The sequence below is a fragment of the Acomys russatus genome, chromosome 16 (assembly GCF_903995435.1).
Source record: "Acomys russatus chromosome 16, mAcoRus1.1, whole genome shotgun sequence".
In the NCBI taxonomy this organism is placed as follows: Eukaryota; Metazoa; Chordata; class Mammalia; order Rodentia; family Muridae; genus Acomys; species Acomys russatus.
In genome coordinates, this window is record NC_067152.1 from 2,754,958 (window position 1) to 2,898,760 (window position 143,803).

The window sequence follows — 143,803 nt, forward strand, 5'->3', positions numbered from 1 at the left end:
GAGGTGACAGATAAGGAGGCTTTCTGTACAGGAGGGAGCAGGAAGGCACTACTAGGTGAGGGCAGCATACTCAGTCCCCAAACACTGGTTTGTCCAGTTGGAGGTCAAGGCCACCAGGGTTCTTGTGACGCCTCAAGAATGTTCAGGAAGGAGCCCAGTATCCTGGCCCTGTTCTCTTCTCAGAATCTTCCTCTGGAGAGTCTGCCAGTCTGCCTCAGCCTAGGGACGTCAGTGGCCACATTAGTAGCGGGGAGCTGTCCACGTATGTCTTTTGCCTTTGGAAGAGAGAGAGAGAGAGAGAGAGAGAGAGAGAGAGAGAGAGAGAGAGAGGAGCGAAGAGAGAGGAGGAGATGAAGAGAGAGAGGGAGAGGAGAGGAGGAGAGAGAGAGAGAGAGAGAGAGAGAGAGAGAGAGAGAGAGACCATTGAATAGCGAGTGGGCATGGCTTCCTCCCCAGTGACAGCCGGCTTTAGGGAGGAAATGGAGGTGTGTTGCAGGCAGGCAGGGTGTCCCTGCACTCATGGCTGCCTGAGTACTCTGCAGGCCCAGGGCTGGCCTGGGGCAGAGGATGCCTAGATACCAGCCAGCACTGTCCACCATGCTGTGTTCACAAGTGTCTTCTGCACCCTGCGCTTCGGTGTGCCCGTCCAAATGCAGGTTGCTTTCAACACAGGGACATCAGGGTGCCAGAAGGAGGGTCGGACCCAAGAGGAAACACTCCCTGTCTACACTCTGGGCCACAGAACTCCGCTGTTGTTCCTGGGCAGGATAGATGGCTCCTGCCACCCTGTGAGGGGGGTGCATCAGTGAGACCCGGACTGCAGAGGCTTCGTGGCCTGTGTCTGTTTGTGTCCTCTAGCACGACACAGCTTGTGCCCAAACTCACATGGCTGAGGGTGTTGGAGCTGAGGCTAGAATGCATCCTGGGGCTGTAGAGAGGGGGACAGGGTCCACTTCCCATATCTGCCTACTGCTGTCTCCTTCCCAGTGACCTGTGGCTTGGGGGAAGCCATGGAACGGGGAGTGGGATGGTTAGTGGGGTGCACACAGGCTACTTGAGGGAGACCCCAAGGGGCACATCAGATGCTGTTTCATGTATGCGCCTGTGGGCCTCTGGCCAGGGTTTGCAAGCCCAGCTGGGGCATGTCTTCAGGGGAGTCTGCACTTTTTCTGGTTGGGGGATGAGAAACACCCCCCTGACACCCCACGTCATGATGCTCCCCACACTAGAATAGTGAGCACAAGGCATGGGTACATCAAGGCTCCCAGAAATCCACTTTGGAGGTGGTGGGCTCCACAGATCCCCAAATCTCTCCCCCCCCCCCCCCAGGATTCAGGCTGGCACTGGCTTGCTTAGTCATGGAGTAGGTCTCTGGAGGGTGAAGACAGACCTTCAACTCAGGCTGGGCCCAGTGAGGACTCTGCGGCTGTCAGGAGCAAGGGAGGATAGACAAGGGACATAGGAGTAGAAGGTGGCACCACCCTGAGTCCCTCTGACCAAGGCTGGCAGAGATGGGTCTGGCTGACCTTTGTTCCCCACTGCCTGGCACGGAGCTCAGTCAACATGAATTTAAAATGTCACCGGCCGCTAAGGGAGGGAAGAGGGGACGAAGACACTGCTGGACAAGCAGAGCCAAGGCGGCACTCACCGGGTACCCTGGGCTCAGGCCTGGGTGGGGTGCCTCCCTGGGGGTCTGTAGCACCTGCCCCAGTCTCACTGGCCAGGCTGCTCTGGCTGCCCGAATGATGGCTGGGTGGGCGGGCAGGCCCCATCCTGGGTGACTCCGCGTTGCCACCTGCAACGAGACCATGTGTGGATGAGAGCGGAGATGTACTGAGCTCGCCCAATCTTCTCAGGAATTGTGGGTAGTGAACATGGGCTGTCTGCGCGGCAGCCTTCACCCGCATGCCTGCCTGTTCTAGCCAGCCCTCACCTCTACTCTTTGCTGATTGACCCAAGATTCACCAGAGCAACAGAATGGGCTCTTTTCCTAAGTGACCGAGAGGAGAGTAGCTTTTCCTATCTTCACAGAGTGAGGGGCCGGGAACGGGGATGTGTGTGCCTGGCAGTGCGGCAAGATGGGGCAGGTGGTCTTGAGATAGCACTTGCTAACTTTACTACCTAAGACTTTTAAATCGTGTGCGCGAGTGCGCGTGCGCGTGTATTTGTGGTTTTGTGTGTGTGTAGCCACGGAGAAAGCCTAAGGGGACAGGAGAAATGGCTCAGTGGATAAAAAAAGGTGCTTGCTACCAAGCTTGACACTCTGGTTTCACCCCAAGACCCACTAGGTGGAGGGAGAAAACTGACTCCCCTAAGTTGCACTCTGGCCTTCACGCATGCGCCGTGGCCTCCAAAAGGCAGTGCTAACTGGCGGAGGAGAACAGATGAGACGTGGATGTCTAAAGATGGCATGGTCAGACCTACTCCTTATTCAAGATGGCCCTACCCAGCCAAGAGCACCTATGGAGCCTGTGGTTTTTCACCTTGTCCCTTCCCAGTCCTGCTCACAGCTGAGAGTTGGTGTGGAGGGAGGGGTCGGGAGCCTGTCCTGAAACCAACATTGGTGGGCAATTTGTATATTTTTCCAATGGAGCTTTTTGGGGCTGCTGGTGCCAAGTCCAGGACTAGTTTTCACCTCTTGCCTCATCTCTCCAATACTGACCACTTGGGAAACTTTTAAGGAGGATTCTGAAGGCTCATCAGGGCTCTGTGGGAAAGGGCATCATAATCAACTCGTAATGTCTGCTATGGCACTGGATGGAGAGATGGTAGTATGTGTGCCAGACGTTTGCCACTTCTGGCTTAGCCCAAACTTTCATTGCTAATGAGGATTCCTGCCATATCAGCTTGGGCCTGAGGTCATAGTCTTAGTTTCAGGACAGCACGTCAAGGCGTTTCACTCCAGTTTGGGGCAGATGATATAGAGCTCACTCTTTACACACTAAAACCAGCTTCCCTCAAACTTCCTTCCAAGGTCCTAGTTCTGACCCAGGAGGGCATAGAGGAAGTGGGTGCTTTTCTCAGAAGGCTGGTCTCTTTTTTTTTCCCCCTCGAGACAGGGTTTCCCTGTGTAGCCCTGGCTGTCCTAGACTCACTCGGTAGACCAAGCTGGCCTCGAACTCACAGAGATCCGCCTGCTTTTGCCTCCTGAGTGCTGGGATTAAAGGCGTGTGCCCCCACCACCTACCTAAACAAAGGCTTTTAAATGTTTATGGACTAAATGTCCGTGTTCCCCAGAGTCCATTGTCTGCCTCCCGGGTGTGGGATCAGAAGGCCGATGTTGTGCTTAAAGAGAGGAGAGAGAGGCCTTCTGTTGTCATTCGCCCTTCTGCTCCTACCTCATCGCCCAGGTGACCCGGGTCAGGAGGTGCAAAATGGGCTTAACGTGAGAAGGGACTTTGGAGATGTCCTGTGGTAAAGAGGAGGCAGTGTCAGTCAGGAAGCGATGGCGTGTGCTGGGGACCCCACCGCAGTTGTATGGTAGGACGGTGGTTCAGGGAACTGTGCCTCACTTCCATGTCCCTTTGATGGTGACAAGGAAAACAGCAAAACTCACTGGGGTGTTTCCTAGGAAGAGAGTGCAAAGGGACCAGGCCTGTTGGCTCCGCCTCTTGCCAGTCACGCTATTTTTCCTTACCTATCATCTACAGATGAGCCTGGCCTCTCTGGTTCCGCTGAGCCAGGCTCACACCTTCCTAGGGACCTAGGGACACTGTGCAGACACCAAAACCAAACAGGTGACTCTCTCCACTTACCTGAGTCCCCTCTAGGCTTGTCATCTTGGGTGCCCTTGACCCCAGTGGGTGTGGGTCTGTCCTCCTGGCTGGAGGAGCTGAGATCCGAGTCACTGTCACTAGAAACCACTGCAACAGACAAGAGCAGAGGAAGTCATGGTTGTTTTCTGGGGCTTGGACAGTGGGCTAGGGCAGGCCTCCCTCCTGCCCACAAAGTGGCCTAGAATGTCCGTTAGCCATTTTGTTTGGGGCATGAGAAAGAATGGTGTGTGGGGGTGAGGTGGGGTGGGTGGGGTGGTGGCTTCCTATCAGCTAAGGAGCATAGACCTGCTGTGGGGAGGCAGATGTGGACACAAGGCCAGCACCAGCCGGTAAGGCCCCTTAGCCAGCCATCTTCACATCTTCACGCATCATGGCCTCCCTGTGGGTTGGATCTCTTTTACTTGATAGAAGTGGATAACCACTTTTTTTCCCCCTACCTTTGATGTAGGGGATCTGAGGCCTCTGCCTGGCTGCACTGAACACCAAAGGCCATGGTGTCATGGAGAAGAAATTTATTACAGCTGACCCTCAGGCAGCAACCGAGGCCTATTACATACACGATCTCACAAAAGGTTTGGGACGGCAGGGAACAGTCCTACCCCATCTCACAGGCAGGAGACTGGGGCATGTGCCCATGGCAGTGAAGATGGGTTCTGGACCATTTAACTCCCTTTAGGGGAGCCAGCCTGGGTCCCCATCAGCCATGCACAGTGGGGTGTCATGAACCGCAAGGAGCGAGGGCTCAGAGGGAGCTCTCAGCAAACACCCGCTTTTCTGCACTCAACACCATATTTGGCTCGATCATCGACCGTGGGTGTCATAATACAGGATATATTCATCCTTCAAACGTTCTATTTTAATTTTAAGCAGGGACGCACATCCGTGTGCCAACCTTCTGAGGCAGGCCTGGGTGCTTCTCTGAGAACAAGCCCATGTGGCCCGACCTGTACCATGGCCCGTGACTCTGGCTCGTGTTCTTATCATTGGGGCTTAGAGAGCCTGGGAAATCAGAGAGCAGAACCTTCCTAGATTTTTCCATATCTTCCTTCTGCTTTTTGCAGTTGTCCTGCCCACGCCTAATTTAATAGATTAAAAAAAAAAAAGGCAAGTTGCTTCTTCAAGACTTAAAAATCTTGGTTTTAATGAAACAGCCCTGGCCTCTTTTCTGACTCTCTTCATTAATTTCCATAACATGTAACTAAGTGATAATAAAGACAGTAAGTAGGTGTGGGATCAAAGGTAACTTAGCTCTCTCACTAGTGACTGACTCAGGGACAGGTCACAGGAGGTTGGAGCTGTGTGCTTTCCTTTGAAATGCAAAGTGCTGGTTTGGGAGCAGTGTGTGAGTGGGGTGGGGGGGGGGTGGGGGGTGGGCTGAGGTCCTCCCAGAGCCAAAGGTCCCATCTAGGGGAAGATGAGAAAACCCACTCTCTCAAGGGTCCGTCTGAGCTGCCAAGTTCTTTCTGGATGTGTTCCATCTTCTAAGACTGCAGGGAGGCACACACCAGAGGAAGTACTGGTCACTTAGAATTCACTGGGAACAGGTGGGGGAACCTTCTGGAAACTCTTTGTGTCTTAGCCTATGCCGCCCCTTTGGCTGAGAGACTCAGGTCACCAAAACAGGTAGCCACAGTTGAGGCTGCCCAAACACCTCAACCGTAAGTCTTTGCGCTGGGCCGAGTAGCTAGCACACAGTAGGTGCTTCATGAAGGTCTGATAATACAGTGCTGGTCTTGCTTTGGTCTTCACGTCCTGTCAGTTTTACCAAGAAAGTGGATATTTTTTTATTTTTCTTTTTTGAGACAGGGAGGCCTTGAATTGCTATGTATGTAGCCAAGGATGACTCTGAGGTTTTGATCCACCTGCCTACTCCATTTGCATGCTGAGAATTTAAGTATGTACCATCATGCCTATGTTTTTTATGTTTTTGTTTTGAAATAGGGTCTCTCTGGGTAGCCTTGGCTGTCCTGGACTCGCTTTGAAGACCAGGCTAGCCTCGAACTCACAGAGATTCGCCTGCCTCCTGAGTGCTGGGATTAAAGGCCTGTGCCACCACTCCCGGCCCTTGTTTTTGTTGTTGTTGTTGTTTTTTTTTTTTTAAGATTTATTTTTAGCCGGGTGTAGTGGTGCACGCCTTTAATCCCAGCACTCAGGGAGGCAGAGGCAGGTGGATCACTGTGAGTTCAGGGCCAGCCTGGTTTACAAAGAGAGTCCAGGACAGCCAGGGATACACAGATAAACCCTGTCTCAAAAAACACAAAAAAGAAAAGAAAAGAAGCCGGGCGTGGTGGCGCACGCCTTTAATCCCAGCACTCAGGGAGGCAGAGGCAGGCGGATCGCTGTGAGTTCGAGGCCAGCCTGGTCTACAAAGTGAGTCCAGGACAGCCAAGGCTACACAGAGAGACCCTGTCTCAAAAAACAAAAACAAGATTTATTTTTATTGTTTTTAAAGCGCGCACGTGCGTGCGCGCATGTGTGTGTGTGTACACGTGCATGGATGAGTGTGCACCTCAGTGAGGGTCAGAGGCCCTGCATGTCCCTGAAGCTGGAGGTAGAAAAGGCCATGAACCCCCTGAGGTGGGTATGGAACTGAACTGGGGTCCTCCACAAGAGCAGGTAACACGAGCCATCGCCCCAGCCCACGCCATACCTAGTGTTATGGTGCTGGGGCCCATACCCAGGTCTCTGTGCACGTCAGGCAAGCACCCAGCTACTGAGCTACCCCGCCAGCCGGCTTCAGTAGATGTTGAATCTGTTGCCTCCTCAGCATCCTCACTAGACTTCCTTCATCCAAGACCTTTCCTCATCCTGTCAGGATGGCTGAAAGTGTCTCCTCCTGGGGATGCTTCTGCCAGTTCTCCCGCAGCAAGGCCAGGCGTTCCCACTGACACTGCTCCCTTGAGAGGCTCCCAGCATCTGGAGGGCCAAGCCCACACCCCGTCCCCCAAGAGGCGGCTCGTGCACATGTCCTGTTACCGAGTGATGACTGCGTGACTGGGTCCACAAGAACTGTAGGTAAGAACCTGGCCTTTTAAAGCTCCATGAATCCACAGAGCCCGGGCCTTATAGGCAGAAGTGCTACAAACACTTAAGTCGTTTTGACTCACGGCTGGGCTGACTAAACAGTAACCCCATGGGTCTCCAGGACATGATAGGCTGTGGGCAGGAAATAGGGCTGTTGTTAAGACACCTGGAGCAAGTAGTTTTCTGTGCCTCCTCTTTGGGGCAATAAAGGAACACAGCATGCAGTTAGCTAATGCTAACCAGTGGGGGTGGGGGTGGGGTAGGACAGTCCCTGTGCGGAGTTGGTGACTAACTTCCACCTTGGTCTCTCCGTCTCTCTGGTAGAGACAGTCATGCATAATCTATCAGCGCTTCCTGACCTGGAATATTCCATCTTCCCTGTGGCTGAGCTGGGGACTCGGGCAATTAGGACCCAAGCTTAGAGCCAAGGGGCAGGGACAGTGGGGTTGGATGTCCCAGGAGCTGATTGTGGCGTCATGCCTTGCATTCTGTCATCTTTTGCACATGTTCTAGGAGGGGGCTTGGGAGCAGGCCTAAGTCACTAGACAGGGTTTATGATGAGTTGTACATCTTTCCAAAACAGCCTAGCCCTGGAGTCGGGGGCAGCAGGTACCATATCAGCTGGTTGCCAAGGATGTCTGTGCTGTACAAGGGTTAAAAGAAATCACAGGGGGCTGGAGGGATGGCTTAATGGTTAAGAGCACTGGCTGCTCTTCTAAAGAACCCAGGTTCGAATCCCAGCATTCGCATGGCAGTTTACAACTGTCCATAATTCCAGTTCCAGGGTATCTGATGCCCTCACACAGACATACATGGAGGCGGAACACCAATGTAAAATAAAATTTAAAAAAATTAAAAAGTTACAGAAACCAAACAAATCCCAGAGGCTTCCCCCTAGTTACTCCCATTTGACTCTTTTTTTTTTTGTCTCCTGTGACAGAATTTAAAGGGTTCAGCCATGGAAAAGGGGGAACAGCCTCCAGTGACAACTGAGCTCACAGTGAGATCACAGAGCAGGGACCAGCCAAGAAATACTCATTTCTTTCAGACACACTGGCCCTTGCCTGGCCTCTTTGCACCTAGGGTCTAAGCTGGGCCAGGCTTGCGTATTGAGTGCTTGCGCGCGCATACACAGAAGCCCGAGGTCGGTATTGCATGGCTTTCCCTATCATTACATCTTATCTGCTACTCAGTGGCCAAGAGCTTATCAATTCAGAGAGACAATTGGGCCAGCAAACCCCGGGACCTGGCTGTCTCTGCCTTCCCTGTTCTAGGTTTGCAGGTGTGTGCCACTGTGTCAGCTCTTCACACAGGTGGCCGGAGAACTCTCAGGCTTATACAGCGCGTCTGAACCATCTGCCCAGCCCTGAGCCTGGGGGCTTTAAGCTTTAGGCCACAGCCGTCAAGTCTCTGTGCTGAAGACGCAAATCCCATTTCCAATCTGTTCTCATAAAGCAAAAGACGGCTGTGTTGGCCAGTGGGTGGCCACTTACAGTCACTGGGGAAAGGCACACAGAGAGGATGCTGCTCACCCCCTGGGCCTCACAAATACCTCACTCGGGTAGCCATAGCTTCTTCCAGCGGTCAAGGAAGTGGCCTTTTCTTTTTTTCCTGTCCCTGTAGACCCCAAACCTGGGGTGCTGTGCCACCTAGGCCCCAATGGCCCCTGAATGGTGGCTGGGACGAGAAACCTTCCTTAGTCTAAATAGAGCTTTCAGGCTCACAAGTCTTTAGCCTCTGTTCTTCTACCCACTACAAGATGCTAGGAGTGTCTGAGGGCCACATCTGGGGAGGGGGGCGGTGAGTGCTTGTGTTTTGCTCATGCTTTGGCTTTCTGACAGAGGTGGGAAAACCCTGGTCTGAGAGAGCCTGTGGAAGAAGAAGATCCTTACCCAGACTCGTAGGGCTTCACTACGAGGCAGGAGGGGGGGCACCCCCTGTTCTTGGTTTCCTTCATGGCCTTTCCCGGTCCACTTGCTGGAAGTCCAGGCATTCCTGAGATTTCCCCATCATGCTGGGACCTCATCCTCAGCAGTGGATGGGCAGCTTTATTATTATTTTTTCCCCCTCTAGCTCAGTCTTGGATGCATTTGCAATTTGACTGTCACCATGGAAACTCTTGAGTTTTGGTACATGAGGTAGGTTTTTTTGAGGGGAGGGGAGACGCTTCCTTTTTGGAAAATCTCCCTTGAATGCCTCACAGGACACATGTGGCAGATGCTGTCCTGTCGAGACACGGAGCTGGGATGGCTCAGGGGACAGGGATGGAAGACTGGAACCTGGGACCTGCTCCAGCCATTACCTCTCTCCAGTGACCCCAGACGCCTCTTTAAGATTTCTTGCAAAGACCAGGAGACTGACCCAGCAGCTACCTGGATCTAAATCTTAGAGCCAATGTGAGGCCAGCCCAGTAGTGGGCAAGCTGCTGATGTCTTTCCCTGATGAAAAGGTTGAGAAGCCATCCACCTGCTCAGAGCAAAGATGGCAGCAGGCTATGAGCTTGGGGAGAGCTTAGGGAGCAGTGGCTGCTCTGCTCCAAGGAGTCCAGAGCCTCCAGAAGCTATGAGACTTAGGGAAATAGGGAGATATTTCCAACATCCTGCCAACAAGCAGCAGATGGTGGAAAATTTTGCATACTAAAAACAACAAAAAATATTTTTAACATAAAGGAATGATAACCAGGCCTTGGGGAGGGCACAGGAAACCCCCAATGAGACCTCATGGGCCACCAGGCCAGCACAGCACATCACAGCTGTCAGAATGGCTGTAGCCCTCATACTGAGGAAGAGGTGTATATGGTGGCGGTGGGGTGTCCCGGGTTTGGTGGTGGCAGGGTGGATCATGGAATGGGAAATAAGTGACAGCTGAGGCATAGACATGGGCTTGTGTCCTGCCTGTCACTTCCCAGCTGTGCAACCTTTAGGCTGTTTTCTCTCCCTATCCATCCCAGTAGAGCCATGGATGAATGGAGGATGGGTCCCTCTCTAGTGGCTAGGAGGGGTCAAGGGAAGAACAGGAGTGAACATCATGACTCATGTCCTCTTCCGTGCTCTTCCGCCTTGCAGGGGTAAGGCAGTGTTCTGAGGGCATGTGGATCCTCAAGCCTTGTTTCCTAGGATGCTGGGCGCCCTCCCTCAGAGCGTGTTTAGTGGCATCCACGCTCTCGTCTCCCCCTAATGACTCTACCCTCCCAGAAACCAGATCCGGGGGCCCTGGCATGGGGGAGGCTGTCTCGGCATCCTTGCTGCCTTGGCTTGAACTCTGGTTCTGCTTCAGATGCCTCTGGGCAGATACCTCACTCCGAGCCTCAATTGTCTAGGTGACAGAGGAGGGAACGAAAGAGGCGAGAGAGACCCAGCAAACACTATACAAGCTGATAAGATTTTTAAAAATTAGAGTTCAGTGCAGTATGCAGACCTCCCTTCAACCCTTGAAGTCTGCTGCCCTGGGAACAGAAGGTGGTGCCTGCCCACCCCGCTGCCTCCACTTCCTGCTCTGACCTCCTCACCCTGCTAGGAACTACCGAGAGGAAGGCCACCTGTGACCAGTCTATTCCTTTCCCTGAGCCTGTCTGGCCCTAGATAAAGCCACCTGGGGACTGTGTTCTGAAAACCTTTCCCACGGGGACAGCTGTGCAGGGCAGTGAGGCCAGCAAGGGGGCAGTTCACCAGGCCAGCAGAACAGGTGACCATAGGGCCCAGCCAAGGTTACCTACTCATCTGGGCACCTCCCCCCCTCTCTCTGAAAGGACACTCAAAGGGGATGTGCCAGGCCTCTGACGACCTCAGCCTGAGCAGGGACTAGGGAGGAAGCCAGTGGACATGGGATAAGTGGGCCTGAGGGGAAGCTCGCTGCTTCTGCTGGGGTGGGTGGGAGGGGAGCAGGAGGCTCTTCCTCTGGTTTGTCCCCACGGCTCCCAGCCAGGAAGGATGGGTCAAGAATGGAGGAACCTGTCCTCCCAGAAATGGGCCCATTGGCAGCCAGGAAAGGCTCAGTGTCTACCTGTTACACCCTTCTGGGACCAGGTGACAGGACTCATGGTATGCTTCCAATCTGACCTAGTGTGTAGCCAGGGACAGCCACAGGCCCCGTGGAGAACTGGGTGACGAACTGGGATGTTTTCCTTTCCTGGCACCCCTTCAAGGCTGCCCCTAGAGGCTCTGAAGATGACCCCAGGCGGGAAGAGGCAACAGGGAAGCACAGGGCTGACTGATAAGTCCGATCTAGGGCTAGCAGGGGTCCCAGTGCTGGCTCATTCATTCACATTGATTTTAATTTTCTCTCTCCTTCGGGCTCACAGACAGATAGGAGGCACCAGCTAATGAAGACGAATCCACAGATCAATAGAGATGTGGTTGCCGGTGTGGAAACCTCGTGGTCCATGACCTCGAATGAGGAGCTCTGGATAGGAGGAGGATGGGTGGTAAGGACCATCTCCGTGAGAGAGAATGGCACATACAGACCGGGGTAGGGTATGATAGTGTGGGAGAGAGGTCAGAGGAGGCTTCCTGGAGGAGGAAGGATTTATAAATGGACACCATTTAAGCGAATACAAAAGTAGGCCTGGAGGGCTGGGCGTGGTAGCGAGTCCAGGACAGCCAATATATATATATATCTCAGATTAAGAAATCTGGATCTTGGGATATGAACCAGGCTACTTGAAATCCTCCTGCCTCAGTTTCCTAAAAGCTGGGATCACAGGCCTGCATCACTGTGTGTGCTCTTACCTCTTTTAAATTCTCTCCCTCTTCTGGTCTCCATGTGTTGGGAGTCCCCTTGGGCCTCTGTGTCGTCTCTCTCTCTCTCTCTCTCTCTCTCTCTCTCTCTCTCTCTCTCTCTCTCTCTCTCTCTCTCTCTCTCTCCCTCTCCCTCTCCATGTTTCTCTGTCTAGAGCAGCCTCAGACCCAGGGTGTCTGTGTTCTGAGACTGGCAGAGGAGAGCTGCCTGCCTTGCCTGGTGCTGATGGCTACTCCCGGGGGAAGCTGAGGCAGGACAAGCTGTCTCTTTTCTTGTGGGCCCTCTGCCATGCTCCTGGGAGGAGTGGGTTATCAGCTGGGGACCCTCTGCACTGTGGACCTTGCCCCGGCATGGACAGCAGACTCAGCACTGTTGCCCCTCAGGGCTTTACTGGAATCAGGCGGGGTGGGAGGCCCAGATCCACTCACTTCACTCACATTCCCTAAGGCCATTCAGTCTAGAGTGTGGAATTAAGTCCTACGCTTAGCGCGGCAGCAGAGAGGGTGGTGCTGTACTGTGTACTGCGAGCTCAGGCCGGGCGGCCCCAGGGGCAGCTCCGTGCCCCTTGGCTGCACTTGAGCCAGACACAGCCTCCTCGAGGGCAAGGCAACTCAAGACCCCACCGTGCATCTGGAATTGGCTAATCGGCTGAGGCCGTCATCGGGTTTGGGCAAATGAGAGGCGACAGCCGTGCCCCTGACCTTCGTGGTGTGGCTAATGAGGACCTTCTGCTCTGGGAAATCAGTTTCTTAGGCAGCACAGACATTGGGACAGGCAGGGGGCTGCCGCGGGAAGCAGAGTGGGGGCTTCTCTCTGTTTAGGGCTCCTGTAAGTAGAGACTGCTGTAACCAAAGGCTCAAAGGCAGGATGAGGTCATTTGCAATGGATTTCCTTTTAAGCAGGACCACAGCCACAGGCCACACAAGACTGGTGGCCTCTGTGTCCCTGAGAGCTACAAGAGCTGCAGTTTCCAGAACACTGGGGCATTCCCTATCCCCTCTATGCGGAGACTGCTACACACGCTGTTTGGACTCTGTATCCTATGGCCCCTTTTGTAAGTGGGCAGGGGCATTGCCTCATCCTAGAGGCGATCAAGGCAGGACAGACTGCCTCTTCTCTTGTGGGCCCTCCTCTCTGTCATGCTCCTGGAAGGAGTGAGGATTCAGCTCATGAAAGCCCAGCTGTACAGAGTCCCACACAGACCCCATGCCATCAGCAAACCCCGAATCTGTAGCAGCAGTGACTGGAGCTGCTGGGTTCCACAGCTGACCGTGTGTCCCTCCTAGCTCCACAGGCCACAGGCTAATGGTCCTTATCCCTTTGCTGGGCCTGTCAGGAAGGCAGCCACAGAGAAGATGGGCAGCTGGCCAGAGCCAGGGGTTGCCTCTGGTGAAGCAGCTCCCAGCAGTGCCTCTTTCTTAGTCTCTGATGTCCAAGTCCTCCCACAGCTGAGACAAACTGATTTACTTTTTTTTTTTTTTTCTTGACCCAAGTGGCAACCCTGCACTATGAAGACCAGGCTCAGAGACTTGGAGGTGCCTTGCAGGACCAATGGTGCCTTCTCAGACGGCTCACGCTGGCCCTCTGTCCTCTCTCAAATTGGTTCTTCTTGGTCTGTGTGTCCTTGTGTATGTTTGGTGGCTTCTACTACGGCTACATTACCAAAAACAAACAAACAAACAAACAAACAAACAACCCAGTTCCCTCCTGCAGCATCCAGGCCTGTGAAGCTCCTGCAAGGAGTAAAATCAACAGAGATGGAGGAGCATAGCAACAAAGACCAGAAGGGGATCCTGGTAATGGGACCTGCCAGACAGTGTGCTCTGAAGCACTTAGCACAGTGTGAGGTGGTGCTGGGCAGTCTGATTAGACTTTGGAGGCAGTATGGGCAGAGAGAGGCGGGGGGAGAGGGAGGGGGAGAGAGAAAGAGACAGAAAGAAACAGACAGACAGAGAGACAGAGAGAGACAGAGAGACAGAGACAGGGAGAGAAAGACAGAGAGACAGAGACAGAGACACAGGGAGATAAAGAGAGACAGAGACAGACAGAGAGACAGAGAGACAGAGAAAGACAGAGAGAGAGAGAGAGAGACAGACAGACACAGACACAGAGAGATAGAGACAGAGAGAGAGAGACAGAAAGAGAGCACACGCAGAGAGAGCAGGGTGGGGCAGGCAATAATGTGGACTGACAGAAAGGCTGTCTTTGCTGTGTGAGTGGCCTCCCTGGATGACATGCACACTGCCCCACTGCCTGTTTGACATTTCTCTGCTAGGCCCTTCCCTTGGAGGGGCCCTTGAAGTCCAACACAAGCCGCCTGGGAGAGAAGAGACACTGTCCCAGCCCCTCCCCATCATTCTCCTCAGAAGTCACCATTCTACAGCCGAGGCCTTCTTTCCCCACGAGCCCCGAGGGCCCCAAGATCTGTGCCTTCAGGCTAGTCTGGGGAGCCCTAGCTGGAAGGCCAGGGAGGTGGCTACACAGTCACCTCCATGCTTGCAGCAGGCACAGAGCCACTGTGGGCAAGGACCATGTGTCAGAACGAGATGTAAGGATTCACACATGTGACAGAGCCAGTCTCCTGCCTTCCCTCACAGGGAGCTAGGCTGACATGGAAGCTCCAGGAAGCCTGCTCATTTTTCTTGCAAAAAGTGCCTCTTATATAGTCATGCCTCTGTTTTCTTTCTTTTCACAGAGAGACAGACACCGGAAGACTTTCTATTTTCCTTTGTGCTGAGGTGATGGAAGCCAGGGCCTGGTGCGTGTGAGGTAAGCATTCAACCACTGAGTTGCACCCCAGGTCTTCCTCCTTAGGAGTCATGCGCAGCAACCCCGAAAGACTCAGAGACCACACGGAAGGCTGGGGACTGTGCAAACCAGAGCACTCCATTAGAGAGGGCGGTATTGGCAGACCTTCTGATTTTTAAAAGAGAAGCTAGAACTTCATTTTTGAAAAAAAAAAAAAAAAGTCAGAATTCTCTGCAGTTAAAAAAAAAAAAAAATTGACAGTGAATTTTAAGTAGCCAGCCAGATCGGGTCACCTGCTTCACCAGATTGTGACCTATAACATAGGCAGAGTCTCAGCCCCCAAGGCCAGGTGGCATCCTACCTCCTACTATGGACACCCTCCGATCTGCCTTGCCTCATTTTTTTTTATCTGTTACAGTCAGCCAGGGCTCTAGCAACCAACACATCCTCCAAGGTACTTTGAATGCTGTGGTCCAGGACTCAGGTACCAGGGCCAGCTAATGTGACAAAAAGCAGACAATTTAGAGTGCACAGAGGAAATGTAGGACTGCGTGTGCCTGTATGTATAGGCTATGGCGTGCGTTCCAAGGAGCTTCCAAAATGCTAATTTCTCAGGAACAGAGAGAGGGGAAGGAAGGGGGAATAGCAACAGCTGGCTCTGGGCAGTGAGCAATCCTGTGTGAAAATAAAAACACTTTACAATCCACAACCGAGGCTCGTTGAGAATGAATGGGTCGTCAGGTATAAATAGCTTGCTGCGTTAAGAAGTCAGGAAGCGGCATATGCGCTTGATGGAAAATCAGTGGCTACGGAACCCGCTTATTAGCTCGGTCGGCTGCCACCCTGTGCTAAGGAGACAGGGGTCGCAGGTTCAAAGTCTGCATGGGCCATGTGGCTTTGCTAGCCTCAGGCCACAGTTACCTCCCACCCCAAGACTGGTGGTGTAATAAGAAACGCACCGATAGCCCACAGTTAGCTTCTCCCAGTTTCTCCCTGACTCACTGGCAGGGAACTCACTACCCAGTCAGATACAAAATCCTCCGTTCTGTAGATGGTTGGTAATTAATTGGAAGACACTGGCTGGGCCATCCATTATGTCTGATGGTGGCTGGATGCTAAAAGGGGACTCTGAGCAGAAATGAGGGACCAGTTGCTTCCCTTCTTCCCTGATTGTGGGCCCTAAGGGTGTGGATGGGGTGGGAACAGGTACAGAAACTAAGGGCATGCAGACACAGCCTGATGCAAGCTGCCAAGCAGGCAGAGGGAGTGGCCAAGAGTACAGACAGGCTCCACCCACTCCTCCTTTGCCACAGGACACCCCCACCCCCACCCCCGGCGGACAGACAGCAACCCCTTGACTTGAAATATCCTCCCAACCATCAAACATGGCAAAGCCAGCTATGTGTTGATGGAGACAGGGCTTCCTCATGCACTGCACTCACGGGGAAGAGCCCAGGTCCATGGCCCTGCCCCACCCCCCCCCCCCCCCCCCCCCGCATGGTGCAGCGGCAGCCTACATGACCGTGTGCAGCTTGCCTTCCTCATCCATCACGAGATCACGAGGAGTCAATTTCACCGTCTGCAGCTGCCTTGACCATGAATCACAGGGCGCCCTGGTCCAGGCCAGTGCAGCCACAATGACTAGGCTTCTCCAGAAGATGCTGGCCCCATGGGGAAGGCTAGGTCAGCTGGTCCGGGGTGGGGGTTAACTCGGTAAGCGCCACCCTGGTAAACCTCTGCAGAGCAGCTGAGCCAGACTGCTCACCCCAAGTGGAACCCCCCCACACCCCCACCTGCTTCAGTTCAGGATTGAAAATGCTGCTTAAAACCTAGTAGCCGGTAAAGCGGTATCAAAGCCCCAATTTTGGCCGGGCGTGGTGGCGCATGCCTTTAATCCCAGCCCTCGGGAGGCAGAGGCAGGAGGATCGCTGTGAGTTCGAGACCAGTCTGGTCTACAAACACAAATCCAGGACAGTCAAGGCTACATAGAGAAACCCTGTCTCAAACAAAACAAAACAAAACAAAACAAAACAAACAAGGCCAATTTTCCCCCTTGAAATTACACGCATGGAACAAATCCAAGACCCTGAAGTACCTTTCGGGGCTGGAATGCCTCAGAAATGCCCAGCTTAGGTGGATCAGGGCAGGTGGGGAAGAGTGGCAAAGGACTCTGGGGACAGGCTGCGACCCAGTCTTCCTAGAGAGGGCACATACCAGCAACCTCTGAGCTTCAAGGAGCTTGAGGTGGAGGGTGTGTGTACCCAGTGGGTGGGGAAGAGAGGCCTTATTAAAGAGACAGTGAGCTGTGAGCCCCTCACCCTGGTGGCACACTGGGCTGGCCTTAACTGACCCCGGGGCTGTTCCTCGCAGCCTCCTGGGGGTGAGAGCCACCTTCTCACTGTGGAGGAGCCAGCCTCTCTGGGGTCACTAACTGGCATCCTTGCCTCAAAATCAGTACCCATGACAAAGAGGAGGGAGAATGGAGCAGACCAAGGGCGTAATACTTCCAATGCCTGGCTGGCTGGTTTAGAGACTGTCTCTCACTGGGGAGCTCAGGCTGGTCTTGAACTCTGTGCTCAAATGACCCTTTGCCCCAGCTTTCTGTGTAGCTGAGGGTAAAGGCACAGGCCACCCCACCTGGCTAGTTATTTACTTCTTAGCATTTGGCTCTATCATGTGTTCCTGGCTGCACACGGAGGCAGTGCCGTCCACACTGGCTCTGGCTGTTATTGTGTGCCTTTCCCACTGAGTTGAAAATCCCTGTTAAGGCGTCCATACGTTCTTGGGCCTGCTCTGCCTCAGTCCCCAGCCATTCATCTATGTGTGTAGTCTCTAACAGCCACTCTAAGTCCCCCCTCGCACGCTTTAAAATTGAGACATAATTCATATCCTATAAAATTCACTCTTTAGGGGCGGGGGAATACAACGCAGTGGGTTTAGTGCAGTCATAACACTGGGCAGCTGCCACCACTATTCAGTTTCAGAATATTTTCACACATTGTGTCCTTGCTGGAGGTCCCTCCCCTTCCCCCATTCTCTCCACGCCCTGGCACACAATCCTTTTGGCGATGGGTTTGCCTAGCATAGATATTTTCTATGGAGGGGATCATAGAATATGTAGCCTTTGACTCTGGACTCTTTCATTAAGTATAAAGTAAGTTTTCCAGGTCCATCCATGTTATAGTACACACATACACACTCATAGTTATTCTTCCTGTCTGTACATGTGCGTGCACACACACACACACACATGCACACACGGTATTAGACAGATTTTACAATATGTAACTACAAATATGAAAGTTTTGCTTTTTTTTTTTTTTTTTTTTTTTAACGCAGGGTTTCTCTGTGTAGCCTTGGCTGTCCTGGACTCACTCTGTAGACCAGGTTGGCCTGGAATTCAGAGATCAACCTGCCTCTTCTCCCTGAATGCTGGGATTACAGGCATGTGCCACCAGGTCCGGCTCAAAAATGAAAGTACTAAGATTTTTTTTTTTCCCTCTTTTTGAGGCAGTGTCTTGCTATATAGCCCTGGCTGGTTTAGAACTTGTTATGTAGACCAGGCTGGCCTTGAACCCACAGAGACATCCTCTGCCTCCCAAACACTGGAATTAACGGCAAGATTGAGAATTTTACCTGTTTTTCTGCTCAGGACTTATTTTTAATCTTTTGATAAAGAGTTGTGGGTCGAACGTTTGTGTCCCCAACCTTAATTCACGTTGAAGGGTGAAACTCCAGGTTAAATGAAGCCCAAGGCTGGGGCTCCGATTCAGCAGGTTAGTACCCCCCTGAGCAGCAGGGTAGAGAGCTTTCTGCCACTCCTGCACCCCCAAACCCCCACTGTCCACACACACACACACACACACAAACACACACACACACACAGGACAAGGCGGCCACCCGCTACACTGCAAAGGGAGAGCCCTCACCAGACAAGTCTCATGAGCACCTCGATCTTGCTCTACCAGCCAGACCTGGGAATAATCAATTTCCGTAGCTCAAGCTACCCAGTCTTAGTGTTCCCTTATGGCAGCCCAAGCATACTAATACCTTAAGACTTTAATTCCCTTCGTGTGGTCCCTATAATTTTCATTTAAAGTTTCCTTCCAGGCATGAGATAATTTTTTTGTTGCAATTACAAATAGGTCTTCTCACTTCCACTTTTAATTAGTCAGTACAGATTAAAGCTATTGATTTTTAAAATTGATTTTTCTTTTCGGTTTTTCGAGACAGGGTTGCTCTGTGTAGCCCTGGCTGTTCTGGAACTTGATCTGTAAATCAGGCTGGCCTGAAACTCAGAGATCTGCGTGCCTCTGCCTCCTCACGCCCACCTAAATTGATTTATCTTATGTCTTGTCAGTTTCTAAATTTCTTTATTTTAATCCAAATATGTTTAGGATAGATTTGGTTGAGTTATTGACATATATATAATCTGCATTTCTTTTCTTTTTTCTTTCTCTTTCTTTCTTCTTTCTTTTCTTTTTTTCTTTTTCTTTTTTTTCAGACGTGGTTTCTCTGTGCAGTCTTGGCTGTCCTGAACTTGCTCTATAGACCAGGCTGGCTTTGAACTCACAGAGACCCACCTGCCTCTGCCTCCTGAGCACTGGGGATTAAAGGTGTGCGCCACTGTGCCGGCCCTTTTGTTCTTTTCTAATATTAAGAAATGGCTTTTGGGCTGGAGAGATGGCTCAGAGGTTAAGAGCACTGTCTGCTCTTCCAGAGGTCCTGAGTTCAATTCCCAGCAACCACATGGTGGCTCACAACCATCTACAATGAGATCTGGTGCCCCTTCTGACATCCAGGTGAAATACTGTATACATAATAAATAAATAAGTCTTAAAAAGTCATTTCTTTCTTTTTTTTTTTTAATTTCTTGCTTTACTACGCTAATTAAAGACTAATAACGGGGTCAGAGAGATGGTTCAGTGATTAACAGCACCGGCTGCTCTCACAGAGGACTTCGATTCAGTTCCCAGCACCCACATGGTGGCTCACAACTGTAACTCTAGTTCCAGAGGACCCAATGCCCGCTCTCACCTCTGTGGGCGCCAGGCATGCTCACAGTACACAGATATACACGCAGGCAAAAACACTCATACACATCAAGTAAATCTAAAGCAAAAACCGCCTAATAATGGCTGGAGCATAGAGTGCCAGAACACTTGCCTAGTTCACTCCGAGCCCTGGGTTTACCACACATACCTAAAAAACAAAATGCGGCATACAAGACAACAGAGCGAAACTATCCAATAGGGTTGAGTGATGGAGAGCCTTGGCTTGACTTTCGACTGAACATGGCTTCAAGGGCTTTATCAGTTAAGATTTTCTTTTGGTGCTGTTTTGAGACAGGGACTTAGTCTGTAGCTCAGGCTAGTCTGGAACTCACTAGAACTTCATATGAAACTGAGACCAGCCTTGAACTCAGAAGCCTCCTGCCTCTGTCGCAAGTGCTGGGTCCCTCCAGCACGCGGCTCTCAACCTTCCTATTGCTTTGGTCCTTTGATACTGCTCCTCATGTTGTGGTGACCCTGGCCACAAAATTATGTTCACTGCTACTTCATAACTGTACTGTTGCTACTGTTATGAATTGTAACATAAACATCTGTGCTTTCTGATGGTCTTAAGTGACCCCTGTGGAAGAGTCATCCAGCTCCTCAGAGCCCCATAGATTGAGGACAGCCACCTAGCAGCTCCTGGAGGCACCTGTGACATAATAAAAGCTTGTACCACAGTGCCTGGCTTCAACAATTTGAAAAGCAGGACACCTGAGTTAAAATCAATAAACAATAGACACCGGAAGACCTACACATAGACACAGGAAGACCTACACATAGACACAGGAAGACCTACACATAGACACCGGAAGACCTACACATAGACACAGGAAGACCTACACATAGACACCGGAAGACCTACACATAGACACAGGAAGACCTACACATAGACACCGGAAGACCTACACATAGAGACAGGAAGACCTACACATAGACACCGGAAGACCTACACATAGACACAGGAAGACCTACACATAGACACCGGAAGACCTACACATAGACACCGGAAGACCTACACATAGACACCGGAAGACCTACACATAGACACCGGAAGACCTACACATAGACACAGGAAGACCTACACATAGACACCGGAAGACCTACACATAGACACAGGAAGACCTACACATAGACACAGGAAGACCTACACATAGACACAGGAAGACCTACACATAGACACCGGAAGACCTACACATAGACACCGGAAGACCTACACATAGACACCGGAAGACCTACACATAGACACCGGAAGACCTACACATAGACACAGGAAGACCTACACATAGACACAGGAAGACCTACACATAGACACCGGAAGACCTACACATAGACACCGGAAGACCTACACATAGACACAGGAAGACCTACACATAGACACCGGAAGACCTACACATAGACACCGGAAGACCTACACATAGACACCGGAAGACCTACACATAGACACCGGAAGACCTACACATAGACACCGGAAGACCTACACATAGACACAGGAAGACCTACACATAGACACCGGAAGACCTACACATAGACACAGGAAGAACTACACATAGACACAGGAAGACCTACACATAGACACCGGAAGACCTACACATAGACACCGGAAGACCTACACATAGACACCGGAAGACCTACACATAGACACAGGAAGACCTACACATAGACACAGGAAGACCTACACATAGACACAGGAAGACCTACACATAGACACAGGAAGACCTACACATAGACACCGGAAGACCTACACATAGACACCGGAAGACCTACACATAGACACCGGAAGACCTACACATAGACACCGGAAGACCTACACATAGACACAGGAAGACCTACACATAGACCACCGGAAGACCTACACATAGACACCGGAAGACCTACACATAGACACCGGAAGACCTACACATAGACACCGGAAGACCTACACATAGACACCGGAAGACCTACTCAGATGTGGACATCAAAACGATGCGACGATGCGATGCTCTTTTTCTTCCCTGAAGACTGGCCACAGTCATAGCCCCCAACAGCATAATAGGTAGCAAAGATGGATGGCCTGACTGCATGCATGACACTGTAGATGACCGCTATGTCATTACATGGCCTGACCCCGAGACAAGAAAGCTGCAGTTTGCAGCTTTAAAGATATATTTCAAGGCAAAAATATAGAAACGGCATTAAATCCATCAAGAGAGAACAGGTGCTCTCTTTTGAGAACAGTGTTTGTGGGGTTTTATTTGGCCACCAACGTGAAGTACACTCTAGATCCAATGGCCTGGAAGGAGCCTGGGGCACTCTCCAGACAGGCCTGGCAGAACGGCACATGCCTTTGGTCCTGTCATTTGAGACAGAAGCAGTCAAATCTCTGTGACTTTGAGGCTAGCCTGGTCTACACAAAGAGTTCCAGGCCAACCTGGGCTAACCCAAGAGCCTGTTTTGTTTATTTGTTGCAAAGCAAATTTAAATGCCTAAATTCAGTGGGTGCTTGACCAAGGGCTATAGTGGAAGGACAAATGGACAAGGCTACTGGTTTTCATTCCCTGCTGAATTATTTAACTTGTATTCTTATATTATTAAAAATTAATAAAGAAAAACGTGGAGGAGGATGGGAAGGTGTCTATCTCACAAACATCAATTAACTCCTAGATCCCTGTGTATATACTGGAAAGTTCATAGCTTGGGGCCAGTGAGGTGCCTCAGTGCGCTTGCTGTACATGCCCGGTGGCTTGAATTTAATCTCTGGGACCCAAATAAAGATGGAAGGAGAAAACCCACTACACAAAGGAGACCTCTGGCCTTCATGGTTTGTGTGCACTTGCACATAAGCAGCATACACATACACATGTGCACAAATTAAAAACAAAACCCCTCAGTCATGATCTATAGCTATTCCTTGTTCCTACATTCCCAACAGGGCACAAGAAAGGAAACGAGGGAGGGAGGCGGAGCATGTGAGCAGACAGGGTGGAAGGCGCAGGTGCCGCTGCCCAAGGCTCGGGTTGGGAGGACCGAAATGAAGGTGGGGAAGAGGCTTTGAGAGATGGTGCTGGCCTCTGCTCCATGCCTGTGGGAGGAACTGTGGGCAGGGAGAGGACGGTGGCCTGGAGTCCCTGAAGGCCCCAGAGCCAGGAAGAGAGCTTCCTTGTGAGGGTGCCTCCCAGCATCTCTTGGGTCCATCTAGCAGCTCATGGACCAGAGAGGCACCTGTGATGTAATGAAAACTCCCGCCCCAGCCTCCTTTGCAGTCTCAGAAGCAGGGGCACGGCTCACCCACTTGCTCACACGTCTATGGAGCATCTCGTCTATGATACACCTAGTGCTATGTGCCAAAGTCCTGGCCTGCTGAGGGCTTTTCAGGGCTGTAGGAATGGTAGCCGCATTGATGGCTACTCTGACCCCTGAGCTCAGTCGGCCCACTTGTGGTGCTACGTGCACTAGCTTGCTCTAGGTCAAAGCCATAGCTGTCAGCGAAGGCAACTTTCAAGCCTCTGGGCACCTGATGGTGGGCTAGGGTGAGGGAGGGGAAACCACTTTCAGAGTTGGAAAGCACCGTGGGATCCAGTCATCAGAGGACTGGCCCGATGGAGACAGCCCCACACTATACTCTCATGGCTCCCTGCTGAGGGGCCGTCTGCTCTCTGGAGCTACACAGGACCCAGAGCAGCAGCCTCTGCCAGCTCCCAGGGTTCCTTGAGGCAGGTATGACAGAGCTCTGCCCATCATCAGCCACGGGCCTCACCTCGAGGCTATTGGGAAGTCCCTCATCCCAGTCCACAGCTCAAGACTGCCCCTAGGTAAGGGTGGGTCCCACACACCAGCTGGTCTAGTCTCACACGGGTGAAGAGGCCAGGGCTGTGGCTTGTGAGGACATGCCCAGACCTGAGGCAGCCAGGGGACTGCCCTCAGCCAGAAAGCAAAGACTGACTGGAGAGGGCACAGAAGCTGCCTAGCAACAGGCCACAGCACTTGAAGAACACATGCTACCAGCTTTTTTGCAGCTCTTCTGGCCAGCCCTGCACTGTGGTTTCTGCTCTCAATGACTTGACTGGATGTCTTTCCTAGGCTCTCCTCTGCCTCAGCTGCTAGCTCTTCTTCTGAATTCAGCCCTGTCCACCCTCAGCACCACACACACCAGTGGCTTCTCTCAGTGTGGGCACCGATGCGATCACCAGCGGTTCTCCCCTCTGCCTTGCTGCCCGTGAGCCTTCTTGGAGCAAGTCACCTGGGGACCATAGGGCTCCAACAGGCCTGACACAGCAGCCTGAGGGCCTTGTGCCTCGCTGCCTTAGAGGGAGAGGCAGTTCCTGTGGAGAGCCTCTAGGCTGCCTGCTGATTGATTCCAAGTGTGTGTGTGTGTGTGTGTGTGTGTGTGGGAGGGGGCCTGGCCTCCTCACCTGTGCAATCAAAAGGCCACCTGAGTCTCCACAGCTGAGGAGGTGGCGGGAATGCTGCCATGTCCAGGGTACAAGTGTGTCTGGCGGGCGAGTGTGTGAGCATATGTGCTAGTCTACATGGATGTGAACATGTGTGTGTGTGTGCCTGTGAATGTGTGTGTGTGTACTCCTGTGCAGGTGGGTAGTGAGGATCCCTACAAAGGGCACTTGGGCACCAGCTGCTCACACAGGCCTCGGGCCTCTTCACAGCCACTCCTAGCAACAGTCTAAACCTGTTGGTCCATTCGCTCCCATTTCTGAGGTCAGATCTCTTTCTTTGAACTGTGGGATAAGAACGTTCCCAGAGACGGTCAGGATGGAAGGTGGCCACTTCCTTAAGTTCAGTGGCTGTGACATCCCGGTGAGGCCTCGGTCCCCTTACATACAGGGGCTCCACGCGCCAGGGCTTCACTTGCATTCACCCCTGCACCCCATACACTTGTCTGTGATGTGGGGAGGGGGCAGGGAGCTAGATGCAGACACAGATCTGAGTCATACCAGGCAGAGCTGCAGGCATCAGGAGGGAGGGAGGGACAGCTGTGAGGAGGGACAGCTGTGAAAGTGCCAAATGACACAAGGATGAAAATTACCTGAGAAGGCCTTACTACCTAACACGGTTCTGTTTGCAAGGGTGACTCACAGGGGTTTCACCTCCTGGGGCCTGCTGCTTGGTGACCTTTATTTTTCTGTCACAAACATGTGTTACCCTTTTGATAAGGAAAAAACAGCCCGCATGTCATCAGAATTGTACGTTCACCTCCCAAGGCCCTTCCAAAGCTGCAGCCCAGGCCTGAGATCTTGAAGCCACCTCTACTGAGACAAGCCACCTGCAGATGACCCTCTGGCCCCTGCAGGGCAGAAGAAGCCAGACCCAAGGGGGAGGGGCCTGCCCTGGAGCCCAGCTCTGGGGCTGCACCCTGGGCCTCAGGCTATGTGGCACCAAGCTGTCCTATTGAATGTCCCCTGAGAAACCCTTGCAGCTTCTGTGAGACCAGGAATTTTGCAAAGAAAACCAGAAACACAAGAACTGCACAGAGCCTTACAGCACCACCGGCACCAGTTCTGCCCCAGTGGGACACACCCACTTCTGGATAGTCACCACAGATACCAAGTCACCCTGCTCATTAAGATCCGGGGTCTCCCTTTCCCAAGAATAAAACAGGCGAAGTAAAGAGGTGCCACAGGCCTGCTTGAGTGAGGTGATCCAAATACCCCTGCCAACTCGCTAAGGGCTGGGGACAGCTCACTGGGAGATGTTTGCCTCGTGTGTACAAGGGCCTGGGTCCCACCCTCAGCACTGCAAGCAAACAAAAGACATCTCATCCATGCAAAGAGCCACAGTGCTGCTCACGGCCTTCTTGCCCCGAGTTACTATCCCACTGGGAAAATAGTTCACAAAAGACAGACGCCCTGGCTGTGTCTCTGCAGACTGAGCAATCACTCATGTTTGACAACAGAGATGCTCTGTTCAGGAACAGGTTGGGGCTGAGGACTACTGGAGCCCCATGGAGGGCACAGGGTTCTTACCTCTCCCCCGGGCCCATGTGTAGACACGGCTGGCCTCAGCACTCTGAGGCTGTGGTTCTGTGGGCTCCACAGGCAGAGGTCGGAAGTGGGAATCATCAGCCCGGCCAGGGGTCTTCAGGGGCAAGATGTACTTGGGGAGCCCCTTGTAGAACCAGGCCCCCGACCTCTTCCAGACCTGTGAAGGAGACATGTGCTCAGAGTACAGGAAGGTGAGCTGCCTTCCCTCGCTATGTGGTACTCTCCATGCAGGCCTGCGGTTCCTCATTTCCTGCTTGCCAGCGATATGATAGGGCAAGCAAGTAAGATCCAGGACAAAGTACAGATGAGGATTCTCCTCAGTCTTTTGGCCAATGGGCTAGGGTAGACCCAGGATGGACACATTGCAGTAAGTACTATGACCACCCACAGATCCATCCACCTACCTACCCATCCACCCACCTACCCACCCACCCACACATCCACCCATCCATCCACCCACCCACCCACTCATCCACCCACCCACCCACTCATCCACCCACTCACCCATCCACCCACCCCCCCACCCATCTACCCACTCACCTACATATCTACCCGTCCACCCATATATCCACCCACCCATCCACCCACCCATCCACCCATCCACCCAGCCACCTATTCACCCAGACACCTACCCTCCCACCCACCCAGCCACCCACCCAGCCATCCATCACCCTGGTCTAGAGTAACCCATTCTCTTGCTTCCACTTCACAAGTTCCATAAGACCTGTGTGTACTGCGATGCCCAGCTCATCTCCACACCTATTTAAAAACTGACCCCACACTCTCTTGCTTCTCTCTGCTCAGTGGGATCACTGCAGGATAACACCTCAGAGCATGTAAGGAATGCTATGAACATCATCTACCCACCCACACACCCACCCACCAGAATCCCAGAGCCGGCCTAGCTTCCTCCTGCCCAGCCTGGTCCTTCCCTACCTCTAGCACACAGATGCTCAGGAGCAGGAAATGCTACAGTTCCAGACCCATCCACCTGGGCTGGGCTCCCACTGCCAGCTGCCTCGCCTGCACCTTCTCAATCTATGAGGCCGGAGGGTGGGGCTGAGCAGGACAGACCCAGCCAGTCTCAGGCAGCTGCAAGCAGCTCGCTCATCAGTGCCTGCCAGTCCTGGACCCTCCCATGATGCCATGTGCAGGTCCCAACTTCTCAAGGACAATGTCCCTGGCCCCTCACTATTCTGAGCCCTATACAGCATCCCTCTGGCATGGGATGTCCCCAGAATACAACCACAGTGTCTCCTCCTGCTTCCCTGCCTCCATTTTGTGCTTTTGAGGGCCTCCCACAGGACCCCTCTATTCCACACAGCCATCGGGGCCTCTCAGAGCTGGGGGTGGTGGTGGTGGTGGATGATGCTGGCTGGGTCCCATCTTTTCTCCTTGAAGAAAATCTGACATGGGAAGAAGTGATCACCCTGGGGCTGGTTGAGAAGGGTACCCCAGAAAACTGGGGTGGATCCCTAGAAGTTGAGGGTGTCTGCTCTTGTCCAGAATAGGAGTGACAGCCAGACACTCCTCTAGGAATCCCTCTGAGCCCTGTCATCTCCAGGATGGACACCCTGACTCCCCTTTCTTGCTCCCCATTGGAAAAACCAAGGGCAGAGGAATCAAATGTAAAGTTGCTCCCTCGGGGCACTGGGTGAGTATAAGCCTCTCTGAGCTTTGCTCCATTCATTGGTGAAGTAAATGAATTCCTCGTAGGCTGGGAGTGCCCAGTACTGTGTCCAGGATCCAGCAGGTGCCTTCCTCCTAGATAGAGCTCTGGGAAGGGTGACAGAGGGCTTAAGGGACAGCTTTCCCTTGAGGGTTTCTGTACAGACTCGGAAAAGACTGGAATCTCCAAGAGCCTCAGATTAGAATTCAGAGCAGTAACTTGAGATAAGGTCCCCGAACCCTTAATGCCTACTTCAGAAGCAGCTGAGAGCTGCATAATCTCCTTTTTTTTATGAGGGGAATGTGCTCAGAGTGGTAAGGAGGGCGGGAGCGAGGGGAGGCTGGGGTCACCTTCTCAGAGAAAAGGCAGGCTTGGTGGGTTCCACACAGACCTACAATCACTCAGCTATTGTGTGGACATGTGGATTGCATGGACCCTCAGTTTCCCCACCACCAGGCAGCTCTGGGGTGGTGCTGTCACATGGAGTGGCCAGGAGGATCAGACTCAGGAGTGGACTTAAAACCCCAAAGCCTTTGCTTGCACTAGGTATAAGGCAGCCGCCCCATAGATGGTATAGATGGCACTCACTACTGTCACCCTGTGTGACAAGCATGGCCGGCTTTGTCATCTATGGGCCAAATATTTTATTTAAAATGAGGAACCCAAATCCCAGTGTCGGCTGACTGAAGACAGTAAGTATGTAGCTTCTTACTCCCTACGTGTTAAATATGGTGCCATATTTAAACTGTGGCATATTATAATAAAAAAGTTGGGAGGGGGAGGGGGAGGGAGGAAAGGGAGAGAGCCGAGGGCGGGCACACTGTCCCAGATGGTGTGCATGTGGGAAGTCTAAGCTAGAGTGAGTTCGAGGATGCCGTGGTAGGACTTCTCTGAGCCTTTAACGTGCGAATGTGCACAGCACACACCACGGTCCCTCCTTAGACTCTGTCTGGCTGGCGTTGGGGGATAGAACCCTGGGCCTTAAGCATGTTAGGCAAGTACTCTACCACTGCGTCTAACCTGAGCTCAGCAGAGACGGGGGTTGGGGGGGGGGAGAATATTTTATGGCACCCCTGTTGAGAAAAACCTCCCACATTTTGAGTTCTCTGGACTGGAAGCCGCTGTGGTTTGAACTCTTCTTGTGCCTTCTCAGGAGAAAGCTTGACCTCTATGCACGTTGGCGGCATTTGGTGGCGGGGCATGTAGGAACCTCCGAGGATTTGATGAGGTTCTGAGGCAGGGGTGGGGGTGGGGGGTTCCTCCATGACAGTATTAGTGGTGGCTTTATCAGAGGAGGAAGCTGAGTCTGGTGGCACAGACCCGTGATCCCAGTAACTCAGGAGGCGGAGGCAGGAAGATCTCTAGTTCAACGCCTGTCTAAGCTAGAGTGAGTTCAAGGCTGGCCTGGGCAACTTACTGAGACTTTGTCTCAAAATTTAAAAAAAAAAAAAAAAAAAAAAAAAATTAAAAAGAGGTCTGAGGATTTTGCTCATTTCGGAAAGATTCTGGTCTGATTCTCAATCTTGTTGTCATTGTCACGAAGGTGGATGGTCCCGTGGCTTACCCTGCCACTCAGGGTGGTTGGGATATTGGATTAGTATAGGGAGATACAATTCCTGAGCCACCCGCCCCCAATCGGAGGGCCCTGATCACAGAAGGTGTGTCTGTGCACAAGTCCACAAACCTCACTGTCATTGTTTTTGACACCACCTTCCACACGGCTGAGCAGGCCTGGTGAGGCAAGTGGCGGGGATGCCAGTTGGGCCAAGGTCAAGGTAGCAATTCCACCCTCGCCCGCCTGTCCATGCACATCCTGACCTTCTCTTGCTTTCCCGTGCACCTCCCCCACCCCTACCCTGACAACAATGGCTTCCTATCACATGATTTCTGCCCAGCACACCCAGGCCCATCCCTGCCCAGCCGGCCACTTGGCCCCTCCCCCAAGGACAGGGTCAGGACAAGCCCTCCTGGGAGTCTAACCCCCATGCTGGGCTAGGCCCACAGATGGGGGAGCACTCTCCTCTGGAGAAGTTAAGTGTTGCCACACAGTGCCACTCCACTCCCCATGTGTGGTTTGCTGTGATAAGGCCAGCAGAGCAGCCAGCCTTGAAAATGCCATTTAATGAGAAAAGACCCACATGGCTGCCATGGCGCTCTTGCAGGGCACGTCTGGCTGCAGTTAATGCTCCCGGGTACCACTGTTTTGTGCTGGATTTCGAGGGTTTCATCACCATTTCACGGTTAACCTGACTGCAGATACGCATGGATATTAGCCAGGCTGTTCCCAGGGAGTTTTAATTACCACAGTAACAACCGCTAATCACCGGCACTTCCTAAGCGGCTGTGGCAGGGGCAGGTGGTAATTGCCCAGGCGCTGGTGGAAGGGAGGGGACAGTCTGGGGGAGGTGGCTGTTGGCAAGGAAGGAGAAAGGGAGGTTAAAGACTCCTTTTGCTGGTACAACTTGAGTTACATGTCTTCCATGCTTCTGGTGTATCTCACTGTCTGTCTTCACTGATTGGTATTACTGGCTTGCCCATTCCCTCTGCCCTTCCCCCACAAATAGAGGGGAAGGGCAGTCTGCCCTTGGCGCATGCTGTTCCTAACACTGGTAGTACCTGCCACCAGGTCTCTCATAGGGCATCCTCGTTCCTCAGGGAAGTCTTCCATGCCAGATCTTGTAGAGTCAAGGCCCCTGTGCTATGCTTCCAAGGCTGTGGAGTGACCACTGGGACAACGGACAGGAGTTCATGCTTGTCTACTGTTGGCCTGCCTGCTCCCCTCCCCCAGCGTCTGTCTCTGTCTCGCTCTTTCTTTTGAGAGAGGGTCTCGCTGTGTAGCTCTGGCTGGTTAGGAATTTCCTATGGAGTCCAGGCTGGCCTCAAGCTCAGAGATACGCCTGCCTCTGTCTCCTGAGTGTGGGGATGAAAGGTATGCGCCACCATGTGCAGCTTTGCCCAGGACATTGAGCTGTTCGAGGGCAGCGCTGTACCGAGGCCATCCCTAAACCTAGCGAGGAATCTATGTGTACAGATACGGTACAGCAAATGTCTTCAAGGAGAACTGTCTGCCTGCTGACCCAGCTCCAGGCTGACCCAGCCTCGAAAGGAACAGGGACTGGCTCATGACAGTACAATCCTCTTTACACTGTGGTCATCTTAAAGGTCTACCTGCTATGGAGGAGAAGAGACAGGCTGCCCTAATCTGTCTTGAGCATGCACATGCACAAATACATATATGTACATATAAACACACACACATGCATACATACAGAGAGGGAAGAGAGGGGGGCCAGTATGTGTGTTCTAGTTTCCCAGGAGCTACCAGACAAGCTAATCTTCACAGCATGGCCAACAAAAGGCCATGCCTCCTGCCTCCTGCCACCCCCTCTCCTCCCCAATACCTTGCAGCCACTGTGTTTTCTCTCCTTTGGCCATACTACACTCTTTTCTTTTTTTTTGCCTCCAAATCCTTATAGGTGCTCCTCTTCTCTTCTGCAGATGAGCTCGTATTTTACTAGTGGGAAATCACCTTTCCCGAGAGAAGGGGGGGGGGGGGAGCGCGAGCGCGAGCGAGCCTCATCTCTCTCCACTGCAGGACACAGAACTTTGCTGTACTAAGCACCGCCTCTGTGCCTGCTGTCTTCTGGAGGGTGGAAAGTCCTAAGACAGCAGGGACCACCCGGAACCCCCAGACATCTTCCGGGGGTCACGGCAACCCAGTGTGTGCATTGTTCTTACTAGCCTCCACCCAGGTGCCGGACAAGAACCCCATAAAAAGCTCCAAAGGCTGCTGGAAAGGCTCAAAGCAGCCCGCCCCTGCTGCCAGCGCCTTCCCTTGGCTGCCCCTGCGGCCTGTGCAGCATGGTGGCCCCATCTTTCACAATCTGTGAATAAGAAAGCCATCTTTGCACGGTATCATCAGCCACTTGTGTACATTAGGACCTGGGTACGAATCATTGAGCTTGGAAAAATTAATGACAGTTAAATAATAGAATCTCAGCCTGCCAGTGAAGGTAAGATCTAGAAGGGGGGGGGGGGTAAAGGAGGTGAGGGTGAGCATCAGGAAGGAGGGAAAGAAGCCTTCACAGTCACAGCTCCAGAGGCAGGGAGAATACAATGTTATGGAAATGGGGGTGGGCAGTATCGCATAAATGTAATTAAAGTGCTAAAAATATTAAAATGATCAAAAATTAGGAGAGGAGAGGGGAAACAGAGCAGCCCCAGCCAGGCAGCACCTCACCTCTCACAGTAGCTGCCTTATGTTGATGAGTCATGAGGAGGCGACAAGACCCAGCATGTGAATGCCGTGGGCTAGGTAAGGGAGGCCTGGCATGTGGCTGCCTCTCCAGGCTGACACTGGGCCAAACAATTTGATTTTTCCCCCCTTCTAAACCACATGCATTCCTCTGATTAAAGTGAAAACACAGTGGATCTGTAATTGAATGCTGATGTTATTCAATCCTTGGGCTGCATGGCAGGTCCACATGTGGGGGGAGCTGGTGTGTCTGCCTGGAATACCGAATCTGCATGTGGCTTCAGGGAGAGAGGCTAATAGCACAGGAGAGGGAAGAAAGGCAGTAATTGAAATGTTTTTGTAAAGTGGAGCAAGATAGGAGAAGACGTGTCCCCCTGGCATATTGCTGTCCCCCGTCCAGCCACCAGGAGCCAGGGCTTTGAAGGTGAGGAACGCTGAGGCTGGAGGAGGAAGAAGAAGGCTGGTGGAGGAAGTCATGCCATTCCCAGAGGCTGCTGGGTAGGTTCTTGTGGTGCTCAGCAGGCTACAGAAAGCCATGCGGAGGGGCTAGAGAGATGGCTCAGGAGTTAAGAGCAAGCACTGCTCTCGCAGAGGGCCCACGTTTGGTTCTCGGGCAGCTCACAACTGCCTGTAACTCCAGTTCTCAGAGGATCCAACACCCTCCGGCCTCCTAGGGCTCCTGCACACACACGGTATACATAGACTCACACAGGCACACACAACAGACACACAAATAAAAGAAATAAAACTTTAAAAAGCAAAGCCATGCCAGGCTCGGTGGCACCCCCTGTTATCCCCCGCACTCGGGGAAGCAGAGGCCACCCTGGTCTACAGAGTGAGTCCAGGACAGCCAGGGCTGTTACACAGAGAAACCCTGTCTCAATAACAACAACGCAAAGCCATGGTGAACCTAGCCCCTTTCCCCAACTCAGTGACCCAGAGGTTGTACTAGCCGTGTGGCTTTCTCTCCCATAATCCCTAGCTCCTTTCCTTTTTCAATTGGGCGTGGCAGACTGGTTCTTGCAAAGTAAGAAATGAAGGTAAGAAAATGAAGCGCCATTGGCCATCAACAAACTGTTCTGTCAGAACATGCCATCATGCCATGACCGTTCACAAGTGAACTGGAGGAATGGGCTTCTAGAAGGTTCCTAGGCTCAGGGAAACTGCCACAGAGATGGTAGAACAAGGAACAGCCCATGTTGACCTGTGTGCATCCGTTCACAAAGCTCAGTGAGTCTGAGGAGACACCGAGCACGCTCTGCAACGCACCTATGTCTTTGCCACCGCGTGCAAAAAACTTCAGGCGTCAGCATGAATGAGAACTAAATGTTGAGCATCAAAATAACAAACAAACAAAACAAAGCAAACACACAAAAGAAGGAGAAAAAAAAAATGAGAAAACAGAGAAGGCACAACCACAGCTACGGGTGTCAAGCTGGGCTTGCTATCATTTGGATTTGTCATTTCAAAGACTCATGTACTAAGGGCTCGGCCCCCAGTCTGTGGTGCCATTGGGAGGTGGGAGGACCTTTAAGAGGTGGGGACTAGTTGGTGGTCTTCAGATCAGTGGGGTTCCTCGAAGAGGATAGTGGGTCTACAGGCCCCTCTTGTCCCAGCCAGCCATGTGGTAGGCAGTTTTGCCTTGTTTTCTACCACTTCCTGCTCGGAGGCCTAAAGGCAATGGATCTGTCTGATCACAGACTGAAAGGTTCACAATGGAGAGCCCAGGGAACCTTTGCTCCTCACGGGGTGATCACACCACCTATTCGTTATAAGAGCAGAGCAGCCCAGGTGGGATGGGCGGATGGGACAGACACTTGCTCTTAGTTTTCATCTACGAGAAACACTGTTGCTCAAGCCAGGTCAGGCCCACCCAACCCCACGGTTCCAACAGCCGAATCGCCTGCTGGCCACACAAACCTCAGGCTTGTCCAAGCTGACTTGCCTGATGTGGGTCCTAGGGATTGAACTCACACCATCAGGCTTAGCAGCAAGCTCCTTTACCGGATGAGCCACTTTGCCAGATCTTTCGCAGGGCTTTTCCTGCTCTGAGAGTGTAAAGCAGGTCACATGGTCTGGTGGCCACATCTGCAACCAAGAGCCCAGTGTGTAGAAGATGTTGGCATCCGCCCTTTTCAGGATCAGGATGGAGTCCTCTCCAGTCTTTGACTCAGCAGGGCTATGATTCTGATCCTAGCAGAAGCTATGGTCCAACCGGCAAGAGAAAAACACTGCTCAAAGGCGTGATACCTCAGATGACCCAAAGGGGATTGAAATAAAAGGTTCAAGAGCCAGAAGGTAGGCAAGGGGACTGTGATACTAGAAAATTCAATGCCCAAGGAGATAAAGGCCAGATTTAGTTTAGATTGCTGACATGATAAGAGCTATAAAATATAATAATATAAAAGAAATTGCATTTAAACAGTAGCTATAAAAGAATCTGGTAACGATTGGATCCAAAGTTCCAGACTGTATCAGTGACAATCAAATGGCGACAAATAAAACCTCGTTTTTCATGGGGATGGAGGAGTTATTTTTCTATTATAATAAAGTAATAAAAGAGAATTGCTTTGACTATTCAAAAAGCTATACATATACAATTTGTATCAAACAGAATGTCAGTCAATTTTTTTATCTATGACAACCAACAAAATTAAAACTAGACAAATTTGTCATTTTAGCAAGTTACTTAATTTTCTTACCGCACCCCCCCCCCCAGACAGGGTCTCTCTGTGTAGCCCTGGCTGTCCTGGACTCACTTTGTAGACCAGGTTGGCCTTGAATTCACAGTGATCTGCCTGCCTCAGCCTCCCAAGTTCTGGGATTAAAGGCATGCGCCACCCTGCCTGGCTCTCTTACCTTTTCTTTTAAAGACAAGGTCTCATTGGGCATAAGGGGGCATGCCTTGAATCCCATCACTAGGGAGGCAGAGGCAGGCTGATCTCGTGAGTTTGGGACCAGCCTTGTTTACATAGTGAGTTCCAGGACAGCCAGAACTACATAGTGAGACCCTTTCTCAAAAAAAAAAAAAAAATTTACACACACAAACACACATACACACACCCACACACACACACACATACACAGACATCCCCCCCACAGACACACACAGATACAGTCTCCTGTGTCGTCCCGGCTGCCCTCCCTAGTGCTTGGATTAAGGGCATGTGCTACCACATCTAAACAATTTTCTTACACTTTTAGTCTCTCTTTCTCTCCTACCTCCAGATTTCCGTGTGTGTGTGTGTGTGTGTGTGTGTGTGTGTGTGTGTGTGTGTGTGTGTGTGATACAGCACACTTGTGGAGGTTAGAGGACAGTTTGCAAGAGTCAGTTTTCTCTATATATCATCTGGGTTTCAGGCCTTGAATTCGAATGGTCATATTCGTCAGTGAGTGCCTGTGCCGGCTGAGCCACCCTGCTGGGCCTGACGGCCCTCTTTCTTGAAACGGAGTCTCTCACTGGTTGGCCAGTGAAGCCCGGAACTCACCTGTCTCTGCCTCTCCAGGTAGGTCACCATGCCCAGGAGGCACTCTCCCTAGCCCTACCTCCTTTCAGCTGCTCTCTTTCCTTGCTGCGTGCCTCCTTGCCTCCAGAGAGGGAGCTGTGGGCACTAGTCAGATAGCATTTATCAACACCTCTGGTGTGTTCAGGCAGAGCTGGGGGGACAGACACCAAGTGTTCCTGGAGACAGGCTGCCCCTCCCACCCTGTCAGTGAGCGTTCCCTCCTGCTCAGGGCTCTCAGTGTTCCGCACAAACTGGAGTCTGCACCCACAGGAGGGGTGTGGGAGAACCAGGGCCATGGGCAGGGCTGTCAGCAGTCTCCTCCCTGGCGCTTCTTCCTCTCCCAGACAGCTCTCTAGCTCTCATCTTTCTGAGGTGTTCATAGAGGCTGAGGCCCCACCCAAGGGGCAATTAGCACATTTGCATTTTGAAGAATAACACGTTTTTTTTTTTCCCCCTTTTCTTTGGTGATGCTGGGGAGGGGGCCCTGTGTCTGAGGCATGTCAGGCCAGGGCTCCACCACTGAGGCATCCTTTCCCTTCAGCGACCATGACCATCAGTCTTAGGATAACAGTTTCAAATGCACTGTGAGTTTGCATGTGTGTGCATGCGTGTGTGTGTGTGTGTGTGTGTTGGTGAGTCAGGAAGAAAGTGCTACCATGCCTCTCCCTACCCTGAACCCCAGTGGGAGCATCTGGACCACAGGGCTTTACTTCCTGCCCCCTGGGTCTCCCTGGTACATGGCTATCCTACACTCTATGCCTGCCAGCCATGCAAAGCCACAACCTCACCAGGACACTGGAAACTAAGGCAGAGAAAGCCCTCAGGATGCTCTGTCCCCTGAGCCCTGAGGGCAGGAAGCTGAGCTCAGCACAGTGGAGCCCTGAATTCCCAGGGTCTAAGCAAGCCTCCTCTTCAACTCAAGTGGGCTTTGAGCAACCAGGCCAGCCTGGGAGACTAGCAACCGACAGCACAGCAGAAAGGAAAAAGCTGCCGTGCTGTGAGGGCGCTGTCTTTTTTTTTTTTTTTTTTTTTTTTTTTTTTGGTAGATAATTCAAACAGCGCGGCTGGATTATTTCAGAACCAGAGGGAATGCTCTGGCTTCCATGAAGCAGCCTCTGTAACGATTACCCCCACCACAATAAACAAGGGGGGCTTGCCAGTGTCACAAGGCAGTGGCACCAAAGCATCCTGATGGGCAGGCAGAGGGCTATGCCCCTGCATCAGCGGTAGGCTTGTTGGCCCTAACTCCTCTCTGTAGCCTTGTAGCCCACCCTCAGGATTATCTCCCGTGCTATCTGGGATGTGGTAAGGTCCTCATAAACACCCCCCCCACCGTCCCCCTTCCCAAGGTCCAGAGTGCTGTCCCTGCCCTCCCTCTTAGCTGTTCCTGCCAGCTCAGCAAATCCACAGGGAGAAGGCTTCTCTGCACCACTGGATTGTCAACACTTGGCAAATGCTTCCCCTTCCCGCCCCCCCCTCCTGAATTCATAAGTACCGTGAAATCTCTCCGAATCCCCACACTGACCTCCCTTTCCTTTTCTGCCACAGCTCAGGGGGAGCATGCTCAGGTGGTACTTGGCGGGGAAGCCAGGCTCTGGCCTCAGATGGAGTGGGCTGTACACAGGAAATGAACAGAGGCTGTGAGCAGAAAATTGCACAGGCCAATTATAGCAAGCCAGGTCTTCTCAGAGGAGCGTCTCAATTTTGATTCAATTCCCAGAACAACAAATATGCCAGTGTTTAAACACAGTCCCAGCCAAAGCGACACCACTGGCCCCTGGGTGGCAGAGCTCTGGTGGGGGACTATGGGGGTCTTCAATGCCTGGACGTGTTTCTCAGTGGCACGTTTGGTGATGGCTTCATTTTCAATCTGTTTTGTTTCTCTTGGGAAAATCTATAATTTTTTTAGGCCCTGTGGCCCCTCTACCTTCCTTATTCATTCTTCCCTCATTCTGTTTGGTTATTTCTTCTTTTTTTTTTTTTTTTTTTAAATCCCATTTTTTAGGAGATCTTACAGATATTTTTCTCTGGATGCCCAACTCAGGCTTCTTATTTTATTGGTTTGGGGGATTTCACGTTATCTTTAGGTGTGTCCTGGTGACCTCTAACATCCATGCAAAGTTTACTGCATACACAGCACCATTCAAGAACAATCTTCAAATGAGCACTTACAAGCTGGTCAGGAGACCTAGAGTTACTGGATCAAAGAAGCCCCCGGATGGGAAAGCAGCACTGTGCATCCCAGGATCACACACCACGGGCTCTCCAGCTCCGGTAGCGCCACCTAGACTTACCACCAAAGGTCCAGATCCTCCACTTAGTTTAAAGTGGGGACGCCAATGCCCACCTCTGAGCCTTATGTTGACTTTGCAGGAAGATCCCAGCAAAAGGACAGCCTTCCCGCTCCCCTGCGCCAGCAGGACTTTCTGGCAGCCCTACGCGGTATGGTCTTAAACTGCTTCATTAGGAAAGGGAATGGGATGCCACTCCAGGGCTGGGTACCACCTAGCAGCTCAATACATACTTTCTAAAGCAAGGGTCTATCCTTGGCTCCCCAGTCTCCATCTGTGAGACAGCTGGCCATGGGGAGAGGCATAACTGTGCCAGCCAATGTCATTTGGCATCTGAAAAACAAGCTGGGAGCTTGGATCAAATTTTCTTCAAATTAGTGCCAGAGAGAGACCAAATTCAGACACTCCCCAGAGGTACATGAAGGCCGGAGCCAAACCATGACCACACAGATGTGACAGGCAGGGTGGGAGGGACCAGATGGAATGCCGCATCAGGAGTCACATCAGCTGGCCTCTGGGGACACAGGTGACCTGTACTGTGCTATAGTCAAGGTAAGTCCCACAAAGTATAGCGTCCCCAATACATTGGTGTTTTGACTGCATGCATGTCTCTCTACAGATGTTGGATTCCCTGAAACAGGAGTAACAGACAGTTGTGAGCTGCCATAGGTTGCAGGGAATTGAACCCGGGTCCTCTGGAAGAGCAGCCAGTGCTCTTAACCGCTGAGCCATCTCTCCAGCCCTCTGGAGCATACTCTTAAGGGTGGCTTAGTAACTTGAAGCACCCAGCAAACGACACAACTAAACTCAAAGACGTGTGGGCTCCTTCAGAAAGGACTATGCTGACCTACTGAGACTTTTGGAGGCCACGCCCCAGTGCGTGCCTCGGGGGAGCCCAGCACTACAAGGCAGGGAGCTGTAGTTCTGTGGACATGGTGTGCATTAGGGGCTTTCTGCTCTGATGCTCTGCTCTTTGCCCAGATGGCTATTAACCTCCCCATCATACCTGCCTTGAGTCTGTGCTGAAACCTAACCTTCTGGGGAGGCCCAGTGAAGTTTGCCTTCATTGTTACCTTAGCTGGATTTGGAGTCACCTAGGAGACACAGCTCTGGATGCATGTGTCCAAGACAGTTTTCTAGGGAGGTTTAACTGAAGAGCTACCCTAAACGTAAGCAATGCCATCTCACAGGCCAGGGTCCCAAACTGATGAAAATACTGGGCACCACCATAATTTTTCTGTTTCTTGAATACAGATGCAATCAATGTGACCAGCCATCTCACATGCTAGCTGCCATGCTTTCACACTGTGATAGACTATGCACATGAAAACTGTGACCAGCCATCTCACATGCTAGCTGCCATGATGGACTGTGCACATGAAAGCTGTGACACAAAATAAACCCTTTCCCTTCTGTAAGATGCTTTTTTTTTTTTGTTTGTTTTTGGAGACCGGGTTTCTCTGTGTAGCCTTGGCTGTCCTGGACTCACTTTGTAGACCAGGCTGGCCTCGAACTCACAGAGATCCGCCTGCCTCTGCCTCCCGAGTGCTGGAATTAAAGGCGTGCACCACCACGCCCGGCATAAGATGCTTTTGTCTGGTCATTTAGTCACAGACACAAGGAAAATAACTGGCATATACACTGGCCCACCCCGTTATCTTCTTACCGAGGTAACAATGAAATTTACAACTGTAGCTGTCTTTAGGTTTATGGTTCAGCCCCGGTGGGTGCACACACACTGCTATGCTCCCATCCTCACCCACAGAGCTTTCTCACCTCCCAAACTGAAGCCCTGCCCTCATGACATCAGCCACCGGCAGCCACCATTCCCACTTCTGACTCTCTGCCTCACTTAGGTAGCATTCCACAGTGTTGGTCCCAGTGTGACTGGGGTTCTGTCACCCAGCATCATAACCTCAAGGTTCACCCATGTCAGGCTGTGTCACAATTTCATTCCTTACGGGGGCCACATAGAACAAGAGATGTGACACACTTCACTTAGCCACCTGATAGGCACTTGGGTGGTGTCTACCTTCAGCCACTGTGAACACTGCTGCCGTGTGTGTGTGTGTGTGTGTGTGTGTGTGTGTAGTATCTGTGTGAATACTTGCTTTTAACTCTTTAGGTGGAATACGGAGAGAGACCATCACCTAAATAAGTGGATACAAATGTCCATCACATAGAAATGCTAAATAGCAGAGGTAATTCTACATGAATGCCTTGAGAATCTACCACACTCATCTCTACAGCAGCCACAGTTTTGTGGGTTTTTTTTTTTTTTTCCAACAGTGCACAGTGGTCTGGTCTGGGCTTCCCACACCCTCGCCAACAGTGGAGATTTTCTGCTGTCTCAGAACAGCCACCCTAATGGATGGGACATGGTGGCATCCTCTTTAGCGCTGCAACCTCCTTCCTGCTTTGCCCTGACCCCGCCGCCTTGTTCTATCTTTTCCCTCTCAGTATCCAACAGATGACGCTATTTGTGCCAGCTAGTGTTCATGTCAACGTGACACAAGCTAGAGTCATCAGAGGAAATCTCAACTGAGAAAATGCCTCCGTAAGATTGACTATAGGCAAGCCTGTAGGGTATTTTCTTAATTAGTGATTGATGTGGGAGGGTCCAGCCCATCATGGGTGGTGGCATCCCTGGGCTGGAGGTCCTGGGTTCTATAAGAAAGCAGGCTGAGGGCTGAAGAGATGGCTCAGTGGTTAAGAGCGCTGACTGCTCTTCCAGAGGTCCTGAGTTCAATTCCCAGCAACCACATGGTGGCTCACGGCCATCTATAATGAGATCTGATGCCCTCTTCTGGCCTGCAGGTGTACATGCAGGCAGAGCACTGTACATATAATAATAAATAAATCTTTAAAAAAGAAAGAAAGAAAGCAGGCTGAGTAAGCCACATGGAGCAAGGCAGTGAGCAGTGTTCCATCAGCTCCTACGTCAAAGGTCCTGGTCTGTTTGAGTTCTTGCTTTGACTTTCTTTGACGATGAACAGTGATTCAGAAACATAAGCGAAATAAACCCTTTCCCCCCCAACTTGCTTTGGTCTTGGTGTTTCATCACAGCAATAGTTGCCCTAACTAAGACATCCTCCCTTGTTTACTGGCTTGCTCATGATTTCCTGTAAGCTTCTCCCCGACGCTGCCCTGCTAGGATGAAACCACAGGACATTTGGATGCCTTGCTCTTTACCATTTTCTAAGGGCCCGAAACAGCCCCAGGCACACGGTAACTACCCAAGGGTGTTATGTGAATGAATGAATGAATGAATGAGTGAATGAGTGGTTAGAAGGCAGTCTTGCTAGAATGCATTTTGTAGGAAGGCCTATCTAGTTTCAACTCCTGACTCCATTAATCACTCCTGGGGGTCTTTGGGCAAGTGACTTGCTCCCTTCTCTCATCTGTCACAGGGACACAAGATCCTCTAAGTGTCCCTTGCTGGGCTCTCACAGGAGGTGAGTACCGCTCACTCCTTGGATATGACCAACATCCATTGTTGATATTGGCCTTTCTGGTGTGTGTTTGTGTGTGTGTGTATATGTGTATATGTGTGTGTGTGTGTGTATGTGTATACAGTTAGCTCAGAGGACTGCATTGGGGCTTGTAATGAAATCCTTTCTCTTTGGAGTCTATTGGCACACCAGGGTAAAACTTCCTGTTCAGGGGCTCAGACTGGCACTTCAAGCAAGTGATGGGAGGGTGGGAATGGTTCAGTCTGTCTTAGAGGATGCTACTGGTGGGGGCGTCCAGATAGGCAAACTGCTCTGGGACCTGGTGGGTGCCAGGAGCCTCCTTCTGCTGCCACCCGTGCCTGTGTGGGAGGTGAGGAGATAGCAGGACAGGGGGCTGTTTGACAGAGCTGTAGCAGCGTGGGAGGTGACCAACAACACACTGAGGAAGTGTAGCCATCCAGGTCCCCCAGGAATGTCGCTACAGCAGCCTACAGCAAGCAAGGGAGGCACAGATGGCAGCCACCTGTCCCGGCACCAGCCACCTACTCCTCGGTGCGCTCACAGGCCTGTGAAAGGGGCCTTCAGGCAAAGCTGTTTGCAGCAAAAAATCCAAACTGCAAGCAATGGAGACATCCAACATGGTGAGGCAGATGGCAGCCTGCAGTGACACAGGCTGCCAGCCAGGGAGGCAGGTGCTGAGGTGCTGGGCTCAGCAGTCACTGACAGTCTGATGGGGAGGGGGGAATGTCCCGGATTCTCCCATCCATCTTCAGCCTGTGAGGCCCAGATGAGAGCCTGCTCCGCTGGTCAATGACCTCATTGGAGTACCGCTCACCTCCAGGCTGGGAGGGTGGACCCACAGGCACTTTCCTAGCTTCCTCACTCCCTAGACACAAAATTCTCTTTCAGCCAGTCAACGAGCAGGAGAGGGAATGAGGGAAGATACCCCAGCTTCACTGGGCCCGTGGATCCCCTGTCAGGATCACCATTAAGACCAGGGAAGCCAAACCAGGCGGTGGTGGCACGTACCTTTAATCCCAGCACTCGGGAGGCAGAGGCAGGCGGATCGCTGTGAGTCCAAGGCCAGCCTGGTCTACAAAATGAGTCCAGGGCAGCCAGGGCTACACAGAGAGACCCTGTCTTGGGAAAAAAAAAAAAAAAAAAACAAACGACCAAAGGCACGTTGCTCTGGGGAGGCTGTGAAGTGATCAGACCAGGGACTTTTCCTTGCACGTTTTGCTGCAAACCGCTGTGGGAGCCTCAGCAAGTGTCGGCTGGCACAGGCTCTGCCTGGGTCTCACTGGGCTTGTGTGTGTGAAAGCACAAGAGAGAGAGGCCTGCGTAAAGAAGAGTGCTCTAATTGTATTAATCAGCTTCCAATTACTTACAAATTGATGTGCTCCCTCCCCCCCCCCCATAACAAAGCCCACAGCTTCAGCTTCTGTTAGAGGCTGGAGAATGCAGGGGAATCTAGATTCTAATTAACCTTTCCACTGATTGCATGACAACTCTGGGTGAGTCATGGGGTTTGTTTTGTTTTTAATGGAATGGGAAGAAAGGCTGAAGAATAAATGAATTTTCAGTTTGCTACCTTAAGTCCTGTGTTTTGAAGTTCCCAACACAATCTCTCCCAACCCCGTGACACACCCACAGAGGTAGGTAAAAAAAAAAAACCTAAAAACCACCAGCAGGGACTGGGGGCCATAGGCAGGCTTGCCTGAACTGCAGGTGATGGGGGAATTGCGTGTATGCTGTCACACTCAAGGCCTGGCCTGCCTGCCTGCCGGGACCAGGGTGAAAGCTTTCCAAGACACAGCCAGGCTGGCAATGTAAACTGCCTCTGGGGAACGGATTACTTCACTCAGGCTCCCAAAGGGGTGATCAGAGCCAGGGGTTCCAAGGAGCCAGTGTAGAGCGGGGCTGCTGTCAGGTCCTGGCCCCTTTCCAGTGGCCACAGAGAATCACAGGTGCCACCTCTGAGGTGCAGAGTGTCACAGGTAAAAGTTCCCAGTGGACAGGGGGCTGCAGGAGGGTCAGGTGTGGTCTGCTGGGTTTACTGCTTTTGCAGACTAAAGAGCAGGCAGGAATCTGAGTCCGGAAAAATTGCCATGGAAGCCCGAGCTCCATTCTAGAGACACCAATTCACAGGAAACCTGGGAACTGAGTGGGTGTGCATGTCAGGTCTCAGAGGGAAGTGGGGAGCCATATAGAGTCTCAAAAAGATGGAGACTGGCCTGGGAAAGAGACCCTAGAGAACATATGAGGTGGGCTGGGAGCACGGGATGCCTCCTTATAACCCAGCACTCAGGAGGCTGAGGCAGGAGGGTTGAAAGTTAGAGGACAACAAACAGGTAACAGGAGGGAAATGATGTAAGACTGTAAGGGAAGGACGGACCCAGGAGGAAAGGCAGCCGCTGAGCCTGAGCTAGAGGTAGGACAGGGACAGCCGAAGAGTGGATGGACAGGGACAGCCGAGGAGTGGATGGACAGGGACAGCCGAGGAGTGGATGGACAGGGACAGCTGAGGAGTGGATGGACAGGGACAGCCGAAGAGTGGATGGACAGGGACAGCCGAGGAGTGGATGGACAGGGACAGCCGAGGAGTGGATGGACAGGGACAGCCGAGGAGTGGATGGACAGGGACAGCTGAGGAGTGGATGGACAGGGACAGCTGAGGAGTGGATGGAGAGGGACAGCCGAGGAGTGGACGGAGAGGGACAGCCGAGGAGTGGATGGACAGGGACAGCTGAGGAGAGGATGGACAGGGACAGCCGAGGAGTGGATGGACAGGGACAGCTGAGGAGTGGATGGAGAGGGACAGCCGAGGAGTGGATGGACAGGGACAACCGAGGAGTGGATGGACAGGGACAGCCGAGGAGTGGATGGACAGGGACAGCCGAAGAGTGGATGGACAGGGACAGCCGAGGAGTGGATGGACAGGGACAGCCGAGGAGTGGATGGAGAGGGACAGCCGAGGAGTGGATGGACAGGGACAGCCGAGGAGTGGATGGAGAGGGACAGCGAGGAGTGGATGGAGAGGGACAGCCGAGGAGTGGACGGAGAGGGACAGCCGAGGAGTGGATGGACAGGGACAGCTGAGGAGAGGATGGACAGGGACAGCCGAGGAGTGGATGGACAGGGACAGCTGAGGAGTGGATGGAGAGGGACAGCCGAGGAGTGGATGGACAGGGACAACCGAGGAGTGGATGGACAGGGACAACCGAGGAGTGGATGGACAGGGACAGCTGAGGAGAGGATGGACAGGGACAGCCGAGGAGTGGATGGACAGGGACAGCTGAGGAGTGGATGGACAGGGACAGCCGAGGAGTGGATGGACAGGGACAGCTGAGGAGTGGATGGACAGGGACAGCTGAGGAGTGGATGGACAGGGACAGCTGAGGAGTGGCAGGAGAAGGACAGCTGAGGAGTGGATGGAGAGGGACAGCTGAGGAGTGGATGGAGAGGGACAGCTGAGGAGTGGATGGAGAGGGACAGCTGAGGAGTGGATGGACAGGGACAGCTGAGGTGTGGATGATGAGGGAAAGCTGAGGAGTGGATGATGAGGGACAGCTGAGGAGTGGATGGAGAGGGACAGCTGAGGAGTGGATGGAGAGGGACAGCTGAGGATTGGATGGAGAGGGACAGCTGAGGTGTGGATGATGAGGGACAGCTGAGGAGTGGATGATGAGGGACCTGTGCCTGGTGCTCGTAAGAGCCTCAGCTGGGTACTCTGGAAAATAACTGAGAATCACAGGAAGAAGCAAACATGAACATCCATCATGGTCTAAGAGAGACTCTTGTCTCTCCTCTCAGGGATGAGTGAATGGCTAGGGGACTACTGTTCCTGGCAGCAAAGAAACAGAGCCCTGGAAACCAACAATGAGGGAAAGAGGACATGAGGGAGACTGAGGGAGAGGGTCCCTCGGCAGGAGAATAGAGACAGGTAGGACAAATGCATCTGCTTGCATGGGCACGCTCAAAGTCAGAATCAGGACTTTGAATAAAAGCATCCAGGTACAAAAAATGAACTCAAGGTAGGTGTGGCCATGGCCTAGACTTGACTTGGGCAGTGGCTAGTTCCTATCAGTTTTTCTATGACTCTTAAGAAAGAAATAAAAAAGAAGCAAATGCCTATAGATAGTTTTTGAGATAGAGTCTTGCTGTGTTGTTCTAGAAAGGGTTTAGCTTCTAGACTTCAGCCATGTCCCCGTTTTAGCCTCTGGTATGGCGGGAAGAAGCATGGGGGCATGCCATGTGGCCATCCTCCATACGTAGATGTCAAGAGTCTTACGGTTGCTTTTATCTTGAACTACGTGTTGCGAATGGATATGTGCGCATGTGCGTGCACAGGTGCCTGCAAATGCTCAGACACCCCGGGAGCTGGAGCTACGGAGGCCGGTGAACTGCCCACGCTGGGTTCTGAGGACTGAGCTAGGGTATTCTGCAAGAGCAGGCCGTGCACACTCTTAAACCATGAGACATCTTTCCAGCACCAGTGTATTTTTTTGTCTGTCTGTCTGTCTGTCTATCTGTCTGTCTATGTTTGCAATGTGGGCACTGAAGCAAGGACCATGCATGTGCTGTGACTCTCTGCCACTTGAGCTGCATCCTCAGCCCTCAAGGCTCTTTCCCATTTTGCCTAGTCACACACATGTATAAACCTAAAGACCAGCAAAGCATTTGAACCAGACAAGTCAGTGTCAAGGGTGGAAAGCCTTCAGGTCTTCCAGATGGAGGGAAACACAGAAGGAGCTGAGGATGAGTCAGGAAGAGTGGTGGGCATAGAGCAATGACCAGAAATACAACTGACAAGCTTTCCTGGTCAAATAGCCAAGTACAAAAGCGCGTGCATGTGTGTGTGCACGCGCGGGCACGCAAGAGGGTCAGAGGTTAACATCAGGCTGGGCGTGGTGGTGCACGACTTTAATCCCAGCACTCTGGGAGGCAGAGGCAGGAGGATCTCTGTGAGTTCAAGGCCAGCCTGGTCTACAAGCCCAGGACAGCCAAGGTTACACAGAGAAACCCTCTCTTGAAAAAAACAATAAATAAATAAATAAACAAATAAATAAATAAATATCAACATGAGACATTTTCCTCCATCATTCTCCACCTATTTGTTTGTTTGTTTGTTTTTTGAGACAGGGTTTCTCTGTGTAGCCTTTGATGTCCTGGACTCACTTTGTAGACCAGGCTGGCCTCGAACTCACAGTGATCCACCTGCCTCTTCCTCCCAAGTGCTGGGATTAAAGGCATGTGCCACCACACCTGGCCTATGTTTTGAAACGGGGTTTCTTCTTGAATCCAGAGCCCACTAACTGGCTGGGCCAACTGACCAGTGAGTTCTAGGAATCCTCTTATCCCAGCACTGGGGCGGAGGCAGGCAACACACCCAGCTTCTTACAAGTGCACTGGGGATTTGAACTCAGGTCCTCAGGCTTGTGCCCCAAGCACGTTAGCCACTGAGCTATCTCCCTAGTCCTGCCAGATAAAAATTTAATTGCCAAATATAATAAAGCTTCAAATGGTTATTACAGCAGGATGAAAGCACAACCTTCTGCCCACCTTTGAGGCTGCTTCATGCTGCATACTGAATCTCATCCTGTGTCCTCTTCCTCATCCTTGGACTGTGTGCCTCTACCTCCCTTCCTTAGTTCGTCCAATATGCTGGTAAGTCCACCGGGGCCTGGTTTGTGCCTTTGTGTCTTTGTTTCTGGACAAGGTTTCTCTGTTAGCCTTGGCTGTCCTGTCCTGGACTTGCTTTGTAGACCAGGCTGGCCTTGAATTCACTGAGATCCACCTGCCTCTGCCTCCCCGAGTGCTGGGATTACAGCACTGTGTGCTCTTTTTTTTTTTTTTTTTCTTTAAATCTTGTACACACGTCAGCATTTGCCCACTTGCCAGCAAGGAAGACCAGCTTGCAGGGTGCAGGGGGACTGGAGACCCATGAGGGATGGGTGAGACACAGACAGTTAGTTCTGAGCGTAACCCCAGGGTTTTGGAGACTGAGGCAGGAGAATCACAAGTGACGGTTGAAACAGCAGACATCTGGCAAGATGCTTGGAAGTACCAATCAGGAAATAAAACAAACAAACAAACAAAAAGACATTATATACAATGGGCAAGGCACCACTGAGGCCGCCTCTGGGGGCGGGAGGCTGCCAGGTTTACTGCTCTAGGAATGGCTAGAGTTCAGCTGAACTTTATAGATCATTAATAATACTTGGCATTTAGTTCCTTTTCCATGTTCCCTGTGTGTGCTCCTGCTTATTCAGCATGGCTTCTCTCTTTTCTCTACCACCTGCCTCTCCCGCACAGCCATGTCCTGACTGTGTAGAGGCCTCTTTGATCCCGAGCCATCTCTCTAGGCCTAGGAATCCACTGTAAAATAAAATCTATACTACAGGTAGGGGCCTGGGGTGGCTGCAGGCAGCTGCAGGCAGCTAGCTTCTCAAGCGTCTTGCAGGGAGTTCCATCCTCACCTGCAACAGCATGTAGACAAAGAGCGATACAGCCACTAGGCCGAGAAAAGTGGAAACCATTTAGGAGGGGGAGGGGGTAACTGCAGGACTTGGGGCCCCAGGTCATCCTGACTGCTGGCCACAGGGACCACAGGGCTCGGGGCCCCAGGGCTTCCTGACTGCTGGCCAGAGGGACCACAGGGCTCGGGGCCCCAGGGCATCCTGACTGCTGGCCACAAAGGAAACCTGAAGCCAGACTGGGCTGCGTGAGAAATTGTCTCAAAATGTCCAATCCAAAAGACAAAACAAAGTAAACTTCACGCGTCCTAAATTGGAGGGCCAGCTAACTGACAGAACACTGTTGAGAATCTCCACGGAGTTTTTGATTACACTGTGATGTAACATAGAATAGAATGCTAATTTAAAAGACAGTTTCGACAGACTTGAGGGGAAAACAAACAAACAAACAAACAAACCAGCAAAGAGGTTGGAAGCAATATACCAAAATGTTAATAGTGGTTGCTTCTAGAGAGTCAGTATATGATTTATACATATTTCTTTATATGTTTCTATGTCAGCATTCCTCAATTACCCAATTGCTTGTTATTAAAAAACAATAAAGTGCACTTTATATATTTTTTTAATTTTTATTTTTTGAGACAGAGATTCATTAAGCCTAATCTGGTCTTGAATTCTGATCCCCCTGCCTCCACTTCTCAAGTGTTGCCACCACCATAGCTAATGCCTGCCTCCATCTCTCTAAGGTCCTGCGCACGCGTGCGTGCATGTGCGTGTGCGTGTATGTGTGTGTTTGAGTGTGTGTGGTGTTGTGTGGTTTGTGTATATACACACATGAAAACGTGTAAGGCACTAAGAGATAACTTGAGCACCCCGAGCAATATTAACAGCAGAGAACAAGCCGGGCGTTGGTCGCGCACACCTTTAATCCCAGCACTTGGGAGGCAGAGGCAGGTGGATCGCTGTGAGTTCGAGGCCAGCCTGGTCTACAAAGTGAGTCCAGGACAGCCAAGGCTACACAGAGACACCCTGTCTCGAAAAACTAAAAACAAACAAAAAACAGAGAACAAAACACTGTGCTACTGTAGTTTACAATTCATATAACACAGTGGCCAGGATATCCCTGAAAAGTGAAGGTCAGAACATGTCACTTTGATAAAATCAACCTCCTCCAAGACCCACCATTTTCCTGACTACAGCAGCCAAAGTCTCTACAATGGCACACAAGACTACCACAGGCTGACCTCCCTCTGCACCTTCAACCTCCTCTCCTCAACCTTGACCCTGTTCCTGCCACCGTGGTCAACCCACTCAGCACCCACCCACCTCAGGGCCTTTGCATATAGGCATCTCCCCGGCCCTCGGCAATGCTCTTCCTCCTTAGCCACAGAGTATAACCTCAGATCTTCGCTCGGATATCATTTTATCAGTGATCGCCTCCGTGGTTTCTGTAAAGAACAGGAGCCGCTGTTCCCAGTCCCTCTCTCCCCATCGCCTTGGATCGCGTTATTACCACCTGTGTACCTGCCTGTGTTTGTGGCTTCTTTCTCTCTCTCATTCTAAGAGCTGTCTTACCTGGCATGTAGAAGATGCTTAACAAATTATGCACCAAACGCCCAAGTGAATGAATGCATTAGGTTGTAAACTCAAAATACGACGGGCTGAGATTCACGTTGTTGCTCACATGCGTTAGATAGGCAGTAACGCCAAGCTGCCCACCCTAGAACATTCAGCCTGCATTCGACCCACTCGAGAAAAAAATGACTTGCAGTTACAGCCAGGGCTGATGGAAGCTAGCCAGGAAGAGAGGGAGATAAGAGCGCCTGGGCAGAGCGGCGCAAGAGCGTCCGTCAGCAACCCAAGTTCTCCTGTCACGACCTGCTCTCCAGCGCAGGACGGAACTCCCAATTCCTGTCATAGTGTCCAAATCAGCTCCGCTCAGTGCTTAAAACCTGACACTTCAAATGTCCTTTCTCTCTACTGTCTCTCTGTTATGATTAGATATTTCTTGAAGAGAAAAAAGGCTCTAGGAAACCCATTGCCTTGCCTGTGGCAGACTGCAGACTCCAACGTGTGGGCATAGTACACACAGGTGAGCCGTGTGCATGGTCACGACCCTGTCTGCATGCAGTGAGCATCTGTGCAACGCTGCCTGGAGCCACAGCGGGGGAGGGGGCAGGGGGGGCAGGGGACCTTTTTGATCTTCCTAATCTTTATCTGCTCCTCAAGACTCAAGGACAAGTTGATAGCGTAATGCACGGCCTCGTACTCTTTGCCTTAGGAAAGATAAGAAAATTCATCTGAAGCTATTTTGGACTTTGCTGGAAATGGGACGCTCTAGAGATTAGAATGGGCTGGTGGAGGCCCTTTCTGCGGCCGGAGCTCAGGACTTTAAAGGCATGTGCAGGTGACTCGTGATGCTGACCCAGCTGGTGGAATCTTTTCTTCCCATCTACTTTTTTTTTCTCCTTTGTGGCAATTTGACCTCTAACATGCCAGCTCACTTGTGATTATTATTTCATCCCGAGGCATCTCTTCACCAGACACTATTTAGAGAAATTCCCTCCGTTTGACCCGCCCACTCCCCATCCCCCACCAAGACAGGGTCTCATTTTTGCTCTGGTTGTCCTAGAACTCACAGAGATCAGCCTGCCTCTGCCTCCTGAGCTCTGAGATTAAAAGGGTGTGTGCGCCATAGCTACCCAGCTACTTATCTGTGTCTCTTAAGGACTAGAGGGGTCTCCGCTCACAGTGGGGGCTGCCAGGAAGGGGCAGCCTCTAACACTTATGGAGAGTGAGGCAATCAGAAGCTTGCCACCCCCAGCATTTTCCATAAAGTGCCATCATCACCATTTGAGGACAAGGCCCTCCAGGCAGGTCTAAATGCCAGTTCACACTTCAAAACCCTGCACCTCTGATCTTACAGACACACAGCAACAACGCGTGGAAATATTTTAAAAGTGACGTGTAAGCTTGTCTGTGTTCAAAACCAAGGAGTATATATAGCTCAGTAGATTAGAGGCTCAAACTAATACACACACACACACACACACACATATATGTATGATCTTGCTAGATAGTCTAGGCTAGCCTCCAACTTATGATCCTCCTGTCTTCCCCTGAGTGTTAGCATTACAGGTGTGTGCCACTGTACCTACCTAACTTACTATTTTGAGCATCCAAATGCGCTGCCTATGAGCTCAGCACCCAGCAGTAGGTAAAGACAGCTGGGAGATTGGTTTTCCTATATATGAGGACTTAAAGCATCCCACAGTAGGTGTGTGTGGGGGGACCATAGCCAAGTCACTAAAAATGAGGCTGGAGAGAGGATTTCTTTCTCACCTGGGAGAGAGGGATGCAAACAGCGGGACCCAGTCCTAAGGCAGGAGCATATGAGAGAGAGAGCAGGCTTGGAAGAGAGCGGGCAGCTGCACACAGCGGGCCTGGGGTGTTGTTCTCCCACGCTCAGCATACACCAGGATGCCTGGCTCTGCCCCAAGCAACCCAGGACCCCAAAAGGAATTGCCAGAGAATCTAGGAGCACAGAGGATGCACTGGGGAGTTTTAAACCATATGATGCCAAACATATGACAGCACAATGCTATCAGAGGACAGAAGGACTGAGAATTTAAATTTCTAGAACAGAAAGCATTTTACGGACCCTCAGGTGAAAAGCACACATAAAGCGCCAAGCAAGATAACTAAAAGGCAAGAGCATCTCTGGAAAGCTAAAGGTTCCTCTGCCCCGCCACTCCTGTCACCCACTCTCCCTCCCTAGAAGCCACCTGCCTCGGCCTGCTCTGGTTCCATTCCGTCCTTAAGCAGAGAGGGAAGCGCAGGCTTGGGGTAAGAAGGAACAATTCTAGGCTCTGCCCATATATCTGCTATCACCTCAGGGGCCTTATCAAGGCCCCAAGAATGATTTATCTCCCCAGAGAGGCGTCAAACTGGACCACAGAACACTGACACTAGAAAAGATGCCGGGTGACAGCATCGTGGCAGGCTGTTGGCTGCACTCAATGACCAGCCCACCTCGCTCACCCATGGCTCAGTATACACAGGTTACCTGCCCTCATGTGCTTTCCAACCAGGCAAGGGGTGGGAGGGGGGTTGGGGAGGGAATGACACCCACCGGAAGCGGGTGTGAAAGCGGAAGTGAATGGCAGATGTAAGCAGTTTAGTGGGTGCATGCTCAGAAGACATTTAACTTGGGTAACTGCTATTACTCCAGTCTCAGCCCTGCCCCCCAACACCACATGTGCACACGCCCAGGGAGGCTACCCAGGGAAACCCTGAGCCCCCAAAGCACAAAACCAGGTCTCACTCTCACCTCCACATGAGCGAGGGGATGGGCGGGCCAGCAGATTTTCTCTCCCATCCTGGAAAGTCCTCCTCAGCACCCCAGTGCAAGTGGACCTAGCTCCGTCCCGGTCCACCCACCCTGCCCCCGCCCAAGCCCAACCCGCTTCAGGAACCCTACCTCTCTTTGCTCACTGCAGATCTTACACAGCCACAGGGGCCGCTTCTGGCCAGGAGAAGCCTCGATCCCGCATTTGGTGCAGACTTTCTACAAGAGAGAGGAAACGTGTGTGTCAGTATTTTGGCTGCTTTCTCCTGGGCTGTGGGGCCAGGGCAGTGATCCTCAGGGGATTCTCTGGCATTTTCTTTTTTCTTTTCTTTTCTTTTCTTTTTTTGTTTTTTTTTTTGTTTTTTTGTTTTTTTGTTTTTTTTAGTTTTTCGAGACAGGGTTTCTCTGTGTAGCCTTGGCTGTCCTGGACTCACTTTGTAGACCAGGCTGGCCTTGAACTCACAGCGATCCGCCTGCCTCTGCCTCCCGAGTGCTGGGATTAAAGGCGTGCGCCACCACGTCCGGCTTTTTTTTTTTTTTTTTTTTTTTTTTGAGACAGGGTTTCTCTGTGTAGCCTTGGCTGACCTAGACTTGCTTTGTAGACCAGGCTGGCCTCGAACTTACAATGATCCACCTGCCTCTGCCTCCTGAGTGCTGGGATTAAAGACATGTGCCACCACACCCAGCTTGATTCTCTGGCATTTTCTAATAGGATAGTTTCTGCTTTGAGCTTACGGGTGGGGGGATCTTTGGATGCCTTTGCAGTCCAGTTGCCCCATCTGTGGCTCTCCATGTCACAGACTGTACATCCCATGATTCTCTTCTGAGGACCACATAAAAATCAGCTAGCTGATCTCCACGCTTCCAGTATGCTCAGCAGCAAAGAACTGGAAACCGCCCAGATGCTTAATACCTTGGAAGGATGGAGACAAGTGGCAGTAGCAGATGCTGCCTTCCTACAGCGGAAGAGCTGCGGCTACCTGCAGATGTGGGCGGGAAATATGGTCCTCTCCCAGAGAAGGAACACACTGGCTTAGGAACAGGCCAGAAACTCCTACGTGTGCCTGACAGGTTATGGGCTGTGGTGAGGAATACGAGTGGCAAGTTAAGCACGTGCTTGGTGCCACACTTCTCGTGTAGAAGATTCTAGGACCTCATCAGTAAGGTGGTGAGCCCACTACACGGGCGAGGAGCGGAGGGTGTGGGGAGACCCGAGACCTTCTCTGAGGTCTGTGTGGCAAGGGAAAACTGGGTAGGCAACATAAATAGGCAGATCCTAGATCCCAGGGTTTTTCCTTCCGCTGACTTGTTTAAGTTCTTAATATCTAAACACGTACTTTGCTTTCCTGAGAGACACATCAGCCAGGCAATGGTTGAGGCCAGGATAAACACTGGGGGGCGGCAGGGGTGGATTTGTTGGGGCTGAGGCTGCTTTCTAGCCTACCAGAGGCGTGTAATTCAACAATGGTGGCTTATTCTGGTTGTTGGTGTGTGTGTGTGTGGGGGGGGTAGTTTCACAGAGGCTCCTGTCCCTACAGGGTGGGAGCTTCTACTGAGGGAAGGATGGATCTGTTTCTTGGCCTTTTCTGCAGGCTGCCAACTGAGCAAGAGACACATCTCTCCGTGGAGAGGGAAATGTCACCAACTTGGCTCTCCCAAGCATGTGTCACCAGCCTGATCCGGCGGCTGAGCCTGGGCTCCTCAGGAGGGGCGGGAACCGGTACACTCAGAAAGGAAGCTGTGACACATTCGTGTGGGGGCATGGGTTGGCCACTGTCCAGAGACACTTCTCTGGTTTTCTAAACAAAATGGAATCTGCCCTAAGGTCCTATCTCTCTGATCTGGCAGGACAGGATGGTCCCCTCCCTGAGGCCCAGGCAGCATAAGGGCTCTTTACTGGCTTTCAGAAAGGTATTGAGCTGATGTGGAAGCACATAAGGGGGAGGGGGGTCACCTCAGAGCTGCTCACTGCTCCTTGAGGGTGCTCCCTGAGGGTGCTCAGCTCTCTGGGGACCTTTTGAAGGGAGAGACAGGTACCCAAGTGCTGCCAGCCCCAGCTTTGGGACATTTGCAGGCTCCAGGGACCAGCAGGCTCCAGGACCAGGGACTCACTTCCTAGACCTTAGGTCACCACCTCTGGTGTGGGCCTCAGAGAGGCCGGAGGCTCCTGCTTTCCCCATACTTCCCCCTGTAATGCAGACCGCTCTGCCCTCCTGAGGCTGTTGAATCAGGCCATGCTCTTAAAAATCGGGTGTGTTAAAATACCAGAGTCTACTGTTTATGGAGCAGTTATGTGTGCCAGGTAGAGTGACCCCAGCCACAAAGTGTGGAGGAGGTGTGTGATGTGGCCTCTGTGAAGAGACGGAGCCATAGGGGCTCTGAGGTCTTGCTTGGCTTCTGACCCTCCAAGCAGGGTCATCTTCCAGAGCTCAACAGAGCAATCGAGCCTTCCCCGCCAGGTGCCACAGGCTCTACCCATGGCAAGCGAGCGCTACTTCTGTTCCAGCACTGGCCTAGGATATGGCGGAAGCCTCTGTAAGACACAGCGCAGATGGAGATTCTGAGACCTGGGTTCACTGGGGATGGGGGCGTAGCTGGGACACACTCGCAGCATATGCCCCAACGTGTCAGGTTCTGTTCTTAGCTCTCTCTTGGCCTAGCAGCCTCCACAAGTACTCTGCAAATCTCCCAGCCCCCTAATGGTCACTGTCCTAGGGGAAGAGGACAGTGCAGCAGTTGGGCCCTGTCTAGGTCAGCTGTTAGTTTTTTTTATTTATTTTTTCTTGTTGTTGTTGTTGTTTGTTTTTTCGAGACAGGGTTTCTCTGAGTAGCCTTGGCTGTCCTGGACTCGCATTGTAGACCAGGCTAGCCTCGAACTCACAGGGATCCACCTGCCTCTGCCTCCCAAGTGCTGGGATTAAAGGCGTGCACCACCACCACACAGCTAGGTTAGCTCAGTTTAATGTGATGAAAACACCATGGTTCCTGGTTGAAGCCACTGAAGCTTCTTTCCATAGTGCTTGGGGCCTGAGAAGGGAATCGGGTAAGAGCTTCCTCAAGTATTCCCAAGAGACAAAGGACAGAGCTCAGGCTGCTTCCTCCTGGTATGAAGTTCCCAGCCCTATGACATGGGCCCAACCCTGTGACTGCCTCTAACACTAGTCACGTTGCAAAGACCCCACCTCCAAGTATCCCCACTGGTTGAGGACATCAGAATATAGGCTTAGGGGACACATGTTCCGTCCATAGTGCCCCCCACCAGGACTGGGTCTTTCTCTGCTATTGCATGCTGGGAGCCCTTGGTGTTGCTTGGAGCCATCTACGCTTCTATCCTATACCACCCAGCACTCAGCCACCAACTTGATGCCGCTGGAACCCGGCTCCTGGTTCCTGCAGAGTTCGTGGGTCATGGTGCAGGCACACAGGCTTTGATTGGGACAAGCCGGAGTGAGCCCTTGGGTGGACTCTTGGGTGGGCTACCCAAGCCCGTCCACCCCTCAGAGCTCTCATGTCTAACATGAGGTCACCGTTCATCACTTTGAGGTTTAACAGGTTCATATGAAAAACAAGCAGTATATAAAAAGCACTCAACCAAATGCCTGGCTTATTATTAGTGGCACCGGTTGTACCCTGCTCAAAAAGCTCGAGAGTCCCTTCATGCTCTGTGTCATTTGGTATAGTATCTGGCAGCCATGAATGATTTTATTTATTTATTTTTGGTTTTTCAAGAGTAACAGGCCTGGATGTCCTGGACTTACTTTGTAGACCACGCTGGCCTCAGACTCGCAGAGATCTGCCTGCCTCTGCCTCCCGAGTACTGGGATTAAAGATGTGTGCCATCACACCTGGCTGGATGATCGTTTAAAGTGAAATTAGGGACCAGGAAAGCAGTTACGTGATAGAATACTTGCTTAGCAAAATTTTCCCATCCATGTTCCCACTGCATATGGGATGGCATAGCACAGGTTGGATGACACGCACGGACAGGCAGGGCCACGTAGTTCTGTGAACCTGACGAAGCGCTGGGGCTTCCCCAGGAGTCACCTTGCCAAAGTTGAGGGTGGCTCAGCTGCGCCAAGCAGGGAGCGGGGGAGTCAGTTAAGTGGGATTTTAGTTTTTTAATTTAACACTTATTTACTGTGTGACGGTCAGAGGACAACTTGTAGGGCCGTGAGTTCTTGCCTTCTATCATTAGGCTTGGCAGCAAGTGCCTTCACTGCCATCTGCATGCCACCTCGGCAGGGTTCTGAAGGACTGGGTACACATGTCGTGTTAAACCATCTGATGGACGGTACATCCATGCTGAGGATCCAGGGCAGAAAAAAAAGGAAAAAGCTCACAAAAACAGGCCTGCCCCCCATCCACAGACAGAAGTGGCAGCACTCACCCTCCATAGGCAAGGCTGAAGACAGTAGGCCCAGTCACGCCCATACTGGGGTATGGATTCCCCACTTCCCCCCAGCAGAGAACTCCCTAGGCTCCAACCAGGACTGTGGGTAGCCAGGCAGAGAGAAAGCTGCTCTCGCCCTCATTCAGGCAGACAGGGTGGCCGTGACGGCTTTCTTGAAGTTTGTCTTCCACTCTTTCCCCTTTGGGGTTTTCTGTAGGGGATCTGAAGGGTGGCAGGGTGGGACACACCCACCCACGTGTGCAAAGCCCTGTTACCAAGCTACAGCCACCACTGATGGAATTCACAGTGGGCGCCCGCCATTGCTGCGCCATATTCACACGCTTGAAGCATGCCCGGCTGGCAGGGGGCCCTGGGTATTCCTAGAGACTAGGCCCACGGGAAGGCAGCATGCTCCGCTTCAAACAATACAGAACTGCTGCTCCATTAAAGCTCAGACCAAGAGACAAATAATAAGCCATTTCCCTTTATGAGTTTTGTCTTTGTTTTTGGATTCCAATACAGAAAAACTAAGCAGCCAGTATTTAAAAAGAATGGATGGAAGGAAGGTTGCGCAAGACAGAGCCAGCCGGCCCCTCCACCTGACAAAAGGAGCCTGGGCCTGGGGGAAGCCATTGGCCTGGGGAAGCTGTTGGCCTCCTGTCCAGATGGGCTTCCCATGAGCAGAATTACTTTCTGCAATGGACCCTGGCTTCTTGGGGACTGGCTGCGTGTGTACCCCCATCGCCTGCGACCCCATCTGAGCTCTAATGAAGTCACAGCCGACTCAGGTGAGAAGCCTCCAGACCGTGTGCCCTGTGTCGCTCTTCTCAATCCATCTATTTCGTCCCTTTGCAGAGAGATGTGGCCTCCCTTGGAATACGCCAAAGTGGTGGGAGGCAAGACACAGAGACACACACTCGGCAGCATGAACCGGGTCTATGCATGAGGTCCATGCCATGCCAAGTGGTGCCGATGAGTGGGATCCTGGGAGGTTAGACAGGGGACAGGCATCTATAGTGTAAAGTATGGGGTCTCCAGAGTGGGCGGGTGGGGGCGGGGCACTACTGGCTGGGGGAGGGGCTTATTCTTAAGGGGTGAAGCATGAGTCCAGCAGGGCAGGCCTCACAGGAAATGACACAGAACTCCCTTTGCCAAAGGTGGGCAGCGGAGATGCCCAGCTTCCCCTCTCCTGTAGGCTGCCCGTGTAAGGACCGTTCTGAGGCTGGGTCCGTGTCCTCCCAAATGCCCACTTCTGTTATGCCCAGGAAGCCACATGTCCCCTTCCAGACCACAGGCAAGAGCCAGAGAGCCTGACATAAAGGCCTTCAAGCGAGCTCAGTTGGCAGTGTTGACCCAGCAGCCAAGAGCCTGGATTCCTTCCCCAGCACTGTGTTAATCAGAGGTGGTGGAACACTCCTGGAATTCCAGCGCTTTGCAAAAACAGAGGCAGGGGGGTTGGGAGTTTAGGACCGTCTCCAACTACACGGTGAGACAACTCAGGCTACATGAGACCCTATCTCAAAATAAATATATAAATAAGAAGGCTCTTAGCCGGGCGTGGTGGCACACGCCTTTAATCCCAGTACTCGGGAGGCAGAGGCAGGCGGATCGCTGTGAGTTCAAGGCCAGCCTGGTCTACAAAGTGAGTTCAGGACAGCCAAGGCTACACAGAGAAACCCTGTCTAGAAAAACCAAAATAAATAAATAAAATAAAATAATAAATAAGAAGGCTCTCAAAGCCAGGACGATGAAAAGCCAGGTGCCTTTGGCTAGGTCCCCATGAGTTCTCAATGGCGCCTGATGCCCCGATCCCACCACCCTCCACAGGGTGCTTGCTTGCCCAGCTGCTTCAGACGCTGCTTGGAGTGAGGAGTGAGAAGGGGCAGGAAGGAAGGGATACTGTCCGCAGAGGAGGCCTGCCATCTCTCAGGACAGTCGTCTGGAACTACTGAGAATGGGCAAATGGCCACACACAGCTGGAAGGGCCCTGGGGCTCCTCAGGTCTGTCACTCACCAAGTGGGGACTCACGGCAGCTCGGCAGCTTGGTCAACCCAAGAGGGGAGACGCATTCAGAGATTACACATCAGGAGGCCCCGAGCAACCTACACGGTGCTGGGCTAGTGACAGTAACAACAGCTAGCATTTACGTATTTATAGTTTTTAGAGATAAGATCGTGCTTGATTGCCCAGGCTGCACCCAAATCCCTCCTATGTCAGCCTCAAGAGCAGCTGGAACTATAGGTACAAACCACTTAGAATAGATATTGAAACGTATTTGGTACTTTCATATACAACTAATATTACACAGGTGTTGTCTTTGGCATTTTGAGGACAAAAAGATGTGGCAATACCTTTTCAAATGGAGGCGTTCATAGGAGAGAAAACTCTCTTTGGCTGGCTGGTGGTGTGCTGGCTTGGCAGGTAAGGGCGCTCGCTACTAAGCCTGACGGCCTGAGTGCTAGTCTCCCGGAACCCACAGGCGGGAAGAGAGAGCTAATTCCCAAAAGTTGTTCTCTGACCTCCACACACACAGTGTGGTACAAGTGTGCCCCCACATACACAAGGACAGAAGCACGCGCGCGTGCACACACACACACACACACACACACACATTACAAAAAGGGTCAAAGTCATTTCCCAAAAGATCCAATGCATAGAAGGTAATGGGTAAAGACTGTTTCTCCGTAGGAGCTATTGCTGCAGGTGGTTCTGATAGGGGGACCGTCCACACCCCACAATGAAGTAGGGACAAGAAAAAGCCGTCCAATGTAGTCTCCGCCCACAGGCCCATATGCATGGGCCATATGAAGTGTGAGCCTCCGAGTGTGCCTAATGCTTGAAAGCAAAGCCACAAAAGACAACTAAATTATATTGTGCATTGGGGAAAGCTATGCCAGCGATAAAAATGATGAGAATGTAAATAGAAAAAGTGGCAAAAAGAAAAAAAAATACTGACGAAGCTGTATAGGTAACGAAAGGAATGGTTGACACAGTAAGTTAAAAAAAAAATAGCTTGTAAACAGTAGGCATAGTCTGACGTCGGCAAGCTACCATAAATACGTATGTGTACATAATGGATTCAGAAGTCTAGCTGTACACAGAGGACTTCTGGGAAGGCATCAGCCAAAACGTAAATCAAATAGTGCTAAGTCAAAATCTACTTTATTTTACGTTTAGAGTGTGTTTGTGTGCATGCGTGTGCACGTGTATGTGCACGTGTGTGTGTGTGTGTGTGTGTGCACATGTGAACCACCCAGCACATGTGTGAAGGAGGCCAGAAGACAGCTTGTGGGTGTCAGTTTTTTCCTTCTACCATGTGGGTTCTAAAAATCAAATGCGGATCATCAGGGATGCCTTTATCTACTGAGCCATTTTGCTGGTCCTCCTCCCTCCCTCTCTTCCTCGCTGTGAAGGAGACAGAGCCCAACATCTCATGCATGCTGCAGTGGTACAGCTCTGCCACTGAGTGACACTCCTAACCTCAGAATCCCTACTTTAAAAGAAGTCTACGCTGAACACTTTGGGGGAAAACTTGCTCCTTACTTCACTAGATCAGATCTGGACTCCTGCAGGCCAGGGGGAAGCTGACAAGACGAGGCAGCAGGACGCGGGCTTACTAGTCACCTGGGTCAAATGAAGAGCTAGGCCAAACCCACTGATCAAAGGCTCAGCCTTGCTTCAGCCACTGTCAGCTGGGCCCGCAGCTGCACCACCAAGCCCTGCTAGGCAGAGAAACTGAGAACAGCCTTGTTGCTGTAAATTCAGTGCTGAGACCCCAGGCTTCACTGCCACGCAACTTAATACATAACAGTTCAGATATTGATGTGTGTGTTATAAATATTTATATATATATTTTTAAAGATTTATTTATTTATAATGTATACAGTATACACCTGCATGTACACCTGCAGGCCAGAAGAGGGCGCCAGATCTCATTCTAGATGGTTGTGAGCCACCATGTGGTTGCTGGGAATTGAACTCAGGACCTCTGGAAGAGCAGACGGTGCTCTTAACCTCTGAGCCACCTCTCCAGCTCTGTTATAAATATTTAAACACTGTGCAGTGCTAATACTGTGCCAGGCGCTCCTTTATGTAAACTCTCATGGCGTCTCTGTGAAGTAGGGATTTGGGGGTCCTGTCTTATGAACAGGGGATCTGGCACCGTGGCCACGGGGAGCTAGAGTGTGAACCTTGGTTTTGGCCGTGGCTGACAGACCTATTTTGGCAGGGCACTTCACCTAGTACAGGGACCCAACCTCACCCTCTCCACCCAGCGTCAAGGCAAGGCTGGCTCCTTGGACCCCACACCTCATCCCGAGACACAGACAAGCCTCACATGGGAGAGAGCGCAGCCTAGCTCCACCTTCTCACCTATTAGGACACAGCCCAGCCAGCCAGCAAGGCTAAAGTAACCTAGGTCCCAGGGGCTGGAGAGATGGCTCAGTGGTTAAGAGCACAGTCTGCTCTTCCAAAGGTCCTGAGTTCAATTCCCAGCACCCACGTGGCAGCTCACAACTGTCTGTAACTCCAGCTCCAGGGGATCTGGCACCCTTGCACCAATGCACATAAAATTAAATAAATTATATTAAAAAAAAAAAAAAAAACCTAGGTCTCGCCTTCATTCTGCCCATTCCCAAGTTCTGCCCATTCAGGGCCCAGAAGGTACACAGCTGTCACTGCCTGACCTAAGACAGAAGCTAGGAGCCTTGCAGAAAGACCTCCTACCCTGATGTCCCCACTCAGCCAGGAGAATCCAGCAGGCTCCCTCCATCTGAGCCATGGGTACCATACGGACCATGTGCAAGCCCCAGACCTGTGCCAGCCCTAGCTTAGCTCCAACCCCCTTACCTCTCCTGATGAAAACACAACACCATCATGTCCTACTCATTTGAGGACTAAGCTTCCAAACATACCTCCCTTCACCTGCCACTCACACCGTCTCCATGGTGTCCCCGGCAGAGGGGAGGGTTAAAAAAAAAAAGGCAACAGTAGCAGCTCTTGATTTTTAACATGCACACAGCCCATAATAGGAAATCGTGGCTTTCCATGGCTTCTGTGCCCGCGGTGCCTCTGACCAGCACACTGAGATGAGGCCTTGGCTGATTTGGGCAGGGTGGGCACCAAGGAGAGCGCCCCAGCTTTCTCTCTTTAACACTCTAGAGTCACAGTGAGCCTCCTCATCCCACATCAGACTAAGAGACTGAATTTCAGGTTTCTGTCTTCTGGTGGGCCGGAGAAACGGGGTGAGCCGTGTGGGTGCTGGAGCACAGTGAGGGCCAAAAACCAGGGTGTGTGGTTTGGGGGGGCAGGAACACAGTGGGGGCAGGGGGCGGAGTGTGCAGTGTGTGTCCAGAGCACAGTGGGGGCAGGGGGCGGAGTGTGCAGTGTGTGTCCAGAGCACAGTGGGGGCAGGGGGTGGGGTGTCAAGTGTGTGCCAGGAGCACAGTGGGGGGGAGGGGGCGGGGTGTCAAGTGTGTGCCAGAAGCACAGTGGGAGCAGGGGGCAGAGTGTGCAGTGTGAGTCAGGAGCACAGTGGGGGGAGGGGGCGGGGTGTGCAGTGTGTGTCAGGAGCACAGTGGGGGCAGGGGGTGGGGTGTGCAGTGTGAGGGTGGGGTGTGCAGTGTGTGCCAGGAGCACAGTGGGGGCAGGGGGCGGGGTGTGCAGTGTGTGTCAGGAGCACAGTGGGGGGAGGGGGCAGGGTGTCGAGTGTGTGTCAGGAGCACAGTGGGGGCAGGGGGCAGGGTGTGCAGTGTGTGTCAGGAGCACAGTGGGGACAGGGGACGGGGTGTGCAGTGTGTGTCAGGAGCACAGTGGGGGCAGGGGGCGGGGTGTGCAGTGTGTGTCCAGAGCACAGTGGGGGGAGGGGGCGGGGTGTGCAGTGTGTGTCAGGAGCACAGTGGGGGCAGGGGGCGGGGTGTGCAGTGTGTGTCCAGAGCACAGTGGGGGGAGGGGGCGGGGTGTGCAGTGTGTGTCAGGAGCACAGTGGGGGCAGGGGGCGGGGTGTGCAGTGTGAGTCTATGAACCTAATGAGGGCAGAGACGGTTTCAACACGAACCTGGGCAAAGAGGGAGTACCAGGCAGTCAGGAGGTGGGAGGAAGGCTCTGAAGCAACGGAAAACCTAATCCTGTGCAATCATAATGGGATGGCTTCTAGTCCCGGGTAATGAGTTCAACATGACAGGTGTCGGTGGGGAGCGTTAGGTGCTACCAGGTGCCACGTGGGCCAGCGAAATGGCTCAGCTGGTAAAGGCACTTGTCCCCAAGCCTGACACCCTGGGTCAATCCCTGACACCCATGTGATGGAAGGAGAGAACTTGCTTTCCAAAGCTGTCCTCTGACCTCCTCACACAAGCCGTGGCACGCGTGCAACAACACGTACCGACACACACATACACAAATAATAAACAAGTGCAATTTAAAAAATTAAACAACGACGTGCCCATGATGTGGGTGTATAATCCCAAAACTCAGAACACTGAGGCAGGTGGATTGTGAATTCCAGGCTAGCCTGAGTTACACAGGGAGATCCTGTCTCAAAGAAAACCCAAAAGCAAAGAGGAGGAGGAACGGGAGGGGAGCAGCCGGGGCGGGTGGAGGAGGGTAGGGGCGGGGAGGGGGACTACAGCACTAAAGACAATGCGGACAATGTGCCTGGCACAGCCCTGAGACCCCAGGACTGTGTGGTACCTGGCACAGCTCCGGGTCACAGACACACAGATCCTGGCCTGAATGTGAACAGAGTGTGATCAAGCCCGGAGGGACTCACAGGCAGAGAGGAATTACCCACGTAATCACAGAGGGCATGGGGTCGGGTGGAGGTGGGGTAGGCTGGCCCCAGAAGGCTGGAGATAGCTGGGCAGCTTCCTGAACTCAGCATCCCTGGTAAAGACAAAGGTCATCCCTCGAGGCTGGTAAGTCCCTGTGTGCCTGTTTCCACCAAGGCCCTACCATGGCTGCCTGCTGGTCTGCTACTCCACATGGGGTCCGTGGCCATCAGAACCTCATGCCCAGAGGACGTGGCACACATGCGGCGGGAAAAGCACAATCAATAATAAGCATCTTTTTTCAAACAATATTTTAAGATTTCAAAAAGCATGGAAAAAGGATGTGGAGGGTTCCCGGATTCACTGGCATGGCCCCCATGTAAGGTTTGAAGAGTGAGCAATACTGCTTCCTGGAAGAAAAAGGGGTGTGTGTGTGCGTGTGTGTATGCGTGTGTGTGTCTGTGTGTGTGTGTGGTGTGTGTGTCTGTGTGTCTGTGTGTGTGTGGTGTGTGTGTGTGTGTGTGTGTGTGTGTGTGTCTGTGTGTGTGTGTGGTGTGTGTGTCTGTGTGTGTGTCTGTGTGTGTGTGTCTGTGTGTGTGTGTCTGTCTGTGGTGTGTGTGTGTGTGTGTGTGTGTGTGTGTGTGTGTGTGTGTACGCGTGCACGAGTGTGTGTGTGAACTCATATACTTTAAACATCAAAGGGGACGGTCTAAGGTAAGCAATGGTACTGACTCTCCTCACAGGTGCCGAGGACCGGAAACGAACATATATGCATAGGACCATGCCCTCCTGGATGCAATCTTCCCAGAGCCCCTCCCTGTGCCTAAACCCACCGGCCCAGCACAGGCAATCCTTCCTGCACACCTCCTCAGCTCCTTCCAGCTCCAAAGGCCACCTCTTGCTTCTCCACCTGACTTGCTGGCCAAGGCACCTACAACTGTTAGGACCTGAGCCACAAGTACCCTGTCTAAATGGCCGGAGGACTAAGGCTCAGGCCTGTGGGGCAAGCCATTCTTCAACCCCGTTTCACCTTTGCAAATCAAATCACTTCCAGGCCTGGAGGCAGAGAGGGCAGTGTGGTTACTTAGATAACCATGATAATAACCACCATTTACCGAGCGAGCACGTAGTCCATGCCTGGCGCCACGTTCAGCGCTCGGCACACATTACTGCATTTAATCTTAGTGACTTTCACAACAACCCTGCAAGGGAGGCTTAATGATCTAAACGGGGAGCCAGAGCCCCCACCCCACCTCCCATGCCCTCACCCCCACCTCCCATGCCCTCACCCCCACCCCACCTCCCATACCCTCACCCCCACCTCCTATACCCTCACCCCACCTTCTATACCCTCACCCCTACCCCCACCTCCCATACCTTCACCTCCACCTCCCATGCCCTTGCTCCCACCCCCACCTCCCATACCTTCACCCCCACCTCTCATACCCTCACCTCCTCCCCCATGACACTAGGCTGCTCAGCCAAGTTCACATGTGGAGGAGAGGGCAGAACTGGACCCTGAGACCCTGGTGGGAAATACCAAAGTCAAAGCTTGGGCTGGGGTGCAGCCTAGTGGGAGAATAACGTGTCTGAAGCCCTGGTTTGATTCAGCGCTGGAAAAAGCCTGCCAGTGCATAGTGTTGGGGTGGGGTGCTTACATAAGCTTGCTTTGCATTGGAATCAGCTCAACATGGATTAAGGGGTATCTGTCAGGGTCACAGGGGTTAAGAAGTGAAGAGTTAAGCTCCCCTCCTAGTCTCGCCTGTTACCTGAGCTCTAGCACCTGCAGGTTAGAAGGACCCTTCTAGGCTTAGTCACTGGTTCTTAGGGGGTCAAGGGAACACATGTGGCTAGAGCTGTCAGTTCTTGAAAATGAACTTCCCAGACAGACACTGGCCACAACAGGAATGTGATCCCCAGACAAGGCTAATCCTGCCTCAGGCCTTGGCTAGCCAGGCCTCCCTTGGACAATCTCTCACCAAGAGGCTCCTCCCATCTCACTGCAAGGGCACTGGGATTACAGATGTGGACTACCACATCTGGCTTTGCTTTTTGTTTCTCTTTTTCTCTTTTGTTTCTGTTTCTCCTCCCAGTTCCACTTTCATGCCTCTCCTTCTCAGAGAAGGGGAGAGGCCCCCAAGGGGCGCACCAGTCCATCCTGGCAGCTCAAATCTGCAGCAGGACTAAACATATCCTCTCTCACTGAGGCCTGACAAGGCAGCCCAGCTAGGGGAAAGGGATCCATAGGCAGGCAACAGAGCCAGAAATGGCCCCTACCTCCATGTTGACCAGGCTGCACATCGGCTACATATGTGTAGGGGGTCTAGGTCCAGCCCATGCAAGCTCTTTGGTTAGTGGTTCAGTCTCTGTGAGCCCCCATGGGCCCAGGTTAGTTTTTTTGGTGGTTCTTCCTGTAATATCCAGCTCCTTCTAGCATTCTTCCCACTCTTCCAGAAGACTCTCTGAACTCAATGTTAGCCATAAAAGTACAGGATAACCATGCTACAATCTACAGACCCACAGAAGCCAAAGAGGGCCCAAGGGATGATTGCTTGAATCTCACCCAAAAGAGAAAATAAAATAAGACATCTGAAGTAGATGGAGATGAAGGAACTGGGTGGGAGAGGGGGTGGGGAGGGCAACAGGGGGGGGGGGCAGGGGTGGAGAGAGTGGGGGGGGGGGGGGAGGGGGGGTGGGGAGGGCAACAGGGAGGGGGCAGAGGTGGGGAGAGTGGGGGTGGGGTGGGAGGAGGGTGTGGGGAGGGCAACAGGGAGGGGGCAGGGGTGGGGAGAGTGGGGGTGGGGTAGGAGAGGGGGTGGAGAGGGCAACAGGGAGGGGGAGCAGGGGTGGGGAGAGTGGGGGTGGGGTGGGAGGAGGGCTGGGAGAGAGAACTGAGATCGGTGAAGAGGCATCTCTGGGATGCGCAGGGGTGGGGTGGGGGGGTAGTTAAGGAGCCTGAAGTCGCCACCTCTTGTAGCCAGGTAAGACTTCCAGTGGGGGCGGGGGAGACATCAACCCACCCATAAAACCTTTGACCCCAAATCTGTCTCGCCTACAAGAAGTGTAGGGATAAAGATGGAGCAGAGATGGAGGGAATGGCAACTCAATGACTGGCTCAACCTGAGACCCACCCCATGGGAGAGACCCACCCCTGTCACTATAACGATGCTCTGCTGTGCTTGCAGACAGGAGCCTAGCAGAACAGCATGGGAGAGACCCACCCCTGTCACTGTAACGATGCTCTGCTGTGCTTGCAGACAGGAGCCTAGCAGAACAGTCTTCCGAGAGGCTTCATCCAGCAGCTGATGGAAACAGATGCAGAGACCCACAGTTAAACTGCATCATCCGGTTTTAACGTGGGTTCTGGGGAGCTGAACTCAGGTTGTTAGATTTGCACAGCAAAGATTTTTACCCACTGAGCCACCACTGCAGCCCAAGAATAGCCTTTGAAGCTAGGCATGGTGGCATACCCATGCTTAATCCCAGCACTGGGTGGAGGTTAGGGGGTCTGAAGCAAGGATACAGTCTGGGCTATGTAATAAGAAAAAAGACGTGGCTGGTGACTTCTAACAGTGCTCAGGAATGGACCGGTCACCAAAGAGACCAAGGTATATGCTTAGAAGGTTGGGACTGTGTCCCCACCCATTAGCATCAGAAAGGAGAGCACTGAAAATTGAATCAGGTGTCACAGTCAACAGTGTGATCAGTCATGTCACTTCCATTAAAGCCAGAAGGATGGGTTCCCAGACAGTGGAACATGAGGGGGTCCCTACAAGGAGGCTTTCCACCTCCCTCACACCTCGCCCCACACACTTTTTCATCCGAATGCTTTGTAAACCAGGCAAGTCATTCTAGTCCAAGAGAGGAATGTGGCTGGAGGCCTGGTGCTCCGGACACCAACTTCCGGCCAGCATCTACTTAAGTGGGGACAGCCTTGTGGAACTGAGCCCTACTTAATTTGTGGGACCTGACTGATCTGCTGCCCAACAGATCCCCACACATTTTGGGGATCACCCTTGCTTGTTTTCCTCATTTTTTGTAGCCTGATCCCCAAAACAGGGACCTCCAGCCTTGCTTTTGGAAGGTTCGTGGTCTTCATATGTGTGAGTAGAGCAGGTGGCTAACTCTCACCACCTCATAGCTAGAACTTGGATAACAGTGTCACCTGAGGCCAGGGACAATGACATTTGAGGTTCTGGGTTAAAAAAAAAAGAGTCAGTAAGGTCCACGGGCTACTGGGGAGAGAGACAGTAAACTTATGAACATATAGAGACACACATGGCTGGAGGAGAGTGAGGGAAGGACACAGAGATTTTCCCTGTTTGGTCCTTGTTTCTCTCTTCAACCTTGATCTGTCTCTCAGTTCACCAAGCCTGTAACACCAGCCTCATGTCTCACTGTCTACTCCTGTCACTATGGCTACTCTCCTGTCCCCGAGGTTTTTGTTCAGGCTGAGCCTCATGCCTGGCAGACATCTTCATCTCCCTGAGACACATCAAAAGTCTCCTTAGCCAGGCATGGTGGCGCAGCCTTTAATCCCAGCACTCAGGAGGCAGAGGTAGGCGGATCACTGTGAGTTCGAGGCCGGCTTGGTCTACAAAGTGAGTCCAGGATGGCCAAGACAACACAGAGAGACTCTGTCTCAAAAACAAAACAAAGCAAAGCAAAACAAAAGTCTCCTCCTCCATGGCTCCATCCTTGAGTTCCTCCAAGACACTAACGCCTTCCCTAGTCCCTTGGAAGTGTTGAGGCCATCTCCAGAGCAGTGCTGACCACGTCACACTGGACTGTGTCTTCTGTAACCAGCTCCCCTTGAGACCATGGCCCCCCCAGAGTGCTGGGGAATCACACTTGATAGGCAACACTCCATTCTTGAACCATGCTCCCAGCCCACAGTGTTCATATTTAATCCCCAGTGTTCAGCAGGAGGAGCCTGGGACAAGGTTATCTGGCAAGGGAAGGCTAAATGCTAAACACAAGATCCCACAGGGTGGGACTCCCTCTGTGCATGGGGCTTCAGGTGGCCTATGGAGCATTTAAGGAGGGGGGAGAGGTGATTTCAGAGACTCAGTCACTCTTCCAGCCTATCTGTCCTCTGTATTCTTAGAAGTTCTTTTTTTTTTTTTTTTTCTGGAATATTCCCAGGGTATGCTGGTGGTATAGTAGTGAATGTAGCTGTCTTCCACAGCATTTCCAGATATTTGTATAATTCCTGGATCCCCATGGTTTAGAGGGTAGGAAGGCAAGCAAGGCTCATTCAACTGGCTGGCAGGATTGGGGCGGGTGGAGGGAGGAGGAGGAGATGGGGGGGATAGGCTTTGGTGTTGTGGTCTTTGTCCCTAGAATCCCTTGGAATGGCTGCTCATCGCAGATGCGCAGATGCGCAGGGAAGGTCTGGGAAGAAGGTCAGGGCAGCAGACACTGGGGTGACGGTTGGTATATGGTACTGCAGAAGCACCAGATCTTGGGGAGACAGGAGGCCTTGGGCTCAGCATCCTTCCAGTATCGGGGAGTGCATTGCACGGTTGATTCAACTCCCCCAGGAGAGACTGGTGGTGAGGGACTAGGCTTTGCTGCCTGATTTCCAGGGCCCAGCCTGGGCCTTAGGTGCTCAATAAATGCTTATGTGAGGGAAAGAAAAGAGTGAGATCCAGCTAACAGCAGGCCCTGGGAAAGCAGCACCCAGAGGATCAGGAAGAGGTGACAGAAAGCCTTGGTGGCAGGGCTGGGTGCAGATGGGATGGGACACAGCTCAGCCCAGGTTCCTGGGGCTTACTAGCAGAGAACTGATCAGGATGGGACCTTGAGTGGGGAAGTCCTAGACTTGAGGAAACAGACAGGATGGACAATGTAAAAGCGGAAGGACCAGTATTGCTGGGCCCAGGGCCTAGAGGAGGCAGGTGGGACCCAGGGCACAGTCAGGCATACCAAGCCCTGCTGGACCTGAGAGGCTGGGCCACAGAGAGTGGAGTGAGGAGTTGGGGGTTTGGGTGTGGCTATGGGTCAAAATGGCCAGTCTATAGCACCCCCAGAAACAAAGTCAACACAGACCCCTGGCCAAAGTCAGTAGGTTGCCCTCAGCCTCCAGCATGGCGTCTTTAGTTTGTCACCTCTACCTTGCCCTAGAAGAAGAGCAAGGGGCCCCTTGGCCTCCAAGGAATACATTAGTCCCACCCCCCCACCCCCAGCTCTGTGGACACAACCAGTAGCTATCTTTTGGAACGGTTTTGTTTTCATTTGAAAAAGCCAGCAGACTAGACAAACACCCGAGAGCTTCTAACAGTCTTTGGGCAATGGCACTAATGGCTAATTAGGGACCCTGGTGATGGCAGGCCTGGAGCTCCATGGTAAACAATGACAAGTCAGGGTCAGGTGGAGACAGGCCCGCTGGGCAGAGTTAGCACCAATTACACTAGCAAAGTCAACACATGGCAGCTAGGGCCCTGATGCCATGTCCTGCAAGCAGTAGGGAGCCACTGAAGACTTGGCGGGGCGGGGGGGGGGGGGGATTGGGGGCGGGGGAGATGACGTGAACAGGGCAAGAGGGAAGTGGGCAGGGACAGAGTGTGAGGTGGAAGAGCAGTAGAGCCAGTGGTTAGAGACTGGGAGGGGGACCCTGTCAGAGCAGCACCCCCGCTTCCCTGGACCCAGGCGCTTGGGTTTCATACCCTATAGGTCCAACTATGCTCTTGACTGTATCTGGAGGGGAGGTTCAACACAGGGTTTCTCTGTGTAGCCCTGGCTGTCCTGGAACTAGCACTGTAGACCAGGCTAGCCTTGAACTCACAAAGATCCACTTGCCTCTACCTGGGATTAAAGGCGTGCGCCACCACTGCACAACTCTTGTCTGCATATGAATGTGGCTTTTCAGCAGGGTCTGTGGAAAGTCTACCCTGTTATCCCTCTCAGCCTCAGTTCCCCATCTGATTCTATGGGGTGAAATGTCTCTTTTGTCAGAGGAGATGGATAAAGGGGAGAAAAGAGTTTCACAGGAAAGGGGGCTAGAAAGCCCCTCTAAAGCATCTTATAAAGCTATAGTTGTTCTCAGGGGGCTTAGGGATGGAAAGTAAGGCCTCTTGCATGCTGGGAATGTACTTTACCATTAAGTTATGTTCCCAACCTTTGGGATTTTTTTTTTCTTCTTCTTCTTCTTATTTTGAGGCTGGGGTCTCCAGCTGCACCACCCTGAATGCACCCGATCGTGTGTGATTCTGAAGCCAAGGGTCCAGGGAGCCTAGGGGGAAGAAATGGTTCTTCCCTCTCCACCTCCTTCCCATCAGCAGAACCTCCCTGGGGCCCCTGGGGGTACAGAAGGGTGGCAGCACACAGCCTGAGCAATGGTCAGTGAGCAGCTGACAGCCATAGGGAGAAGTTTCCGGAAGCAAAGGGGCGGTATGAGAGAGAGAAGGGACTGCAGGCCTGCTGAAGTGTGGCAGCTGGCAGGGCAGCCGGAGAGGTGCAGCGTGTGGCACTGAGCCACACGGTTGGCTGGAAATGTCATTATCTGCTATTTACTACCACAGAGGACAAGCGAATGCACAGAATTTCCTCGGCTAAGAGCGCCTAAACAGATTGGCCAATGGCACTTCCTGCTGCCGGAGCCTTGCAAATTTGGAGGAAAGGACCTGCAACTGCAGCAGCCGGGGTCCTTAGGGGGAACTGGGTGGTGGGAGCAAGGAGTGGGGTTACTGTGACCCACAGAGCCCACTCTAGGGTTATAGGAGCTCTTATCCACTCAGTGAAGAGACAGGCCTCAGAGAGACTCAGACCAGACGCCTGCAAACTGCCCGTGTCTGTCCAGACATCTCCAGATAATGGCAAACCAGGGCAAGGCCTCAGGGAGGCACTGCCTTAGGGAGCCAGTGCTGGGATCTAATCTGTCATGGGCGTTGTGGTTGCTTCTGGCATTGGGGCACCCCATCTACAAGGTGGCATCTATGTCCTCCTTTTTGGGGCCTCCCGGAAGTTTCAGCTCTCTTCCTTTATCTCAAGGTACAGAGGCAACATATGAACTGAGCTGAGCCACCGCAGTAAGCCGAATCGTCAAGCCTCCATTTCTCCATCTGGGAAATGGTCTGAAGGCTGCCCGTTGCCCATCAAGTGACATTGGTGGGCTGTGAGGACTCAGGACTTCACAGCAATGTCTCAGAGCCCAGGCCAACCCTGTGGCCTTCCTCCTAACCAAGGACACAACCTGAGCCCAAGAGGGCTAGGAAGCAAACTAGAAGTGGCTTCAAAACCCCCCAGAAAATGCTGGGCTGTGGTGGCATGCACACCTTTTAATCCCAGCTCTCGGGGGGGGGGGGGGGGGAGGGGAGGGAAGCAAACGAATCGCTGTGAGTTGGAGGCCAGCCTGGTCTACAAAGTGAGTCCAGAGCAGCCAAGGCTACACAGAGAAACCCTGTCTTGAAAAATCAAAAAAAAAAAAAAAAAGGGCTAGAGAAATGGCTCAGAGGTTAAGAGCGCCGACTGTTCTTCCAGATGTCCTGAGTTCAATTCCCAGTAACCACATGGTGGCTCACAACCATTGATAATATAATCTAATGCTCTCTTCTGGCCTGCAGGTATACATGCAGACAGAACACTGTTGTACATAACAAATAAATAAATCCTAAAAAAAAAAAAAAAAAAAAAAAGCCAGGCATGGTGACACACGCCTTTAATCCCAGCACTTGGGAGGCAGAGGCAGGTGGATCACTGTGAGTTTGAGGCCAGCCTGGACTACAAAGCAAGTCTAGGACAGCCAGGGACTACAGCTCAAAAAACAAAACAAAACAAAACAAAAAATCCCCAGAAGAGCAAACACTCAGGCAGGTGGATAGGGATGGGGATGGGGACCGTGCGTCAGCTCTTAGCTGCATCTGTCTCACACTGGTCCCCAATCTGTGGGCCTGAGCATCGCAGGATGAAGTTGCTGGGAGAGCCTATGACACCATCTAAGTCTAGCCCTCCCCTCTCACAGTCAGCCCTGAGTGGGGGCCCTGTGCGCGTGTGCCCCCCTGTGTGTGTATGTGTGCGTGTATGTGTGTGTGTTTCTCACTCAAGATCACATAGGAGGGACAGGCTACTAGTTGTGAGTGGAGCTGCAGATGAATTTAGACAACAGGGTTCCCAGCCAATCCACAGAAAGCCCAAGGAACCTTCTGGAACTAAACTTGAAACTGTGCCACCCTGATTGCAGACATGGATAGGCACAGTTTGTGTCAAGAGTGTGCGGGAGGCACACTGCACGGGTTGTGGGTCTCAGGAGAAAGGCAGACTACGGGAACAGGATGGGCGATGTTTGCCATCTAAGAGGGGCAGGCATCTATTTACCTCGCTCCAGCCCTGGCCCCAGCAGGCTGTTCGTAGACTGCGAGGGAGGGGCTACAGGGAAGTGTGTGAAATTTGGTTACAGGATTACATAGTTCCTAAAACAGAATGGGATTAAAAAAAAAACATATATGTGTGTGTGGGGGGGGTATGGGGGTGTTGATTCTGATGATATAAAGTGAAAATATAAACAAAGGAGATTACAAAATAAGAAATATATTTAGTCTCATCAAGAAACTACACACACATCGCCAGACACTGGGGTAGAGGTAGGTGGAGGCCTGTAATTCTGTTGCTTGGGAGGTGAGCGTGGGAAGATTAGAAATCCAAGGTCATCCTCACCTACACAGCAAGTCTCTCCCTCCCTCCCTTCCTCCCTCCCTCCCTCCTTCTCTCTCTCTCTCTCTGCATACACTTGGATATGAGAGACTAGCTGACCCCAGACTATCACGGTCAGGGCTGGGTTACCATTTTGCCTGCATTTGTGTAAACTTGTTATAATTCTCCCGCAGATTACTGTACACGAGGCCCACCTCTAAGAGTGTCCCACATGCCTACCTCATTTCTACCCTCACAGCCATACTCCAAGGCAGGAACTTTGACTATCCCCAGTTCCCAGGTGAGGAAATCGAGGCAGGAGAATAAAGGCAAGCAAACCCACCGCTCTAAAGCACTAGGCACTGGTACCTGTTATTAGGATGCCAGGAAGAGACAGCCAGGAGTGCAGCTCAGTAATGGAGAGCTTGCCCAGCATGCTCCAGGTCTTGCACCCCAGACCCCGCACAATAAATACATCCAGGAAAAGATGAGTCTCGAGGCTGAGAGAGACTGCCTCACTGATCTTAGACCACTTGCCAAGTCCCACCGATGACATCACCAGGGGAGAAAAATGCCCCCTACCTTTTCTTTCACATCTGCACTACTGAGATGAAGCCAGGGCCTCATGTGAGGCAAGCTCCCCCATTACGCCACATCTCCAGCCCTCTTCCTACTCTCTAGAGTTATCAGGTATCCTGGGCCAGGAAAGGGAGGACCAGGGAAGCAAGTTTTGTCACTACTCAGCTCTGCCATTGAGATGTCAAGCAGCCAAGGACAATACGCAAATTGTAGGCACGGCATGTCGGGGGTCTGACAAAGCCTTCTGAGTATTCCATTTGAAATTCCTACCATTTTCACCAGTCAGAAGCTCCTCTTTTTATTTGTTTTCAATGCATGTAAAATGTACTCTAGGTCATCGTTTGTCCAAAGCAGGGGACACGCCCCTGATCTAGCCCCTTGCGTAGGGAGCACTGGGTCTGTTCACAGCAGACTCCAGAGTAACTGGCAGATGGCCAGTGAGGCCTATAGGCATCTCAGGTTTTGAAAACAGAGTTGAACCTGGGGTACACACACTGAGGGAGTGGGGGCAGGGGTGTGTGTCAGGGTGTCTGGGGCTTAGGCAGGAAGCTCATGCTGGGGCAGCCCTTAGGCCTTGGGGCTGAGCCTGGGGCAGCCTACACTCTGAGGAAGGTCCGCCCTGTCCCTTTTATCCTCATGCCCCACTGGACAGCTTTATGGGCATCACAAGGTGGTCCCTTCTCAGCTTTGGCCCACCCCCCAGCCTGGATGACCTGGCCACACACCATAGGTGCCCAGTAGCTGGTCCTGGCTTCACTTACTGTGTGGAGAGGCTGACACTGCAACTGCAGGATACCTTGGGATATCAGGCCATGAAAATGTCGCCTGGAAAGTATGATTAACCAGTTCCCAAGGTGGCTCTAGTGATGAAGTGGGCAAAGAGGCCTGGCATGGAGGGAGCTGTTGATTACTAGAACCTTCCCTCTCTGCCCGCCCCCCCAGACAGGATTACTCTGTGTAGCCTTGGCTGTCCTGGACTCACTTTGTAGACCAGGCTAGCCTCAAACTCAGAGAGATTCACTTGCCTCTGACTCCCTGAGTGCTGGGATTACAGCCATGCAATTCCCGAGTCTGGCTGGAAACTTAAGGACATGATCTTATGTTGCCCAGACTGGCCTTGAACTTGCTGTACAGTTGAAGATGACCTTGGGTATACACCACCATGCCAATTTTTTTTTGTCTTGTTGGGAATCAAACCTAGAATTTCAGGTATGCCAGTCAAGCCACATTCATAGCCCTGAATAACTTGAACTTGTTTCCTAATTACTCTTGTTTCTGAGTCTCTACTCTGGTGTTTCTGCCTCACCTAGGCCCTGGCTGTTGTTTTCTGGTTTGAGATACAATCTAGTCTTTATAAGGCCAAGCTAGTCTGGAACACAAACTCTTCCCTTAGCCTTCAGAGAAGTAGGGTTACAAGTGGGTGCTACCACACCTGGTCCCTGCTACATGGACAGTTCAGTTGTCAGTGCTCCTGACAACCCACCATAGCTTCCAGAGAGGTCTCAAAGACCTCAGGACTGCTTAGCTCCCTTGGGAGCTCTACTGATGCAGGGACAACTACAGCGGCCTCAACCTGGCCCCTCTCTCTGTTTGTGGACGCCCCCTAGGGGCGTCTCTCCTTCTCCTCAGTCTGCCTTTCTCTCTCCCCCCTCATCTCAGTCTCCCATATACCCAAACCACCAAGTACCCGAGTACCCACCAGCCCTGTGCCTGCTCCCCAGAGCCATGCCTGCTCTAGCCACGCCCTGCTGGGTACATTCCTTCCTGTGAATGTTCCCGCTATTATCTGATCTGTGCCCTTCTCCTACCTTCCTCTCCTACGGCTCTCTCCCTCTCCCATTTGGGACCTGGCATCCCCATCTCTCCCCTGGGATCAGATGGGCACAGTTGCAGAACTGACACCCAAGCCAGGGATGGAGAGTCAGGCCATTGAGCTAAGGGTATCCCTTGCCAAGTGGGCCATAGCCCACCTTCTATCCAGATGACCTGAGAGGAAGGTCAGTGGTGTGCTGGTGGGATGACAGGGTAAACAGAACGGACTCTGAGCTGCACTGAGTGGCGGTTCTTTTATGTCGGGGAAGAGAGGTCTGGCTGCAGGCACCAGGCAGCAAGACAAGTGCGCCCTAATGGAGATGTTCTGCTTGCCAACCCCAGGCGAGGTGGATATTCCAAGATGCAGCCTGGTGTCGGCTCCAATCCTCTGATCCTGACAACAGGAGCCAAGTCAATTCCTGCCAAACAGCCTTGGCGACAGGCAAGCGGTCGGAGCGGGCCCTCAGGGCAGGGGAATTAAGTGACTTTTTCCGGGAATTTAGGAAACATCAGTAGCTGAGCGAAGAAAAATCCATCTTCGTAATAAGGCATAAACACACGTCTTTCCACATTGAATTAGGCTGAGGAGGATATAGGACGCAGCGAGGCCAATTTGGAGGCGACTCGGATGAACATGCTCAGTCAAGATGGCTGGCTGCTGTTTCCACGCTTTCTCACCCCTCCTCGCCAGGCACTGAGGGGCTTGGGAAGGGAGATCAGGATGGAAGGAGCCATTAGGGATTTTCAGCATATCCCAAGGCCCTGTCAGAAATGGCCACCTCCTAATCCTAACTCTTGCGCATGGGCATGGCTGGCAGCAACGTAAAGTCATTCAGCCACTGTGCAGAACGGTATGGTGGCTCCTCACATGCTGACCGACTGTGGGATGCAGCAATGCTACTGCTGGGTTATACACTCCCAGGGAATTGGAACTGGGATCACAGGGACAGATCTGCATCTGTACGACATCAAGCACAGTCACACTGGTCACCAGAGCTAAAATGTAGGAGCACCCCAGGCGCCCGCCACAGACAATGGATCCAGAAAGCATGGTCGAATAGACACCTTGGAATGTTAGTCCCGTCATAAAGGAGAGGAAATCTGACAGGCACATGCTGTGGTGTGCATGACACATGGAGACATTATGCCGAGGAGAGGAGTCTATCCGGTGGAAGGCACATGCTGGCTCAGGCGCTGCGAGGGGGGCCTGAGAATTCGCTCTTCCAGCCAGCATGAAAGGACTTTGAAAGCCGGGCGTGGTGGCACACGCCTTTAATCCCAGCACTCGGGAGGCAGAGGCAGGAGGATCGCTGTGAGTTCAAGGCCAGCCTGGTCTACCAAGTGAGTCCAGGATGGCCAAGGCTACACAAAGAAACCCTGTCTCGAAAAACCAAAAAAAAAAAAAAAAAAACCGAAAGGACTTTGAGCCACTGGTCCTCAGCCTACACGCTGAGTAGCCATCACCGTCACCTGACTTCCTTGACTCCTCTGGTGTCTTCACCTGTAAGAGGTGCTCTCTGAGGACTAGCTGGGGAGGACTCCCCGATCTTCGATCTTCACAGGAGCACACCAGATCCCCTGCTGAGTATCAGCAGACTTTGTAGGACGTGGCTCCCGTCAGCAGAGCCGAAACTACCGTCTAAGAGAGAAGGGCCGGGGACAGGCACACAACGGTGATGGGGAGTGCAGGGAGGGACTCTACTTCCTCAGACTGCTCAGGCTAGTGGCAGGCAGGAGGGTGACAAGAAAAGTACCATCTGCTCCTCCCTTGCTCAGCAGCCACAGTGCCTCATCCTGAACAGAATGGAGTCTGTCTAGGGCTCAGAGGAAAGGGCACAGTCTCTCCAGTCTGGGGTAACTGCCAGTCTCTGCAGCAAGATACAGACCCTCCTCAGAGCAAAATGCTCTGGACCCTGTGGCAGGAGGGATCTCGTGTGGCCCACGCCCTGCCCTGTAGTGTTCTCCCATGCTGGGCTGGGGCCATGACGCCCCCACAAAATGCAGGCTAACCTCGGCCCCCTGCTACCAGGACACACGCACATGATCTAGGTTAAGTCAGGCCGGCTCTCCTGCGCCCACACTGTGGGCTCCGTTTGGCCAAGACCAGGAGAAGCTCCGGCTGCTTCCTTAGACTGGTGACAGGACTGTCCTGGGCTCAATGGTCCTCTTGCAGCCAGCCATGGCCTCCCATGGCTGGGAAGCTGGCCTCTCAATTAGGCTAAAGGCTGGCTAATTCAGATCCTGCGATTAGTAGCACCAGTCCTCTTTAATTAACCAGCCGGCCCCTCTCCCGGTCCACCACAGCCAGGGAAATGAGGCCAGGCAGCCGGCGTGTGAGTGTGTGTGCAGGTCCAATTACAGAAGGCCACAGCCCTGGGGCTGCAGTGCCTCCCTCCAGCATGCGCATTAGCTTGCGGCTGCTGGACACCGTCAAGGATCTTGCTGGAGAGGCATCGGTGTCCCCAGGAGCACCTGAAGATCTGTCCTCCCCAGCCACCACAGATGTGGCTTAGACACTTCCAATGACAGGGAGCTCCCCACATCTTTTCTCTTCAGCCCGAACAAACACACACTCCTTCCAGTTTCGGGAGACCCGCTCCTCCAAGCAGTGGTCCTGGTTGCTAAGTTCTGGGAACCTAGGTCCCTACAGCAGCTGGTGTCACTCTACAGAATACTGCCCATCCACCTGGACAGTCAGGAGCTGAGGGAGGAACTCCCCCTTTTCCAGATTCCCCTCACCCTGCGTGTGACACACAGACTGTGCCCTGCTGCTATGTGAATGAACCACTGTCGCCTGCACACTAACTGGGGTCCCTGCCAGCTCCGTGCCAATACTGAGAACTGAAAAGGTATCCAAGTCCTCAATTTAGTTACATAAATTTTGGAAAACAAAAGACAAATGGTGGCAGCTTTGCTATAAAGCCCAAGAAAGCACCAATTCTAAGTATGGTGGTAACCAGCTAGACTCCCAGTGTTCCAAAGCAAGCAAGCAAGCAAGGTTGAATGTGAGGCCAGCACGGGCTACATATTGAGACTCCATCTTAAGAGAGAGAGAGAGAGAGAGAGAGAGAGGGAGGGAGGAGAGAGAGAGAGGGAGAGAAAACAAGAAGACTAAACCAGAAACCATGGCATGAATTCTAATAAGGAAAACATAGGACACAATAGACTGAACCCAGTCCCTCAAAATCGCAATGCTAAACTCCAAATCCCATGTGACTACATAGGCAGAAAGAGTTCTCTAGAAGAATTGAAAGAGATCCTAAGTGTGAGGCCATACCACGGGGCACCCGGTCCCAGCTGACAGATCTGTGGTGTCACTCTGTCTCTCCTGTGATCCATGAAGGTCAGGTCCACGCTCCGTGGCCCAGTCACAGTGACAGCGGCATGGGTCCCCCTGCCTTTGTTAGCTGCTAGTGACCGGCCAGACTGTGAACGGCTTCCTTGCGCCAGCTAATCCACACCGCACACCCACCTGGTGCCATGGCTGCTTTGCGCCCTTGTCTTACACACACAGAGATGAAGGCCCAGAGAGGGGAAGTGTGTTTTTACCAGACCATTCATGGCAGTCAAGCTGGGAACACAAACCAAGCTGGTCCTACAGCTCTGGCACCTCTGCTTCTGCTTCGAGGAAGAGAGAAACAGTTCTCCCACCCCCACCCCGAGACCCCCGTGACCACACCCAGTTAGTCAGGAGTCCCAGGACCTGCCCAGGGCTGGTATGGGAACAGCATACTAACAACAGGGCAGACCAAGTTGTCCCTCACTCTGGTCCCCTGCAGGCAAGGAACCCTCATTTAGAACCTCTAAATCGTCCTCATCTGTTAGAATACACAGAAGTCACTGATGCCCTGTTAGCATAGGGTCTCCATTCCCATGAGGCCTTGTCCCTAGGCCCTTTGTCCCTCCAATGGCAGCCATCCTCAAGCATGTACATCCCACTCTCCCCCCAGCTTGCGCTCTGTGTCTTCCATCAGCTAGAGCCATCTCTTATAAACACACAGCAGGGGGTGGGGGGAGGGGAGAGGTGGTTCAGTGCTTAAGAGCACTGGCTTTTCTTCCACAGGGCGGAGTTCAAGTCCCAGCAACTACAGGGTGGCTCAGGACTGTAACTCCAGCTCCCAGGGAATCTGCTGCCCTCTTCTGGCCTAGGCAGGCACTGCGCCCACAGAGTGGCACCAATACACAACCACAAACACAGACTGCCGGAGGCCTTCTCAGCACTCCACGCCATGCTCAGTGTTCCGCGCCATCCTCTTGAACACATAACAGAACTCCGGGTCCTGACCTGGAGTTATGAGGTTCTGTGGAGCCTGGGCCAAGCTCATCCCTTGCTTCCCCTGCCCAGAACATATTCCCCCCGCCCCCCCCCCCCCCGGCTCTCTCAGGACTGACTCTTGTGTGCAGGCTCAGTTCAGAGAACTGAGAACTTCACCGACAAAGTCACACCCCTGTCCCTGCTCAGCGCAAAGCCCTCTATCTTCCTGGTGTTACTTTACATCTGCTCACTTAATACTCGCCTGTTGTCCCTTTTCTGCTATCCCGGGAAACAGCCCCAACAAGAGCCAGGGTTTTTTTCTAGCCCCTAGAAGCAGCCTGTGCATGGCAGGCCCTCTACCAGTTAAAGACCAGAAAGCAGGGGTGTGGTGGCGCACACCTCTAATCCCAGCCCTTGTAAGGCAGAGGCAGGAGGGTCTCTCTGAGCCGGAAGCCAAGAGTTCCAGAACAGCCAAGGCTATACAGAGAAATCCTGTCTTGAAAAACCAAAAGTTAAAATAAAGAATGGTCACCCATGACTCTTCCTAAGGACATATGAAAAAAACCCCTTCCCAGGCCTCCCGGTGCCCTCATCTAAGTGACAGTCTCTTCCTTCCCACCTCTGCCTGAACAAGTGTCTGCAGGGCCAGCCAGCACCCGTCTCCTGGCCCCTGGCAGAATAAGAACACATCATGGGAGTGTCCTCCAACCAGTGGCCAGGCCAGCCCCACAGCTCTCACCCAGCTGAGGCCCTCCCCTGGGACAGTCTGTTGCCTAGGCAATGGCTCCCTGAGGAGCAGCTGACATTAACTCTTTGATAACCAGGGGCAGCAGCTTGCTCAGTGGTGGTGGGGTGGTGGGGTGGGGTGGGGGTGGGGGGATGGGGGGGGGGGGGTGGCCCCTGGGGGAGGAGCTTTCATGGTCCCATAAACTTGGAATTGTGAGGTAGAGAGACAGGAAGAAGAAACAGGTTGCTAGGGCCACAAGGGAAGAATGGACAAATCCCCAAACATCCCCCACCCCTACGCCACCCCGGCCCCATTCCTGGGAGCAAAGCATTCCCAGATGCCTATACCCACCACCTATGCAGTCTCTAGTTCTGGGCTGAAAGAGGAACCAATGCACCCTACAGGTCCCCACCATGCCTGTGCTATGCCTAGATGACCAATACAAACGCTTCAGCCTAGTGTGACCAGGAAAGAGAGAGGAAGACTGCGCCTCCAGACCCTGGCTTTCCCATGTATCCACCTTGGTTAATGTGTAGCTTTGGAATGCTACTTGCCAAGGCTGAAAAAGCCTTAATGTTTCAAGGCCATGTTTACTGCTCCGCATGCCCGCCTCCACGGTCCTCTCGGTGTGTGCCGTCCACCCGCTTACATCCCCTGTCATTTCTTCCCAGAACTAGTTAATTTCTGAAACCATCTTAAAGTTGATTATGGTCTGTCATCTTAAGAGATGAGATTCTTTTCTGTCTCCTTCACTTTATGAACTCCAAGCCTGGAGCTGGAGAGATGGCTCAGTGGCTTAAGGGCACTGCCTACTCTTCTGGAGGATGCAGGTTCAATTCCCAGCACCCACATGGCAGCTAAGAACTGTCTGTAAGTTCCAGGGGGATCCAACACCCTCACACAGACATACATACAGGGAAAACACCAATGCACATAAAATAAAAATAAATAAAATTAAAAAGAACTCCAAGCTTAAAACAACAACTGAGGCATGGAAGTTGGTTGAGGATGGGTTCCAGCCAAACTAGGGTGAAGGCAAAAAAGAGGTGTTGGGGGCAACAGTGTCTTTGATCTAGGGAGGCAGCAAAGAAGGGGGTCGTGTGCTAATTGTCGCACATCACACTGTCATGGCTGGAACAATCTAGAAGAGTTTCTGCCAGGAAGGAAAACAACAACAACAACAACAAAAATACAGGCTCCATATGATGAGTGAAACTGAGATCCGAAATAAACGCAGACATTGCAAGGTACATTTTCCTCTGGGAAATAATAAACAAAAGTCAACTATTTAGATGTCTTGGGCTGATTGGGAAATGATTTAACATATGGCACGATTTGGTATAAGGAAAGGCAAAAATCCATTCGCTTTTATGAAGGCCTTTCTCGTCGGCATCAAGAGCGCGGACCGCCAGCACAGAAGCACAGCACAGGCCTAGCACACTCCTGGTTCCGAGAAACAGGACCTGCCTGGCATTTACTGAGCGCCTGTGTGCTGGGTAAGATTCCAGTGAGCTTCGCACGGAACCTATCCGACCCTCGGCAGTCTGGAGTACATGTCATAGCTGCCCCTATTTTCCAGATCAGAAAAATGAGGCTAAACCACTTTTCTGGTAGAAGAGCTGGGTTCACACTGAAGCTCTCACTCTCCTTGCCAGAGCTAGCTCTAGAAGTCATAGCATCCAATCTTCAGGACCCTCTTGCCAGAAAGCGACCAATTACCATCACATACATCAACGTTTACGTGCACGCATGTGTACACACTGTCCTGGAAACTGGGTCGTAAAGTCACAGAGTGGCAAAGCTGACCCTTTGGAGGGTCGGGGAGCTGAGTGGCGAGGCCAGAGCAGGGCTTACCTTCCGGCAGTCTTTGCAGAATACGGAGGAGCTGCCCAGGAATCCCAGCACCTCTCCACAGAGCAGACACTGGGAGAGGCCGTTGCCCAGCACGTTGCGCTGCATCGTCTCCAGCCGCTCCACCAGTCGCCTGCGACACGGGACACAGAGTCAGAGGAAATGCGCTTTCTGTCTTCTACCTGAAGACGGCTTATGTGCACAGTTGCCATAGGAGTCTAAGGATTTGTGCCCCCTTACCTCACCGCCTCCCACCCCCCCCCCCCCCCCCCCCCCCCCCCCACCCCCACCCTGGCTAACTCTCAGTCTCTGAGCACCTAGGATGTGCTGGACACTGGGAATATAACAGCAAACATGCCAGATACACACATGGTCCCAGCTCTCCTAGAACTTAAGTTCAACAAAGGGGGAAATTCATGAACAAGAAAACAAGCCAAGAGTGACGGGGACAAGAAGAGACAGATGAGGGGTTAGAGGCACACTCGGGTGGAGGCCTGTGTGCGAGGACTGTAAGCTTTGTCACAGGTGAAAGCAATCTTGGCGGGCTTTACCCTTGGACACACCACGGATACTCCTTGAGATTAACCTTGAGATAGACTGGGTGGAGCCATCCTGGGCCAGGAATTCAGGAAGGGGACCTAGGGACTCCAACTGGACTGTTGTGTTTCTAATCGACCCTCAATGGGAGAGGGAGACCGGCCCTTGCATGTGAGAGACAAACAGGTGGAGAGGACAGAGAGGAGCAGCAGGTTCAGACCGGACTTGAGCGCATGTGGATCCTGGGAAGAGGATCTGGGAACAGGCTGGACCAGGGCGCAGGCCAGAGACACCTAGAGACCCGTCCCGTGGGACGGATACCAGAAGGTTCACTCTTTTTTCCCTTTAACCTTTTTTCCCTCTTATGTAAGCTAGTTGGGTTGTATAATAAAGTTTAATTGTTAAGAAACAGAGCCAGCCAGGCGTGGTGGTGCACGCCTTTAATCCCAGCACTTGGGAGGCAGAGGCAGGCGGATCGCTGTGAGTTCGAGGCCAGCCTGGTCTACAAAGTGAGTCCAGGATGGCCAAGGCTACACAGAAAAACCCAGTCTCGAAAAAACAAAACAAAACAAAAAGAAACAGAGCCAACAGGCCTGGGAAGGCACTTTGGAAAACACACAACTGGGTGCTGAGAAATGCCCCTTGAGCAGGAGAAGGGCAGGGGCTGAGGCAGACCGCAGGGATTTGTGGGTCACGGCCTAGAGTGGGACTTCAGTCTGAAGCCACTGAAGAGTTTGAGGGTTTCTAAGCTCCTGTGGAAATCTGGGACAAGGAAGAGGAAGTCAGGAGGGGGTGGGGTGGAGCCTTCCAGCTACATCCCAGAGGGCAGTATTGAAAGCCTGGTAGGGGAGGGACGGCAGGGTTTGGGTCAGGCTGGCTAGGAAGGTGAGAAGCTGGCAGCAGGAGAGAAAAATCGACTCTTTGAAACTGCTGAGATGCCCAGCCAAGCCTGTGCAGGGGCCTCTTCCGGGGTCTGCTAGCCCCTTCCACTGTAGATACCCACGACCTGTGGTCTCCCGCTATGTAACTATAGCTGCCATGGAACCCGTCGGTCTGTCAGCCGTTTTATCTCCAGCACCCAGCAGATGATTCAGTAAAAACTCTTGAGTGGATGGAGAAGAGCACATGGCCACATCAACCTCTCCGAGGGTCTCCCCCAGCCCCGGGGGGGATGGAAGCCACACTTCCTGTTTTAGAGAAGACTGGGGCTGAGGAAATAGGAAGTAGCTTGCTGAGGTGCAAAGCTCCCAAGAAGTGGAGCCAGGGCCCACTTCCAAGCTCGCAGGCTACAGGGTCCCCCCTCATCACAGGCCCCCACTTTGCTAAGGTGACAGACAGGCTGTTGCTAAGGGGGACAAGGGTTAGTTAGCTCATCAGCAAGGCCACTTTGACCTCTGCAGTGAGCACCTCTGGTTTCCATGTCTTGACACTGTTGTCCACCTAGGGACCTTACAGGGAGCGCTTGGCAGGGCAAAGCCAGTTCTAGCTTGACATGACCTATTTGCTCTGGGGAACCTTCTGTCGGTCCGTGTCATGTCTGCATGCCTCACACAGAGGACACGCTTCCTTCATGTGAATGATTCACCTGCAATACTGCTTCTGGGTCCTTCTACACCCGGCCGCTCAGCACATAGGGTGGCACCAGACCACAGAGGAGACTTTTCCTAAGGCAGCCCTGGGAGGCTGAGGCAGCAGCCTGATAGCTGAGGGCATCCAAAAGCACTTCCAGAGCACAGAAAAGCCTGTGAGAAGTTCCTGCAACCCACTTCCCAATCACAGTCCTGGAGGGGAGCAGGGAGCCCTGGAAGAGGTGGGAGGGGGGTCTGGGAGGTGTCAATCGTCAGCATTCAAGGTTAGACCAGAGCCAGGCGGAAGCCTTGGGGAGGAGATCTGTAAGAAGCCGGGTTAGATGAAAAAAAGAAAGAAAGAAAGAAAATCGAGCCACTCTGACATAAAGCCCTGTTTGCACTGACAAATTAATGACTTGTCTGTATGATTGAGGCTCGTACAAGAGGCCGTTGGCGCAGCAGTCATCTTTCTAGTGGGACCATCGCCTTCTAAAGCTGCCTTTCTACTGTGTCTGATTAGGAAAAAAAAAAAAAAAAAAAAAAAAAAAAATGACCATGGAACTAATGGAAAAAGATGAGCAGAAAAATAACAAGATCAGAACACGCCGAGCTCCTGCCCAAAGCGCCAGAGTGCAATCGCACATCCTGATCTGGGCTCCTCCAAATCCCACAGCAAGAATAAAAAGGCACACGGAAATGTCGGGTGACTGCCTGTGTGTGTTAGAGGCCGGGAGAGAAACTGAGAACACACTGGGGGCGCCTCCTGTTGGGGCCTCAGGTGGGGGCGGTGCAGAAACCAGACTCCAATCCCTGGCTGAGCTGCCGAGTGGGCAGGAGCAAGGACTGAGACCAAACACAAAATGTGCCTGGGCTCGTTCCCACATTCCTGTCTGGGGTCTTGAGTCAACGCAATCCCCGGCTCACAGCTGCTGACATTCCAGGGGTCCCCCCCCCCCGCCCCGATGAGAAGCTGAGGGGCCTCGGGTTCAGCTCAGCGCCCTGGCCCTTCTTGCTGGAGCTGCTCACCCGATCCTCTGCTGCTCCAGGATGTCCAGCTGCTCAGCTCTCTCAATGACTTGTAGGATGACCTCCAGCTCCCCAGGGCTCAGGCACTGGCTCCTCCTCTGCCTCTCCGTCTGGTATGTGTGCACAGACCAGCCCGTCTGCAGCCTTGGGAGAGAACAGTTACCGCGGAGGTGAGACTGCCCACCACAGCAGGATCCCAGTGCACCACAAAGTCCCTTGAGAATGGTGCGGGCACAGCCTGGACACTCTGGTCCATAGTCTATAGTGAGAGTTCCTGTAAGGTGTGGATGTGTACCCATCCCTGGATGTCAGTGCTAGGGGGCCCTATCTGGAAGGAGAGTCTTGGAGGGCCAGGCTTTATCCTGCCTGGTCTTAGCCCCCTCTTGGCCTTTTACACCGTGTACCCCTTACATTCTGCACTCAAGCCATACCAGCCTGTAGTCAGGGTCTCTCTGCATGCTGTGCTCTTTCTACCCCAGGGCCTTTGCATGTGCCATTTCTTTCTTTCTCTTTCTTTCTTTCTTTCTTTCAAGATTTTATTTATTTATTATTTATACAGTATTCTGCCCCCATGTGTGCCTGCAGGCCAGAAGAGGGCACCAGATCTCATTATAGATGGTTGTGAGCCACCATGTGGTTGCTGGGAATTGAACTCAGGACCTTTGGAAGAACAGACAGTGCTTGTAACCTCTGAGCCATCTCCCCAGAGCCTAAGTGTGCCGTTTCTCATGCCTGGAACTTTCCCTCATATTCCCACAGAACATTTACTTCTCTGGGTCAACAGGTGCATCACACTCAAAGGGAAGTCTTGGTCCCAGACCCAGTTAGTACGCCACTCCCACCCCACTGCCGATCACTGTCGTTAAAAGAACCCACATCTGTAAGTATCCATATAACTTGCACCCCTCTGCCATCTCTCTCTCCCCATCTCTGCTTTAATATGAAGGAACAAATGAGTTGAGGAATACCCAGAGGCACCTGGGTGCCTGGAAGGAAGAGTGTGGGTCAGAAAGTTCTCCAGGCTTTCTAGGGGGTCCCCTGGACTCAGCTCCCAGCTCTGCAGTGGGGCATCTGTGCCAGTGTCCCTCGGAGGCACGCCTGGGAGGAGACACTCACAGAGGCTCGTGTGAAAGGCGGCCCTAGCTCTCAGCAGCACACTGAAGGGTCAAAGGACAGCTGGGTTCCCAGCAACTTGTGCCCTGCCATGGAGGTCACCTCATTGGCCTGGCATCAGGGGAGATGGTGAGAGAGCTTAACCTCATCCCTAGTCACTCTCCCTGCAGGGGTGGGGTGAGGAGGGGCGGAGGCACCCAGATGGAGAGGACCAGTGAGCTGTGGAGCAAAGATGCTCACACGTCACACATGACAGCATCCCTCCTGAGCGTTTCAGATTAATTTTTCTATCCCCCTTTGATGTCTCAGCTCTGTCCCCCGCAGGCTCATAATGTCTATTTGCGAATTTCTTAAACTTGGTCCCAGCTGGGAAACGCTGGCTCCTGGTACTGACACAGTCTGACAGCTGCAGGGATATTCCTGACCTATCAGAGCCAGGGACGACACCCACCGGAGAGCTAAAAGAGACGAGGAGGCAAGAGGGGCATCTAAGAGGCCCAGCCACAGGTGCAAAGTGTGTGTATGTGTGTGTGTCGGGGGGTGGCCCAACTGGAACTAAAGGGTCACTAGGCTGAGCATTAATAGGAAAACAGGAGCCACAGAAGGAGAACAACCCTGCTGTGGTCTCTACTGTTCACTCAGGGAACAGGCTTGCGTTCTGTGCTGTCCTACTATGTGCCAGGCTCAGTGACAGGAGCAGGGCCAATGCGGAGGCCTTGGTCCCCGTGGACGGTTGTAAAAGAGCAGAGGTGTGGGAGCCAGCTGGACTCAGATGGGGTCCCAACCCAGCCATTCACAAGTGACTCGGGCAAGGAGTTCAGGCCCTACTCTCCTGATCTGAGAAATGGGCTAATTCCCACACACCCCGACCCCCGCCCACAAAGTGGTGTGCATTTGACAAATCACTTCTCTCTAAACCTCTCCCAGCGAACAAACCTTGCAAAAGACCAGGAGGATGGCAGCAAGTGAAGATAGAAGGGCCACTCCTGCAGGCCACAGAGGTACTTACTTGGCTCGCAGAGCAAGCTGCCGATCGTTGGGGCAAACCCACTGATCATTTCCGCTGCTGAAGATGGTGTCAGCCATGGCTGGGAGCGCGGCCCAGGGCAGGAGTCACATCTGAGGCTAGAGGGAGAGAAAAGCACATGTCAATGGTGGGGTGCTGATGGTGGTCAGGGTCCCTGCTAAGCCTCTCACTCCTGCATCCAGCAAGGGCCTCGCTCAAAGGCTTGGAATCTTGGGGTGGGTGACTAGGCGCATTACGTGGCTAAGTGACCAGGGTAGACATGCCATCAGCCCATGTTGCTTGTGACAATCAAAAAGGGATAGGAGAAGGCACGCTCTCAGCAACTTTCAGCTCAGCTGACAAGCCCTGAGGAGCACCAGACCCCTGTCCTTTCCCACACAGCCCTGCTGCCCGCAGCACACGCTTGAGGCCCAGGCCTATGAGGCGTAGCAAGACACTGAGGCAAGCTTGTGACTCTCTCCACTTTCCCCTACTTCCACTGGACCAAAATGGCAGCTTAAAGCCCTGTGCTGTGCTGTGCTCCCTAAGAGATTCTCACCTAAGCCACAGTGTCCTCCAAGGCCAAGGCATAGGGTGGCAGCCAGCACCTCCACTAGGCACAGTTTTAAAAGTCATTGTCCACAAGGGCTATCCCTGAAAATCCTGCAGGAGGGGATCTTCTCTAGGACCGGATAATTCAACAGAAAAGTAGTGTAGCTTAGGCGACTTTCTGTGCGTTACTGAGCAGAAGGCCAACTCAGTCAGCCTATTACAAAGCTGTTGCATGTGCTTTGTAAAGGGCGCAAGGGTGTGCGTGTGTGCATGTGTGAGCACATGTGGGAGAGGAAGAGAGATGAACTTGGGTCAGTGTGCCCACGTATGACCTTTGATTTCATCCAGTCCTGTCCAGTGGATTGCAAATTCAGGGCCCCTTTATATTCGGGGGGGGGGGGAGCTAGAGAAATGGGTCAGCAGTTAATAGCTCTAACTGTTCTTCCAGAGGACCCAAGTTCAAATTTTAGCACCCACATGGCGGTTTACAGACTCCTGTAATTCCAGTTCCAGGGGGCCTGGTGCCCTCTTCTGGCCTCCGTTGGTACTGCATGCACGTGCACAGATACACCCGGGCAAAACACACAAACACGTAAAAATAATTTAAAAAAACATCAAGGTTGGAAATTTCCTCAACATGTTAACCACAGACTTACCACGTGTCCCAGAAACTCAACTGTCCTAGGTACCAACCACAAGAGGACTGAGAACATGTGTCCTCGCAGACATGTTCTTTAGTTATGCTATTCCCAACAGCCCCTAACGGAGGAACAACTAAAATACCCACCAACTGGTAACGGTGAAACAACTGTCCATTGGACGGAAGAAGTCCTCAGACCTGCTCTAACAGGGCCGAACCCTGAGAATGTTACACTAAGTGAAAAAGCCAGGCTTGTACAAGAGATCACATCCTGTGTGGCACTGTGTGTAGAAGTGTCCAGAACAGGCAAACTTATAGAGGTAGACTAATGTTCACTAGCTGGCACAAGAGGACAGCGACATCTCATGGTTTCCTTTAGGGTTTCTTCGTGGGCTGATGAAGGTATTCTGGAATTAGGTAGGGGTGATAGTTTCAATATGTGGATTCCAACTCAGATATTATTTTTTTTTAAATATATTTTGGGGGCTGGTTTGGCAAGTAAAGCGCTTGCTGTGCAAGCCTGATAACATGAGTTCAATTCCCAGAACCCACATGAAGGTGGACGAAGAGAAAACAGTCCAGAGTCATCCACTGACTAACATACGTGCCCTTACACATACAGTGAAAACTACAATTTTGAACATTCCAAAATATATGAGCTATATCTATTGGTATTTTACTGGGAAATCTAAGAAGTTTCATTACAGATATTAAGCCTATTAGGTATTCACATAATTTATATATTTTTTTAATGAGAAAAACATGCGTTTTCAAAACAAGGACAATTCATGTGAGGACCAGGACTGGTTTTTTTTGTTTTTTTTTTTGTTTTTTTTTAATCTTTTTAGAATTAACTTTGACTTGGGGACCAACTGAAGACAGATGGGTGTTTTTGTCGGACTTTCCTTTTGACCTTCGGAGATGTTGTTCTGGTGAAGAACATGGAAGGCGTCCAGGCTCTCACGGATATGCGGGATGCGTGGGAGGCAGAGGAGTATTCTAATAGCTTTCCCAGATAATGGTGTGTGTTTTTCTGCACCAAAACTCAGCAGATGGCACTTTCTTAAGAACTAGTTCCAGCGTGGCTTCTGAAGGCACATCTGAGTGCTTTCCATTTTCTATGCTTGTGAAAGAGGCCAAGAGTCTGATGTTGAAGAAAACAGTTTTGATCTTAGGGATCTCGGCAAAGTGCTGGGGACCCTCAAGGAACCCTGAACCAGGCTTAGAAAATCGCTCTTCCAGACCAAAGTGGCCCGTGCCCATGATGGCCACCAGGGGGCAGTGTGTGGGCTGGAGCTAAATGGCCGGGCAGTACATAGCAGACTACCATCCCACAGGTCCATCCTGGTACCCAAGCTTCGCAGCTGGACTTGATAGTCCACCTTGGTCCACACTTCAGGAAAGAATCCCCAACCAGCCAGGTGCAGAGGCTCCCTTGGCAAGCCACGCGCCTCTGGGCAGGCTCCCAAATGGTGCTAATATAGTCCAGAAAAACAGGCAAGTGTAAAAATAACTAGTTCAAGGATGAAGAGACGGCTCATAGCAGCATAAAGGTGCCTGTCACCAAGCCTGACGGCCGGAGTTTGATCCCCGGGGCCCACATGGTGGAAGGTCAGAACCAACTCCTTCAGACTGACCTCTGAGCTCGACATGCATGCCATGGCATGTGCTGCTCCCCAAAATAAATCAAATACAAAAATAAGAATGCCATGTCCATTAAAAAAAAAAAAAAAAAAAAAAAAGCTTAAATCTGCGCCCCATGCCAGGCCTCTGGTGCACTGTGGGGTGGTTGTTTTTCAGTTTCCGTTAGCTTGTGAACAGCGTGGTCACGCTGCTACAGGAGTGTAAAATGTGTTACTCTGCTCGAAGTAAATATTTAAAACACACGGCTCATATGCTGTTTTTCCTAACACTCTGGGCATGTCAAGAAATGGAAGGACTATGACAGGTGTAGACAGGTTCTGTGCAGGCTGCCCAGGTCTGCCCCAACCTGCAGGGGGCGCTGTGCCCAGACCAATGTGTCCAGGGCAGCACACCGTGAACCTGACAGTTCCTCTATGGCTGAACACAGAAGAAGGTAGGTGTGCCCTCATACTCTGCTGGCCACTCTACAGAAGCAGAGGAGTAATTGGGGTGACCCTGGAAGGCAGGAGCAAGCCAGGGAACCTGGGGGGGGAGGGTTGTCTCTGTACTGAGAACAACTTCTGCAGAAGCTTCTAAACTGAAGGCTGTGGCAGGATGAGCCGGGAGGAGAAGCAGGGGACAGTGGAAGGACCCTGTGATGGCAGAGAATGAAAGGGGGTCAGGAGAAGGTGGGGATGCCCACCCCCCCACCCCCGCCCCCAGAGCATCTCTAGGGAACGAAGTCTCACTTCCTAGCCACACCATTAGGCCACAAGCTAGGGACCCAGCACACTTCTATACAATCTGAGGCCACCCCTGGGCCAACCTGTTGTATCCTTCCTAATGTAATCAAAATTCTTTCCATTAGCAGATGAGAAGATCAGGGGCTGGAGAGATGGCTCAGAGGTTAAGAGCACTGTCTGCTCTTCCAGAGGTCCTGAGTTCAATTCCCAGAAACCACATGGTGGCTCATAACCATCTAGAATGAGATTTGGTGCCCTCTTCTGGTGTGCAGGTGTACACGCAGGCAGAACTCTATAACTCTGTATATGTAATAAATAAACAAATCTTAAAAAAAAAAAAAAAAAAAAAAAAAAAAAAAAAAAGATGAGAAGAAGGTTTAAGAGGCTATGAAAGGACCACACAGCTACTTGTGCTGGCCTGCCAACACTCACATGGCAGAGCTTCCACTGCCTCCTGTCACTTTCTACCTAAGCACAGAGGGTGGACTTTATTGCAGCTGGAGGGAGAGGCCCATGGTGGCAGGGAGGGGGCAGCTAAAGACAGAGCAGAGATTGAGGGACTATCCAACCAATGCCTGGCCCAACCTGAGACCCACATCAAGGAGAGAGCCAACCTCTGACACTGCTAACGACGACACTCTGCTATGCTTGCAGACTGCCACCAAGCACAGCTGTCCTCTGAGAGGCTCCACCCAGCAATGGATGGAAACAGATGGTGAGACTCACAGCCAAACAATGGGCAGAGCACAGGGAGCCTTGTGGAAGAGTTGAGGGGAAGGACAGAGGGACTCTGAGGGGACAAGGTCTCCACAAGAGACAAGCAGAGACAAACAGCCTAGGCCCATGGAGGCACCAACCAAGAACCACGCATGGACTGGACCTAGGGCCCCTACACATATGCACCCAATGGACAACTGGGTCGGTCCTCATGTGGGTCCCCCAGTAAGGGGAGCGAGGGCTGTCTCTGACATGGACTCTGTTGCCTGCTTTTCAATCACTCCCCTTGGTGGGGCTGCCTTGCCAAGCCACCAAGGGAGAGAATGCGCTCAGTCCTGATATGACTGGATATGCTGGGGTGGGTTGGTGGAGGAAACTCCTCTTTTCTGAGGGGCAAGGGAGGGAAAATGGCAGGGGGGCGGGGGGAAGAGTAAGAGAGGGCGGGGCCAGAAGGAGAGGGGGAGGGGCTACAATTAGAATGTAGAGTGAATGAATAAATAAACAAATTAATTAAAATAAAACCCCCCGATAGATATTCATGCAAATTTACTAAATGTCTAGGACAAGTCAATCATCTTGCTGGGGCTCTGTTTCCCCACTTATACCCGAGGGATCCAAGGCCTGCATGATTCTCTGCATGCCCTGTACCGGGATTCTCACCGCTGAGATGTACAAAGGGTGTAGGCCAGGGCTGCTGCCAGGCCCTGGGAGGGAGGCTAGGGGTGTCTCCAATCTGACCCCTCCGACTCCAGCCCCGTCTACAGGGTGAGGAGATGGGAGTCACTGGGAGTCACTGCAAGACAGACAAACCTCCAGTCAGATGCTCCGGGGAGACCAAGAGAGATGGGAGATGTCACTTCCAGGGCTTGGGGTCATGGCACTGACCGGGCAGGGACATGAGGATGACAAATCCTCAGCCAAGCATGTCCACGGAAGTGGCTCAGAATGAAGGTCAGAGACTAGAACACCCTAGGCTGCAGCTGGCACCTCCAAACGCACAGCTGTCCGTCCTTCACACGGAGCAGCCTCGGGACAGACGGGAGGACAGAAAGGGCAACTCTTGAGGAGGCCCATTTTAGGAGCCTGCCACAGAGCCAGCTTGGGTTTGCCAAACCTCTTTGGGCCGAGCTGGCCGCCGGCTCCCTCACTTGGCAGCCGATTAGTGTCTCACTATGCCACCCCACCCCAACCCCCCTCTACCTAAGTACTCCTCTGCCAAACTGTATACACACCACCCAACATGCCTGCCCTGGTCCTCACTGAGGGAGGACTGTGACTCACATATTTGTTCAAGACCAGCCTGAACTACATTAGAAAGACCCTGTCTCCAAAACAAACAAGCAAACAAACAGACAAGGGCTAGAAGTATAGTTCACAGTAATGAGCCTGCCCAGTGTGTTCAAAGCTCATGGTTCAATGCCTAGACACACACACACACACACACACACACACACACACACACACACACACGCAGTTGGGACCTCACAGCTTCCATCAACAGGACTCTGTGTGTGTGTTAAATGTGTGCCTTACCTATTTGTTAATAATTCATGAGGGAAACAAAACAAAAGTTTGTTGAAAAGAAGGACGCACAAAGACGAGCTCGCCTATGCAGGGGGAAGGGTAGAACTAGCCTAGAGGGAACCAGAGGGGCGTGGACAGAGAGCGGGGCTCTGGTCACTTCCTCTGTTAACCAGGGAGAGATAGCACACAGGGTCTCTAAGGTCATCTGAGCTGTGGCTGGCAAGAGGCTAGAGGTGCGTTGAGTGTGTGTAATGTGTGCCGGCCGTAGCTGCGCGTGTTCAATGAAGCCAAGTCAAGACTGCTGCCGGGGGGCGGGGCAGACCCCCTCAAGCCTGGAGACTGGCTCAGGGGTCCCTGCCTGGCCTTGCAGTGACATTTCTATCTCCTCTCCCCCTACACTGTGGTTCCGGTGTCCCCGTGTCCTCTCCTTTCTATCTCCTGTGGCTCAGCACAGAACCTGCTGCAGGGGACTGCCTGCTAAGCTGAGCTGTGGAGAGACATTTAACCAAAGACCAGATGTGCAAAGACCAGACAGGACAGCTGTAGCCAGGCTCTGTGCCCTGGTTGGCTCACAGGCGGCTAGTTCCTCAGGATTCCCCATGCGTCATCTGCCATGTGGCAGTGAATGGCTCTGCCTGACAGCTCGGTTGATTTCCCTGGAGGGCCTGAGGTACCCACGGGCCCTTTGCGGGGGAAGCAGCTCGCCTCCCAGTGTCTCTCATCGCGTGCTGGATGAAACAAGCTGAGAAGAGGCTGCACCTAGGAGGCACACTAAGGGGGCCCTTCAGTGGAGGCTATGGCGTGCCGAGGGCAGGCAGGGACAAGAGTGGCTTATGCCAACTTCTTGAGGAAATTCCTTGGGGACGGGAGGTTCATAAGCACCTGCCAACTCTGAGCACAACCCATAAGAACAAACACCTTGTTGCTGAGAAACCAAGTTCTCTCCAAAGTCAAGGCCTGGCCATCTCGGGTGGTCACTGCCGGAGTCCCCATGGGACTTATCTCCATTGAGAACTTAATGCCCTGGACTCTGTGGGCTATGGCATGCTAAAGAAAACCAGAAGCCAGAGAGTTGGCTCAGTGGGTATGGGTGTTTGCCTCCAGGCCCAACGACCTGAGCTTGGTACCCAGCATTCACACGACAGAGAGGACCAACTCCTAGAAGTTGTCCTCCAACCATCCCATGTGTGTGTCACAATACGCTCCCTCCCTTCCATACACCACAAACTCACCCATCACTCCTCCCCCAGGACGATGCTCAGGGTCTTAACAGAGTGTGGACTTCCGGAGTTTCCCTAGGGATTTACACACAGATTTTAAGCAAAATTGGGCTCTTAGCCTACCGTGTTCATTCAGGTGACTACCATCCCGTGCCTCCCAAAATTCCTTAAAGTTATGACTTTATGGTTCTACGTATTCTAGGTAGAGGACACATTGGTGACTTCTGAGTTTTCTTCATCTATGCCACACAGAAATGGATATCCTTCAAGGTCCACTCGGTGGCCATCTCTGATGACTTCCTTAGGACAAGTTCTCAAGAGAGGGCTGGAGGGATGGCTCAACGGTTAGGAGCACTGCCTGCTCTCTCAGAAGTCCTGAGTTCAATTCCCAGCAACCACATGGTGGCTCACAACCATATATAATGTGATCTGATGCCCTCTTCTGGCCTGCAGGGGTACATGCAGGAAGAACACTGTATACTTAATAATAAAATAAAATAAATCTTTAAAAAAAAAGTTCTCAAGAGAGACGTGGAGTGTGCATTTTTGTGAAACATGCTTTGAGCCCGCTTTGTCACAGTAGCGTTCACAGCCACTCAAAGCTGTGAGCCGTGGGCCTCTTGCCTGCCTTCTCCAAACTGTCTCATTGCTCATCAGGAAAAACCTGTTGGAGGCAGCTGGGTCCTGTCAGCCTAATGTCAATGTTGTGTTTTTGGAAAGGACTAGCCATAGATCTTCAATTAATTATGCTCAAGAGTATATAATTCTAGTCGCTTACCACCCCCACCTCCAAAGTCTCCTTTTTACAAAATCTTTGCATCTACTTTAAAGGCTTCTGTCTCCTTAGCTCAGAGTTGGGAGGACCAGTGCTGGTGTTAGCATCTTGGTGGTTGAATGGGCCATGGCAGGCACTGTAACAGGGAGCCAGCAGAGTGGAGTGAGAGCTAGGGCTATGGCTCAATGGTAAAGTGCATTTTTTTTTTTTTTTTTTTTTTTACCCCAAGCAGCATAAGAACAAACAGGCAAACCAAGAGGGAAAGGCTCATGCAAAGTAGGGGGTGGGGGGCGGTGACCCCCTTCTACAAAGTCCTTCCTACCATGAGTCCTCGGGGTTCCTATGACCCCAGAAACACTGCTGTCTGACCCCCAAGCTCCTAACTCACCATAGCTCTGCCAGGGCGGAAACCACCACCTAGAGCTGTCCCCATACACACCATACCCGGAGGGCAAAACAACCTGGCCCTTGGGGACGGGAGGGGAGTCTGGGCACTTGAGTGCTTGCTGAGGCCTTGGGCGCTGTGTGAAAGCCCTTCACCCCCCACCCAGGCACCAGTGTTCCAGGAATCCTTAGCAACAGGCCCTGACATCTGCTCTGTTACTATGATACGGGAAACAGGATGATAGCTGCGAGATAAGGTGAGCCAGACATCAACATGGGGATGTCTGCTCAACCTGTCAGGCTGCTCTCAGAGGAAGAAAGATTCGGACAAGCAGCCTCCGAGGCCCATCTGGAACTCAAAAGCACCGCTCACTCAGGAGCACCTTGGAATGACAGGAAGGATTCAAGATGAGATGTACACTCTGCCCTGTCATTTGTGCCTCCTGCCAGATCTGACTGCTTGGGCAAGCTCTCTCTTCCTCCTAGCTCTGGCTGCCTGCCTCCAACCGCCTCCTCCAGTGCTGTAGCATTGCTTCCTAATCAGACTTTGGGCCTCCTGGGGCTCACACAGAAATCCTTTGTGTTGAAGAGAGGGGGGGGGGAGTGCGAGTGCACTTCTTTAGCAGCACAGGTCAGAATGTGCTCAGAAATGTCCACGGCTCCACACACCACAGGGCAAAAAACCCAAGCTGCACTCAAAAGTGTCCATGATCTAGGCCAGAAAACTCCTGCCTATTGCCGCGTTCCTTTAGAAAAATCAAGTAAGCCAGGCGACTTTAATCCCAACACTCAGGAGGCAGAAGCAGGTGGATCTTTGTGAGTTTAAGGTCAGCATGGTTTACAAAGTGAGTTCCAGGACACAGAAACCTTGCCTCCAAAAAAAACCAAAACCAAAACAAAACAAGCCAAAAAACAAAGCAGCCCCACCCCATCAGGTTTTAGGCACTAGAACCCAGACAGATACCAGGTGCCTAGCCCTGTGCCCCGCATCCTTTCACCTAGGACATTTTTGTTGTTATTTTAAGACAGGATCTCACTATGTAGCCCTGGCTGGTTTGGAACTCACTCTGTAGACCAGGAGGCTGGCCTCAAACTCAGATCTACCTGCCTCTGCCTCCCAAGTGTTGGGATTAAGGGTGACGCTACCACATGCTGACTTTTAAAAAACCATATTCGTTGATTTATAGTGTGTGTGTGTGCACGTGTGGTAATGTGGTCACATGCATGCCACATCATGCCTGTGGAGGCCAGAGGGGCACTAGTGGTGGCCAACTCTCCGCTTCCACCCTGTGTCGGAACTGAGGTCATCAGGCTTGGCAAAAAGCACTCTGAGCAGCTCTCCTCCCCACCCCCACTTTGTGTGGGCAGTGTGCACATGGAGTAGGCATGTTTATACGTAGCATGCATGACATGTATGGAACAGTACATGCATGTGGAAGATTGGTGTCAGGAATCCTCCGTTGCCTGGGACAGAATATCTTATTCAGTGAGGCAGGACGGTCAAACTTAGAGCTCCAACATAGCTGGTCTCACTGGCCAACTTGTCCTGGGGGGGTCACCTGTCTCCGTCTTTGGAGACTAGAATCACAGGGGCGGGAGAGTTCCATACCCATTAGTATTTACATGGATTCTGGGTATCAGAATTCAAGTCCACACACTGGTACAGCGAGTACTTAAGTACTGAGCCATCTCCCCAGACCCATGTTTAAATGGACTCTGGTGCCTGAGATTTGATCTCAGCCTTTCGGGGCCACAGAGGAAGAGGATGCAGACTGTCCTTATGAGACTTGATAGGCTGGGGTCAGATAATAGGGGAGGGTCCCCCTTCAGAGGACTAGGGGAGGGAGCCGGGGGTAACAATCGGGATGCAATATGAATACATTATAAAAAATAAAAACCGCTTAAAGTGGAGCTGGAGAGATGGCTCAGTGGTTAAGAGCACTGCCTGCTCTTCCAAAGGACCAGGGTTCAATTCCCAGCACCCACATGGCAGCTCACAACTGTCTGTAACTCCAAGATCTGACACCCTCACACCAACAGAGATAAATTAAAATTAAATATTAAAAAAGAAAAAAATGCTTAAAAGTTATTATTTCTGTGTGTGTGTGACTGTCTGTCTGTCTGTCTCTCTATGGGTGGGTGTTGAAGGCGGCCTGGCTTGTGCAGTATTCCACCTTACCCACTGACCCATTCACGAGCCCTCACCTGGGACGCTTTCTTCCTACTGTCTCCGTACAGATACTCAGCCCCACCTCTTATGGGGAGTCTGTGGCTTCTCTCTACCCAACATTTGGACTGACCCTACCCTGGTATCTGTATCCTCTGGGTTCTTTGTCTCTGCTGTCCCTATGAAGACAACTCTGGAGATGTGATGTCCTCAGTGTCTAGGGATGTCCTCAGTGTCCCTGGCCTAGCACAGCATCTGGACAAGATGAGTGTTTGGCACACATTCAAAGAACCAGTACACTGTAGCCCACAAAGCATGGCTTGAGCAGCTACCTCACCTCCTATCACTCCAATCATGGGGGAGACCCCTCCCCCCACGTGCCTACACCCATTTATGAGCGGGTCTCTCTTGTCCTGCCTCTGGCCACGTGGCAAGATGGCTCGCACCAACTAGAAACCCAGACAGGACCCAGACGCTTGAGGAATGATCAGTAACACATCCAGGCACAAGGTCACAGTTAATGTCGAAAATGACAGATGACGTGCAAAAGGGCGACACAGCAAGGCTGGCCGCAGAAGAGGAGCCAACCAGGAGGCAGAGGAAAGGTGACGCAGCCCAGAACACACACGGTTAAAGTGGCAGGACGCCATTTGGAATTATCAGTGAAGCTTTTCTTCAATCTAATGAAGAAAAGTTGAAGTTGTTTGCTGTTGCTTTATTTTGCCTTCCTTTGCTACCCCCATCCCCATGGCCCAGACTAAAACACAAGCTAGCCTCAAACACAAGGCAATCCTCCTCGCTCAGTCTCCCAGGCACTGGGATTACAGGCATCAGCCACAACTCCTAACTTTTATTTTATTTTATTTTTTAACTCCTAACTTTTAAAGAAAGGTGTCCATGGGCTGGTAGATCGGCCCCGTGGGTAAAGGGACCTGCTGCCAAGCCTGACGACCAGATTTTGATGCCCAACCCCACACTGAGGAAAGAGAGAACTGGTTCCTTCAAGTTACCCTATGTCCTCCACATAAGTGCTTTTGAATGTACACCTCATTATGCGCACACACAATAAATATGACTTGTAAGAAATGTGATGGCCAGGGGTGATAGTACACACCTTTAATGCTAGCACCTGGGATTCATGGACAGCCTGGTCTACATAGTGAGTTCCAGGTCAGCCAGTGCTACACAGCGAAACAACTGTCTCAAAAATAATTTTGTGGCTTTAAATATTTGAATATATTTAAGCACAGATAAGAGGAGAGGAGGAGGGGCTGGAGAGATGGCTCAGTGGTTAAGAGCACCGCCTGCTCTTCCAGAGGTCCCAAGTTCAATTCCCAGCAACCACATGGTAGCTCACAACCATCTGTAATGTGATCTGATGCCCTCTTCTGGCCTGAAGGTGTACATGCAGGCAGAGCACTGTATACATAATAATAAATAAATATTTAAAAAAAAAAGAGAGAGGAGGAGGAGACAGGGCAGGTAAATCACTAGGGCAGAGTCTTCCTAGACTGGCCTTTTCACTTGTGCCCTTTGGAGAGCGATAAACGCTGGACTCCTGCTGTACTCACGCCTACGTAGTCACGAAGCAAAGGGCCCATCACTGGCCTCTCACCCAAGCAAGACCGAGCAGCACGTGGCCCCACTGCACCATCTGCCCGGCAGACTCACCGGGTACCGAATATGCATCAGGCCCCGGTAGCAGCTCAGTTGCTGGGGGCCTGGCAGAGGCGGCTCTTTTCATCCTCTGGCAGGATGAGACACCTCCCACAGACACCTTAATATTACGTCATCATCTTTTATTTAATCCCTGGATTCTTTAAGGAGCTGGGATGCCCAGGCCAATGACCCCAAGCAACTGCCTGCCTCTTTGTCTAACTTGAAACAAATGCTTCTCTTCTCCCCAGGATGAAAAGCCTCCACCTGAAATGAGATGCCAAACACTTTCCTTCCTCCCTGTCCTCTGCCACAAGCTCTGCCCTCGTGTCCCCAGAGGCGCAGCTTTGCTTTTGTGGCTTCTAAAAAGCCTGATGCAGGGGAGGTAGGAACTTGCAATTGTGGCAAGTAGGGGTAACCACGTTCCTTGGGCAAGAATCACCTGGCAAGGCACAGGAGGGGAGCTGTGCAGGCCAGTGCAGGCCAGCGCAGGCCAGCTTCCAGTAGCACTTGTTCCTGCTGGCACTAGGCCAGAGCTGTGACCTAGGGGCGCTGCCACAGAGTTGCTAGGGCAGGTCTAAAAGCAGGGTATGAGTCGGGCTGAGTGCGGTCTGCAGCGGCCTCAGGAGCAGAAGGTGCCCCTCACCTGTTAGCCACTGGCGCCCACCGGCGGCCCTCAGAGTTACCTGGGTGCTGCAACTGTCCAAGTTCTGTCTGCACTGTAAGCGGCTCTTGTCTGCCTGCCTGCCTGTCTGTCTGTCTGTCTGTCTGCCTGCCTGCCTGCCCGTCTGTCTGTCTGTCTGTCTGTCTTCACACAGCGCTCCTCTTTCTCCTCCCTCCCTCTCCTGCTCCCTTTTCCTCCCTCCTCCAAAGCTGAGGCTAGAACCCAGTGCCTGCCCTGGGCTACCATAACCCCGGCCCCAGTCTGACTTTTCTCCTTTTTCTTTTCTTTTGTACTGGAGACTGAACCCATGGCCCTTTAAGCTATATTCTCAGCCCATGTTCTCTTTGTTGTGGGTTTTTGTTTGTTTGTTTTTTGTTGTGGTTTGTTTTCTGTTTTTGTTTTTGTTTTGAGGTAGGAGCTTGCTATCACATAGCCCAGGCTGGCCCCAGAACTTACTGCATAGCCCAGACTAGCCTAGAACTTGCATTCCTCCTCCCCCGACCTCCTGAGTACTGGGATTACAAGTAAGCTGGAATCAGATAGCATCTCATTCCAGAAAGGTCTCTATCTAGTAATTACAACTGGAACGACCCTGTTTCCGAGTAAAAGCCACATTCAGAGGCACCGAAAGGCAGGAAGGACACCAGTATATCCTTTTGAGGGACACAGTTCGACCAACACCGCACTGGGGCGACAGATCCCAATCTCGTCTGGGAGGTGGGGATGCTAAGCACCATGGCTCCACTTGACCATGTGCACTACTGACTAAGGCGTTCACGGTGTCCCTTGATGTCCTGGAGCACTAAGACCAAGAAAGGCCTCTGACTTCTGGGACAATGTGTTCACAGTCGACACACACATTAAGGGTGTGCAGCTATAACCCCAGCACTCAGGAGAGGAAGGCAGCGAGAGGACGAGTTTGAAGCCAGCCTGGCTACACAGTAGCACTATCTCTCAAGGAAAAAAAGAAAAGAGAGAAGGGATCAAATGAGAAAGGAGGGGGAGGTAGGGGGGGAGGTGGGGTCGGGGGGAGGGAGGTGGGGTGGGGTGGGGAAGCATGGAACAACCCCTTTGGTCACTGTGTTCCCTGGGCGGTTGAGAAGGGATCTGTGAGCTTGAATTAGGGGGGAAAAAAATAGATGTTTCATTAACCTACAACTGCATGCCCTCGTGGCTTTCATTACAAACGTAGATGGCGCATCGCTGTCACACGTGTTGTGTCTTAAGCAGAAGATCAGGACTTTCCCCAACACAGTACAGAGCTACAGAATGTCGCAAAACACACGCACGCCTCACTACTTTAAATTACAGCAGTCGGGGGATAGGGGAGGCTGCCGTAAAGTGCCTGATGTATAAGCATGAGGCCCCCAACTTCACAACCCCAGCACCCACATAAAAAACAGGGTGTGGTGCTGGGCAGCACACAAATCTGTAGCCCCTGTGCTGGGAGAGACGGGCAGATCTCCAGAGCACACTGGCTAGCCAGCTACACCCTGCCTTAAAAAAAGGGACAGAAACAAGGAAGACACTGGACAATGAATTCTGGGCTCTGCACAGGCACACACTCACGCACACACACACACACAGGCACACACTCACGCACACATACACACTCATGCACACACACAGGCACACACTCACGCACACACACACACTCACGCACACACACACAGGCACACACTCACGCACACACAACACAGGCACACACTCACGCACACACACACAGGCACACACTCACGCACACACACACAGGCACACACAGGCACACACTTACGCACACATACACACTCACGCACACACACAGGCACACACTCATGCACGTACACACAGGCACACACTCACGCGCGTACACACACAGGCACACACTCACGCGCGTACACACACAGGCACACACTCACGCGCGTATACACACACACACACACACACACACACACACACACACACACACTACAGCGCAGTGGTTTGACCTCACTGGAAAGCCAATTCCTTCGTGCACCAGCAAAGCAGCTGACGGGTCACTACAACACGGCTTCAAAGCCATCCTGTTCACTGTAAGCTAACACAACTGCCTGCTCTCTATTATCAGCCAGTCTGCATTTAAGCCACCATTTTAGTCATGTGCAGTGGCATACTTCTAAATCCCAGAATTCTATTTTTTTCTCATGATAAAAGAACAAATAAGCTTGCTTTTATACAGCGCGCGCGCGCACACACACACACACACACACACACACACACACACACACACACACGGCCTACATGATGGGCCAGTCAGTGAATTAGGCTACTTGCTGGCCAAGCCTGGTGACCTGGGTTCACTCTCTGGGAGTCACATGATACAGGGAAAGGACAGACTTCTGCACGCTGTCCTCTAACCTACTCACACACTGTGCCATACCCGGGCGCATACACTCGCACTGAGCAAATAAATGGAATGTTAAAAGCCCCCAGAAAACAAGGTAAAAACATTACTTAGCCAGACTGTCAAGAAGTAGCAAACATAAATATGGAAATGGGATTAGAATTTGGCTCAACAGTTATGGAAACATCATGCTGTCAGGGAGAGCCAGGCTCTGCCCAGACAACGCTAGGTCCTCCCAGGGGCTGCCAAAACCTGGTTAGAGTCATGCGCTCAAGTGTGTATGTGCGTATGTGTATCTGTGTATGTCTCTCCGTGTGTTTGTATGTCTGTGTTTCTGTCCTCTGTCTGTTCGTGTGTCCATGTGTCTGTCCATGTCCGTGAATCTGTATGCCTCTGTGTGTGTCTCTGTGTGTGTCTCTGTGTGTGTCTCTGTGTGTGTGTTCTCTCTCTCCCCCCACCCCCCATTTCTCTCTGTCTTCTCTTTCTCTTTGTCTTCCCACTGTGCCCCCCACCCTGTCTCCTCTCTCTCTCTCTCCCCCTCCCTCCCTTTCTATCTCTCCTCTCTCCCTCTCTGTCTCCTCCTGCCCATTTTCCCCTCTTTGTCTTCTCCCCTCCTCTGTCCCCCACCATTCTGACTTTCCCTCTCTCTGTGTCCCCTGTGTGTGTGTTTGTCTGCCCGTCTCTGTGTCTTTTTCTGTGTCTCTCTCTCTCTCCCTCTCTGTCTTTCTCTGAAGCTTTACCGTGTAATCTATGCAAGCCTGGAACTCTCTTCATAACCCACGTTGGCCTGGAACTCTCTGCTACCCTCCAGCCTGAGCTTCCTGAGGGCTGGGGACTGCAGATATGAGCCACCGCATCCAGGACCCTCCATCCAAAAACAACCTGTGTTCATGTACGTGGCTTGTGGGGCGTGGAAAGCCCAGGCCCCAACATAGTTTCTGCAAAGAAAATCTGACTTCAGTTCCCACCTGGGGACTGCTTATTGAAGTGCCTGGACAGAACCTACCAGGAGACAGAACGTCTGGAAGGAAAGCCCCAACTCCTTACCTGCCAGGTAGAGAGCGTCCCTGAGCAGCCTGCCCCACCTCCACCTGCTCTGAGCAGCCCAGACTAGAAACCAGCTCTTAAGCTGCTGTTCTCAGCCCCACTAGTTACTTCTCCATCCTTCTTCCGCCCAAGCTCCTGGCCCTGGCTGTTTGCGTAAAGCTGGGCCGCCAAGGCAACCCTCAGCTGACCTAGCTTGCTATCTGCGGGCCAGCTGTCTCCTCTTGTTCCTGGAAACACAAACAGACGTTTCTCTGTTCCAACTCCAAGGTTAAGTGCCATGCTGCTGAGGAGCCAGCTGTCCACTTCTCTGCTGGCTACCAAGGACCCCAGATAAGCAAAGATGCCCACCGTGAGCATCCCCTTGGCTCCGTGCAGCAGTGGGGGCCACCCCAAAATAGGACTTGGTGCAGAGATGAGCAGAGGGAGGGTCCAGACAAAACCAGTGGCACTAGCCAGGAGTCTCCGAGGTTTTTAAGACACTCCCACGTGAAAACCACATGTACAGTGCTCAACCCAACCCCAAGCTATCAGAGGGAGGACACAGCAGCCAGCCACAGGTGCTGCCTGCCCACTGGGCATCTGCCTGGCACTCACATGTCCATGGGGATGACAAGAGCAGAGACAAAGGCACAGGCCCAGAGGGCCACAACCACTGCCTGGTGCCCCATAGCTGCCACAAGTGGCCTAATTTGATTTGAGCTACGCCCTCAACCCCCCACACAGACACAACACTCCCCTCCCCCCCCCACCTCCTCCTGGAAAACCTTGTCTGTTGGCAGGTGGTGCCTAACAGAGGCAATAAACCGGAGGGGGAAGGGGTGGGGGAGTTGTCAAGCACCTTCCAAACACTCTACCAGAGGCTCTCAGAACCTGAGTGGGCAGGAAGTAGTCAAAGGCCAGAGCAGACCGAAGGTTGTTACTGAGGAGGTCAGCGGTCTCATCTTGCAAGTGGCTGGGGTGAGAGGTGCCACACCTGCCAGGCAGGCAGCAGGGACCTTTGCTAGCTAGCAGCAATGCTGCCATTGTCCTTCTTGGGCCCAGAAATAAGCCTCTGAGAAGACTACTGCTTTGCCCAACCTCCTACAGCCTATTACCCTCTGCAGCCCACCCCCCTACCCCCACCCCCCCCCCCCCCACCCCCACTGCTCAGTTTAGGATCAAGCCCAGTGTCCTTACCTTGGAGTTCACAGTCATCCCCTGGACCCCACCTCCCCTGCCATGTGTATCTCTAGATAGGCTGGCTGGCATGATGCCCTGCACCCCAGTCTGTGTGCCCCCACTCCTCACTCACAGCCTCACTGGTGGCACCAAACCATAAGCAATGACAGAAAGATGACTGAACTTTATCAGAATGGAAAAAAAAAAAAAAAAAACAACAGTGCAGCAATATTAAGAAGGTGACAAGAGTGCTCGCAGAACGGGAGGAGCTATTTGCAAACTGGAGATGTGAGCCCAGCCCTATCCCCCCACCCCCCCACCCCCCCACCCCCCGGTTCCTCCGACCACTGCACAGGGGACTCCATAGTATGGCCTGGGTGCTCAGCTCCAAGAAGCCAGTTCCGAGGCCTTCCCTTAGGAACGTCCCAGAGAGGGACGCCCCTATATTGTTTCTAAGTATATTGGAAGAAGAGTCAGCTAAAGGGACAGGCCACACGACCTTCCTAAAAGGGACAAGGGCTTTGCTGTGCACAGCAGAAGCCGATCCCTGGGAACTGCAGAGACAACGGCTCAGTGGTTGAGAGTGTGGCATTCTCTTACAGAAGACCTGAGTTCAGTCCCTGGCACCTGTGTGGCTCGCCACCTGTGAGTCCAGTCCCAGGGCATCAGATGCCTCTGGCCTCTACTTGGACCTGCACTTATGTGCTCGCCTTGTCCCCACATATACATACATACGCATGGATTCAAAAAAAAAAACAAAACAAATAAATCCCCAGGTGGGCACGGTGATGCAGGAATAATTCAAGTACTCAGGAGGTGACAGGTGACAGGGCTGCAAATTCTAGGCCAATCTAGACTACACGGTGAGAACCTATCTCAAAACAAAACAAAAAATAAAACAGGACAGAACAAACAAACTAGGCCTGTCTCTAAAGGTGCTGGGAGCCAGAACATCTAGGGCTGCTCTGAAGAGGACTCTGGGGGCTGGAGAGATGGCTCAGCAATTAAGAGAACTGACTGCTCTTCCAGAGGTCATGAGTTCAATTCCCAGCAACCACATGGTGGCTCACAACCATCCACAATGAGATCTGGCGCCCTCTTCTGGCATGCAGTACATGAAGGCATAATACTGTATACATAATAAATAAATAAATACTAAAAAAAAAAAAAAAGAAGAGGACTCTGGCCACCTGGTCACCTTCCACCTCTCTTGAACCTCTCACCACTCCCAGCAGATGCTCCTCGGCCCCGAGCAGTCAGCCTCAGGTATGCAGGTATGCTGAGCAGGAGCTCAGTGTCACCTGGGCAGTCAGGTTGGGAAGAATACGAGCATCAGTCCTAAGACATGGCGAGTGGGAGAAGTGACCCAGTAGATGTGAGCAGACAGGCCCTGGGGGATCATGGCAATGAAGGGAGAGAGGGCAGAAGCAGAGCCCCACGTGTGCTCGGGAGCATGGTTGGGCCCATCTGCACATACACCCGCTTGCCCCAAACCGAGGCTGAGGCTCCCAGACACAACTTGGAACCCAGAACATCACAGGGGACGCCAAGGGTATGCCTGCTATTGGTTAGAAGACCTGCCATTCAGGAGTGCTCTCTACCAAGCTCAGTGACAAGAGCTTTAAACAAGCATGTCCTCTGAGACAGGCTCTTAGGATTCCCTCTTGACAGCCGAGCAAGTTGAGCTCAGAGAGGCCAATGCTCACCAAAGGTACACGGTGGTAAATGGCGAGAGGTGAACTACAAGGTGAAGCTCTTCACCACGGAGGCATCTGAACCCAATATTGCCTGCTGTGGGGCCTGTGTGCACATGCACCCACGGGCGCACACGCGGTAAATAAATGTAGATTCTCAAAACAAAGACCTATGTGTACTACACACTGAATAAATAGCTTGCAACCAAAAACTACACATATTTTGGACACATTTTTCTCAACCCACTCACCACACACATGTACACAATCTTTTTACTCTATACTGTTAGATAAGTTAGAAGCTGTTTAAAATATTAAATGTAAGCTGGGCGTGGTGGCGCATGCCTTTAATCCCAGCACTCGGGAGGCAGAGGCAGGCGGATCGCTGTGAGTTGGAGGCCAGCCTGGTCTACAAAGTGAGTCCAGGATGGCAAGGCTACACAGAGAAACCCTGTCTCGAAAAACCAAAATAAAATAAAATAAATAAATAAAATATTAAATGTAGAATACATTTAAAAAAAAAAAAGTAAGAACACACAGGCTACCTGAAAGTGGGCATAAGATCCAAGCAGGGGCTAGCTTCCTTGAGGTATCAGCACCCTAGTAACACAAAGTGAAAAAAGTTGAAAAGATCTGAACACCAAAGAAAATTTGTGATGAGGAGCACTGAGATGGCACAGAGGGCGGGGAGCTTGTAGGGCAAGCCTGGCAAACTGAGTTCAAGCCCAGAACTCACATAAAGGAAGAGGGAACTGACTCCACGAAATTGTCCTTTGATCTCCACATGTGCACCGTGGCACACATGCCCTGGCCCTGGCATATATCCTCACACAAGCACATACATACATACAATAATAATAATAATAACAACAACAACAGTAGATGGTGAAGGGTGGTGAGATGGCTCAGTAGGTAAGGGTTCTGGCTGGCAAGCCTGACCACCTGAGTTGGATCCCTGGATCCCTAGTGGCAAAAAGTAAGAACTAACTCCGAAGTTTGTCCTCTGATCTCCACATACAACCACCCAGTGCTCCTGCTCTCCTTATTCTCCAAGAATATATAAACATAATTTTACTTTTACGTGCTTTTTGTTTTTTTGAGACAAGGGTTCTCTGCGTAGCCCTGGTTGTTCTGGAACTCACTATGTAGACCAGGCTGGCCTTGAACTCAGAGAGCCACCTGCCTCTGCCTTCCGAGTGCTGGGATCAAAGGCGTGCGCTACCATGCCCAGCCGTAATTTAACTTTTTTAATTATAAAAAGCTGTACAGCCAGGTGTAGTGGCGCACGCCTTTGATCCCAGCACTCGGGAGGCAGAGGCAGGTGGATCAATGTGAGTTCGAGGACAGCCTGGTCTACAAAGCAAGTCCAGGACAGCCAAGGCTACACAGAGAAACCCTGTCTCTAAAAACCAAAAACCACAAAAAACAAAAAACTGTACAAAACTGCAAATGAGCACATGGAAAGATTTTCAATAATATAATGTCTTCTTAGAGAATTACTAATCACAATAAGGATAATACGACATCTATTTAAACACCCAAAATCCCAAAACTCATGTCAAATGCCAGTGAGGAGGTTGAGCAACCAGAACTGTCGCTCACTGTAAAGGGGCCCTTGCCGTGTAGCATGGCAGCTCCAGGGACAGACCTGACTGGGGTGGTGAGGGAATGAGGGCAGGGAGACAGACACATGTGGACAGAAAGCTGCGATCAGCTGGCCTGGGCCCTCTGATGGAAAAATTCCTGCACCCTGCAAGCCCAGCATGTTTATAGAGTTGAACAGGGAGGCAGGCTTATTGCATACGGATGCATCAAGGAGGCAGAGCTATTACAAACAGGTAAGCAAGGAGGCAGAGTTCACGCACACAGCTGGACCAAGGAGGCAGAGTTCAGGGTACAGAGCTGGACCAAGGAGGCAGAGTTCATGGCACACAGCTGGACCCAGGAGGCAGAGTTCAGGGTACACAGCTGGACCAAGGAGGCAGAGTTCAGGGTACACAGCTGGACCAAGGAGGCAGAGTTCATGGCACACAGCTGGACCAAGGAGGCAGAGTTCATGGCACACAGCTGGACCAAGGAGGCAGAGTTCATGGCACACAGCTGGAGCAAGGAGGCAGAGCTCATGGCACACAGCTGGAGCAAGGAGCCAGAGTTCATGGCACACAGCTGGACCAAGAAGGTAGATTTCAGAGTACACAGCTGGACCAAGGAGGCAGAGTTCATGGCACACAGCTGGAGCAAGGAGGCCGGTTAGCCAATCTCTATAGAAGTCTCTATTGAGCAGCTCCAGGTGGTAAAGATGAGGTTGAGGGAGAAAGTTATGGTAGAATTTTCTGCAAAGGCTGTCAACACTCCGACTCAGTGCCCTGGGGAAGGCTGTGCCACCCAGGGAGGGCCTTGCGGCTCTCGTAGGACCTTGGCATGGCTGTGCGCATGCCCATTCTCTCGGGACTTCTGTCACTCAGGGCTTCCTCCGCTCCCCACAGGTACAACCAGCTTGGAAAGTTGTCTCTTACAGAACTAAACACACAGTAATCACCCTGTCTGCAGGGCAAACATTCCCAGGCCTGAAGTGGATGGCTGAACCCACAGACAGAATCAAACTCTGGACATGCTGTTTTTATTCCTATACAGACCAACCTATGACAAAATGTAATTTAGAAATTAGGCTCACTAAGAGACTAACAACAGGCCAGGTGTGGTAGCATTCATCTACAATCCCAGCACCCGAGAGGCTGAGGCAGGAGGAGCTTTGGGAGTTCAAGGCCAGTCTGGACCACATAGTGACACCATGCCCCAGAAGGAGGGGAGGGAAGGTGACATTAATTACTAGTGACACAGAACAGCTCTGGGCTGAGGAAGCGGCTGAGATAAAGTGTGGAAGATGGGAGTCCCAGTTCCGAGAACCCATGCTAACAGCTAACGGGGCATGGTAACCCACCTGCTCGCCCAGTTCTCAGATGGCAGAGGTGATTGTCCCTGGGGCAAGCTGGAACTTCTAAGCCCTCAGTAAATCAAATGGAGACGGTTTGAGGAAGACACCTGATGCCAACTCCTGGCCTCTGCATGCACATTAGTCATCCATACATATTTAAAAAAAAAAAAAAAAAATACGGACTGAAAAGATAGCTCGGTGGTTAGGAAGGTTTGTGTGCTGCTCTTCCAGGGGACCCCAAGGGACCCAACTCCAGCTCCCAGCATGCACAGCAGGCAGCTCACAACTGCCTGGCCCTCCCACTCCAGATGATGTCATACCCCCTTCTAGACTTAATAGGCACCTGCACAAATAAACATTCACAACACACACACACACACACACACACACACACACACACACCAAATAAATCTTAAAATGTTTTAAAATAAAATTGTAACAATATACTGAAATGAAGAATAAGCGAATTCTCACCCCGCCCCTTTTGATTCTCCACTGGTAACTGTGAGACTGTGCACAGGAGACCACCAGGAGATCACAGTCTTACTGTGTGTACTTCATGGTGTTTGTGCAAATAAATAGACAGTCACACCCATGCCACACTGATATATATGTGTGTGTGTGTGTGTGTGTGTGTGTGTGTGTGTATGTATAAACTTTACTCATAATCTGAGGGCAGCCTTCCATAGGCAAACAAACAAGACATAGCACAGCTCTCCAGTGAGCCAGAAGAGGAAGGCGGAGCTGGCCACACTGCTGCGGCTGCCTGGGGCATGCCTGCGATTGCCATCTCCCATGCAGAGACCAGGAAATCAGATCTCTCCATCCTACCTGGCCCCTCTGGAGGTGAGGCAGCGAGGGACAACTTGGAACGTTACACCCTGTACTCATTTCATCTTATTTCACTAAATAACCGCTGTTCAACTATGCATAAGGCAGGAGGAAGTGAACTCCTACGGCACTCTCCTCCTTCCCAAATGGGGAATATTCAACGCAAGTAATGAAACAGCTTTCTGGAGCAATCAACTTCTTTCTTTTTTTTTTTTTTTTTTTTTATTGTAAGGGATATTTTTTTTTAAAGTAACTTTTCAAAATACAATGAAGTGCCCCAGTGATAGGGCCCCTCTTTGGTGTGTGTAGGGCCCTGGGTTCAACCTCAGAGCACACAGGCACAGGCGCGCGCGTGCACGCGCACACACACACACACACACACAAAGCCAGGGCTGAGGGTGGTAGAATGCCTGTCCTGGTCTGATCTGCCCCGCACCTCACAACTCTGGCCTGAAGGTTAGGTGAGGTGGAAGTGGGAGGGGGGAGGGGGAGAGGGAGGGTGGGAGGTGGGAAAGGGGAGGAGAAGGCAGGCAGATCAGAAGTTCAAGGCCATCTTCAGCTGCATAGTAAGTTTGAGGCCAGCCTGGGGGAAGGAGGAGGAGGAAAGGAAGGAGGGGGAAAAAGAGAGAGGGAGGGAGGGAGGGAAGGAGAAGAGGGTAAGGGAAAAAAGGGAGGGAGGGAAGAGGGGAGAAAGAAAGGGAAAGAGAGGGAGAGAGAGAACAACCAAACTCTCTCTGCTCTGTCTCTCCATATATATATATGGACATACACACACGTGGACATACACATGCCTGCACAAATGTACACACACACACACACACACACATCACTCTATACAACAGTTTCTCCTGTGTATTACTGCTCTAGCTGTCTATAAGTCCAGCTCCCCTTTGCCCCCATCACCTTGACGTAACACAAGTAACACACTTAACTGCCAGGCTCTTCCCATAAGCAGTCTGAGGTAACCCACTGCCTTAGATCTGTGTCCATTGCTGTGATAAAGACGTAGACCAACATCAACGTGAGGATGAAAAGGCTTATTGGCTCACATATCCCAGGCTATCATCTACTGAGGGAAACTGAGGCAGGAACTGACTGAGAGGTCATGGAAGAACCCTGCTGACTGGCTTGCTCAGCCTGCTTTCTTATAACACCCAGAACCACCCACAGTGGCCTGGACTCTCTCAAATCTATCATTAATCAAGAAATAACCCCCTCACCACTCGTCTGCAGGCAACGAGATGGGACAATTTTCTCAGCTGAGGTTCCTCTTCTCAGATGACTCTAATTACATGCCGACTTGACAAAAAGTTAACCAGGACACCTGTGAAAATTGTTCCCCTATTTTTTTTTCTCCTGAAAACCCCACGAAATCATGCTCATCAAGAGGTTCAGGTTTCCCGGTCACTTTAAGGACACCCGTGAAGTTGCTTGGGCCATCCAGAATATGCATATCTGAAGAGCCACCAGAGCAAAAAATGCCAGTCTACAGAAGCATCCCGGACCATTCCTGAGGAAGCACAGGGTGTGTGCCGCAGCTGGACACAGGGGCTGAACACTGGATCAGTAGCGTCCCCCCTGCCCCATAGAACTAAATCTGTGTTTCGCACACTTGCAAATGCAGCAGCTTGATGTTAGGGTTTGCACGTCTGCAAACATCTGGCACTGTATCCCCAGCTGAACAAAGCCCCAAGATGCATAGCTCTGTGCATAGCACCTGAGTACCTGGTCACACAGAGCCCACCTCACTGAAAAGGCACACACTGTCCCAAACCAGAAGAGGAGCCAACACCGAGCAGAAGCGATCTCAGAAGTCACTAACTGAAGGAAGAGAAGGCGGGGATGTGGGAAGAGATTCATCATAAGAGAAATGCAGATAAGAGTCCTTTGTTTGTTTGGGAGAGTTAATGTCGGGCATGGTGGCATACACTTGTGATCCCAGTATTTAGGAGGCAGAGGTGGGTCCAACTCTGCGATCCAGGCTAGCCTGGTCTACATAATGAGTTCCAGGACAGCTAGGGCTATGCAAAGAGACCCTATCTTTAAAAAGAAGAGAGAGACAGACAGAGAGAGAGACAGACAGACAGACAAACAGAGAGACAGAGAGAGAGCACTCTGGGCAGAGGCAGTCTGAGCTACGCACTAAGTTCAAGGCCAGCCTGGGCAGCTTTAAGATACCCTGCCTCAAAGTGCAAGTTAAAGCGGTGGGCGGGGTGGGGGCGGCAGATGCAGCTTAGTGATGGAGGGCTTGCCTGGCACGTACAACACCCTGGGTTTAAGTCCCAGCCCTGCAAACAAAAGGAAGCTTTGCCTCTGGCCCCCAACCCCACCCCTGCCAAAATGTGGCAAGGATGACATATTTGCTCAGCATGTTCAAGGCCAAGAGTTCAATTCTAAGCGGCACACGTAAACAAGAGTTTCATTTGGAAACGAACACCACACGCATTTCAATCAAACGTTCCCAGATGTGGTTCCTCTGAGCCCCCAAAGACTAAGGACCAGCTGCCTCATCCGTGTCCAGCAGCTGGCACTGCTCTTCTTTCTTCCCAGCCATCCTCAACCCTCATGCATGCCGGTCACTCCCCCCCACCTCTCCCCACCTCCGCCATATTTGGGAGGGCCACCTGCAGTGAGCCCATCTCTCCAAGTCCAAAGAGTATCGTTTACCCAAGTCTAGCTTGGTGTTCCTGACTCTTCACCCTACAGTATCCGAGAGAGAAGTACCAAGCCACTTTCCTCCATGCTGCTTGTGGTCCTTTCTCTGGGGTTGGTTTCCTATTGGGGGAAGGGCCCTCAGCCTATTTCTGAGTCCTTCTATGAGGTCAGAGGCCTCAGGCTCCTGTCTTGTTTTTTGGTTTTTTGTTTTGTTTTTCTTTTTTTCTTTTTCTTTTTCTTTCTTTCTTTTTTTCTTTTTTTTCTTTTTTCTTTTTTTTTTTTTTTGTTTTTTTTTGTTTTCTTTTTTCTTTTTTTTTTTGAGATAGGGTTTCTCTGTGTCCTCACAGCCTTGGCTGTCCTGGACTCACTTTGTAGACCAGGCTGGCCTCGAACTCACATCCATCTGCCTGCCTCTGCCTCCCGAGTGCTGGGATTAAAGGCGTGCGCCACCGTGCCCGGCTCTCCTGTCTTACTTTTAGCATAGCTTTTCCTAGGAAGCTTCCGAGAACACCCAGTGCACAGCATTAGGAGATGGATGCAGGCCGCCCATGGCAGCCCATGCCAAGGGATGACCCAATTAAGTTTACCTTCTAATTTACAAATTCCATCTACACCTTATGCCCTCTAGCAGACAGGCGCCTCAGAACTGACAAAACACTGCCTTGTGAAACGTTAGTGCTATAACACGTTTTTTTAACTCTTTATAAACCTCTCCTCAAAACATATTTAAGGAGAGAGGCTGGGTGGCAGGGTCTGTATCCTAGCTTTCGGGGGGAAAAAAAAATAAGATAATCACCATCTTAAATTTATTTTATTTCACTTTGCCTCACTTCACGTTTGGAAGTTGGTTTTTTTTTTTTTTTTTTTTTTTTAGTAATCACTTTTATTTGTTTGTTTGTTTTTTGTTTTTTGAGACAGGGTTTCTCTGTGTAGCCTTGGCTGTCCTGGACTCACTTTGTAGACCAGGCTGGGCCTCGAACTCACAGCGATCCGCCTGCCTCTGCCTCCCGAGTGCTGGGATTAAAGGCGTGCGCCACCACGCCCGGCTCGAGTAATCACTTCTAACAATACAGCAAGTGTCATTGTATGAATCAGGGTTTCAGCCAGCCAGGCATAATGGCATACGACGATAATGCCAGCAGTCAGGAGGCAAAGACAGGAAAATCACAAATTCAGGGCCAACCTGGGATATCTAGCAACTTCCAGGCTAGCTTGGGTGGGCTACAGGAGATGTTGTCTTTTTTTAAAAAAATTAAAATACGTTTTTTTCATCAAAAGCATTTTTTTTCCTGCTCCACAGGCCAAAACCAAACCCACTGTAATCTTCCCCAATGGAAGTGTCTTGTCTGTCATCAACACACATCTCCGCACTGTCACCCTACTCTGAGAACTTTCATGTTGACGGGCAATGGGCCCTCACCACTCTAGACCAGGGATGCTTTGTGTCTTTATTTCGCTAATGTCCACAGAGTCCCCACCATGTCCTCTCACTGGATGTTTCCAGAATGGACCAGACAATAATGTGAACAAATGCTGGAACTGTGTGAACTAGGGCAGGGCACGGGGGAAGGCACGCTGATGGAAGACCTCACCCTGCTGCAGTCCCAGGATCGATAGAGACGGAAGAGGGACCTGACAGGCATGAGGCAGTGGGCTGGCGTTCCTGGGATAGCTGTCCTTCCTGGTGCCTCTGGGAGGCCTGCTGTGGCCTCTTCCTGATCGCTGGGCCAGAAAGGACACAGAGAGCTAGACTGTTGGGCAGGAAGGAAGCCTGCGGGCAGGGAGTGGCTGTACCAGCCTGAGGTCACAGGGCTCCTGGCACCAACTCTGGGCAGAGCAGGGTCTCCCGAGAGCTGTAAAGACAGCCACGGCGCCCGCTGTGCACTCCTCACTCCAACATGAATGCCAAGGAGGGCAGCCAAGTGACAGCTCCAATCACCAAACCTCCACAGAGCAAACGTCTACACCAATCCCCTTAGAGGCTGAAATTATCTTTAAAATAATGCTTTTCCAGCTGGGTGGAGGTGGCACACGGCTCTGGTCCCAAGCACTCGGGGAGGCAGAGGCAGGCAGATCTCTGAGTTCGAGCCCAGCCTGGTCTACAGAGGGAGTTCCAGGAGAGCCAGGACTACAGCGTGAAACCCTGTCTCAAAAACCCAAAACAACAACAACAACAGCTTTTCCCACTCTGAGGAGTCCACTCCTAGAAATATCTTCCAGTCAGACCTGAGCAGACCCCAGGCTTAAGGCGACACCACCCCCGACATCTTAGCTACAGCACCAGCCGTCTCAGCCCTGCAAAATGTTGCCGCCCAGGACTGAGTATGGCTGCATTTCACAGCCGGCACCCTGCAGGGCTGGCTCCCACCGCCACAAAGGAGCAGAATGACGTAGTATGTCTGTTCCCAGGTAGAAGGTTTGCCCATGGCCTGGCTACTAGGGCACAGCACAGGCAGACAGTTTGGAATGGACCCTACAACCCACCTACCGTACCACCCGGACTAGGCAGGTCCTTCCTTGCTGCCTGGCACAGAGAAGGCCTTGAGGGAAAAGGCTGAATGCCTGGGGTTTTTAAGCAAGGTTGGTGCCTGAACTGATGGGACTTCTCACACTGGAAGGAAGAAACGGGACAGTAATAAACAAACAAATAAAGGTGACCCGAGTGCACACTGGTCCTGCTGATGAATGAAATCCTGACCCTGGGCTGCCAGCCAGGGCGGTCTGAATCAAACCCAGGCAGGAAACAACACACTTCCTGGTCTAACCACAGAATAGCTTCCTTCAGCTCACCCCACCCACTTCCCTCACAGCATTCTAGAACATTCTGTGCTAGGCCTAGAGGCACCAGGGGCTGTCACTGAGCCCCTCCTTTCCTCTCTTTCTTCCAGGACATCCAGAACAAGATATCCCCAGCAGCCCCTGGCCCCAGGCTTCTGATCTGCAGCCACAGTTAGAATCCTTTGGGACCCACCGACCAAGGCTGGTCTCATCTGCCTCAGACCTGGGCTCTCCCCAATAATCCAGGCTGCAAGCCAGAATCGGCAGGAGATGAGCTGTGGGCTATGGCCCTAGTTTGACCTCATAATAAGCCCCAGCTTGGTCATCCTGACTCCAAGACCTGGTCCCCATCACAAACGAGCTTCTTCAAGCATAATCATGAACACTCTTCTCTTCAGACATCTTCAATGGCTCCCGGTGCAGCCTCAATTAAGAGTCTACACCTAGAGACTGGTGCCTTCCCCCGCCCCAGCTCCCAGACAGGGTTTCTCTGTGTAGCCTTGGCTGTCCTGGACTCGCTTTGTAGACCAGGCTGGCCTCGAACTCACAGAGACCCATCTGCCTCTGCTTCCTGAGTGCTGGGATTACAGGCGTGCGCCACCCACTGGTAGCTCTTTATAGTGCAGTCCAATCCACTCTGCAGTCCCTAAAGGTTTGATCAATTACAATTCAAATGGACTACATCAAGACCTACAGCCAGGGGCTAAAGAGATGGCTCAGTGGTTAAGAGCACTGTCTGCTCTTCCAAAGGTCCTGGGTTCAATTCCCAGCACCCACATGGCAGCTCACAACTGTCTGTAACTCCAAGATCTGACACCCTCACACCAATGCACATAAATTAAAGTTAAATTAAAGAAAAAAAAAAAAAAAACAGACCTACAGCCACATTTCTGAATCCAGTCTTTTTCTCCCTCCTAGCTCTACTTCTCTGGTCCTGCCCCCTCCTTAGCCCTTTCCTTTTCACTGCAATCTACAAGACTGCTCCAGAGCCGGGCGTGGTGGTGCATGCCTTTAATCCCAGCACTCGGGAGGCAGAGGCAGGCGGATCGCTGTGAGTTCGAGGCCAGCCTGGTCTACAAAGTGAGTCGAGGATGGCCAAGGCTACACAGAGAAACCCTGTCTCAAAAAAAATAAAAATAAAAATAAAAAGACTGCTCCAGAGCCTCAGAGGGCTCTGAGACTTTTTCATATCATATTTTCCTTCAAATCAGCTCATGTGTTTACTCAAATTTGTTTTCAAAGGAAACTTTCCATCTCCACCAAAAGTAGAAAACCACATCATTAAAAAAGAGGCTATTGGGAGGTTCTAATCTACATTAAAATATACGGTCCTTGGGTTCAAATCTCAGCGTGGCAAAACAAAACTTGCTCCACAGGAGCAAGTGATCAGTAAAATGCTTTAAAAGCCCATCTCTCAGCTGGCCAGAGGCAGGCAGGTCATTGAGTTTGAGGCCAGCGTGGAATACAAACTAAGTTCCAGGACAGCCAGGGCTACACAGAGAAACTTTGTCTTGGAAAACAAAAACAAAAACAAACAAAAAAAAAATCCCATCTCTTTGGTTCTTCAAAGCCTAGATGTGTTCTAAGAAACACAGCTTTTCCGTGAATATTTACTTTTGTCTCTGTGACCCTTAGGGGCTGGGCCCTGTCTCATGGTTATCTGAGGACTTTTTGTTTTTGTTTTTGTTTTTTCCCAGTTTTATGCTAGCTGACCTCAAAACTGAACACCAGGCATACATATCCTAACTCACCTCTCACTCCTACACAGAGCTCAGCTTGTCATGGCGTGCGTGCAATAGAGTCATCCGATTTGCCAGTCGCATAGCCCCCTCCTCTACCTGCCCTCAGTCCACCTGCTGTTCAACTTTCCACCAAAACTCAGAAGCCGACCATCCAGGACCTCACATCCGCCCTGTGCACTGGAGTCCGAAGGGCGGGATAGACAGAACGTAACATCTAAGGCTGTCCTTCTGGCTGTCCTCCAACCCACTGCCCTTCCCCTGTCAGGCCAGTCTCTGTGAACCATTTACCAACCACTTTCCCAGCCTGGTGTACCCTTCCCCACAGCAGAGTCTGGAAAAGCCCCTTGCAGGCACTAGACAGGCACTGGCAGACACACAAAGATAGCTTCCTAGATCCTTAGAGCCCAGAGAGCCAGAAGTACCTACCAGGAAGCACTGGGCCCAGGGGAGAGAGGGTTCCAGGGAGCCCAGGCAGCAGGAGGGCCTCTCTCCTGTGGTGGTTGTCAAGGGCGACCCAGGTGCTGCACATCAACGTTTAAAACCACTCGGCCTTAACTCAATAAGTAACAGCTCTGCAAGGCCCAGCTGGAGCCAAAGCCAGGCCTGGATTCTCTCCCTCCAGTGCAGGGAAGCTGGGCCAGGCCATCCCACTACGAACTGTCCTGAAGGCCAAGCCCCGCGGAGACAGACATCTGTATGGTGTTTCCCACCCAAGGCTGGACCTTGAGGCACAGTTTACATCCTCTGGAGGATGGGTTTTCAGTCTGAGCACTTACAAATTGCAAAAATTTGCCGAGCGGTGGTGGAGCATGCCTTTAATCCCAGCACTCAGGAGGCAGAAGCAGGTGGATGGCTGTGAGTTCGAGGCCAGCCTGGTCTATAAAGTGAGTCCAGGACAGCCAAGGCTACACAGAGAAACCCTGTCTCGAAAAACAAAAAGAAAGCAGGCTGAGTAAGCCACAGGAAGCAACACCTCTCCGTGACCTCTGCATCAGCTCTTGCCTCCAAATTCCTGCCCTGTTTGAGGTCCTGTCCTGACTTCCTTTAGTAAATAAACCCTCTCCTCCCCTGCTACAGCATGGTCTGGTACTTTGTATTTGATGGTTGCTCCCTGAGGGCTACTTGCTGTCTTTTATGAGCAGACACTCACTTACCCGAAGTGACGTCTGTGAACCTTGCCTCCAAATTATCCCTGATTGGCTAAATAAAATGCATTACCTGGGCAGAAGAGAGGATGTGAGGCTAAGGTTCTAGAGCTGGAAGAGACAGAAGGATCATGGGGAGATGTGGGTGGGGGGTGGGGGGAGGGAGAGAGAGAGAGAGAGAGAGAGAGAGAGAGAAGAAGAAGAAGAAGAAAAAAGGAGGAGGAGGAAGAAAGGAGGAAGAGACAGACTTAACATGGTATTGTGTAAAAAAAAGTGCCTGGGAGGACTTTGCTCTGAGGATCAGTGATGGAGGAAGAGAGATGAGAAACATGTGCAAGTATTGTGGGCTATTGGATGGGAAGTAACTTAGGTAGGAATTATTAGAGCAATTGGCATGGGATAGGGCGCTGGGAGGTAAAAGATAGTTTAGAGGGTTGGTCTCTGCCCAGCCCCAGGGTATAGGCATATTTTAAAAATCCAACAGGTGCCGGGCATGGCGGCATGTGCCTTTAATCCCAGCACTTGGGAGGCAGAGGCAGGTGGATTGCTGTGAGTTCAAGGCCAGCCTGGTCTACAAAGCGAGTCCAGGACAGCCAAGGCTAACACAGAGAGACCCTGTCTCGGAAAAAAAAAAAAAAAAAAAAGAAAAAAGAAATCCAACCGGTGTCTGTCTTTTATTGATATAATAGTGGGTTTAATAAATAACTGCTGTAATAATTATATGGATTAATAGTAGATATTAATACCCCATTTCCTACAACACTCCCCAATTTGCCTTTTGGCCATGTTTCATCACAATAGAGGCCCTAGCTAAGACAGAGCCCAAGGATTCAGTGGTGCTGTGCAAACTGGGAAGGGAGTGGGCAGCTTTCCAAGCCAAACACAGGGCCTCGATCCCAGCACTTGGGAGGCAGAAGCAGGCAGATTTCTGTGAGCCTGAGGCCATCCTGATATACACCCTGAGCTTCCGGGCTGCACGATAAGACCTTGTCTTAAAAACAGAACAAAGTAAAAAGCCGAAGGAACAACCCAGCCAGTCCAGCTCAGCCTTCCACATGAGATGCCACTTGAAGGGAAGCAGTTTAAAATGTGTGTCAGCATGCTGGGATGCAGCTCCGCGGCAGAGTCTTTCACCGTATGCAGTATGCGGAGACCCCAGAGTCCATCCGCCCACAGAAAACAGTGTGACAGTGTGACAGCCGTCTCAGATGCCAAGGAACGGATTAAGAAGCAGGATTAGGAAGGCACACCTCCAGTGCGCCTATGATGGCTTTTCCAGGGACCTCAGATCATGAGGCTTCTGATTTATTGATGGATTAATCCCTCCATAGATTCGAAACACAATGGCATTATAGCGAGGTGGCAAAGTGGGAGGTGGGGGCCTCACTACAGGAAGCAGGACACAGAGGGTATGTCCTGGGTTTATATCTTGCCCTGGCTCCTTCCTGTATTACCTTTCCCTCTGTACCCCTGCCCAGTAGGAAGTTTAAAAAAAAAAAAAAAAAAAAAAAAGCTTTTTGCCATGCACTTCCACTGCCCTGATGCTCCATCCCTGGGGCCTAATAATGGAGCGCTAAACCCTCTGAAACCCTGAGCTCAAACAATGCTCCTTGTTCTTGTTGGGTGTTTGTTACATCAGCTAGAGAAAAGCAACTGGCACTAAGATGAAAAGAGAAAAACAAACACACAGTGAGGCACTGCCAGGGGGAAGGTGACAGAAGTTCCCAGGGCTTGTGGGGGAGGTTCCCCGTGAGGGATTTCCTGTCCAGGAAGGTGGGAAGCCTCCATGAGAAGGCGATGCCCCTTACAGAAATGCGTAAAGAGTGCTCACTTTCACAGTCTGTGTACCCCAGGACAGAGGCAATGCCACCACAATGCTAAGCAGATCGTAGCCTTAAGCCTGTAGCACCATGCATCGTCAACTGGGAAGACAGTTCTGCCTTTAGCAAAGCGAAGGCCAGGGGCCGGACATCCATCTTGCCTGTCAGCCTTCTGGAGGAGAAGAAATGGCCCCTGCTTCTTCCTCCTTAGGGGTGGACATGTCTGGGAACCTATAAAGATACCCACCACCCTCCTCTGCTCCCTGGAGAGCGATTGGCTCAAGGCTGGGAATGTGACCTAAGCCAAGTTATGTCTTCCCTGGGTTACTGAGAAGCACATCTTTTGTGACAGTGAGCTGTGTAGTGATGATGTTGTCATGGGAATCGAGCAACACGTACAGCGTCTTAGTGTGCAAAGTGTCTGCATGGAAAGTGAACAGTGGGTGAAGTCGGGGCGTGGGAAGTAAACGGTGGCAGTGGTGCCGGCATGGGAAATCCTGTGGCCGTCCTTGCCGCCTCTCAGAAACAGCCAGTCTGGAAATGATGCTCAGGGGAGTCAACAGATGGAGGCAAGCACTCCTGAAGATACTGTCAGTCACTGGATGCAGCCAAGCCTGACCCACTTGAACGGTTCCCAGGTTGCCAGGCTCACAGAGTCCCGTTTTGGTTTTTTTTTTTTTTTTTTTTTTTTTTTTTGCTTCAGGTAGTGTGAGCTGGGCTCTTATTGGCAATCACGAACTCCGAGAAAACCACCTCTGCAGAACTGAGAAGGCGGCAGAACTCATACACGTGCTAAATTGATTGAGCCCTGGGGAGAGCTGTCTGCTCCTGCAGCTAGGCGTCCTTTGAGGCCTGGCTCAGAGACACCACGGCAGAGTGCTTTCCTTCTGATTTCCAGTGCTCATTTCCCAGCTGACTTTGCTCCTCTGCTGTGCCATGGGGCCCACAGGGAGCCCCGTCTCCGCGTGCTTTCTCTGTGGACCCTGGATGGTGTGTCTGTTACCATGTGTGTCTCGCTCTCTTCGCACTACTCCCATCTACGTCTCCAGTGATCCCCCAGAGAGACCGTGTCCCAGCTCTTCCCAATGCCTGGTCCATCTCGCAGGTTGTACACTGAGGCTGTGTCATCTGCCTCTGAACACCCCTGGTTTCTGAGCTCGCCCACAGTGGTGGGTGCCTTGCTGATGTTAGAACCCTCAGCAGGGTCCTGAGTATTCCTGGCTTAACACACTGTCAGTCCAGGTGTCACCAGCCCAGGGCCGGTCACCACGCTCTCTAAACAGAAAAGCAAATGCTAAATTGCTTCATCCATGAACGCGCAAAGTTTGCCAGAAGGAGGCAAAGATGATTAACAGTGATTCACACAGGAAAAAATAAGTAATTTGATAATTAATACACAGAGGAAACAAAGTTGCTAACTTAGTGACTGTGACACTTTCAAAAGCTCAAGAGAAGGCTCGGTGAGTAAAAAACTCTCCTGAGTTTGAAATCCCCAGAACCCAGGTAAAGGCCAGATACAGCGGGGCAATCACCTACATTCCCAGAGCTCCTAAGGGGAAAGGGGAGGTGGGGAAGGAAGAATTCCCACATCTTAGTTCCTCATCTCAACGCTACAATGAAATTCCTGTGGTGGTTTGAATTAGAACAGTCCCCAAAGGCTGTTCTGTATTTGAGTTTATACTGTATTTGAATCAGACTTAACTCAAGTTGTGGGAAGTGAATGGCAGGAAGACACAGCATCAGCGATGTGGTCCATGTGACCTATAAGGAGAGAGACAGCAGGTACATTAAATCTGAAGAAAATGTCTCACTTGCCGGGCGGTGGTGGCGCACGCCTTTAATCCCAGCACTCGGGAGGCAGAGGCAGGCGGATCACTGTGAGTTCGAGGCCAGCCTGGTCTACAAAGCGAGTCCAGGATGGCCAAGGCTAACACAGAGAAACCCTGTCTCGAGAAACAAACAAACAAACAAACAAACAAACAAACAAATGTCTCACTTGGGTGGTCACCTACTGGACCCTCAGCGAGGAGTAAAATGTATGGCAGAAAACACACAGAAAGCGTGTGACGTGCAGGTGCTACTGCTTTCCTCCTGCGCTCACGGCAGACATCACTAATCAATCACGTCCACTCTGAAACTAGGGGTGCATCACTGCTCTTTGGAGCCCAATACTGCAGGCAGACTCTACTACTTCTTTAGAGTCTGCATGCTACATGAAACCCAGTTGCTCTTGCAGTATGAGGGCTGGTGGCAGTATCAGGGGACTGGTGAGGGGCTGTTCTGAGTAGGAAACCACCTCAAGTTGTGGGTGCACTTAGAGACATAGTGGGAACCAGCTGGGAAACGGGCCTTAGGAGCGGCAGAGGCCTTTCTCAGCAGAATGCACAGCATCTTGACTCCCCTGCAGCCACCGCCGCCGGCCCGAGGAACAACCCCACAGTCAGCAGGCTTTAGCCTTGCCCGCGCCAACCACTCTTCCACTGACCCAGGTCAGTGCTTCATGAGGACTTTACACAACTATAGTTCACAGAATAACACCACCACCACCACCACCACCACCAGGCTTTTGGTGTTTAAAACGTATGTTTGTAACATGTCTTCACCAAAGTTGCTTTTAATGCTTCCATCTTCCAGTTGTGACTATTTTCCTCCTTTGAGCTTTTGTTTTCCTTTCTTCCTCCCTCTCTGCCTTCCTCCATGCCTTCTTTTCTTTCAGAAGGTCTCATGTAGCCCAGGCCAGCTTCGAACTCACTGCGAAGCAAAGAATGACCTTTGAACTCCTGATCCCTCATGCCTCTACTTCCCTAGAGCTGGGATTACAGGTCGACACCACCAACACTCAGGAGAGTGTGCATGCTCCTTTGTATGGCATGCACGTGGAGCTCCCAGGACAGCCACCTTGTTTGAGACAGGGTCTCTGTTGTGTTTGCACTTACTGCTCCAGGCTAGAGGGCCTTAGTGCACCAGCATATAGACGGATAAGAGGGGAAAAAACAACAAAGCAGAAGGCACAGTCTTTGCTTGAAAGGATCAGAGTACAGTCGGGCCCTAGAGGAACAGGGTCCCAGCGAACAGAAGCCAGGCTCTTCACCAAAGCACTCTACTGGGAAGGAGGAATGACCCACACAGCCACCCCTCCCTACCCAGCCACCCTGAGGTAGCCTCTAACACAGCCTGCCCCGCACTCCCTCCACTTGGAGGCAGCAAATTAAACGCAGAGGTTCCTGGCTGTGTGAGGCGACACCAGCTCAGCTCCATGCGAAAGGCTGGCAATTAGTATTGGCAGCAACATTCTAGAAAGACAACAGCATCAGGCCATGAATAATGAGACAGCAAACCCTGCAGCCTCCTTATAAATGCTGCAGGAATTCTAAGCAAAAAAAAAAAAAAAAGAGTCTTCACAACCTGCATCTGCATTCAGACTGCCCTGTGTCCGCTCTGATGTCTGAGAGAAGTAGCCGCCTGGAGAACTTCTACGCTTTGCTTCTCCCAGCAAGAGAGGAAACCGCAGGGAAGATCAATCATGCTGTTCAGGACCAGAGACGTGGCCCCCAGCATGAAGGGCCGTACCCACAAAAAGGGTGGCACAGCGTGCGGGCCCCTGGGCCAGCTGAAAGAGGACGAGGAGCCAGGGCAGGAAACAGCAGGGCAGTGTGGGCAGGTGCCCCTCACACAGCCTCCCACAGACTTCACAGCCAGTCCCCAACCCCTCCAGTGCCCACTTATAAGCCTATTTATTCCAAGATCACCAGGGTTCTGCAGTTCAAACAGCAGGCACGAAGGAGACAATGGGCTGACTGGGGGGAGCCTTTTTCAATATGTTTTTTTCAGGAGGACGCAGGCCACATCTTTCTTGTCTGGGGTAGGTAACTAACACTTTGCATAGAATTTTACCTGCCAATTAAAGGCCTAAATAGGGGAGCAAAAGAGATGGAAGGCTGCGTTTACAAATGAATTCAACTGACAGAGCCGGTGTAATCAGTCCCTCAGAGCAGGAGAACAGTAATGCTGAGTTTATCCAGGGTAAGGAGGAACCTTTAAAATAAGGTAACCTGGCACCCCGGCTGATGGCCTAGCAACCACCAGGCATGGCCCCAGACACTCCCAAGTTTACACTGTAACCAAACAGCCCCCTCAGGCCATACCCGGGACCAGTTTAGCACATCTAAGTCTCTTCCTTAATAACCTGGGAAACCGTGTGTGTGTGTGTGTGTGTGTGTGTGTGTGTGTGTGTGTGTGTGTGTGTGTGTGTGTGTGAAACCGTGTGTGAGCACATGAGCGAGCACAAAGCCCTAGGCTAGACCTCCAGCAGTAAAAGCGGGGGGTCTGGGGGATGGGTTGAGCCTGAGCCCTATATCCAGCCATGAGAAACAGTCTGCAGGGTTAAGAGCAGGGAGCCACTCCAGGTGTTAGCAGACACCAGGCTTCCTTTTAGAACACGCACCCCACTCAATCCTCCAAGGTCTCAGTGGGCAGAGCAAGTTCAGCTTTTTGTGAGCTGCTCCGGTGCCTGGACAAGTGAATCCTTCATTCTGTTCAGTCATCACCATTTGCAACCAGCCTAGGTCAGCCACAGGTACCCAGCTGCCTGTTTCATATGACACGCATTTCCCTGCTACCCCGATCGAAGAGGACCTGGGGGCGTCAGCCCAGCACTAGGGGAACAGTGCAGAGGTTTTGCGCACCAGGCAGGCTGCCGGGCTTGTCTCCACCTAGCAGGGTGACCTTGTACACCAAGCCTTCTGAAATGCAGTTCCGTGTGTCTGGACAGCTGCTACCTCCCCGGATCTTCCTCTGAATTAGTGTAACTGATCACCCCAGCTACCGCCACAGTGAACTTCTCCAAAGGCCGTCCTAGCGCGCAGCCATGGCCTTGAAACCACCCCAGTGGTTTCCTATGGTTGTTTATATAAAACCAAACCTCTCCTACCTACTGGAGCCTCTGCCCTTTGATGTCACACTCTTCCCTAGGGCCTGCAGGGACCCTGATACAATCCCTTTCATCTAATTATCTCTGTTTAAAAATTTTGTTGTTGTTGTTGTTTTTAGCACTATTATGGAGATACAATTCACAAATCCTAAAACTCGCCCTTTTGAAGTTTACAGCGCAGTGGGCCTCTGCCCAGGCATAGAGCTGTGTAACTGTCATCGCCAGTGTTGAATTTCAGGACATTTTCAATGCCCCAGAAAGAAGACATTAGCAGTCACTCCAGTCTCTCTTCTCAGCCCCTGGAAAAGACTGATCTACTTTCTGTCTTGTGGATTTGCATATTCTGGGCACTGCATATAAATGGAGTCACACAATACGTGACCTTTTTTATTCACGATTTCATTTTTTTTTTTTCCCTGTTTCTAATCTTTATTACTTCTCTCCTCTGCTTGCTTTGGGTTTAGTTTTCTGTTCCTTCGCTGGTTTCTTATAGCGGAAGATTACTGACCTAAGGCTTTTCCCTTTTTTTAATATAGACATCCACAACTATATATCCTGTAAGCTTTAAAGATTTCTTCATTTTTAGCCATCTGAGTGTGTTTGTGTGTCTGTGAGTGCAGGTGCTCAGGGAAGCCAGAGGCATCTGATCCCCTGGAGCTGGAGTTACGGGGCGGGGAGGGGGGGTGGGAGGTCAGGGTAGGGGTGGGGGGTCAGGGTGGGGGTGGGGGTAAGCCACCTGACATGGAGGCTGGGACCTGAACCCTCACTCATCCTCTGGAAGGACACCAAATACGCTTAACAGCTGATCCATCTCTCTGGCCTTCTGTACGCGTTCAAATGTTGCATTTTCTTTTTTTTATTTGTCTTAAAGCACTTTTTAATTTCACTTGTGAGTTCTTTTAGTATTTGGGAGAAATAACTTTCTATATATTTGTGAATCCCTCCAATGTCCTTTAGCTTTGGTGGCCTAACTAACACTCCAATGCAGCTAGAGAACACTTTGTATGGGACTGGAGAGATGGCTCAGTGGTTAAAAGCACTGCCTGCTCTTCCAAAGGACCTGGGTTCAATTCCCAGCACCCACATGGCAGCTCACAACTGTCTTTGACTCCAAGATATGACACCCTCACACCAGCACACATAAATTAAATAAAATACTAAAACAAAACAAAAAAACACTTTGTATGGCCTCAGCCCCTTTAAATTATTGAGACGTGTTTTCCCGCCTCACATGGAGGGTCTCTCAGACAATGCTTCATGTACACTTATGAAGAGCCAGCTGCTGTCAGGTGGGGTACTCTATCTGTGAAGCCTCCTTGGTTTATAATGTCATCTTTTATTTCCTTATTGATCCTTTGCCTACATATGCATCCATCATGGCAAATGAGACCTTGAACCCAGGAGGGTGATGCATGCCTGATATCCCAGCATTCAGGTTGAGGTAAGAGGGTTGCAAGTTCAAGGCCAGCCTGTGCCATACAATAAGACCTTGTTCCAACAATTAAAACCGAGCTGGGCGGTGGAGGTACACGCCTTTAATCCCAGCACTCAGGAGGCAGAGGCAGGTGGATCTCTGTGAGTTCAAGGCCAGCCTGGTCTACAAAGTGAGTCCAGGACAGCCAAGGCTACACAGAGAAACCCTGTCTGGAAAAACAACAATAATGATAAACAAAAAAAACAAAACAAAAACAGCCAGGTATGGTGGTACACACCAGAGGCATACAGATTGCTGTGAGTTAGAATCCAGCCTATTATTACATAGGGAGTTCCAGGCCAGTGAAGGCTGCCTAGTGAGACCCTGTCTCAAAAACAAACAAACAAACAAATAAATAAATCAAGCAAGCAAAAGACCTGGAGGTTTGCAGCTGTCGTGTTGAATTCCCTGCTTCTGCCGTCGTTTCTGTTAATTTTGCTCTCTGTAGTCTGGGGGTCTGTTACCAGGGGTAAATAAATACTCATAACTGTTATTATTTCCTGATAGATTGGCTCTTTAGCATTATTCATTTCAGTAACGACGTGTGTATAATGTGTGTGTGCACACGTCACTGTGCACACGCACAGCCGAGTGCAGGCCCGGGGAGGCCAAGAGGAGGCCGTCAGCTACCTTCCTCTATCTAATGTTCTCCACTCAATACCCTTGAGGCTGAAGGTCTCTCGCTGAACCCAAAGCTCTCCATCTAGGCGAGGACGTAAGTAAACTCCTAAGAGCCTCCTTTCTCGGCCACCGAGCACTGTGGCTATAGGCCTGCACAGCCACGCCCAGCTTTTACATAGGTGCTGCAGAGTGAAGTCAAGCCCTCAGCTTTTACACCACAAGCGCTCCCACCCACTGAGACATCTCCCCTCTAGTGACAATCCTTGCCCCACTCCCACCCAACCACAGTGCCGGCAGTGTACACACTCACACCCCCACAGTGCCGGCAGTGTACACACTCACACCCCCACAGTGCCGGCAGTGTACACACTCACACCCCCACAGTGCCTACAGTGTACACACTCACCCCCCCACAGTGCCGGCAGTGTACACACTCACACTCCCCCACAGTGCTGGCAGTGTACACACTCACCCCCCACAGTGCCGGCAGTGTACACACTCACACCTGCCCCCACAGTGCCTACAGTGTACACACTCACACCCCCACAGTGCTGGCAGTGTACACACTCACACTCCCCCACAATGCTGGCAGTGTACACACTCACCCCCCCACAGTGCCGGCAGTGTACACACTCACCCCCCCACAGTGCCGGCAGTGTACACACTCACCCCCCCACAGTGCTGGCAGTGTACACACTCACACCCCCACCACCGTCCCGGCAGTGTACACGCTCACACCCCACCATAGTCCCGGCAGTGTACACGCTTACACCCCACCACAGTCCTGGCAGTGTACACACTCACCCCCCCACAGTGCTGGCAGTGTACACACTTACACCCCACCACAGTCCCGGCAGTGTACACACCAGACAAGGCCATCTTTCAAGAATTGTTTCTCTCCTTTTGGGGGGGGCGGTTTCGAGACAAAGTTTCTCTGTGTCCCCTTGACTGTCCAGGCTAGCCTCGAACTCACAGCGATCCACCAGCCTCTGCCTTCCAAGTGCTGGGATTAAAGGTGGGCGCCACCACCACCCGGCTGTTTCTCTCCTTCTACCAGAACTGAGGTGGCCAGGCTTTGAGGGAAGTGCTTTTACCACTGGCCATCTAACTGGGCCCTTGTGTTAGATATTTCTAATTCCTAACTGGCTACCTTAGAGATTATAATTTTAAGTACTGTGTGTGTGTGTGTGTGTGTGTGTGTGTGTGTGTGTGTGTGGTGCTAGGGATCAAACCAAGGGCTGTGTGCATGCTAGGCAAAGTCTTTTAGCATTGGGCCATATCCCCAGGCCACATTTTAATGTAAAACCATCTAAGCTTGGATTACCGCTGATTTAGTCTGTACTCCACAGTCATGTGCGGCATACTGTTGCTTCAGTCAACACACACAAGACACACAACAGCGGTCCCTAACACAGCCCCACCTAGTGAGACTGTGGCCACCTCAGCTGTGCACTCTCTGCGATGGCCACACAGTGATAAAGCGCCTGGCTGAGGACTTCTCAGAGCCCGCACCTGCTAAGTGAAACACGACTTCATTTTCTTCCATCCTCTCTCCTCTGGGCTATTACTGTCATACAAATTATCTTTTTATGGCCTAAGCCTATTAGCAGTTTTATAATTACTTCCTTACACAGTAGTCTTATTAATCAGATGGAAGAATTATAAACAAAGTGTATTTATGCCTTCCAAGGTGCTTCTTACTTTCTCACGTGGATTTGAGTCTCTACAGTATCCTTCACAGCACAGCCCAATGATTCATTTTAGCATTTCTTAGACTATCTGCTAATGACAGATTTTCTCAATTCTTTTTTCCTTTCCTTTCTTTTTTTTAATGGAGGGTTGGGTTTTTTCAGACAGGGTTTCTTTGTGTAGCCTTGGCTGTCCTGGAACTCACTTGGTAGACCAGGCTGGCTTTGAACTCACAGAGATCCACCTGCTTCTGCCTCCTGAATACTAGGATTAAAGTAGCGTTGGCCTGGTTAATTCTTTTCTTTTTCTTTTTTTCTTTTTCTTTTTTTTTAATTACTTATCTGAAATTTTTTGTTTCTCTTTCATTTTATTTATTTATTTTTATTTTATATGTATGGGTGTTTTGCCTGCATGGATACCTGTGTACCATATGTGGACCTGGTAAGCAGAAACCAGCACAGGGTGTTAGATTCTCTGGACCCAGAGTTACCCACGGTTGTGAGTCAGCAAGTGGGTTCTGGGACTAGAACCAGAGCTCTCTGGAAGATCTGAAAGTGCCCCTAACCACCAAGCTGGAGGGCAGCTTTTTTGGGTATAAGCCTCTTGATTGGCAGTCTTTCCACCAGCCTGGTGGCTGTGCCATCACTGCTTTCCACCCCAGGATTAGCAGTGAGCTTGTTAAGCTTCCTGTGTTTGTGTTTTTAAACCATTGCTAATTTACATATGTGCATGCACACACACATGAACACATGGCACACACACACACATGAACACATGGCACACACACACACATGAACACATGGTGCACAGACACATGAATACCATGGTACACACACACATGAACACAGGTGAACACACACATGAACACATGGTACACACACACACACACACACACACACACACACATGAACACCATGGTACGCACGCACATGAACACATGGTGCGTACACACATGAACACATGGTACACACACATATGAACACCATGGTGCACACACACATGAACACCATGATGCACACACACACACACACACACACACACACACATGAACACATGGTGCACAAACACATGAACACCATGGTACACGTGTGGAAGTCTCGGGATAACTTGCAGGAGTTGCTCTCTCCTTCCACTATGTGCATCGTGGAGGTTGAACTCTGGCTTGGTGACAAAGTGACTTTATCCTTTGAGCCATCTTGCTAGCCCAGCACAAACTTCCTAAGGACCACTTGCTAGTTTTCTTTTTTTTTTTTTTTAATTTATTTATTTATTTATCATAGATACACAGTATTTTGCCTGCATGTACACCAGAAGAGGGCACTAGATCTCATTATAGATGGCTGTAAGGCACCATGTGGTTGCTGGGAATTGAACTCAGGACCTTTGGAAGAGCAGACAGTGCTCTTAACCTCTGAGCCATCTCTCCAGCCCGGTCTAGTTTTCTTTTTTGATTACTAATATCACATATACATTAGGTAACCCAGGCTGACCTTGCACTTGTCATTCTCCTGCCTCGGCTTTGGAGTTGCTGCTGCGTACCAGCAGGTCTAACTTTGCTAATTATGAAGGAGCTTTAACTCGGGGTTGAAGTTAATTCAATTGAGCTCAGCCATCTCTTCTTCCCGGAAGGGTAGGCTCTTTGACGCCTGTAGTCTGTGCTCTGTAACCCTCCTTTGTGTGACCATCATGGATGTCGTTAGGTAACGAATGGCAGATGTGTCGGTCAGGTTGTTCTCCCATTATCGAAATCTAAATTCCAGAAGACAAGAACCAGCCCCCTCACTGGCAGCAACAGAGCCTGGCACGCTGTAGACGTCCAGTAACTATTTACTCAGGGGATGAGTGGCGCTCGCCAAAGAGAAGGCTGGAGTCCTGCGCTCGGCTTTTCACCCCTGAAACAGCACTAAATAGCCATGTCCTGACACATGGGAAAGGTACTTCCCTGCCCGCTGAGTTCGGGTTGGCCCTGTGACTTGTTTTGGCCAATGGCGTGCTCATGAATATGCTGTGTGAAATGGCCTGACATACTGTATGGCTGAGCTAGCTCCTCGTACTCCAGACCTCATCACCCCAAGTCAAACAAGCCTTGTGTGGTCACTAGTCCGAATGGATTCAGAGACACACGGATTTGATTTTAAAAACCCACTCAACAGTGTGAGCCAACCACAATGCACCATAAACAGCCCGGATCATGAAGCTTCATTTGACTCACAGATGAGAAATAAACACTTTTTGCCCAAGTCAGCAGCTCTGGTGGTCACGCTACCCACCGTGCATAGATGAACAGGACGCACATGCTGGTGAGCCTGCAGACCAGGAGGATGTCCCTCATGTGGCCCCATAGGGCTGCAGATTGCTTGCCTCGATGGTCCTGCACCCCTCACTTAGCCCCTCCACCTGAGCTCCCAGTTCCTTTCCCTGCTGACCACCCCCAGGCCCATCCCAGGAGCCCAAAGCAGCAGCCTAGGGTCTGTGTTCCCAGAACACATGAGCAGAGCTCATAAGATCAGCTTCCCAGAATCCTATGATCCTGCTACGTATTCCTAGTGGCAGTCTTGCATCTACTAAGGTGCCGGGCATACAACAGGGGCATGACTGGACTGAGGCTGGGGACAGACTCAGTGGCAGAAAGCTTGCACAGAACACACAAGGTTCGGTACTCAGAGCCACAGAAGAGATACACACACGCTGCAGTTCTTCCTCGCCTGCAGATCTGGGGAAGGCGGCACACCATCATCTCTTTGTGGGCAGACCTCTGCTTATACCTCAGAGTAACAGGATACAGGCAGGTGACGTATGCCTTTATATTAAGTCAGTGTGTGATGGAAAATGTATATATGCAGCACAAATGCACAGCTGCCTATTTCGAGAAGGGCTGGAGGCAACTCAGGGGCTAAATGTTATAAAAACAAACAAACAAACAAACAAACAAAACAAGGATCAAAGAAAAGAGAGACCAAGCCGATGAGGTATCTCCGAAAATATGATTAAGCTGAGCATCAAGTCTGACTGAGAGAGCTCAGCTGCCCAGAAGGCAGGCGAGCACTGGGGCCTTGCGATGCCATTATGATCAGACAACGGTGGTTCTGAATATGAACCCCATTCCCAGGGATTCCAGGTGCAAAAGGACACACCTGGGGCAAACTGGGGACACCCTAATACCAACACAAGCCACCCCATGGCAGAGGCCTACTGCCAATACCAGACACTCAGGTTACAGTGAGGCAGGTGGGGTTCGCAGAGGACCAGTGAGTGGGAGCTACAGATGAAAACCCTGAGGTGGCTGTTGCTGACCTTCGCTGCAGGTTTCCTTCTTGGGGGCACCCCTGCAGGGGTTCCCACCTGCCATCGTTTGCAAATTCTGTTTCCAAATAAGCCCTCTCCATGTGCTCTCTGCCCCCCAGGCCAAAACCCCCCACAAGGGTCCCTGTTCTGCATCTGTTAGGAGCTCACACGTCAGAAAGGCCCACAGTGATCCTTCTTAAAGGCCAAGGGCTCCATAGCGCAAGCCTCTGACTGAGCACGGAGCTGCCACATGGGTCTGCACGGTTCTGGGTCAGCACACTGTTGCATCCTAACTGCCCTCTGGCCTGTTCCTTCCACCCTGACGTCACTGTGTGAACCGGATGAGGAGACTTTCAAATCCACAGTGGCAGTTTTTATATGGAGCCTTTGCACTCTCCCAACTATTCCATTTTGCCGAATTATTAACATTTCCAGATCATTCTACCAAGGGTGACTCACTTCCTCCTTGACGCCAGAACCTGAGGATGGAGTCTGGGAAGTCTGACACCAGCCCAGCCCCTTGGGCAGTTATGCACACAATCAGAAGAGATGTTTCTCCGGAGACACCGCCACCCCAGCCACCCAGAAATCATAGAAATAACCAGATGTGGTGGCACATCCCCTATCACCCCAGCACTAAGGAGGCTGAGCAAAACTATAGCTTCCAGGCCAGCCTAACTCACAGCAAGATCCCATCTCCCCCAAAACAAAAGGCAAACCAGCTATCATCACAAAACACTGAAAAGGGGCTGGAGAGACGGCTCAGTTGTTAAGAGCGCTGCCTACTCTTCCAGAGGTCCCGAGTTAATTCCCAGCAACCACATGGTGACTTAGAACCATCTATTCTGGGATCTGATGCCCTCTTCTGCAGATAAAGCACTCGTAGGCAATAAATAAAACAAATTAAAAAACAACACTGAAAAGGTTAAAACAAGGCACTTTGATCCTTTGTTGGCAAACTGCCACAATAAACCACTCAGTCCACAGCTCTCCTCCACATGGGGTCCCCATGTGGCACCCAACCTACAGAAGTGACTTTGGCACACCCACCATGTCCACACCCAGCAGCAGCTCTAGCTGAGCCAGATTTTCACAGCAGAAACATATCCGGTGGTACCCGAGGGAGGGAGGGCTAGAATCAGATCACACTCAAACCCTAATCCCTGAGGTGACAATAATATTAGGATGCCGAGTCTTTGGGAAGTAATCAGACCATGAGGGTGAGACCCTCATGAATGAAATTAATGACCCTATAAAAGATGCCCCAGGAGCTGGGGAGACACTCAACTGGATCCCAAGCACCCCTGGTCAGGGGAGGGGAAGCAAAGAATTGTGGAGCCCATCTGTAATCCCACTTGGGGCGAATGCACAGACAGGAGGATTTCTAGGAGTTCTTGGCCAACAACAAGTTCAGCAGAATCAACGAGCTCCAGGATCAGTGAGAGAGCCCATCTCAAAATATGGGCTTCTTATGCCTGCTATTGGGGGGGGTTGTTAGGTGGTCTTTCACTCCTGGAGGGAGCATTGTCATCCCAGATGAGAAATTTTCATTTAAATTATATATTTGTAATTATACATAGAATTACATGCATTATAGTTTTTTATACATCTTTTTAAAAAGTATTTATTATGTATACAGTGTTCTGCTTGTATATACACCTACAGGCCAGAAGAGGGCACCAGATCTCCTTGTGGATGGTTGTGAGGCACCATGTGGTTGCTGGGGATTGAACTCAGGACCTCTGGAAGAGCAGTCAGTGTTCTTAACGTCTGAGCCATCTCTCCAGCCCGCATTATAGTTTCTTTAAAAGATAAATTATTGATGGTAATGAGTCCTTATACCACCTATTGCTACTGCCCTTGGTTGTCGCTCAGAGGTGGAAGGTAAGTCTGTGTTGCTGAAGACACCATGCATTTTAGACATAGAGTCGGAGGTTCCTACGCTGGAACTGACCTGAAAATGAGCCTCATGGTAAAGCAGATGCCATGCAGGCTTCCAAAGGAGAGAAACAACCAGCAGTCCTACCCAGTTATGGCTCAAATGAATCACAACCCATGACGACTCTAAGGGCGGAGTAGTGGCACACGTGTCTTGGCGGTAACCAACAGCTCTCTAATTGGGCTTAAGACCCGCTCAACAAGAGAGGAATCATGCCTGGTCCTGCAAACCTAGCCAACTACGAGGGTCTAGTGAAGTCATAGATCTCGGAGAAGAACCTACAATCACTGCTTCACTAAACCAGCGTCGCCCCTAACTACGTTCTGAACACTGGTCCTTACGTCCGTCCACAGATGTGTAGTCTTCACCCCTCATCAAGGAAATTTCTGTCTCCGACGGATGGAGGCCGTTACCCAAAACCACACCCAGTCAAACAATGCAGAGCTGTGGTGCCCAGTCCCAGTGGGATCCTCTACAAAACACCCCCCAACCTAAGGTTCAGGGAACAGTCTGCAGGAAGGGGCAGAGGACTTGTTGGGAGGCTGTGTATTCTAGCAATGTCAGAAGCTTACACCCACAGTCTTACCGACATGACTGTCTGACCGCGAGCGGAGCAAGGGCAAGCCAACATGGATGGGGGAAATGCTGTGCGTGTTTTGGGTTATATGCAAACATGGCTTTGTTTTCATCCCAGAGTGGGGTATGGGGGGCTACTCCAGTTTGTCCACAGCTGATAACTGCCTCATGAGAGGGCCCCGCGATCGTTGTCAGCTGAGAGCTACCTCGTGCGGGGGGCGTGGTCTTTGCCAATGGGAGTAAGCGGCAGACCCACTGGGGGCTCCGAGAATGAAGAAGGCTGCTGGTGCTCCCAGGCTGCTGCTCCTGGGTGCTGTTGATGCCGTGTGACAAGAAGCTGGCGATGTCCTGGACTTGCCCCAAAGAACCCGATGACCCTGAACAGCAGGAACAGTAGCTCAGAAAAACTACGCCCCCCTTCCCCCACTAACCTCTTTCTCTCCTACCTGGTATTGGGGTGTTGGAAGGGATTGGGTTAGGGTAGAGAAGGGAGAAAGAGATTTAAAGGCACCCATAATGAAAATAGATTTAAAAAAACACACCAACAGGGAAAGCTCACAAGGCCTCAAACCTACACAAAGAGCTACAGGCGGGGTTGGAGAGATGGCTCAGCAGTTAAGAGCACTCACTGGCTGCTCTTCCAGAGGACCCTGGTCCAATTCCCAGCATCCACATGGCAGCTCACAACTGTCTATAACTCCAGTTCCAGGGGATCTGACACCCCACACATATACATGCAAACAACAATGCCTATAAAATAAAATTTAAACTGCCAGTCTTTTAAAAAATATAAAATAAATTAAAACAAAAACAAACGAACAAAAAACAAAGAGCTACAGGCAACCAAAGGAATGCTGAGGGTGAGAGAGAGTCGTCCCCAGGGAGGAGCACACCACCTGATCATCCCATACCAAATGGTCAGCCCCGAAAAACACCCACAGGAGTAACACTGGACAGCCTGAACAGTACAAATGCAGACAATACACATACATGCATGTGACAAGAACTAGTGCAGGAAAGAGGCCATGAATTTGAAAGAGAGCAAGTCAGGGTTCCCGAGAGGGGTTGGAGGGAGGAAAGGGAAGGGGGAAATGACGTTAAGTATATTATAATCTCAAAAATAGGAGGAAAGGTAAAAAATAAAAAGCAAGGTGGAGAGCAACAGAGGAAGAAACCTAACATCAAATTCTAGACACACACACACACACACACACACACACACACACACAGATTAAACAAAGCTGGATGTAGCTTGATGAGGCCTTGGATTTCATTTTCCACCCCTTCCTCCTGCACTGTGAACAAGCATCAACAAAAAACCCAAGATGTTGGGGCTGGAGAGATGGCTCAGACGTTAAGAGCACTGCCTGCTCTTCCAGAGGTCCTGAGTTCAATTCCTAGCAACCACATGGTGGCTCACAACCATCTTTAATGTGATCTGGTGCCCTCTTCTGGCCTGTGGGTGTACATGCAGGCAGAGCACTGTATACATAATAAATAAATAAATCTTTAAAACAAACAAAACAAACAAAAAACCCAAGATGTCCACTGGAGCTGAGCAGCCATCCCCACCACGCGAACACATTGCGGAGGCCCTGGTTGGGAAGTGGGCAGGTGACCCTCACCACTCTCTGAATTTGCCGAGGCCTACATCCTAAACTCCTACGCTTCTCGGACGACAAGAAGCACATGTCTGCTGTTTATAAGCAACACACGGGGTGTGTGGGGTGTGGATAGAGCCACCCACATGGACGAAGGCAGAGATTTCCTGAGAATTAGGTCTGGCTTCTGCTTAGTCCAAGTCAAAAGTCAGAATACGGGGAGTGAAATCTGTGGGCCTAAGTTGAGGGCCAGGGACTCTGAGAAGCGCTTGTGGAACCGAGGAAGTCCTGTGGCAGAATCAGAAAGGCCACCACAGCCAGCAGCTCTGCAAGGGGCCATCAGGGACTGGAAAGTGACCCCTGTGTAACAACACTGCCAGCTGTGTGAGCTGCCAGGCGGCCTGGGCTGCTTACCATAGGGGCTTGAGATAATTTCACATTCATCTCTGACCTTTCCCTTTCCAGCCTCACCCGTGGTCCCTTCCCCTAGATTAAATACTCTCCCAACCCTTGACATTACAAGGACAAGCCCTGTGACAATTCAGAAACCAGTTGAAATTGGGTCGTTCCCTGTCGCTAATCTGTGTGATTCGATGACATTTAAAAAAAAAAGAAGAAAGAAAGAAGCCAGAAGAGAACTCATTTCCTCCTTTACTTTCGATGAGACTGCACTCCAGAGCACAGCAATTTAGGTAGGAACTTTCTAGAACCCACAGTACCTGCGATGGTGAGAGAGACCTGCTTTGACTGGAACCCTGACTCTGACCACTGACCCCTGACCCCTGACCCCCCAACTCCCCCTTACATAATATGCTGTTCATCAAGGAGAAAGAGGGGTGAGCCTAGGTTCCAAACTGAAGTCTGGAAAATAACACACACTCCTATTTCTCCTTCTAAATTAAGCCAGTGTTCTTCATTAGCTTGCCGCAGGGGATTGAGAGAAAATTGTTTTAAAACTCAGAACTGAATTTAAAGTAAGTAAGGAAAAAAAAAAAAAAAAAACCCGAACACCAAGACCAGATGTTTAAAGCAGTTTGCCGCTAACTTTTGGGAACGCTGGAGGGAGACTGAGATCAAACCCAGCGGCTGGTACATACGAGACAAGCAAAGCCACTTAATCCATTCCTGGCTGGCTGCAAACTTTTCCAGTTAGCTTTCTTTTTTATTTTGTTTTACTTGAATGTCCGTGTGAGTGTTGCTCATGTGTGGGTGTGTGCTGGCGTCCATGGAAGAAAAAGAAGAGAGTGTCAGGTCTCTGGGATTAGAACTGTGGCAGTTGTAAGTCATCTGGCTTGAGACCTGGGTCAGGGTCTCACTATGTAGCCCTAGCTAGCTGAAAACTCATTGTGTGGAGCGGGCTGGCCTTTCCCTCACAGAAACCCACCTGCTTCTGCCTCTCCAGCACTGGGTTAAAGGTGTGCACCGCCACCCAAAGCCAGCCTCCAGCTAAGGCTTTTCTTCTTTGGACTTATGTATTTCATTTTACGTGTATCAGTGTTTTGCCTCTGTGTATGTATGTGCACCACATGTGTACATAGTACTCACAGAGGTCAGAAGAGGGTGTCAGAGGGCCTGGAACTGGGGGTTACAAACAGTTGTGAGCCACCGTGTGCTGGGAATCGAACCCAGGTCCTATGCAAGGGTAGCACATCCCTAACCACTGAACTATCTCTCCAGCCCTTCCAGTTCATTGGTAAGGGATTGCCTGCCTCAGAGTTTAGCTTATCAGCCCAAGAATACAACTGTCTACAGAGTCTTCTCGGCTCAAGGGTAGAGCACTAGGATGTGGAAGGCCCTAGGTTTACTCCCTCGCATCGAAACACAAAACAGGCCAACAAAGCCACACAGAGACTCAACTCGGGCAATATAAACACTTTGGGTTTGGTTTTAACTGTTCAGCAGCTGCTTTACAATTGGCGCTTAGCAATGCGAGAGGCCCACTCTTTGGTCCTAGTGGCCAGTTGGTCACTCTGTATTCACAGGGGTCAGTGATTATAAGCAACAGAATCCCATCTGGCTCACTAAAACAGAAACAAACTTGCTAGAGAAACACTGTTGTAACTCAGCTATCTACCCCAAGCAGGAAGATTCTGACGTTAAAACGGGCGCCCCAGAGGCTGCCATGACAGGAACACAGCTCTATCATCTTTTCCACACCAGCCTCACCAGCTTGGGGTGCAGCTCAGGGACAGCGCAGGGATGCACTGCAGTGTGGGCCAAGGTCCCTCTGTGACCTGGGAGGTGGCCTCAGAGGCAACTCACTGTAAAACGAGATTCACAGGTGTGTGCTGACGTTGTACACACTGACGCAGCAGCTTCATGAGTGGGTGTTATGACTCATCTCATAAAGCCAGGTGGGCTGGGAGGACGGCTCAGTGAGCCAAGGGCTTGCTGCGCAGGAACAAAGACAGGAGTTCAATCCCCGGCAACCATCGGGGTGGGGGCCAGAGACAGGCAAATCCAGCCGCCTGATGGCCAGCCAGCGTAGCTCAAACAGTAAGTTCCAAGTTCAGTGAGACCCCGTCTCAACAACTAAGGTGGAGGTTGAAAAAGGAAGGTGCCTGACATTAACTTCTCCTACCTGTGCACATGTGAGAACACACACACACACACACACACACAGAAACAGACACACAGACACAGAGAAACAGACACACACACACAGACACAGAGATACAGATACAGGCGAACAGACAGTCAGACACACACACACAGACACACACACACGAGAGCTGCACCTAGCCTAGGAACTAGCAATTCCACTCCCAACAGGCAAATCCTGTTTTAAAAAAAAAGCCAGGCATGATGGCACACACTTGTAATCCCAGTATTAAGGAGGGTCATGAGTTCAAGGCCAACCTAAGCTCCCAAGTGAAACTTCACCTCAGAAATAATAAACAAATAAATTAACAGGCCCCTCTAACTGAGCTCCCCAGATGGAACGCATCAGGTTCGTGCACTCTATTATCTGTGCAACGTCACGCGGATGAAGCAGCCTGGCCTCAAAACCACAGACGAACAGGACCAGAAGCAAACGCCGGAGTTTAGCTGGAGCAGGCTCAGTGAAGAGCCTGGCTAATCTTCAAAAGATGCTAGTAAGACAGTGAAGGGCCACATCCCAGAGAAGAATCTGCAGCCCAGAAGCGGGTGTTAGGTCAATGCTCCACGGGGATGTGTGAAGATCACCTGGGACTCAGGAAGAATCTACAGGGGGTGGGGTGAGGGGGTACAGGAAAGCACCAGAGAGTAGATAAGGAAACACCGCACCCCCATAACAACCAGTGAGTGTCCGGAGTAGACCACCCTGGGAGATGAGCGCACTCAGGCCAGGCGGCATAAACTCAAAGTGTGGATGATGGGGGAGGTGCGGCTGGCACTCTGGAAGGAACACACAGCGCTTCGGACTATGAGGAACCACAGTATGTGACCCTTGTCCTTCCACTCTTGGGGACAATAGCCCAGAGGAACGTGTACCTGGAAAGGATGCTGGCCACAGCCTAGGAAGGTGTGAGCAGCCCAGTGGCCATCTGCTAATGGAACGGGCGAACAAGGTGGGCATTCTATCGAGAGTCATAAAAAAGGAACTACAGCAACAGGCAAGGGTAGAGTAAACCGCAGAATATGTACATGTTCACCAATGTGGCGAATACAGTGGAATACATTTGACTCCACTTACAAAGGCTCAAATGCATGCAAAACCAAACAGTCCGTTAAAGCTATAAACCTATGTGGTTAAGCTATAAAGCGCAGTTAATGATTATAGTAGCATTCCTGTCAGCATGTCCCCTGGGGACAGGGTGAACAGATCTGTTTAAGGAGAGGTATAAAATCAGTGTGTAAAGTTAGGCATGCACACGTCTGCCTTATCAGTCTGTCCAAACTGCTCACGTGGGCCTATACACTTCTGTGTATATATTTAGCAATTATTTAAAAATTAATATCTTCTAGCTAGTCAATGTGATATACACCTGTGGTCCCGGCAACTTTAGAGGCCGAGGCAGAAGGGTATTTTTAAGTTCATGAGTTCAAGACCAGCCTAAGTGACATAGTAAGACCTGAAAGAAGAAAGAAAATGAGAGGTTGGGGGATAGTTCTTTAGTATAGTGAGGCGCTAGGTTCCATCCCCAGCATCATGAGGGAGGGAGGGAGGGAGAGAGGGAGGGAGGGAGGGAAGGAGGGGGGAGGGCTGAATAGCTAGCTGAAAAAAAGCACCTCATTCCCAGAAGTAACAAAACCTACAAACGTGAGGCTAACAAGATGAGCTGTCAAGCCTGAGTTTGATCCTTGCGGCCCACATGAAGGAAGGAAGGAAAGAAGGAAGGAAGGAACCACATCCACGTTCACACACTAAATAAACATGTAATCTTAAAATTGTCTTAAAAACACAAAACACCTAAAGAGAAATGTGTGCCAGTCTCCATTAAAAAACAAACATGAGCCGGGCATGGTGGCACATGCCTTTAATCCCAGTACTTGAAAGGCAGAGGTAAGAGGATCTCTGTGAGTTCGAGGCCAGCCTGGTCTACAAAGGGAGTCCAGGACAGTCAAGGCTACACAGAGAAACCCTGTCTCGGGGGGGAAAAAAATGAAACTTTACTGGGTGCTCTAACAGGAGATGGCAGAAATGAAGACGTGACTGAAAGAAAGACTCTATACTTGGACTGGAAAACTCTATCTACTTATTTAATAACTGCAATTCCAAATGGGATTTTAATGATACTTGTAGAAAATGCAATGAAATTATTATAGACTTCATAAAGAATAGTGAACACACAGGCAAGCATAACCAAGGAAATTAGGAACACGGGTTTGCATGTCCAGGCGTTATAAAGTCCTGACAGCAAATGTGACAGCCAAGCCGGGTGCGGTGGTGTCTGTGTCTAAGGGCCCAGCACTTAGGAGGTAGACTAGACACCAGAGGATATAGAACTGAGAGCCATCCTCCACTACACAGTGAGTTCCAGGCCATCCTGGGCTACACAGTGACAGCCTGTCTCAAAACAAAACACAACACAAAACAAAAGATAAATAAATAAAGTGACAGAGGAGGAAAAAGAACGGATAAAGGAAAAAAGCAGAGCCCTGGAAATTTGTAAAGATGACATTCCATATTCCACAGTAGCCCCTTTCCGTGTTGCTTTTGGTCACGGGGTTTTATCACAGCAACAGAAACCCTAACTAAGACAGGGTCTGAAAAATGAACTCTGGGGAACACAGACATCTAGCCCACAAACACTTGAAATCTGTTATATGTCAGTCAACACTCTCATGATTAAGTAAACATAGTAATTTTTTTTTTAAGTTTTGTGGTTGTTGCCCTTTTTTTTTTTTTTTTTTTTTTGGACACAGGTTCTGAGTGTATCTCAGACCAGCTTGCTCACTCTGAAGCACAGGTTATAGCTGAGCTCACCACTTCCCTCCAGTCTCCCTAGTGCTAAGGTTATGGATATGGCCCCTAGAGAGGCCACTGTGGGATGCTGTGAAGCCTGCACTGCCTTGGAGATCCCAAGATGCCGGAGATCCCAGAGCCCTGGGAGACCTGCCAAGGAAAGCTGCTAACAGGAGTGGAACCAGCCCAAGAGAAGAAAGTGTGCTACAGTCGACAAAGCTGACAGGAGCTGGCAATCTGAAGAGTACTTTGACATCAGACATGGAGACGCAGAGTTAGGAGTTTGTCCAGCTGGTTTTCGGTTTTGCTCTGGCCCGACATTTCCTCGCTGTGTTCCCTTTCCTCCCTTCTGGGATGGTAATGCATATCCCGTGCCATGACACGTTAGAAGCCTGTGGTCTGCTTTCATTTTGATTTTTACAGGGGATTACAGTTAAGAGATTGCAGGAGTCTCAGAAGAGACTTTGAACTTTGGGCTTTTAAGCACGTATGAGACTGTGATAGGCTGTGGGGACTTCGAAAGTTGGACTAAATGCATTTTGCACTATGTCATGGCTACAGGCCTATGGGGTCAGGGAGTAGAATGTGGTGGTTTGAATAGGGACGGCCTCCATAGGCTCCTGTGTTTGAAGACCTGGCCCATTGGGAGTGGCACTGTTGGGAGGTGTGGCCTTGTTGGAGGAAGTGTGTCACTGGGGTGGGCTTTGAGGTCTCAGAAGCGCAAGCCAGGCCCAGTGGCCCACTCTCTCTTCCGGTTGTTCCAGATGCAGACTTCTCAGCTCCCTCGCTGACACACCATGTCTGCCTGCATGCTGCCATGCTTCCTCCCATATCGATAATGGACTAACCCTCTGAGCTGTAGGCCAGCCCCAATTAAATGTTTTTCTGTATAAGAGTTGCCATGGTCATGGTGTCTCTTCACAGCCATAGAAACCCTAACTAAGACACTACCACCACACCCAGACCCCCATTTTTAAACATGAAACACTGGTTTCTGTATTTTCTTTCTTTCTCTTTCGGGGGTGGGGAGGGGTCCTTTGTTTTTGTTTTTTGAGACAGGGTTTCTCTGTGTAGCCTTGCCTGTCCTGGATTTGCTTTGTAGACCAGGGTGGCCTCAAATTCACAACAATCTGCCTGCCTCGCTTCCCAAGTGCTGGTTCCTGTATTTTCTAAACTTTCCACATGACACATGAATTACTTTTATAATTCAAAAAAAAAAAAAGTGTATATCCTTTTTGAAAGGACTGTGACGGTCTGCAGGAGGACAGGTGATCAGCTGGCCAGAGCCTGGCTGAGCGGAAATCCAGGGCGATGCTGGCAAGCATTCCTGAAGGATGCCCACAGGGGTAGTGTGTGCCAAGGATCCTGAACCAGAGAGATCTGGCTGTGTGGGATAGGGGAGGCTGATGACAGGGTCTACACAGTGAGTTCTGGGCCATCCAGGCATACATAGTAAGAACCTGCGTCAAGGGGGCTGGAGAGATGGCTCAGCAGTTAAGAGCACCGTCTGCTCTTCCAAAGGTCCTGAGTTCAATTCCCAGCAACTACATGATGGCTTACAACCATCTGTAATGAGATCCGGTGCCTTCTTGCGGTGGGCAGGCACACATGTGGGCAGAATATTGTATAAATAATAAATAAAATCTTAAAGAAAAGAAAAAAGAACCTGCGTCAAAAACAAAAACAACTAAACAAAATACAGGGCTGGGATTACAGCTCTGTGACACAGCACTTGCCTAGCATGGGAAGTCTATATATCATCCCCAGAACTACAAATAAAATAAAATAAAATACATTATGCTCTGTGGTGGTCTCAATGAAAATGGGCGCCATAGGCTCATAGGGAGCGGCACTATTGGGAGGTGTGGCCTTGCTGGAGGAAGCGTGTCAATAGAGCTTCTGAGGTTTCAGAAACTCAAGCCAGGCCTACTGGCTCACTCTTTCTTCCTGCGGCTCCAGATGCGGGTTTTGTTTTTGTTTTGGGGGGGGATTCAAGACAGGGTTTCTCTGTGTAGCCTTGGCTGTCCTGGACTCGCTTTGTAGACCAGGCTGGCCTCGAACTCACAGAGATCCACCTGCCTCTGCCTCCTGAGTGCTGGGATTAAAGGTGTGCGCCACCGACCAGCCAGATGTGGAACTCGTGTATCTTTGCAGCACCATCTCTGCCTGCATGCTGCCATGTTTCCCAATAGTGGACTAAATCTCTGAACTGTAAGCCAGCCCCAATAAAATGTTTTCATTTATAAGAGATGCCATGGTCATGATATCTCTTCACAGGAATAAAAACCCTAACTAAGACACGCTCTTAAAAAGGATGAACTTTGTAATACATGTAACTCAAAGACTGATTTCTACACACACACAAAACCTCAAGAAAATTACATTTTAAGGGCTGGAGAGATGGCTCAGTGGTTAAGAGCACTGTCTGCTCTTCAAGTGGTCCTGAGTTCAATACCCAGCATGCACATGGTGCCTCACAACCATCTATGATGAGATCTGGTGTCCTCTTCTTTCAGGCAGAACACTGTATTGTAATAAACAAATAGATCTTTTTAAAAATTACATTTTAAAATTAGAAGTATAGGGATGGGTGGCACGGGGCCGGGTATAGCTCAGTTGTTATAGTGTTTGCCTACATCCACGAAGCCTTGCCTTCGCTCGCTGGTACCAGCATAGTGCAGCACTCCTGTAATCTATAACCCCAGGACGTGGGATGGAGGAAGGCAGAGCAGCAGTTCAGAAGAGGAGGAAGAAGAGAAAGAGGAGGAGGAGGAGGGAGGAAGAAGAGGAGGGGGAAGAGGGGAAGGAGGAGAAGGAGGAGGAGAGGAGAGGAGGAAGAGGAGAAGGAGGAGGAGGGGGAGGAGGGGAAGGAGAAGGAAGAGGAGGGGGAGGAGGGGAAG

At 51.3% G+C, this 143,803-nt stretch overlaps 1 protein-coding gene across 1 annotated transcript; it reads right to left on the reverse strand.

Annotated features, from left to right (window-relative positions):
• Positions 1-1,451: 1,451 nt before the first annotated feature.
• Rph3al (rabphilin 3A like (without C2 domains)) lies at positions 1,452-102,743 on the reverse strand. Its single transcript, XM_051157981.1, has 8 exons — positions 102,642-102,743; positions 86,571-86,680; positions 84,449-84,592; positions 81,321-81,450; positions 51,441-51,527; positions 25,294-25,468; positions 3,756-3,863; positions 1,452-1,795 (listed from the first exon to the last, which is right to left on the reverse strand). The coding sequence occupies exons 2-8, from the start codon at positions 86,645-86,647 to the stop codon at positions 1,578-1,580; spliced, it is 939 nt and encodes a 312-aa protein (XP_051013938.1). The 5' UTR covers positions 86,648-86,680; positions 102,642-102,743; the 3' UTR covers positions 1,452-1,577.
• Between the last annotated feature and the right edge of the window lie 41,060 nt (positions 102,744-143,803).

What these genes read in the sequence shown, in the direction of transcription:
- Rph3al (XM_051157981.1), bottom strand. Translation starts at nt 86,647, where the DNA reads ATGGCTGACACCATCTTCAGCAGCGGAAATGATCAGTGGGTTTGCCCC. An exon ending in CAGCTTGCTCTGCGAGCCAA is followed by an intron (nt 84,593 to 86,570) that starts GTAAGTACCTCT and finishes TTCTCTCCCAAG; the next exon opens with GCTGCAGACGGGCTGGTCTG. An exon ending in CAAGCCTAGAGGGGACTCAG is followed by an intron (nt 1,796 to 3,755) that starts GTAAGTGGAGAG and finishes GTCTCGTTGCAG; the next exon opens with GTGGCAACGCGGAGTCACCC.